Raw genomic sequence first — 143336 nt, forward strand, 5'->3', positions numbered from 1 at the left:
ACGAACTTTGCTCTCTTGGTAGCATGAGATTGCTGATTTCTTTGATGAACATGTTCCGCATTATTATAGCCATTCATCAACTTTAATGGCATGTCTGGCTTACAAGCGCAGAGAGAGAGAGAGAGAGAGAGAGAAGAAGAAGAAGAAGTTTAACTTTCTGGCATATTATGAACATAAGACAGTCAATCATATGATGTGCAATGGAATCAAGCTGTAGTTTGTTGCTGATCTCCCCAACCCCTGCTTAGATTGAGAAGTCCATCTAGCATCTGTATTATTCATTCAGAAAAGACTGCAATGGAATCATATGACCGTGGCCCAGTTAGCTCTTTGCCAAGAGTTTTACATGCATTTAAACTTCACCTATACAGCAACTAAACCAGCAGTGTAAGGATTTTTTTGAGAAACAATGAGGCTACCACAAAGAGAGAAAACATCATGTCTTTCTCTGGGGAAGAAATGGAATGGAAGATTAAAATCACAGACTATGCCTAGTTGACATATGTCACCATGCAAATTCTGCAGCCATATTATAGGAGGTTATGACGTTGCTCCGCTTACCAGAGCTCAAGGAAATCATATTTTCCAAAAATTTGGGCAAAACAAACTCCTCCTAGTTCCCACTTTGTCAGGCACATGCCTGCATACGTTCAAATAACAGTTACCCTCAGATTAAGAGCAGTTTGGATACGCCAAATAAAAATTTGGAAAGATAATCCCAACCCCAAATAGAGACTGCAGAAGGGAATTATGATCTATCATAAGCAACAGAAGATCAACTAATGAGAAGACGTTCCAGGATAGCATGGTACCTACATCCCATCACATGGCTGTGACAAAAACAATGGCAGCCTCATGCTATCAGTTGAAATTTTGGGGACTAGAAGGAATGGCATTTACAACTCGTCACTGCAAAAAACATATCTATTTTTCTGAAAAGATTTTTCTTAACTTGCAAGTATAACTTGGGACTGAACTGATCGATTGTCCCATTCAAAACATCGTTCATAAACATCCATTAATAGCCAATACAGAAGCCCAGCCAACCTCCCACCATCTTTCTCATGATCTAAGATCCACATAGGACACAGAAAGCCCAGAAGTGCCAAGAAGTGTAACCTGAAATTCAAAATCCGGGAGAATGAGTTGAGAAAAACAAAGTAGACAAACATGCATTCTGACGCTCCTGAACCATAGCTGACAAATATATCATTCAGAGTTTCAGAGCCAAAAAAAATGAAGCAAGCAAACATAAAACTTTGACACATATCCAAAGTAGTTTTCTTCTTTTGGAGTATATGGATGTTGCAGTCCCAGCCCAGCTCCAACATTAGGCAAACAATCCAATATAAAGCTAATAGTAAATCCCATAAAGTACAGGGACTTGTTTTGCATGAACAATGGGTTTGAAAATTTTTGAAGATAACTATAAAATAAATCAAATATATTCCTTGTAAACAACTCTGAAAAAGGGCATTGTACTCAGTATCCCCTGCCCTCTGAAAAACAGAAGAAATGGTATTGAAAAATAGCTGAAGCCGCATTATAAATGATAGAACTTTCAAATTAATATAAAAAGTGATATCTTAAAACATAGAAAACAAACTTCTATAAAGATGGAAGTTTCAAGGACCATGGATTATGCATGTTGGTTTTCTGTCAGATGTATAGGAAATCTAAGGCAAGCAAACTATATAGGCACATGCATTTCATTAAGGGCACACATTAGAATGCAGAAGATGTAACAATGGAGATTTGCTAAACAAGATATTTAACAAACTAGATTACAGTGTGGAGGTTGCTTGCTATTATTATCTACATCCCAGAAATATGATGTCTGAAGAATTTCTTGTGGTTATAAGTGGCACTCTGGTGCTTAAAAAGCATATCCATTCAAAGTACAATTCAAGAAATTAAAGCACAAAGTGTGGTACCAAACAATTAAGTGATATTTATCATGCACTACTAAAAAGTAACTTTACCTTTCCCCACTTAGAACCCATGCCACTATATCTCATCTTCAAGTGTGTCATTTTTGTTCCCAGCTTTCTTTCAACTTTTTCCCGCAAATAAGCCTCACCAGGGCCAAAAGAATCCAGATATGCCATGTAGCATTTATATGCGGCTCTTATGGCATCTCCTATATAATCTGGTAGGCTTCCCACATTCTGCAAGGTAACCTTAATCAAAATACTTAAGGCAAAACCCAAAAAGCAGCAAGGTGCAAATTGACATCTCTCTCTCTCTCTAACACAAAGTGGCACAACTAACAGAGACAAAATGCCCAGACCTCAACACTTAATCCATTTAGATCATCAGGAGCCATTCTGAGGGTAACTAGAACACCACCAAACTCCACGGAAGCCTCAGCTGCACAAAAGACATTTGCCAGAGCCTCTTGGCCAGCCTTATCATCAGAAGCTTTAGAGAGTGCCTTGTTTGTCTCATTTGCAGTACACTCTGGGATTTCATCCCAGTTCATAGCCATTAAATCCTGGAATGCAGCTTCTATGTCACGGTCGGTTATGGCACAGGCAACTGGCTTATGTTTGAACAGAATGCATGCCTACAGCTCAATGTGAAAGGAACACTGCAATCTGAGATTGCTTGCACATAAGGAAAACAAGTTTCTGGTTCAAACCAAAATTTGAGTAGAAAATCAAGAGACTGAGAACAGTACAATGCGACATGAATAATGATGTATAGAATTTTACAAGACGTGCAAAATGATGGAAAGACCAAGTTAAAAGGAGGATTGCTTCATATTTAGTCGAATATATGAATTTGTATCATCACAAATGCAACTATATGATTAGCAAGAAGGCAATAGCAGGAAGACAAATCATTCTGCATTAAGTAGTTATGTTTGAGAATTAGTTACTATAAGGAATAAATAGTGGTTGCTTTTTCCCAGATGGTGGCAACATCATAGATTCTTAATTCATTTCTTTTTACATAACCCTACCTAGACCAACAGCAGCTGTCTAGAAGATATTTTGTTTAACTACAGACATACCACTGGCATAATGCTATCAAGATGTAATATTCATATTTAGAAGAAAAATATGGCACTCTTACTCTTCCATTCTCTGTGAGACAGCTAGAAATGCTTGGCCTTAATTCTCATGGGCGTTCGATCTGCATTTTGCATTCCAATATAAATGTCAATTATGCTTACCATGTATGCAGGTATTTCAATTTTTCAAAAATAAGTCGCATACTTAATTTCACAAGTGGTAGGCATTTGGAAGGGAAAAGAACAAGAGATTGTCTAAGTGCAGCATGAAGGCAGCCGTGTTGTCATAAGGGGCATGTAAAATAGATTAGGCAGCTAATTTATGGCCAATCATGCACACCAAGTTCTATGATGCCCAAGCTCAGCTTAAGAATCTTTTCTGTGCTGACTCATTTGGGATGTATATGTACTCATGTAATCTAAATTCGCATATTAAAAGAAAAAGCATGTAAAAGCCGATTTATTGGCGTATCACTACCCACTCTATCTAAAATCTAGGCATATATTTCAGAATAGAATGCAATGCTTTTGGGTCAAGCAAACTGATTCAGATTCAGAGATTCTTACTGACCTGAATAAGGAGTTCTAATACAGGATATGCAAAGCTGCACGGGAACCCTCATCTGCTATCTCTGTCACTTGTTTGCTATAGCAATGAGAACCACAGCATACGTTCCAGAGAGCATTTTCAGTTTTCCGAGTGACGGTAGGATATGGATCAGATGTTCCATGAAATAAAAATGTCTTTCTAGGCTTCCACTCAAATTAGTTTAGTTAGTAATGTTAATACTTCTATCGGCATTGTAAATTTCTTTCTGTAAATTTTACATAATTTTGTAGCTGCATGACCACTCAATAGTCCATTAAAACTTCAAGAACATTAAATTGTTTCAGCGCTTATTGATTAGCGAGTTAATCTTCTTTTCAAAGAGAACATCTACGGGGAGAAGTGAGAGCTTAGAATATAATGCTCATGCAAATAGCATTTTACTTCTATAAGTAGAACTTGTAGCAAAACTTTCAGACAATAACTTTCTACCATAAGATGACTATATGACAGCATTTTTTTTATTTGGATAAACTAGCAATATTCAGCAGAGGTAACTGCTATAAAATGCCCAGCATAAAATATCATATATATTCACAAATTATTTAATTTCTACAAAATTATATGATGATATGAAAACAACGTAATGTTTCTGGTGGTTATGAACAATGGTTCCATTATCACTGGATAAATATTTTATCACTGGTTTAAAAGACAGACTAATCTGTATTTGGTATATAGAAAAGCACATAGTGTGTCATTACAAGATGCAATATAATTAATCATTTTTAGTATATGATATGAAAAATCCTTATTTTTTCCCTTCTTGTATCCATGAAAAAAGTTTGACACAGAATTCTGTCAAAATGTGCAATTTGATCGTGATTATAATAGTGAAGAAGCTACCCAAAGGAGGTATACAGAAGAAACTTAAATCAAGCATAAGAGTTGATTGCTGGAAACCAATTCCATTGTTCATTCCTACTATCAGCATGAATTTTTTTCTGTCATCAGCAGAGCTTATCGGTTACATTATCAAACACAAATGGGCGGGCGAATATATGAATGCTTGGGCCTTTTGTATTGACCATTTCATTTTGATTGCCCATTAAATTGCAAAATAATTCTGATGTGATTGTCATTGTTTGACATATTGATGTCATGCATCATAGCATCCTGACTTCTTTAATCATGTTTATGTCATAAGTTATGAAATGCCTGTTTTAGACAAATGCTATTTTATATGACTATTAGTATGCAATGGTTGAGCAAGAAAATAAAAAGATCTGTAAACTAATACAGATGAAACCTATCCAACTGTTTTCTGTGAACGTATTCAGAAAACATTAAGCTAGATCAGCACACAGTGTGCAACTTGGAGCAGCACTTGACCTGTCAAACTACTTACAAGAAGAACAATCCACCAGCAGTCAATCCTGTGGTGTAAGGCATTCCAAGTTGTTGTCTGTCAAATAATCGCAATAGAAAATGGCATTTAGTGTCTGTTTGAATGCCTCAGTATGTTGTCCATTGAAGATTCCCCTTTGAGCACTAAAATCGCGATAATGAGAAACGCTGGTAAGGTAGAGATTTCTGCTACCAAGAGAGGATTATGAATGACATGATTTCAAGAATTTAAGGATATTGGGTTCCCTCTATCAGGTGATTTCCAGTATCCCGATCATTTTGACAATCGTATGATCCACATTTTCCCCATAGAGAAGGATTCTCCTCTCTTAACAGCTAACATCTTCCCAACCTTAGCCATATAAGGGTAATTCAACAGATAAGCTTTGCAGGCGTCAAAACAGGCCCTTAGTCAATAGAAGTTGATGCTGCATTTCTATGCTATGTGTGAGGACCCATGCGGGCATGTATTTAGTCCCGTATCGGTTATTTGCTGGATAGATCTTGGGTACTTATACAGGATCAAGAAATCCAAATAATAACTTCCGGCTAGCCATTTTAGATAATGTCTTGGGTTGTTATAAATGGTATCAGAGCAGACCCAGTCTATAACCTATGTAGACTAGGGGACACTGCAGCACGGATCCATTGGAGCTGACCACGGGCCAATCATGGTGTTTGTGATTAGATTTGAATAGATTTGAACTCTTAGTCTGACGAGGACGTCAGGGCTTGAACGGCGGTTATTTGCTGGATAGATATTGGGTACTTATACAGGATTAAGGAACCCAAATAATAACTTCCGGCTAGCCATTTTGGGTGAGGTCCTGGGTTGTTACACTATGTCTTCTCAATTATCTTTAGTTTAGGTGCCCTATGTGGCGCACACATTAGTTATCCACCAGATTTCTATATAAAGGCATAAATCCCTGAGAGGACATTCATTATTCAGTAGAGGGACTCGCAAGCTGATAGTGTGAGACTTCAAAAATTAATGCTTTCAACAAAATAAACTAGGGAAGCAACATGAAGTGGTAATCAATCTGAATATGCTTGATCAATTGAGAAAAAAAGACAAGCATCTAACGAACATTCTGGTAATAAAGACGAAACTCCAGAAGAAAAAGTTGGATAGAGCAAAATGGTACATTTTTCTCTATCAGGACGCAAATGCTATAATAGGCACTTCATTTCCTGAAATTTTTAGGGACAATATTGGGCCAAGACAACGAATAGCGTATGCATAACATTATCTATAACAATAGAAAAGGGTGAAATGGAAGAAAGGGTGATCCTTAATTCTAAAGAGCATAATGGAACCACATGACCACATACTCTATATAAGCTGTTGCATAAAACTCGACCTCAATTGTAAAGCCAGATACGATGTTCTTCAAGCTCTTCCAAAAAGAAAAAGAGCCTTAGGAAAGTAGTCGTTATAAATGATGCAAAGCCAAATTATAAGACTGATTTAATTAAAATCAGCAAAAGTCCAACACAAAGGAAGACAACATGCCAAGCACGTGTTGTTGCATGCTGGTCCCTGCTGGCCATGCCAGGTGCATGCTGACATGTACCATATGCCACTACATGCACGTGCTGTGAGTATTGGGCCACCAGATGGGCCGATCTGGACCAAAGTTGGCAGCCCATCTGTAGGCCACTATCCGTTACTTCGAAGGGAGGGGAGAAATTGATGTACGGTGGCTCAGTCGTCGAACCCTCTAAAATCCTTAACTGAACCCACGTCACTGTTCCTTCCTCACTATTCTCCTCCTTCCTCAGAGACCGGGTTCCCTGAACGGACGTCTGTGTCGCCGGAGAATGTGCTTGTAACTCCTCCCCGAAAGTATATAAGCTCCTGACCACCTTATTTTTCCTCTTTCCAGCATTCTTCCCTCCCGGTTTACAGTTTGCTTGGGATAACAGAGAGGGAGAGGGAGGAAGGGAGGAAGGGGGGGACTCACATGTGCATATCTCCGCCGCAGGAAGAAGGCGAGGGCTGGCCGCTGTGGGTGCTGCCGGTCTCGGCCTGGGCCTCCCGAGCACCCCGGCGAGGGACCGCTCCCTTGTGTTCATGGAAAAGAGGAGGAGGGGGCCGGGCTACGGGCATCGCCGGCCTTGGGCCGTTCCCCTCCCGAGCTTCCTTTCCGCCATGGGTTCTCCTCCTGAGCTCCCTCTCCGCCGTCGGTTCTTCTCCCGAGCTCTGGTGTGGGATTTTTCTTGTGATCATGAGAGAAGAGGGGAAGGGGAGAAGAAGAAAGAAAGGAGGAGAGGAAGCTTCGGGATAGAAAAGAAACGGGAAGAAGGAAACGGGAAGAGAAAAGAAAAGAAGAAAAAGAGAGAGAAAAAGAAAAGAAAAGAAAAAGAAAGAAGGCCCACCGTGGGCCGAACTGGGCCAAGCTTGGGCTCTATCCCTTGCGGGCCTAACTTGGGCCCAGTTGGGGCCGTACCTTTTTGTAGGCCCAACTTGGGCCCAGTCCAACCTTGCTAAGCCCTATTTGGGCTGTACCCATTATGGGCCTAACTTGAGCTCAGTTCAGTCGTGTGGACCTTGTTGGACCGTGTTCAATAGCTTTTTTAGTTTTGCTTAGCTTTAAGATTGATAAAGAAATTAATTATATTCTAATGATTTTTAACTAGGTGCACCTGACCCATTCGTGTGAAGTAAGAGTTAAGCAAAAAGAGGTAAGTAACTTAATACTTAAAAGTGTGTGTTCTAGATTATTTGATAAATTAATTATCAGTAGATTAAATTTTGAGATATGTTTTGTATTTAGTAAAAATGGGTCAGGCATATTAAATATCATTGTAAATTATGTTATCTGCTATGAAATCTGTAAAATATGACTGGACAATTTATGAAATCTATTTTTATATGTATGTATTCTCAGCATGGCTATGATCTGTTCTGGTCCCACCAATGGAGATTATTCGTTGGCCCTATAGACTTGTATCTATGAGAAACTAGTTTCGACACTGTACCACCGGTGATTAGAATAGTAATATTTGGACACCGTACCACCGGTGATTAATAATAGTGGTGTTTGGCACTTTGTGTAACCTATGCCACGGGGTTACGTGGCCATAGCCTATATATGTTAGAATTTTCGTATCAGAGTTTTTATGAAAATGCTTAGTAAATTTTTTTAAAAAAATATGCTTATTTGTGATTAAATTTTTAGTCATTATTTTGTATTTTAATTCAACATTTGATATGCTTTGACCCTACTCTGGGGTATTATGTTGCTTACTGGGCTAGTGTAGTTCATTATCCTATTTTATTTGTTTTTCATATCCAAAAGATTGATCGCATGGGATTGAAGAGTGCGATAGATTTTGAAAATTTTTGCTAAAATTAGTTTAACTAAAATATTTGAATTATTTTGATATATCCAAATTTTAGAAACTTTGTAAGATTGTTTTGTATATATATTAATGTTTAAGTAAATTTTTAAGCATTTGAATAGCATTGATATGGTCAGCTGCCTTGCATGCCTGTACGGTCCGCCGTGCGGGCGTGCGGCGTCTGTTGCGCTTCAGGCTCGGGGCGTGACAGATTTGGTGGTATCAGAGCCTAAATTTTAGAATTCCTAGGATTCGTTAGAACGGTTGAGAGATGGGTAGAATTTAGATAAGGAGATAATATTAATTGGTTTTTGTTAATAATCTTTTGATTAAACTGTTTGAATGATCTTATGACATTTGTCTATCTTCACTAAATCAGAATGCCGCCTCGCCGTGCTCGTAGTCTGAGACAGATGATTGGGCGCTCTTGGGGTAGAGTTCCTACTAACTAAGCGGCCGAGGCATCACAAAGTTCGAGGCTCCAGAATGAGGCCTTTGAAATTCACCAAGAAGGAGGGGCTGGTCAACCAATGGTGAATCAGCCAACCTAGGGTCAGTCAACATTGACACCAAAAAATGTTGTTGGAAACCAGACCCAAGTACTCAAATTGATCGAAGAGGTCGTTGGGTTGGTACGTGAGCAGAGGCAACAACCTCAGCAATCAGTCTAGTAAAGATGTTGGTTGCTCTGAGCAAAGGACTGTTATGGAATTCAAAAGAATGGCTCCTTCGGCTTTTAAGAGCACCACTAGTCCTTAAGATGCTGAAGCTTAGATAGATGAAATGGAGAAAACCTTTAGGGCAATGGAGTGCACTGATGAAGAGAAGGCTCGATTTGTCATCTATATGCTTCAGGACCATGCTCATCATTGGTGGAAGTCTGTGGAGCGCACATTGGGGACACGAGCATGAGCCGATTACCTAGCAGAAGTTTCGCACATCCTTCTACTCTAAATATTTTCCTTCTAGTCGCCTGAGGGAGCTTGAGAGAGAATTCCTCACTTTGTCTCAAGGAACCAAGACTGTGGATAAGTATGAGGCAGAGTTTGATAGGCTATCTCGATTTGCTCCCACCCTCGTTATGGATATAGAATCCAGGATGAGGAGATTCGAAGAAGGGTTGAAGCCTCACTTACGTCGAGGTTTAGCTACAGTGCACTCAGTACACTATGATGATCTAGTAGACAGAGCCAAAAATATAGAAATTGTATGGAAGGAGACTCTGGATACCAGAGAAGAAAAATAAAAGAAGAAGAGCAGAGACTTCGATAACCATAGTGGATAGAGTTCTGTCAGGTCTACATAATCTCGCAATAGATCCTGGCAATCAGGGAAGCATGGATCTTATGGGAAGGCTACTCAACATCAGCAAGACAAGTTTAAATGTGAAGCATGTGGAGGTGCCCATAAGACAAAAGTTTGTAGACAGTTATCTAGAGCTTGTTTCAAATGCGGCCAGCAAGGTCATAGGATAGCAGAGTGCCCTCATAATCAATAAGACTCTCAATCAGTTCAGAGGCCTCAAGCTATAAGGACCCAGCAAATGCAAGCTTCTCTTGCTCCAGCTCAGTTGGCTCAGCCTTCTTCTTCCAAGCAGCAGAAAGGGGGGAGACCGCGCATACAGGGTCGTGCAGCCGTGTTTATGCACTGACTCAACAGGATGCTCAGGCATCCAACACTGTGGTGTCAGGTATATTACCGATTGCATCTGTTTATGCTCATGTGCTGTTTGATTCTGGTGTTACACATTCTTTTATGTCATTTACATTTGTGCAAAAATATGGCCTGCCTTGTGTGTTGTTAGATTATGATTTGCATATGGGCACCCCTACTGGGGTTGGGGTGATCGCTAATCAGGTATGCAAAACTTGTTCAGTTCAGATAGTAGGTAGAGACATGACTGCTAATTTGATAGTCATTGATATGCATGATTTTGACATAATATTAGGTATGGACTGGTTAGCGATGCATTTTGCTACTATAAACTGTCATGAAAAATGGGTAAACTTTCAGATCTCTAGATATACTGAATTTAGCTTCATGGGTAGTGGTGCATATACTTCCCTTCGAATTGTCTCTGCTATGCAAATAAAGCGGCTACTCAAAAAAGGGAGTATGACATATATTGCCACAGTAGTGGATACCAGACAATCATACCAAAGATTAGAGGATATTCCAGTAATGAATGAATACCTTGATGTTTTTTCGGAAGATCTCTCTGGCTTGTCACCAGAGAGAGAAATTGAATTTGCAATTGATTTGACTCCTAGTACCACACCAATCTTCAAAACCTCCTATAGAATGGCTCCAGTTGAAATGAAAAAAACTAAAGGAACAGTTGCAAGATTTGCTTGATAAAGGTTTTATTCGACCCAGTGTTTCGCCTTAGGAAGCTCCAGTATTGTTTGTAAAGAAGAAAGATGGAAGTTTGAGGTTATGTATTGATTATCGGGAGATAAATAAAATGATAGTAAAGAATAAGTATCCTCTACCAAGGATTGATGACCTATTTGATCAGTTAAAGAGTGCTTAGGTATTCTCCAAAATTGATCTTCATTCTGGGTACCATCAGTTAAAGATAAGGGCAGAAGTTGTGCCTAACACTGTTTTTCATACTTAGTATGGGCACTATGAATTTTTGGTCATGCCCTTTGGATGACAAATTTCCCTGCAGCTTTTATGGATCTGATGAATAGGGTGTTTAGGCTCTTTTTAGATAAATTTGTGGTGGTCTTTATTGATGATATCTTAATTTATTCTAAAAGTCAGGCCGAGCATGAGTAGCGTGTGAGGATAGTACTAGAAACCCTAAGACAGGTTCAACTGTATGGTAAATTGAAGAAAAGTGAATTTTGGCTGGACAGTGTGATGCTCCTAGGACATGTGATATCCAAAGAGGGAATCTATGTGGATCCAAAGAAGGTTGAAGCAGTGGTCAACTGGAGCTGGCCAAATAGTGTTTCTAAAATTTGCAATTTTTTGGGCCTAGCTGGGTATTACAGACGATTTGTTGAGAATTTTTTTCTATTGCTGCACCTTAATTTAACTTGACTAACTCATAAAGAAGTTAAGTTTGAGTGGTCAGATAAATGTGAACAGAGCTTCCAGGAGCTTAAGCAACGTTTAGTGTCATCCCCCATCCTACCCTTCCTTCCAGTGGTGAAGGTTATATCATCTACAGTGATGCTTCAAAGAAAGAACTGGGTTGTGTGCTGATGCAGAATGATAAGATGATTGCTTATGCCTCCCAACAGCTTAAGCCATATGAGGAGAATTACCCCACTCAAGATCTTGAGCTTGCTGCTGTTGTGTTTGCATTAAAAATCTGGAGACATTACTTATATGGTGAATCTTGCAAGGTGTATACTGATCACAAAAGTCTAAAATACCTCTTTACCTAGAAGAAACTCAATATGAGATAGAAAAAATGGTTGGAATTGATAAAAGATTATGATTTGTCTATACATTACCATCCGGGAAAAGCTAATGTTGTGGCAGATGCACTGAGTAGAAAAGCTTCTGGTAGTATTGCTGCTCTACTTACCTCTCAGAGAGGAATCTTGGAAGATTTGATGAGAGCAGAAATCGAGGTTTGTTGGCACGATCTTGATGCAGATTTGGCAAATCTACGTGTCCAACCTATCTTGATAGAGAGAATCAAGATTGCTCAAGTAGATGACCCTCAGTTGCAAAAGATTAGAAGTGACATTGAGTTAGGTTCTCAGTTAGAATTCAGACTTCATGAGGATGGATCATTGAGATTTAGAAACAGAATTTGTATTCCAAATGACTCTAATTTAAAGAGAGAAATTATGAGAGAATCTCAAAATACTGGATATACAGTACATAGTGGGAGTACTAAGATGCATAAGAATTTGAAAAATATGTTTTGGTGGAATAACATAAAGAAAGAAATTGCACAGTTTGTAGCTCGGTGTTTGAGTTGTCAGCAGATTAAGGCAGAACACCAGAGACCGGCAGGGTTGTTGCATCCCCTTTCAATCCTTGAATGGAAGTAGGAATACATCACAATGGATTTTGTCTAGGTTGCCTCGTACTCCTAAGGGTTATGATACTATATGGGTGATTGTCGATAGATTGACAAAGCACACTTTTTGGCATTCAAAGTGGGAATGACACTAAAAAAGTTTGCGGAGCTCTATATTGAGCAGATAGTTAGATTGCATGGAGTACCCATATCCATTATTTTCAATAGGGACTCGTGGTTTGTATCTCACTTATGAGGTATGTTGCCCAAAGGTGCAGCCCAAGAGGGGGGATGAATTGGGTCTCTTAAAAAATAATAATGAAGTGAATAACTCACTGAAAACTTTTGCAAACTCAGAGATCTAGCAGCAGAATTAAAGCAGCACAAATAAAGCAGTAAATAACTTAAGAAAAACAGTTAGAAAAATGCGGTAGAAAAAGAGAGACAAGCCACACACAAATACAAGGATTTATAGTAGTTCGGTGTACTCCCAACACCTACATCCACTCCCCAAGCCAAGCTTGATATTTCACTATAACCCAGCAGATTACAACCTGATTGTTTTTCGGGCGCACAATCAGAAACCTAGTCGATTTTCTCAGAAAACTAACCGAAAATCTATCACCATTTGTTTTTCCGAGCTCGCAAACAACCTAGTAGGTTTTCAGATAAATCAACCAAAAATTTTATACTGTTTGTTTTTCGGGGCTCACAAACAATCCAGTTGGTTTTCAGATAAACTAACCAAAAACTTTATCCTTGCTGAATTCTTCCGATTCAGCAACTTCCAATTAAGGCTTGGAAGTACCTTTACAAGTTTCAGATGATGAAACTGTTACAGCAACAAATAATCCAAATAAATGATTGTTGTAACCAAAAAACTAGAGATTCAGAAAATATAAAATGTATCAATAGAAGCAATGCTAAAACCGATGAAGAGATTGGCTGATGATGTGAATCCCAATGTTGTGCACCAACTCTTCTTGTTGCAATGGATGAGAAGCTTTAACTAATTTCCTCATAGGAGTAAGTTTCAGAAGAATGCCGATGAGGATGATGAACTTTTTTGTTTTTTTCTTCTTCTTTCTTTGTGAAAACTTCTTTTTCTTGATTGAATGTTTCTCTCTTCCTTGTTGTTTTCTTTCTAAGGTTCTCTTGAATTTATAGATAAATTCTTTAGAGGGATACAAATTCCTTTCTTACTGTTTTGATAGGAAAAAATGTTGGCCCATCTGGAGGCCACTATCCATTGCTTCGAAACGTTGAGAAATTGATGTACGGTGGCTTAGTCGTCGAACCCTCTAGAACCCTTCTATTAACTGAACCCACATCACTGTTCCTCCCTCACTATTCTCCTCCTTCCTCAGAGACCGGGCTTCCTAAGTGGACGTCTGTGTCACCGAAGAAGGTGCTCGTGACTCCTCCCCGAAGCTAGGTAAGCTCCTGACCACCTTATTTTTCCTCTTCCCAGCCTTCTTCCCTCTCGGTTTACAGTTTGCTTAGGATAACAAAGAGAGAGAGGGGGAGAGAGAGAGAGAGAGAGAGAGAGAGAGAGAGAGAGGAAGGATGGGAGGAAGGGGGGACTCATGTGTGTATGTCTCCGCTGCAGGAAGAAGGCGAGGGCCGGCAACTGTGGTGCCGCTGGTCTCAACCTGGCCTCTTGAGCACCCCGGCGAGGGACCGCTCCCTTGTGTTCACGGGAAAGAGGAGGAGGAGGCCGGGCTATGGGCATCGCCGGCGCCACCGGCCTCGAGCCGTTCCCCTCCCGAGCTCCCTCTCTGTCGTGGGTTCTCCTCCTGAGCTCCCTCTCTGCTGTGGGTCTTCTCTCGAGCTCCGGCGAGGGATTTTTCTTGTGATATGGGAGAAGAGGGGAAGGGGAGAAGAAGAAAGAAAGGAGGAGAGAAAGCTGTGGGAAAGAAAACCTATTCCTGTTTCACGTCGTCATGATTACATATCGTCCACAGATAGCCCCCAAAAACGTGTAAGAAGACATACCCACTTAATTGAGGATCATCGACAGATAGAACTCCGAACCATGTAAAAACATCAAACTCCATACTATGCCCAATCTCATCTCTTCTTGATCTCCTTGGATGCAACTCGACAATGGGCGGTCCTGAAAGGCAACCAAGAATAGAATACCTTTAATCAAAACAGGCTCAACTCTTCTTGACTGCATCTCAGATATACTAAAAGATTCATTAAATAACTATTCAAGAACTCGATATCGGCAACTTCTCATGCAAAATTTAGTTGAAAATAAGAAAAGATTCAATAAATCAAAACAAAACCTCAAGAAAATGGTCAAGAAAATCCTAGATCGTAGAATAGAAACTGAGAAGAAACAGAAACGAGATAGAGCAAGGGGAGTGGGTTACCAGGTGATTCTAAATTAGAGGACTATTCATTGAATAGAAAAAGATTCATTGAATACTAAACAGGCTCAACTCTTCTTGACTGCATCTCAGATATACTAAAAGATTCATTGAATAACTATTCAAGAACTCGATATCGGCAACTTCTCACACAAAATTTAGTTGAAAATAAGAAAAGATTCAATAAATCAAAACAAAACCTCAAGAAAATGGTCAAAAAAACCCTAGATCGTAGATCAGAAACTGAGAAGAAATAGAAACGAGACAGAGCAGGAGGGAGTGGGTTACCAGGTGATTCCAAATTAGAGGACTATTCATTGAATAGAAAAAGATTCATTGAATACTAAACATGCTCAACTCTTGTTGACTGCATCTTAGATATACTAAAAGATTCATTGAATAATTACTCAAGAACTCGATATCGGCAACTTCTCACATAAAATTTAGTTGAAAATAAGAAAAGATTCAATAAATCAAAACAAAATCTCAAAAAAATGATCAAGAAAAACCTAGATCATAGATCAGAAACTGAGAAGAAACAGAAATAAAACAGAGCAGGGGGAAGTGGGTTACCAGGTGATTCCAAATTTGAGGAGTATTCATTGAATAGAAAAAGATTCATTGAATACTAAACATGCTCAACTCTTCTGGACTGCACCTCAGATATACTAAAAGATTCATTGAATAACTATTCAAGAACTTGATATCGACAACTTCTCACGCAAAATTTAGTTGAAAATAAGAAAAGATTCAATAAATCAAAACAAAACTTCAAGAAAATGGTCGAGAAAACCTTAGATCGTAGATCAGAAACTAAGAAGAAACAGAAACAAGACAGAGCAAAGAGAAGTGGGTTACCAGGTGATTCCAAATTAAAGGACTATTCATTGAATAGAAAAAGATTCATTGAATACTAAACAGGCTCAACTCTTCTTGACTGCATCTCAGATGTACTAAAAGATTCATTAGATAACTATTCAAGAACTCAATATCGGCAACTTCTCACGCAAAATTTACTTAAAAATAAGAAAAGATTTAATAAATTAAAACAAAACCTCAAGAAAATGGTCAAGAAAACCCTAGATCGTAGGTCAGAAACTGAGAAGAAACAGAAACGAGACAGAGCATGGGGGAGTGGGTTACCAGGTGATTCCAAATTAGAAGACTATTCATTGAATAGAAAAAGATTCATTGAATACTAAACAGGCTCAACTCTTCTTGGCTGCATCTCAGATATACTAAAAGATTCATTAGATAACTATTCAAGAACTCAATATCGGCAAATTCTCACACAAATTTAGTTGAAAATAAAAAAAGATTTAATAAATCAAAACAAAACCTCAAGAAAATGGTCAAGAAAACCCTAGATTGTAGATCAGAAATTGAGAAGAAACAGAAACGAGACAGAGCAGGGGGAAGTGGGTTACCAGGTGATTCCAAATTAGAGGACTATTCATTGAATAGAAAAAGATTCATTAAATACTAATCAGGCTCAACTCTTGTTGACTGTATCTCAGATATACTAAAAGGTTCATTCAATAACTATTCAAGAACTCGATATCGGCAACTTCTCATGCAAAATTTAGTTGAAAATAAGAAAAGATGCCATAAATCAAAACAAAACCTCAAGAAAACCCTAGATCGTAGATCAGAAATTGAGAAGAAACATAAACGAGACAGAGCAGAGGGAAGCAGGTTACCGGGTGATTCAAAATTAGAGGAAATAAAAATCACCAACGGTTACAAGAAAGAAAAGTCCCGATTCATCTCCATGGCCGTGAGAACCAAGGGCGTCGTCGCTACGCCAAGAGGGATCTTGCCGACGTCTTCCTTTCTTCATCGCCATGGCGGCGAAAACCGAGAGAGGCATCGCCATCGCCGACAGGGATCTCGTTGACGTCTTCCTTTCTTCATCGCCATGGCGGTGGGAACCGAGAGCAGCATCACCATACATCATCCTTTCTTCATCACCATGGTGGTGAGAACCGAGGGTGGTGCTGCCATCGATAAGAAGGATCTTACCGACATCTTACTTTCTTGCAACAAGCAGGAGTCGGGCTTCGGGGTGGCTGGCAAAATGAAGGGTAGACTTGGGGGTATATATAGCTGTTTCTAAATAAAAAGCCCTTGGTTAAGAATAGAATTACAAAAGTAGCCCTCCTGGGTGGGACGGGTTGCACCTTTGGAGAGAAACGATTTCCTTGCTTCGTGCGAGGGCACCATGACTTCAGAGTGCTTTCAGATTTGTGCGACGCATGATTCAATAGTCAACATCATGAAAAAAAAGATCAATCCTTCTTTCCCTGAAAGATACAATCCGAACTCTCTTGATGTGCATCTACTCTAAGGGACTGAGCTGTTAGTGAAAATTTTTCAGTTTTGAAATTTTTTTATATTATATTTCTATACTCATTGTTATTGATAAATATAAAAGTCCTTTCTATTTTCATAATTCATATATTTACATGATAAAGGATAATATATGTAGTGTTTTTTAAATTTTTCTCAATGAATCCACCGTCACTGCATAGTAATTTTGTTTCATGTAATGAATTAATTGGTCTAAAAATGTTTGGAAAAGCTCTGTTGCTATTTCTCAAGATAATCCACATTGATGTAATGAAAGAGAAGGACCGACAATAATAACAAAACATCACTCGTAATTTGATTTATTTATTTATTTCTTTCTTTTTTATATGCAGAAGAGGAGGATATTAATTTCAGGCTGGGGGACCAAACTTATGGGGTCATGTGGAATAAATGCTGATTTATCGAACGGTTAGGAGTTTGTAATCTTTCATTTGTTGATGGTGTCGGTTTCACATTATCTCTGATATAATGAACAAGTTGGGTGCATGCTTCCTTGTCAAGGGATCCAATCTAAATGTTGGAAAGCTGGTCTTGTTAGATTTTGATCAAACTTGATCTCAACCAATTTCGAATTGATTTTACATCATAGATATAGAGCATATTTGAATTTCTAATCTAGCTTTTATCGTGTTCGATTGAGTTTGTTCTAGTTTGGTCGGCTTTGGCCAAATTATAGGTAATCCACTTGTGACCTGATCGAAAAGGTTTTAAATCCTGGTTCTTGTTCGTTCAATGGTTTGAGTTTGGGTGCAAATCTAAGATTACGTCGAGGTCTACTATTCCTCTAGCATGCCTATTTAAGCTTGTGTGAAATCTTTTGATGTCGATGATAGTTATAGACCAATGAATGAAACCAATAGCTTTATAACTCGACTAAATTAATAAAAAAATAATCCATCCCAGATCATCGAATCAAGTTAGAATATGGGCCAAATTTGTAGCGGTACTTCGATAACAATTTACGTACATATAGATGCATATTGTTTCTAAATAGACATTAAGTACGCAAATATATCGACCTATGCATTTATGGTATGCCAATTTATGATTGATATATATATATATATATATATATATATATATATATATATATATATATATATATATATATATATATATATATATATATATATATATATATATATATATATATATATATTGAACCATCAAATATATGGTTTATTTATGGAATCTAAGATGATATCAATAATTTACTTTTTTGGTACATATAAATAATTTACTTATTGGCGTAATAGCACAAATATTAATTGATGCTACCAATATTGGTGCTATATGACTAAGTCATATAGCAGTTTGCTACAATTCAATAATTTTTAACTACGGGTATATCCCACCTAGTTTGAGATACGGAAAACATTTTAAATATCAATTCAAAAAATGTTTATAGAAAGGGTAATACTTGACATCAGCTCAAAAACTGTTTAAAGAAAGGGTAATGCTTTCCTAATCATTGCAACCTACGAATCCCATTAAGAGTCTATTAGGTTATGTTCATAGAATTCGGCTGGAAATTCTATAGAATTGGTTAATTGCGCCGTCCATTTAAGTATAACTTATATAAATAAAACTTTATTCAGCCTAAATTTCGTAAAAAGAAAAAAAAAATCTCTATAATTTTTTTTCATCCTGCAGCCAAAAAGTTAAGAACTGAGTTGGATTTAAATAAACTTCTAGAAAATGCAAATCAATAGGCTCGATTTTTACTGAATTTTAAGTTTAATCCTACAGAAATATTTCAACAAACTGTGAGGCGGCGCCAAAGGCCATTCAGGACCGGATTAACAGTCGCTTAGCAAACTCACTTAGAGCCACGTGTACCCAAGAAACTCATGGCTGATGGAGTTTGGATTTTGGAACCCTCCTCTACTGTATCCCCAACTGGTTCTAAACCGGTTCCAGATCTGCCAAAACCGGTTTGCAGACCGGTTTATGAATGTAAACCGCTTTATGAAAATTCGGGGGGAATTAAATTATATCAATCTCTGTTTTAGGAACCTCAAGATTCTCAGGGCTTGTTTGGTTCGCGGGAAAAGAAGGGGGGAAAGTGTGGTCAACGAGAAAGTAATGAGATGCCTCTTGTTTGGTTGGAGTTTTCAAAGGAGAGAGAAAAAAAAGTTATATTCTCATGGGAATGTGATTCCCACATTTCATGGGAAAGTCTTTCCCATGAGAAATATGGGAAAGTTACTTTCCCATGAGGCGGGAATCACTACATTTTTACTTTTTTCCAAAAAGTCCTTTCAGCATTAAAGAAGCATTAAAGAGGCATTAAAAACCTAATTTTTATTAAGGGCATAATAAGAATTATATATAACTTTTCTAGGAAAGTGGATGGCCAACCAAACATAAGCACCTTGGAAATTTGTCACTTTCCCATGGTCAACCAAACATGCCAAAAGTACTTTCCTAGGCATCCTCTTCCTAGGAATTTGTTTCCCAGGAATCATATTCCTAGGGAGGAAAATGCTTCCCGCGAACCAAACGAGCCTTCGGTGTACTCAGAGGGAATCCGGTTCCCATTCTTTCCCTTTCCAAGACAAATACGGACTCCACGAAATATGTCGATTTGGTTTCCCGAGTCCTCTCCGATTCTGAGTGCTTGATTGCATCCTAGTTATCCTATATGGATGTGATTTCAAATAACTTCAACTTTTAAAATTACTGTCCAACCTCGGCCATAAAGATAGGTTTCAAATATCATCCTAAAGCAATGATGTTGGACTAAAATTTGAGGATAAAAATATCTCTCAATTCAATAAAAAAAAAGTTTTTTCAAAAATATTGAACTTTGGAAGAAAAAAAAAGATTCTTCTACTTAGAAGGATTTGATAATTCCATAAAATGTGAATGTTTGATAATTCTCTAGAGTTACTTTGATAGGTTTTGATTAAGTTTTGGTTTTATTGAATTGGTTTGGAATGATAGATTTTGGTAATTTGATTTTTGTTCATGTTTTCTATAATTTATTTGAAAATTCTATTTAGTAGTTGCAAAATATAGGGAACATATTGGAGCTAGTTTCGGTATTATAAAGTCAATGATCTTGAATTTTCATAGCATACCAAATAGGTTAACCATAGATACTCGAGAATTATTAGAACATAACATACTAATATGGTGATCATAGATCATCGAAAATCAAATTATTCTGATATAAAGATCACCAATGATTTAAGATCGCCATAATGATTCCATCCAGGTTACCAAATGCCACCATAATATTCTCTTCTTAACTCCAGAATCTTCTGTGCATGGTTACTACATTTTTTGAGATCACAATTCTAGTTAGCTATTGAAAGATACCCAGCTAAATTTTACTTGGTACAAAGTTTTATTAGAATATAATCCCTAACTCAGAACATGGCACCTCAAAAGACATTTATATGTGGTTCTCTGACTAATTTGCCAATTTTGACTTCAATTATTTTTTACTGTTAGAGTCTGCGTTTTTCTTGATGATAAGACGTAACTCGAGCTTGATTAGGGCAAGCCTCTCTTGTATGGGCATTGTATCATTTTCGTTTTTGCTTGAGTTTCATATTTCAAACACGTTGTCAAGGGGCCAAGTTAAGCTACTAACGTTTTTTTTACCAAAAAAAAGCCACTAACGTTCATGGTTGTCGATGGCGTGCCTTCGGAGATCAATCATCCCGCAGGAAGAACAATGATAGCTCGAAGTTAGACATAGTTACTAGTTTTAAAACAAACGAACCCTGCAACCTGGGCATTTGGTCTAGTGGTATGATTCTCGCTTAGGGTGCGAGAGGTCCCGAGTTCAATTCTCGGAATGCCCCAAAATTATTTTTTAATAAAGCGAAAAATATCAATATCTTGGGATTTTTTTAAAAAAAAAAAGGGAAAAGCGAAAAATATCTTGGGACTCCAATTCTCGGAATGCCCCAAAATTATTTTTTAATTATAAAGCAAAAAGCGCAAAAATATCAATATCTTGGGATTTTTTAAATAAAATAAAGGGAAAAGCGTAAATATCTTGGGACTCCAAATTTCCTTCTTTTTATAGTCGTCTACTCGTCTCACTCCGGCTCTCCAATTTTCGATGGCCGTCTTTTCCCCCACTTCCGTCATCTCTCTTTCATCGCCCAATGCGCGTCCGTCACGCTCTTCTTCGTTTCCTGCCTCCTCCTCTGCCGCCTTTCCTCCACGGCTTCGATCTCCGGCAATGGTGGGTTCTTCCTCCCCTCGTGTCGTCGCTCGCTTCTCGCCTCCTTCCCAACTGGAGCCTGTCCCAGACGGGGCCAATCCAAGGTCTGTTACAATTTTCTTTCCCAATTTCTCGATGCTTTCCTTTTTTTTTTGTAATCAGTGATAAAGCTCGGGATCATAGTTTAGTTGGTTTTCTCCTTAAAAAGTAATGGATTTTTTTTTTTTTTTATATTGATCAGCATGAGGAGGGGAAGTGGACGGTGTGGTAAGATTCAGAAATTGTGCTGTTTTGGGGTCAGTCTGAATTAGAGAATTGGGATTGCGTTTATTGTTTCGTAGAAAGACGGATTCTTTTGCCCTTCATTACCTTTTGGGATAAATAAAGATGAAGTGGTTTATTCTATATCGCCTAACATATGAAATGGCAGATTCTTTTCTTTGCTTTTATAATTGTGCGAAGTCCTGTTATAAATCTTTCCAACATGATTCGGGTGTCAATTGCCTCAGTTGGTTTAGTCACTGGATGTGACCTGAGATCGAATTCGTGTTACCCAATTTCAGCCAGGCTTCCTCCAATCTTATTTCAGAAAAAAGAAATAAGAAAAGGAAAAAAAAAATAACTTTACATCATGATCATGAAAACACCATACTAGCATCCTTGCACACAAGGAAAATTGCTTTGTCTCACCAAAAGTCTATGGGCAAAGGTGGCATTCTGGCCTCAAATGAATAGCTAAACCCCTTGTCTAAGCTGGGTTTAGATATTCTCTGAGTGGATTCTTGGGGAAATGCAGCAGCGTTTTTTCTTTTCTTTTCTTTTCTTTTTCTGGAACTTGAGGTGGGGGCAGACGTAGAGCCCCTCCTTTTATTACGGTGATAGCTGGAGTCGATCCTAGGCCATTAGTATCAACCCACAACGACTTTATCAACTTTGCTATAGGCACCTCCGAACACATTATTGACATACAAAGAGTTCACACCTTAAGCCATGAGGTTTGTGTTCCACACATCCAACGACTTGCCTATGCCTCTATCCTTTTTGACTTGGAAAAAAAAGAAATAAATAAATAAGTCTATGTATGGAACTTAAAATTGTTTTAGAATTTAGTTGATTCTCTTCTTGTTTAGTTCAGATTTTTTCCTTCTTTTTTTCAACTGATTTTCCGAACTCTTCTGTTGTAATAGAACCCAAATTGGACAGTCATAACTCATAGTGACCATAGTACTGACTTAATTAATGGTGGATGACAGGAAAAAAAAAAAAACTCACAAGAATCAACTTCTTTAATGCCCGATGTCATCTCATCCTATCCTAATGGTACTTGATCAGAACCAGATAGCTGATGATCATATTGGTTGTGAGGAATAACTGTAACATGTTACTATGCTGCCATTGATATTGAGTTCCTGCTTTGATTTCCTTGCTTTAGAACATCACCTGGTATATCATTTATGACTTCGCTCGTTTGTTATATCCTTTATAGTGACTTTTTAATTAGCATATTGAACAGTAAAATCATGTTATTTGGGTGGCTTTTATTAAATTAGTTTACTTTTTTAACATGCAGACCTCATGCAGCAAGTATGACACCCTTTGGTGCGATCACAGATGAAAGTTCCATGCCGAAGCCATCATATAAATGGCATAGGGTATTGCTGAAAGTAAGCGGGGAAGCACTTGCTGGAGATCACACACAAAATATTGATCCAAAGGTGGGAATGCAAATGTATATATATCATGATTGCTATGAACTTCTGATACTGTAAATTGTCCTACTCCATTATCCATTTAGTTTACAGGAAGATAACATGAATCACCTTGTTGATGTTGTTCTCAAGCATGGATTTGTAAAGGAGTGAGGTATGATTATGTTCTATATGTATTTTAGCAGCATGATGTATCTGTCAATGAAAACATGAGCTTGTACATTCTCACAGGCCTAGTGACAAAACTCTCCAATTTATAGCAAAATTCTCCCATTTTTTAAACCTTTTTCTTACCTTTATTCTGAATTTCTGATTTGATGGAGGAAAGCATGCTTTACCAATTTTGGGGGCTTCCGTGAATTTCCATCAAATTTTCTGAAATTTATGGCTTTTGTTAAATTTAGCTCATTTGCTGAGACGCTGGCAATTTTTTAAACTATTTTGCACTTCAATTTTTAAGTATGTATGTACATTTTTCTTGTGTAAAATGTTGAATTATGAAACATTACCCTCGTGAATCAATCTCGAATTCTGCTTTTCTGGCTATTCTTACGGTCTTTTATATTTGTATTCCTTAAAGGGGAGGAATGAATGAATTCTTAGGAACATATGGCTTCTGTGGCCTAAAGCTACAAGTACAAATCTTTGGTTAATTATGGTTACTTTCTTTGTATTTTTTGGAACCTTTATCTGATTTTGTCCTTAGACCATTCAGCAAATTTGATATGAAAATTTCTCAGTTGTTTGTGCTCCCGTGAAAGTTTTCATCGGTAGAATACTGTGCCATATTATGCAGATTACGATGTCGATTGCAAGGGAGGTTGCTTCTGTCACGAGACTTGGGATTGAGGTTTGTCTTTCTTGATGCTTCTTCGTCTAATTGCTTCTACTTTGATTGCTTAGTGAATTGCTCTCGTGGAGCAGTTGCAATCTCAATTAGAAATATAATAATTGACATAAGTCATGGTATTGTCTAATCTTGGTACTTGACAGTGCTCTAATCTAACTTTCTTTATGCGGATAAATTGGACTTCTCTGCAGCAACCAATAGCTCTTCTAACATAGTTTTTCTGGGGACCAAGTTGATTCAGAAACCAAAAGGCAATTGTTTAGGGAAATACTAGAGCTTTCATACACGCACGCACACAATGTCTGCACCCATATTCATGAATGCTGATATTATGAGAACAATGGACATGTGGATCCATGCAACCTTGCTTCACTAGCTTGCATGTATGCATATAGTAAAACGTGTACCATGGATGTATGTTTTGATATGTTTAATGTGTGGGAGCGAATTGTATGGATGCAAGTGCACATGCATGGTAACATCTGTGTATGTATGCTTCCATGCTTATTATGCATTTGTCTATTTGCGGGTGAATGCATGTATGCTTGTATATATGGAGATATGAAGACATGCTTGCATTGTCTAGGTGTATAGAAGCTTGAAATGCCTGTGGCACGCACAAATATATATGAATTAATGTTATACAGGACCTCAGTGGATTTAAGAATTATATTTGATGCTTGTTTGTCCAATAAGATGAGTATAGTCCTTACATCCTATACAATATTTCAGTGTGTGTCAATAGTTAGGGGCAGGCCTAGGGTTTTTTTTTGGAAGGGAGGGATTTTAGATTTTCCTAGCATTCTTTCGTACTAGTTTTTAAAAATATAAAATTATAACTTATAGTAAGTATACAAATAGTTAAAATCATTACACTGATATTAAAAAAAGCATGTCATGTGTAGAGCAATAGAGGCAAGATGGAGATAACTAAATGGAACGTTCCACGACTCTATGACATAATACGATAAATCTAAAAAATTCAATCAGTATACCTTATTATCATGTTTAATAACAGAAAACTGGAATAGCGGATGAATAGAATTGTTAGCTTCGCATTCAATGAAATTTGGGCATGGGAAGAGTTTAAAACTTAAATTTTCCTTCATCATTGTATTTGCCTTTGACATCATATGATAAACTAAACAATTCAAAGTGCATAATATCTTGGTATTATGTTAATAACTAGTACTATATAATAAGGTATGAATAGAAGAGATAACTCCGACTCCTTCCTATAAGAGGAAAAAATGGAATTAGCAAGAGTTTGAGACTTGGATTGTCTTCGTCTTTGCCTTTGTCTTTGACATCAGAAAATAAAACAATCATTATGTAATATGATGGTATCATGTTAAGTTATCTTTTGAATCCTTGTAATGGGAGAAAGAAAATTGCTGATCACAGGCTTCCATTTTGGGGAGCAGATTTTTTTTCTGTTTTTGGGGGTTGGGGTGGGTGTTATGGAGATGGAATTTGGGACCAGGATTTGCATGAGAGCAAACATGGATGACTTCGATTTGCTAGGAGCCCCATCTAATTAAAAATCTAACTTGATAAATTCACCTGACTTCTATTTTATGTAATATTTTGTTGTTGCCCCTTGGAGAAAGAGCTACTTTAAGTAATTGTGTGCTTTTCATTGATGACGGGAATGCTATTAATATGGATAGAATGGAGAGGGGACTATTATATCACTCATGAAATTCGGCCTAAAAACATTAGAGAGAAAGAAAGAAAGAAAAATATGTGAAAGAAACCTTTGGAGAAATTTTAGGAGGTGGCTCTTATTTTAGAATGTTATAATAACATTGAATTAGATAGGAGCATATCTTTCTTAATTTGCACTAATTAAAATTATATTAGGAAGGTGAAGAGCCGGTTTTGGCTGCGATTAAGTAGGAGGGTCTGTTGGTAAATGGTAAGAGATTATCGGTGGAGGCGAGACTTCTGTAGGCCAGAATTTTTTTTGGAGGGCCAAAATTGATCGTTAAGGGGATTTCATGAGTTTTGGGGGACCCATGGCACATCTCCCCAGTTTCACTGCTGCCAATATTATAGAATATAACCTGTTGACTTTTAGGAGTCTAGGAACACAATAGGTAAAATGATGCAGAATTTTCTCCTTGAATGTATTTTTGGATCTTGAATTGATAAATGTAAACATAATTGTAAGATAAATGTGTGTAGAGAGAGAGAGCAAGGGAGATGGGGGGACACTGTTGGAGTTGGTGCTGTGGTAGATGCCATGGATCGGAGTGGGGGAGAAAGTGTGGCTGTCCAGCAGTTATCTGATATTGGACTTTAGTAACAGAAATAGAGCATATATAGGTTGACTTGGTGCCTCCTCTCACAGGCAATTCCACCAACATCATTTCTGTTGTAGTGGATAGAGAGGGGAAGAAGAAATAGAAAGAGATTTGGTAGAAACTGAAAGCTCTTAATAGATGTTGAATTAAGTCTGTCCTGTCTACCGCATACTCTCTCTCTCCACCTTACAGAAAGTGGGCATGCCAATAGGTTCGCCGGCCTATAATGGAACCTCTCAAACACCACAACCAAGAAAAAGTTATCCTGGGAATTCTGACCATACTGTAAAGATATGTGAAGTTCTGTTAGATACTAAGATCTCCTATTATTAACCTAAGTTATAAGCACTATCATTATATTTGCATGCATGCGAGGTCCGTATTGCATTAAAACTAATAGCCGCTAAGTTGGTTGTGCTCCCGCACAAGCCATGAATTTATGTTTAGGAAATATTACTCCATTTGACTATGATTTTTCTGGCAAGCAGAACAATCTATTGTATATACTAGCAAACAAACTGCTGGTGATGGCTTTCCGTCTAACAAATTGATTTTTTTTTTTTCAAGGTTGCCATAGTGGTTGGTGGGGGTAATATCTTCCGTGGAGCCTCTTGGGCAGGGTGTAGTGGTCTTGACCGAGCTTCTGCAGATTACATTGGGTATGATAATTTATAAATTTAATCCTTTTAATATCATGGAAATCTTCTTTAATATTTCATCACTGTTCTTAGCCTACGAAGTCTTGAACCAATTACGTATGTTGCTTGGATATTGTTTGTCATGTATTTTAGAACTGTATCTCCACAGAGGAAGCTTAAGTTGGTTAAATAACTGAATCCATAAGCTTAAACTTGGTGAGATTACCCTCATATTTGCATTATGGAAACTACCAATCTTGCATTTCTCGCATAACTATGTGTTCTAAATTTGCTTGCTCAAAGTTACAATTGATATTCTAGTTACTCCTTAAATATGCCAGCTGATCAGCTTTACTATTTTGATTCCTGCTTCTTGTTTCAGCAGGATACGGCAATGTTACTAGCCCTATCAGATGCATACTATAGTATGAAAAATGAGACCATACTAGTAAATTAGGATGTATGCATTTGATTTCTCCTTTGCCTTCTATTTTTTCCTTTCTGTTGAAAACAGATAAGCAGACTGACCTAGCAAAAATGATTTCTATGATGCTGTCAAAATGAGGTAGGTCTCCCTATCTGCAACTGGTCTTGTAGGTTACGTGGCAGGTCTTTCTCCTGCTTACAATTGCGAATCTCCTCTGCTACATATTATCACTTCACTGAATCTATATTTGGTGGAGATCTGGCTGTAAAATGTAGTCTTTGATGGATGATCCATAAAGCCAAAGCTATATAAATTGGATAGGATTATTGGCCAAGGTAATCTGCTGCAATCCCTTTTTTTTTGAGTGAAAGGGAGGGCTTTGTTTGAGGAGATGAGGGTTAAAAAAACAAGAATGTTGCAAGGAAAGAGAGATATAGAAAGAATCTTGTTTAGCCCTGTGACTTGCCAACTTATAAGCTCTGCTCTTTTTTTGCATGCAGGCTGAAAATAGCTTGCATAAATGCCAATTTTCATGGTTTACAATTCTCTGGCCATCCTTTTGCTATGCTGCAGTTTATGATGTTGTAAGCTGCTAGATTACTAGCATGGATCTCATGTTGAGTCATTTATGGTTTCTGCCATAGAAACCTCACTCCTTCAGAAATGATTATTTTATGATGTCTTATATCTGAATGTGTTGGTGATTTTTAGAATTTCCTGAGGCAAACTGTATTTTGGCTTTATAATATGTTATCATTCTTGGAGGAATAAATATTTTCATAAAAAATTTCTATGCATATGCCTGTTTTAATTTCTTTCATGTGTCTTGTGGTTCAGCATGCTGGCAACAGTTATGAATGCAATTTTCCTGCAAGCAACAATGGAAAGCATTGGCATTCCTACACGTGTCCAGACTGCATTTCGCATGTCAGAAGTTGCAGAGCCATATATAAGAAGAAGGGCTATGAGGCATTTGGAGAAAGGGAGAGTTGTTATATTTGCTGCTGGAACTGGCAATCCCTTCTTCACAACGGATACCGCTGCTGCTCTCCGCTGTGCAGAAAGTGAGTCGTTTCTCTAGTGTGTGGCTCATAATATATCCTAGTTAGAATAGCATGATGGCATGTTGCACTCTGCTGTAATCCATCTATATTCATGACAATTTCTAGCATTGCAACGTTTTCTGACACTTGTTGCATGAATATCAGCATCCTTTAAATTCAAATCAGTTGACAGACTAAGATGAAAGTAGATTTCAGGGCAATCAGTTCATGTAAGTGTTTAATTAATAATAGGAGGTAACAACCTGTGATTTCATTAATGTGCCCTCAAAGAATTATACAAGCGATTCAGTCATTTGTATCAACAGCTGCATGATGGACATCACTGACCACACACAAACATATGTCATGACAATTTGACATTCTCCTGCTTGCTTTACAGGATGTGTGCTTAGCATGCAATCCCATATGACATTTTTTTGCTGACTCAGTTTTTATACTCCATATTCAGTTAATGCGCAGGTTATGCTTAAAGCAACAAATGTTGATGGTGTATATGACGATGACCCCAAGCTTAACCCAAATGCTCACATTCTTGACACTCTAAGCTATCATGATGTGACCACAAAGGATCTCTCTGTGATGGACATGACTGCTGTTACTTTGTGCCAAGAAAATAAAATACCTGGTATATATTGGCTCAGAGCTTTTCTTTTCTTTTTCTTTAGTAGCTTCTATGAAGTGTATATGGACTATGCTTATCAACCTTACCTGTGCAGTTGTTGTGTTTAACTTGAATAAACCTGGAAATATTGCAAAAGCTATTGTTGGTGAGAAGGTCGGTACTCTGATTGGTGGAATTCCAAATGAGCAGCAACGGTATGAACGAAGCATGATAAGTCATGAATTGAAGACGTTAAACAACTTCGAAATTTAAGATTTTGTTTATTTATTTATCTAATTGTGAGCTGCATGTTTGTGCACGGGTGTAAGTGGGGAGGGGCTGGATATGCTTCACAAATTTATGAATTATCTAGCTGTATATGAATTTTGTAGAGTTGTTTTTAGTCTTTAAAAGATCTTTAAGCTTCAAAGAGAAGCTTTTTGGGGGAATCTTGCTATTTGCTTAATAATGATCTTTGTCTGCCTCATTATTGGAAGATGAAGATGTTGATGATGTATCTGATCGAAGGCAGTGAATATCCAACACATTCAGTAGTGCTGCCAAATTCTTAATTCGTTTGCTATATTAATCATTACTCTGCATTACCTTGTTCATATTCTTGGTTTGTAATTCTAAAACCACAATCCCGGTAAAACATATTATACAAGATGTTCGAGGAAAATCGATCAAAATTCATGTGGCAAGCATGTGATGAGTTGATGCCAAATGTGTGAATGCACCATGGTGTTCTTTGTTGAATTGCATACTCCATCGATGATATGGTTTTGTGATAGCTCCAAGGTTTGCAAGCCCATTGGCCTTTTGAGCTTCAGAAACCTGTCGACTGTTCTGATCTTTCTTTATTGCTGGACTTCTTTTGATACGCACATGGAATCTGATTGCCTTTTAGACTATATATTGCTAAGTTCCCATCATTGCTTCATGATTCCTGCAGTCCTTGCCTCTTCTTTGTTCTTTATTCAAGAGAACGTCATTGTTGATTGGTATGCATGGTTTGATTAGAGAAATTTGATCGCAATATTTTTCTTTATTGGATTTATTTTAGTTTTTAGGGAATCATGGTGTGATTCTTTCTAATTTCCATTTATTTTTGAACCTCTCACCTGACTGGATGGACAAAGCTATAAACTCTTCTATGATCTGACCAATTTCAAGCTAAGTATTTCTTAGATAATGGTCTATATGGCCTTCATAGGTGTCAGGTCTATATATGACCTGGTCGCTGAAATCTGTTTATTTTTCTTGAGTCAATGGCTACTATATTCAACTAGAGCATATGTTGATTCTATGAAAAATAGCTGCTTCTCTTCGACCGGGTTGTGATAGAAACTTATAGCCGAAATTCTGTACTGCTTTAATCTGCCTGTGATCATTTCTCCTTACTCCTCATGAGACTAGTTTGTGATTTCCAATCCAAGCAAACGAAATAGACCTGTCTGACATTGGGGTTTTCTCAGTTTGAATTGCATGCTTCCGGCCGCCAAATTTGGTTATTGACTCTATGAAGTTTCTCAGGTTGGTCAATTTTTGAGATTCAACTGCACATAGATTTAGCTACCCTGGATAATTCAAAGTATATTAGGTTATTTCTCAGAAAAATCAAAGTATATGAGATCATCAAACTTTTTTTTTTGTGGATTCAGTGATTGCTGGGCCCTAGCATTGAATAGCTTCTCATTGTTATGACTAGGCCTCAATCATCATGAGCTTTTGTTTGAATATCCACATCACCACGAAAATGTTCACAAACATTAATTGAATTATTGCTTAAAAATTGAATTATTTACTAATTAATTTCTCATTTGCATCAGTACCGTGCCATAGATCCTTCCACATTTGTATTCACTTGCCTCATGTTGCTTAATCTTGCATGGCCGAGACATCACTACAACTATCTTGTATCTATATATGCTGTTTTTGTTTATATATTTCATTGACTGTTTCCATAATTCACCGACCATTTGGTGGAAATTGTTTATTTCCTTAGAATATTGATTTTTTTTTTTCAATAATCGAATCTTCTTTAAGATACCATACTTTTAACCATAGATATGCATTTTCCCCATCTTAACCTTTTCATAATCTATTGCCTGGTCCTTGAAGTGGGAAATGTCTTCCAATTGCGTCTCAAGATTTCCATCTGGGTTTTTTTTTTTTGGCCGGCATCTATTTTAAAATTCTGAGCATGACATAACCAGAGAAAAGCCAAGTTGACTTGCCAATGCTTCACTATGTTTTTATTCTTTTATTTTGTTTTCAAATAAACTTATGTAAACAGTGGGGACAAGACTTGATGTCTGTGGTTTTGCTTGCATAATGAACATAAATAAAAAATGTCTCACCCTCTTTGTCCAACAGTTTTTCAACCATGAACCTAAAAGTGTCGATTGTCTTTATAAACCACCAACAGTTTCATGAATTCCTATAAAAAAATTTTCAGCTAAATTGAATCATTGCGTGCTCCCATTTCTTAGTACTCTTCGCTTCATGGCATCGACAGGCTCAGCTCATACACAATTGCTTGCGGAGACATTTGAAGAACTGATTAGTCTCCTGTAATATAAAATACAGCGATGCTATAATTGCACTAAAATAATCCTAGAGCTATATTTGATCCCTTAAAATAACTCCAACCAACCTCATACAAATTATAAACAATATAATTGCGTTATAATTAAAATTATATCTTCTATTCTATCTCATTCTATCATTCAAACTCTCCTGCTTGCCAATTTAGACTTTTAGTACACAAGACGGCCATAATTATTTGATGGTAACGAGGATGATGTGAATATTTTTTTTCCTTTCATTTGCAAACAGGAAGACTTTGTTAAGAAGAAAGAATAAATAAATGGATACAAAGTCTTGGGCTACCCTATGGATGGTCCAAGGACTGACCACCATCCAACTCTCATCCAGCGGTGGTCAGGCAAATGAAATCAAATCCCCTATCGAGTCTAGACGCATCAAAGGCAACGACAATGCTTACCTATCGGTTTGGACCAAGAGATGCAAAGGCCGGCCTGGCCGCTATTGGAGGAGTAGCTATCACGTGGCCCACCACCATAATGGCCCATCAATGTCCTCTCAACTGCACCACCATCTTTGATTCCGGTCACAACTTTGTTTCCTGAAATCTTGAACTAGAAATCTGGAAATTGGCTGAGGAGTTCCCAGAAAGAGCCTGGAGATGGGACGGTAGGAGTTGATAAGAAGTTGTTAGGACTCGGCAAGATGGTGGTTGCACCACCATCCACGAAGCTTCTGTTGGCTGAAAAAATTGGGCTCAATTCTTGCAAGAAGCTCAAAGAAGTCGTGTCGAATGACGTTATCGGCGAGAAGAAGCCGGGCGATATCGGCGGAAGGGACGCCGGCACCGGCGATAGTATCCCCGGGAAGGAACCGGCCCGGTCAACCACCGGGCCACCAACATCCATGTCAAACTGGGCCGCGACATCGAGGGCCGAGCTCCGAGTCCGATCGCCGTGGGGCGAGTGGGCCGACTTCTCGAACGTGGCGAGCCGGGCGGCGGGGGAGAGCGCGCCGCTACCGTAGGATGGCGACGGGAGGGAGGCGTCGGCGGAGGAGTCCGGCCCGGTGAGGCGTTGGACCAGGTTCATGAAGTCGCTGGGCTTGGTGTGGATGATTTTCGGGGATACGGTGTAGATGATGACCGGTGGGCGGTGGTGGGGCGCCGCCGCCGCCGCCGCCGCTGCTGCCGTGTGGGAGGGGCCGGCGGGGGCCGGCGGTGGCTTCTTGATCTTGTAGGAGTCTTTGCGGACTTTGAGGGGAGTGGGCCGTGGGCCTTGGAGCTCGCGGCGTGGGGAGGGCCTCGGCATGCCGGAGGGATCCATGGAAAGTGGAGTTCCGGGGTGGAGAAAAGGAAACTACGGAGTTAGGGGGAGGGAGGCCAAGTCCGCGGTACATAGAAAAGGAGTTGGAGACGAGGCAAGGCGGAGGGATTCTTCCAATGTGGAATATATATAAGAGTCCAGGAGAAATATCTTAACGAAAGGCCACGTCACTGCACAAGGAAACGTCGAAGAACGGGAAGGACGGAAAGGACAAGGTTGTGGGTTATTGAATTGGTCGAGGTGGGTTTTTTTTTTTTCTTTTTTTCGATAGATAGGTGGGGGAGGGAGGGGGTGGTTAAAAGCGCAAGTTGGGTTTGGATGGGTCCCGTCACCGGTGTGGGTCAAATGGTGATGCGGTCGGATGGTCGGTCAAGGACGGGCGACAGGCGGCCGCAGGTCAGAAGTGATCCAAGGGAGGATTCTCAAGGGATTTATTCTTATCTATGGCTGTCGGATGCATAGGTTCATCGAATGATTTTTGTGATTCTGAATCATTTTACATTTATTTCTATAATATATAACGCAGTATAATACAATACAATATGATATAATATATGCATTATATAATGTAAAATATAATATAAAATATCTAATTTTCGTCTCCTTGGCTCATGACCCGTCTCTTTCCTCCAATCCATCCCTTTGACCACCACCAACGTCGGAACCACCAGAGCCGGTGACACCAATGGCCTTGGTGCAGCCACTAGCTTAGAGACGCCTCCCATCTGGCCATTTGTCTGTATCTCGGTAATTGGGAGGAGTTTACTAAAAAAGAGGGACAAGCAGTGACTCTACCCCAATACTAACAATACCACCCGAGATGAGGATGGATCGTGTACCTTGATCAACAATCTAGCGGTGAAGGATGAGAGGGCTGGGTAATGATGACCTAAGACACGGCTGGTGCTCATAGATGCGAGGACAAAGGGTGGCGGACGACGTCCTTGAGGTCGTTGCAGTCACTGCTGCAGATGCACTAGAGTCGCTTAGGATCAATGAGCACAGAATCTGCAAAAAGATGGATCGGCGACAATGGTTAAGCCACTAGCCCCTCCAGCTAGATCCTATCTCGTGCTCCTTGGAATCTGAAAGGAGGTCCAGAATTAGTCGCAACCTCTCTATCTAGGATTAGGGATCAGGATGATAGTCCACAATCTAGATTTTGCGAGGGTACGGTAGCCCTCCACTTTGATTGATGATGGTTCGCTGCAGAATCCCCCCGGAATCATTTTACGTTTATATATGACTCTGATTCAGTACCTAGAGCTACCTCCAAGCAAAATAGATCATTTATAGGATCTATCATCATTCTCTCAAGAAGAATAAAATAAGAAGAAAAAAAAAAGACTGATAAGTATTTAGTAAATGATCAAAGGACTTCTGTCTACTTGGAAATGCTTAGAGATCACTCCTCCATATTTGTCCCTTCTGGCTGTCCTAAGGACACTTCTCCATGTATATTTTATCTACCTTCTATAAATTTGTAGCCTTGCATCCTTTTTGTTGTAATTCCTGAAGTTGGCCTAACAACTCTCGCCGGCTATATACGTCTTGGATTTGACTTGGCAACCAAGTGTTCCCTGGGGGCCCTACTCCAAAAACCATAGTGCACAGTGCACTGTAGAATTACGTGCAGCTGTTCCAGTTGCGTCCATCTTGCAGTTGTTCATGGAAGTATCTAAAACATCATCTAACCCTCACAGATAATAACTAGTGCTAATAATATATATATTTGGCTGTGGCATTCTAAGAGCAAACCATAATACATGGAATAATGGAAGGTAAAAACGGGTAGGAATGGCATGGCAATCCTCTTAAGAGGCATTGCATTAGATTTTGGTTACTCCTTGAAGAAATTGTAATATTCTAAATCTGAATTATTGGTACCGTGAGGATCCGTGCAGGCGTGTGTTTAGTCTCACATCGGTCATTCGCTGGATAGATTTTGGATACTTATACAGGATCAAGGAATCCAAATAATACCTTTTGGCTAGCCATTTTGGGTGAGGTCTTGGATTGTTAGAAATGGTATCAGAGCGAACCCGGCCCATAACCTATGTGCAGAGCCGGCTCGAGCCTTAGGCGACTGAGGCGGTCGCCTAAGGCCCCTGGCTCAAGGAAGGCCCCTCTTTGCCGCCTGGCGTCTGCTTCATGCCTTCACATCCGAAAGCTAGCCAGCTAGGAGCCTAGGAGTAGGACTGTAGCCTGTAGGAGGAATGGAGCCATGGAGGATGTCTCATGTCTGTCCCGCCTGCCGTCTGGCTACGCCGCTAGGCCTGCTACAGTGGGTTCTCGTCGACAGACAGCGACTCAGCAAGAAGAGCTACGGCTATAGGTGACACCGTGACTGGTGACCTACGAGCCTACGACAAGGACAACCAACGGCAACGGATATTTTCTGATTTCCTCCCTCCTTTTCTTCTCTGAGTTCTCTCCCTCCTCTTCTCTCCCAGTGCTTTTTTTTTTTGAACCTTTTGGGCCAGGCCCCAGACTCCAGTTCTTCTCCAGTTTCTCAACGACTCGACCGTCGACGGCTTCTTCAATTCTTGGGCCGCCGGCCGCCCCTGCTTCGGAGTCCGGAGACCGGAGTCCGGACCTCCTCTATCCTCTCTAGTTCTCCTCGGCTCCTCCGACCTCCGGCCTCCACAGCTCCGCTCTACTCCTCCTCGGCTCCTCGCCTCCTCGACTCCTCCGGCCTCCGCTCCTCGCCGACTCGCCGACGTCGCCATCCTCGGCTCCTCCATCCTCTGCTTCTCGCCGTCCTCAGCTCCTCGGTTCCTTGCAGTCGCCGACTCCGCGGCTCCTCCGTCCTCTGCTTCTTGCCTTCCTCGGCTCCTCCATCCATGGTCCACCGACCACCTGAGTCTTGAGGCACCGTCACCACCGTGGCACCATCCTCCGGCTCCAACTTTCGGGAGGCAAGAACTTAAGGTTCGTTTGCCAAATGCCAAAGGCCCCAAGTCCATCGTCCACACTCCAGGGCCTTAGAGTTAGAGTTTAGACATGTTAAATAGCTTTGGGGAGACATCAGACATGTTAGCATGATTATTTCTGAATTAGATGGTGCTCTGTAGACTGTAGTTATCTTTCATTATTTTTCATCAAATGTACTTCATCAAAAAAGAAAACCACGATTAATGTACTTCATCAAATGGTATATACTGATTAGTGATTACTGATTACTGAACAAAGGGATTTTTGGTCCAATTATAGGTTCGTTGTGACTTCGGCGGTTCGGCCTCTTTTTGTTGTTAAGTTCGGCACTATTTGGCCTCTTCTCGACATAATTAAGTTCGGCATTACTTGTTGGGACCTAAGTTTGTTTTTCTTGACATAATCAAATTTTATCATTTTTAACTTTTTTATATTTTGATTTGTTTGTGGTGTTTTTTTAATTGCTTTGTTTGATAATATTATTATCAAATGAATAGGTGGTTTAATTTAGAAGTGAAAATAGTATTTTAATGCATCTTGAGTATAAAAATTTGATTAGTAATTTTGCATCTCAAAAAGCTTGATGAATTATTTTTAAATAAAATTTTAAAGTATTTTATAATTATTAAAAAAATTTCATTATTTGAAAAAAAATGCCTCACTTAGTGAGTTCGCCTTAGGCCCCCAAATATTTTGGGCTGCCCCTGCCTATGTGGACTAGGGGACACTGTAGCACAGATCAATTGGGGCTGTTCACGGGCCGATCGTGATATTTGTGATTAGATTGGAATAGATTTGAACGCTTAGCTTGATAAGAACGTTAGGACTTAAACGGGGGAGCATGTGAGAATCCGTGCATGCGTGTGTTTAGTCCTACATCGGTTATTCGCTGGGTAGATCTTGGGTACTTATACAGGATCAAGGAACCCAAATAATACCTTTCGGTTAGCCATTTTGGGTGAGGTCCTGAGTTGTTATAGGTACAAGGAAAGAAAATTGAATTGCTTATTCATAACATAGAAATGAAGCAACTTGGATGTCTAAACGAGAGTCCTCGCATTTCCTAGTGACTTCGGTCTGTTCCTGTTCGCTAGATGTGTTCCTTTTTTATATTGTTTCTTGGTAGCTACTAATAAGAGATTGTTAGACAAAAGACCCTTATGATTTCCCCACCACGAAGAGGGGATATATATATATATAAGGTTCTTAGACAGAAGACCCTTATGATTTCCCCACCACGAAGAGGGGATATATATATATATATATATATATACTTTAATACTCAAATAGCACCTAGAGATAACCTTGCAAATCCCTTCCATGAGAGCCCAACAGCCATAACCAGTAATTTCAATTTGTTTTTTTAGCTTTTGCAGTTATTCTTTTAAAAATAGAGGAGACCAAAGCCACCCCCACCTCTTAAGCTCCGATTATATAAACGGAGGCTGTAATGAGGGCTGATGTCGCTAAGAATCGACCCCCGAACTCTTCTCCAAGCTATTTGGATGAAAAGTTAATGGAGATGATATTATCTAAGGTAATGCTCAGTGGCTACAAATTGTTGAGAAATAATAGTCGCACATCAGATAGGTTAAATGCTTGTCACAAAATGCTCACCATCCATTTGGGCATAGAAAATGTGCTACTCATGGAGTCCTTGGGCTTCAACCTTTTTGTAGTTTGTTTTCTAGCCTAGGCATGGTAGATGTCGCACAGTATTGGATCAGCAAAAGTACATATAAATTGCCATGGAATTTGACTTACATTCACTCTAGAAGGTAAATTATCTCATGACACTAATTCTGAACTTCTGCAGCCTGATCTAAACTTATTTGAAGCATAACTGATAAATTCAAGATGGTCTTAAATTATAATAAAAGTACTCCAATCTCAAAAGAGGAAGAAGATGATAATGATGATATTGCTAGAAAAACATTATGCTTATTTACCATCTTTCTCATTGTTTTGACTTCTTATTTCCTGATTTTTTGTACCATATATGGCTCTTTCTGAGTTTCACGGAGAGCAGACATTGGTTAGCAAGGTGAAATGCCAAATTAAATCAATTATTTTCTACTACAAATATGTGAGGATCCGTGCGGGCGAGTATTTAGTCCCACATTAGTTATTCGCTGGATAAATCTTGGGTACTTATACAGGATCAAGGAACCCAAATAATACCTTCCGGCTAGCCATTTTGGATGAGGTTCTGAGCTGTTACAAATGGTATCAGAGCGGACCCAGCCCATAACCTATGTAGACTAGGGGACACTGCAGCACGGATTCATTGGGGCTGAACACGGGCCAATCGTGGCATTTGTGATTAGATTTGAATAGATTTGAACTCTTAGCCTGACGAGGACATCAGGGCTTGAACGGAGGGAGTATTGTGAGGACCCGTGCGGGCGTGTGTTTAGTCTCACATCGGTTATTCGCTGGGTAGATTTTGGGTAGTTATACAGAATCAAGAAATCTAAATAATACCTTCCGGCTAACCATTTTAGGTGAGGTCCTGAGTTGTTACAGAATATGTTTAATATGAATACAAATAACTCTGAATTGCATACTCCTGGCTAGTTTAGACACTTGGATAGGTTCTCTCATCATCCACCAGTGGGATGTGCAGCTCTTGCCTCATCCAATTGTTGGAATTTATAATAAAACATTGTATAAGTTTATGATACAGGATCACATAGTGTATAGGCTCAAAAAGTTGGGGAAAAAAAATGCTCATATCAATAACATGAGGAATGGGTTACAAAGCTGAAGTCACTAATGACAAGATAAAGTTGCACATGTCTTGAATTATATGAGCAAGACTTTGAATTTAAAGAGGTCAATTGGCACGTTCTGCTGGACCACCAAGTGTTGAGATAGCGATGTTCACAAGAGGAAATTTCGTGCGGTATTGCAGTTACTTATTAGAATATTTAAGTAATTTATAGTATTAATTAAATTGCTTAATTTATAGAGTTACTTAAATTACATGGCGGCCCTGCATAAATTCTATAAATTACTTAGTAGAATATTAGATTTTTTTGTGTAGGTGTTTTATGTATTCTAAATTAAAGGAAAAAAGAAAACCAAGATATTTACAGTTTTCCTTCATCCAAGAGGAGCACGTTAAAAAAAAAAAATAAAAAAAAAGAAGTGGAAGATGTTCTATATGGCAATCTTGGTCCCACTATTTAAAGCCCGTAAATGCTGCTCACTTGTTTAAGGGAATTTTACATAAAAGAATTCAGTTAATAATTAATACTACAAAAATGTCGACTTTTATTTTTGCAAAATAGTACATATTTTGGATTCTTAGACCAGTTTGCTAGTAGACATGAGTCCTCGAAACATTTATAAAATATCCAACACATATTTATAAATAATATGATGTACATACTTTAAGGATCTAATATATGGTAATTCAGATTTGCTCGTCTCATATTTAAATCCATGGATAAAATTGTTTAGAGAGATAAAAAAAAAAAAACCAACCTTTTCTTGCCATATCAATTGATTGTGTATACAAAATCTGCCTTTTTAAAATATTTGCAATCGGAAGACCACAAATAACTGTAAACTTATTTGGCACCCTTATTAGTTTCTTTCTGATTAAAAAATTCATGACTAAAAAAGAATTCTTTACTTCTTTCTTTCATTCAAATTTTGCTTGAGATTTTCATCTCGCACGGCTCCTAAATGATAAAAGGAAAAAAAAATTTATCTTTTTTTCATTTTTTATTACCTTGTGTATATATAAAATTGGATCCTTGAATAGGTGAAAGAGATGAGGAATCTTCTTTTCAATCTTATTGTACATGAAATTAGTATAAGTTATTTGTCCAAGCGAGATCGATTTTATTTGATTAGTATATTCATGCTATTTATATTGTAGCCTAATAATCTGATTGGTTGAATTATTAAAGAAAATAAATGATGAAATCAATTGGAGTTATAAATTGTTAATTGAAGCCGTTACCTTAACTGCAAGAAGGGATGCCAAAGGCAAGACTAGTGATTGGAGTGAAGTCGTAAAGGTAGCCATATTGAAAGGTACGGCTGGATCACTTTTTTTTTTTTTTTTTGGAAAGAACTAATATTTATGCCTTTTCAATTAATTAAATAACTCAAACATGGCAACGGTACGGTGTTATGGTGAGAAATTAGGGATCGTCATTGATTATAGAATAACTATAGATATCTCCTTTGTCGTTGGCCTATTAGCTCAGTTGGTTAGAGCGTCGTGCTAATAACGCGAAGGTCACAGGTTCGAGACCTGTATGGGCCATATGAATAATTTTTTCGAGTGATTATAATATAGAATCCTTGAGGATTAGATCTAGTGTAATTTTGATCTATCCTTGATTAAGAACAGGATACGATGCACCTGCTACGGATTAGTAATTTCCAAAATATTTTTTTTTTGCTGGTGAATAAATCATTCACCATCCCGATACTGTAACATACTAAGTCAACATAGATTCTTTATAAGGAATAAAGAAATGATTCATATGTTAGAAAATAAGTCATGATTTTTGCTGCCACAATGTAATAATCCATAAATGATTCATGTACGCGACCACTAAATGATAGCCTCTTAGTTATGTTCTCTTTTTTTTTTTTATATAACAGCTGCACACACAACTCTTGCACAAGTACAACTAGCAATATCGAAAGAAAAGAGATGGCGTAGAGGTGGAGGGAGAGTTATATGATACGTTCAAAGAACCTTTTCTGAATGCTGAGCAGTAAAGAAGGTGATCAAGTTCGCATCTCTGTTCGCCTTTCGGTACACATGAACGATCTAAAAGGAGCTACAGTCTCTCACTAACCTACGGATGTCACTAGCAGCATGTGTCCATCTTCACACCGGTCCTCGTCCTGTACAGATTAGAGAGGGCGTAGAGGTAGAGGGAGAGCTACATGATACGTTCAAAGAACCTATTTTGGATGTTAAGCAGCAAAGAAGGCGATTGAGTCCGCGACTCTGTTCGTCTTTTGGTATACATGAACGACCTAAAAGAAGCTACAATCTCTCACTAACCTACGGATGTCACTAGCAGCATGTGTCCATCTTCACAATGGTCCTAGTCCTGTATCCACTTGGTCACCGTAACAGAATTTCCTTCAAGAAAAATACTATTAGTACTTAGAATATCTTCCCTAAATAATATCTTCCCTTGCTGCCCCTAAATTTCTATCTCTAAATTAATTCAATCTCTAAATTTCGCACAACCTGCATCTATCCCCAAAAATTTGTGGTTGTGTTGGGTGGCAAGATTCCTATTTCAACCACGGGAGCTAAAGAAAGGACAAAAACATTTTTTGATGATCAAAAAAAGTTTTCGTTTCAAAAGTGGCCTTCCCCTAATTTGTCCTACGTTTCCATAAATGGAAACCTTCCAGCTCAACGGCCGCACGGCAATGCACGCAGAAATGGAAACCAAACAGCTTAAGATTAACAAAAAATAACTGGAAAAAAAAGAGAGAAGTTACAAAATTCTGCATGCTCACACACGTGTCCGTCACTTATGTCACGTGACACGCTCCATAGGCACCCAGAATGACAAAATTACCCTTATCCGGTCCATTTGTCCTAATTACAAAACACCTCGATTCGCTCGTTATGCTCTATGATTTGGAGGACATCAACGCGTCTCTCTTTCCAACGGTCAGAATCTAGCCACAGTACAAGAGCATTTTCGTCTTTTCACAGTACATTACCAAGCGTACATTAGCGAAGCCAATGAAGCTGTGACACGTCATCCGCGTACCGTGCGCCGTCCCCCTTCTCGAGTTCCCGCGGACCAAAAAGCTCGCTCGCTCGCTCGCTCGCTCGCTCCCCGGCATTCGCCGAGCTCCGATCGGAAACCAATCGATTCCGTACGCCGGCGATCGAAATCGCGGTGGCTCCGCCGCCGGGAAACCCTTTCGATCGGCGACCCCACCTCCCTCCGTCTGCCCGCTTGCCAGCCATGGCGCCCAAGCGGCCCGAGGCGGAGAGCCCCTCCCCCACCAACGGGTCCGTCCGTAAGCGGACGGCGGCGCCGCCCCCGCCTCCGCCGCGGAGGTACCGGTCCCTGGCGGAGATAATGCGCACGGCGAAGGCCGCGCCGCCCGTCACCGGCGACTACTACTCCGACGTCCGGTGCGAGCAGTGCCGCTCCGGCGACTGCGACGATGAGTTGCTCCTCTGCGATCGCTGCGAAAAGGGTTACCACCTCTTCTGCCTCCGCCCCATCGTCGTCAGGGTTCCCACCGGCCCCTGGTTGTGCCCTAGCTGCGCCCGAGAGCGGCCGTTCCGAAGTACAGAAAAAAACTTACCTTTTTTTTTCTTTTTTCTGATTTTTTAATTATTTTTGATAAAATTTGAGTAACGGAAGAGAGGTGATTTGGTTGGTCGTTTGGGGATCGTTAGGGTTTCCATTGATGCAGAAGAAGATCATAGACTTTTTCCGGATCCAGAGGTGCTCGATTGCTGCAGCGGAGGAGAAATGTGGGATCTCCCAAGGTGATGTTTCTCGAAAAAAAATCCGATTTTCCTCTGGTTTTCAGCATATTATATTATTGGTTTCTTGACTATGAGTTTTGTTGCATCCAAGATTTTATTATTATTTTATCAAGGAGTTTCCTGGGGCTGGATGATCAATATGTATGTCATTCGTCCGTTGCCTTTTTTTTTTCTTTGATTTTTCTCTTTCTTCTGATCAAAGATTAGATGTTACATTTTCATTTTTTTCATAATTTGAAATTTATTCTTCTTTCTTCATTATCCCCATTCAGCTATATTGCAGCAGCTATGTTTGTGAAAACTTTTTTAAGTTGGATGACATCGAAGCCCGGTTAGGGCTGACATTCTTTTATCAGTTTCTGGAATATTTAGACTTCCAACAAGTTTGTGAAAAGCCTATTGAAAATGGTGAGTTACTAATTGCAATAGGCATGCATTGTCGCTTGAAGGGGATCTCTAGGTCTCATAATGTATGTTACTTCTTGAAAGTAAATGTTAATTTATCAGATAAGAATGGAGAACAGGTGCTATACTTGAACATGACGTGAATGGGATATCTAGGCCTTATAATATCTATATTCGTAGATGATATGGTGCTGATTTACTAGAGGAGAATGAGGAATAACTGCTATATTGAAATGCCTCTGAAGAGTACCAAATTTCCCAATGGGTGCTCTAGAGTCTTCAAACAAGATATAACATGTTGCAGTGTAGATTCATGTGCGGTAATTTACAAGGCAATGGCAATTACAGAAGCTCGGAATAACTACAAAGGTCTCGATCACTTGCAGACTTTAAATGTGCCTCCAGAAGGTTGAAAATTTACCTCGATTCTCTTTTTAAAGTAAACTTAAGTGGCAATGCATGGATGATTGGCATAAACTTGAAGCCTGGTCGTTCAGACTATATTGGATGAATGATGAGGAGTACCATATATGACTGGTAAATTGTCTGGTATTGAGGTAAATAAAACATATGATAGGAACCTAAGAAAGGAATTTGGTTGGGTCCAAGGAAGCAAGGTGCTAAAAATGGATAAGTCATCTTGCCAATAGCTCACAAAACCAATTATAGAAAACGATATGAGATTTGGAAGGAAAAGGATCCTCTTGAAAAAAAATTACAAGGTTTTTTACTTAAATGTTAAGAAATCATACATCAAAAAGGCGAAAAGTACACGAAAGGAAGACTTAAGGAAGAAAGCTAGATATTAATGATTGCATGGAAAAGAATAATTGTGATTCTGAAAATAAAAGATATCTTGCGCACAAATGTAGTCTACGCAACTGAAAGGGGATTCTAACTATTCACCTTTTGGTTGCACTATGCTTTACTAAGCACATTTTCTTGAAATGTTCTCTTTTCTCTGTGCCTCACCTCTCTTTGAGGTGTTTTGCTTGAAGGAAAAACCCAGCAATGCAAGAATTTGCTATGTTTTTGCCATGAGGCAACTACATGCCGGTCTTTCAAGATTCCTAGCTTGTAGAGGGTCACGAGAATGGGAAGACTCTCTGAGATTGATGGACAATTACATTTGTAGTATTAGAGAAGATTCTGTGTATTGCTCAATTATATCCGTACTAGTAATTATTATAGTAAAGTTTTGACATGTAAAGTAATAATTTTCCCCTTAAAGGCAAAAGTGATAAACCTATCAGAATCATGCATTCTGATATGGTATGTCTATTAATACATTTTGTAGTGACACAATGCGACCTTTTCTTATATTGTAATTGTATTTGCTATTTCTTCATTAGAATGATAGTTTACTTCAATATGCTTTTTTTTCCCGATGAATTGTACTATTGTAACTGAAAATTTCAATATCTTTAGTAAATAAGAGAAAATGTATGAAATGAATTACCAATATTTGCTCGTATAGCTTTGGTAGATGTCTTGCTTGTTAGCCATTTAAAGTAACCGATGAGTTTAAAAGCCATTTATTATCTGGCAAGAGCGTTGGAAATGATGCACCTTATTTGATGCCTCTTATTGCTAGATAACATTGAACCAAAAGGATCACCATGCTCGATGTGGACCACTTTGGCCACTACAGGTATCCAGGAGAATCACCAAACTTAATGTGAATCACTTTGGCCATTACAGGTATCTAGGAGGGTCATCAGACTCGATGTGAACTACTTTGACCACTACAGATAAAGTTGAACAGGATCCGGGGGCGAGATTTGTCATATCAAGAAGCTGAATTACACGCCAAACTTTTGGAGATCATAATTTGGTCATATGATATTTTTTGCTAATTCGCTTTTTGATATCTATGATAGAGAGCTAACCCACTAGGGGGTTGAAACAGTTTGAAATTCTATCATTTAGGCTCTAAAATAAACTGGTCAAACTGAAATTTTTTTTTTTCAAGAAAGATTTTGACAGGATGTATATCTTTCAATCTGAGAAGAATTAGGTAGAGCGACAGAAGAGAAAGTTAATATAGAAGTCAAGATCTAACTTCTGTAGAATTTTATTTTTTTCGTGATTATTTCTACGAGTCATTTAATTTATTTTTGGAAAGTTCATCCTATTCGAACTAGAAGAGGAATACGGCCCAAATTATGCAAAAAAAGATTCCACTATAATTATAAATAGAGGCTATGTACCTCAGTTTATGATGTGGATTCTCAATAAATAAAGAGACACTCTACTTTCAAAATATTTTCATTTTTTCTAAATTTCTCTTAAGATTCGAGTTGAACAAGTTGAGAAAATTTTTCTATCCATTCGGATCACGTTGGTATTTGAGCCTCGGTTCTACATATATAGGATCAGGTAGGTATCAAAGCTTTGGTCCTTTACATCTATGGGAGTCTTAGTTTATGGTCTAGACATGCGAGCAATACAAGCATATGGAAAAAGAGCTATCCATGCTTGAAGCATATTAAAGGATAAAGACGAGTATGGTTGCTAGTTCTATCTCGATGGATGATGAGATGAAGAAATATCTCACACAACTAGAGAAGATTGCCCAACTTATAGAGATCGTGTCTTGATTGGTGACGCCTTCAGCATAAGCACTTGAAACTCCCGTAGCAAAGCTGTTTCCTATATCTGGAGACGAGGATCTACCATCTAGCAAAGAAGATCAAGGTTGAAGACCATCTTCAAAAAAAGCCAAGTGGTTCAGCCATGAGGTGGGGAAGCAGGTATTTTCTCATTTTTAGTTTTGATTTACTAGGAGTTAAATTTTTTTAAATAGGAAAAGCTCTGATTTAGGAGGATCATCAGACTTGATATAGATTTTTTAGCCATTATGGGTATCCAAAAGGATGACCAAGCTCTATGTGGATTACTCTGGCCACTATGGATATTCAAGAGGATCATCAGACTCGATGTGAACTACTTTGACCACTACAGGTAGGGCTAAACAAAGTCCAGAAGGGAGATCCACTATACCAGAAAACCAAATTGCACGCCAAACTTCCGAAGGTCCTAACTTGATTATACAACGTTCGATTGAGTTATTTTTTTTTTTAATTCATATAACTTTTTGAAATTTACGATAAAGAGCCAACTTTCTAGGTGGTTGAAACAGGCTGAAATTCTATCGTTTAGACCTTCAAACTAACCGGTTAAATGAAAGTTTACTTTTCGGGAAAGACTTTGATCGGACATATTTCCAATCCGAGAAGAATTAGGCATAACAATGAAAGGTAAAGTTGATGTAAAAGTCGAGATCTATCTTCTGTATGATTTTAGTTTTTTCATAATTATTTCTACTAGTTATATTTATTTTTGGAGAGCTAGTTTTATTCGAACTAGGAGAGGAATCCAACCCAAATTATGTAGGGAGGACCTCTATTATAAATAAGGGTTATGTGCCTCAGTTTATGACGTGTGGATCATAAATAAAAGAAAAAAAAATGTAAATCCTACTTCCAAAATTCTTCCACCTTCAAATTTTTTTTTGACTAATTCGAGTTGAGCGAGTTAAGAAAATTCTTCTTTCTTTCCGATCGGATCAAACATAATGAAAATTATAGCCCTTGAAAGTTCCAAGGTGGGCAACTGGCTTGACGAGTATCGAAAGGGGATGGTTGGTTTTGCAGCTGTGCTTGAAATTTGGTGAATTTCTTTTCCTATGTTGAGCAATCTTCTCTAGATGAGATAATGATGGTGGATGCAGTGCGTGAGTAGTCAGATCTACCACTATCATGAGCAACATAGTTTGGTTTTGTTGAAGCAACTCTAACATGGAGATTCCAGCAAGTCATGGGAATGTTCTCATTTAGTATAGAATGGTTGCACCAGTCACCTCTCTGAACGCTACCTTCTGTGTCTTGACTTCCATCTCTACTTCCATAAATAATATGATGACCTTTAACTTCAATGCTCTCTCCTACCTTTGCCTTCCACATCATAATTTTGCTATGTTCATGACTCTCATTATAAAGTCAACTCTATGGAGGTGCAAAATTTGTTGGATTTGCTCCTGCTGTGTGATGTTATTAGAGTTAGTCATCTCCCACATCTCTGTCATGTTGTCTCTGCGCCAACAAGGCTTTGTAATCCCATTATATGCTTTTGAATTTGGGACTGAAACCCCAAGATCACTCTGGCTCCTAGTTTAGCTCAGGTCACTATCATCATATGATGCAAATACAATTACGAAGTATTTCAAGATGTACTCAGGAAATGGAACTTCTTTGCCAACATTTCCGTTGTTTTATTTTTCTTCTGAAAACTAGCTGTTCACTTGCTTATTTATATATTGCTTGTGGTAAAAAACCACCTCTGTTCAAATGGCAAAACAGACCTTCTATAAACTTGTTTATCTTGCATAAAATGCTACTAGGCTAACTGTGTTTTCTGAAACTCTTTTGGTTCAGATACAAGGAAACGCAGGAGACGTTCCATGCCGTTAATTATGCATAAGAAGAGGAGGAGAATATTACCATTTACTCCAAATGAAAATCCAGCGCAAAGGCTTCAACAAATGGGTTCTCTTGCTACTGCCTTAACAGCACTAAAGATGGAGTTCAGTAATGAGCTAACTTACATGCGGGGGATGGCCTCTAGATCTGCTAATCAGGCAATTTTAGAAAAAGGCGGCATGCAGGTTCAGGAATTCTCCTTAAATTTTAGAAAATTTTCTCTTACTTTCTCTACCATGATCTGTGCTTATTTTATTTTGCACATTCTTCAAGGTCCTTCCAAGAGAAGATAAAGAAACACTAGAGCTCTGCAGGGCCATGTGCAAAAGAGGAGAATGTCCTCCGCTTGTAGTAGTTTATGATTCACTTGAAGGGTATTTTTCTTGATTTAATGCTGATCGAGTTTAGTGGCCATTCACCAATTATTTGGTGGATGATAATTAGATAACAATTTGGTCAATGCAGATTCACTGTACAAGCTGATGGACATATAAAGGATATGACTTTTATCACTGAGTACACTGGAGATGTGGATTACCTCGTAAACCGGGAACATGATGATTGTGACAGCATGATGACCCTTCTTTCTGCAACAAACCCATCAAATAGTCTAGTTATCTGTCCTGATAAACGTGGAAACATTGCTCGCTTCATCAATGGCATTAACAACCATAATCAGTAAGTTCATGTCTTGTCTCCTCCATCTTCGTCATAGTTTCTAGGTATTTGTTGGTATGGGTAACACTCTTAAATCAAGCCTATATGTAATGATATCCACTTCATTCCTAGCCGTGTATTTCTGCCTTGAGCCGTCGCTTAGGTGTCACTTCTCCATGTGGATGCTTTTAGCTTCAACTGCAAATATAACTGATAAGAAATCTTGAAGTTTGTTATACTTGAACCTGCCTATTTGTTGCAGGGAGAGTAGGAAGAAACAGAACCTTAAATGTGTCAGGTATAATGTGGATGGTGAATGCCGGGTCCTATTGGTTGCTTGTCGCGATATAGCCAGTGGAGAAAGGCTTTATTACGACTACAATGGTTATGAACAGGAATACCCAACTCAGCATTTTGTCTGAATTTCCCCAAAACCTCAGAACATAATTATCTGACCTGTTCTTGGAAACTGAAAAAATATTTGGGCCGGAAAGGATCATTTTTGGCATAGATAATTATGGATTCTTTCGTTAGCAAGCCCTCTAGTTTTGTTTCTTGCGGCTTCAAATTTTGTCTACTGGAGCATTGGCCCATTTTTTAATTAATGGTTTTACAACATGAGTTCCAACATCCATTTGGTTATAAGGTGACCATAGTTTATAACCGAGAGATCTTGAATGACAGATTTTTGGATCTTGATGTCAATTTGTTATACAACTTTGTACAGTTCCATATGTTAACATTTATAATGAACTGCAACCCCCTTGTTTTCATTTTACATTTTGCTTGTGATCATCAGATTGATGTTTTATATCTCACATTGTGCTCTGATGGAGCTTTATTTAACTAATATCTCAAATTTTTTTCTGAATTTGCTGTGAAATTATGTTGGGAATTATCTCCGGTACAATCGTCAAGTCATTACCGGCAGGCCAGGTGGCATCTTCTTGTGGAATATTGATTTGTGACTTGGTAAGTGGAGGAACACAAATGATCGACTAATAGAACATATTTCATATCTCCATATTGATTTGACTGCCTGTAGGGTCATATTTTATCCATCAAGTTGGACCTTTGTAAGTTGTTGGAAGGGGCTGTTTGGTGTCATTTGGTAGTCCAGCATAAATGAGTTGTGTTCCTCTAATGCAGTTACCAGTTGTTACTCATGTTCCTATAATACAGTAGTAAGCTGCAAAGTATGGCGTGATCTCAAGTGCTGCTGTTGACATGCAGCCTTACAAATTGTCACACTTAATGTGATAACAAAGGAAGGAGATATGAGCTTGACCGGCATGGGAAACAACAAAAACTGAACAGGACCTTATGCCAACGAATTGAATGAGTACATGATCATCCTATGACTCGTAAGCATTCCACTGGTTGTAAATTTGAGTACCAGTTTTATTATTATGATCAAAGGTCATTGTGTCCTATATGGAGGAGGAAGTTTCATGGATGGGGAAATACATGAGAGGAAAGTTGCATTGATGCATATGGGAACCTATTAGCCTTTTTGCTAGTCCCTCTGAAGTGTTTTTTGAAGCAAATTTCTAAAAGAGGAGAGTCATGCCCCCCTGTTTTTTTGAATAATTAGATGATTGATTATTAGGATAGGTAAGATACTTGTCTGGCCTTTCTTTTTTGAATATTCAGTTGAAATTTCAAATTCCCAGTGCATGCTTGCTCACAAACATACATGTCCATGCATATGCATGCACTCAAACACACACACACACACACAGGTATCTGTCAATGTCCCACATTTAATCAAAGCTTGAGCTGGAGTAGTTTTGCTGTTGCAGAAAGTAAAACCTAAAATCTTTGATAGCAAGGCTGGCTCTTTATGCTTGTGATCCACAGCACTTGAATGATTTGTGGTCCTTTTAAAGCTTAGCTTGTTATTTCCATATGAATAATGGGAATGGAGGCAAAGTTCTTGGCGTCTTTCACTTGAACTGCAACTGGAAAATGGGCTATGTCCAGCCAAATATTGTCTGCCCAGAGTTTTCTGAACTCATAAATTTTCCCTTCACTGTACTTTGCCATCCCTTGCCTAGCTTATATCATCCTCCTCTCCTCCTCTTGTGCATGTATTATGTTTTTGAGGATCAGTTATAATGCGCAGGGGGAAGTGAACTATGGATAAAATATTTGAACTTATCTGTGTTTTCATTTTGTTCATCACTGTCAAGTACAAATGATTTTTCTCGGCCAAAAGGTCATTTGCACCACTTTTCATCGCTTGTTGCTCGAATTCTAACTCTTTCTTATTTTTCTTGCAACCTAAAGCTTCAATTTCACTTCCTAAATGATGAATTCAGCAAGAGATCTATGTGTTCAAAATATTTGCGGCACCCTTTTTTTCTTGTAGATTTTCTTCTTTCATGTATTTACCATTTTGTGTATCATTATCTTCTTTCTCACCCTATTGTATGGCCTCCCATCCAACACAAATTTCTCTGCCCATCTTGCAATGCACATGACCATATGAATCATCCGAACCAACTCCTAATTGCACTGTGTTTCCAATGCTAAAATATTAGCTTGCACATCACAAACTAAGAGCAACTCATAGACTTCATATATATCTTATGTTTACCAACTCTTTCATTGTAATTTATAAAAATTGATTTTAAATATTATTAAGCTGTCAGGTTGATTATGTTGATATTAGATCGCATGGCTTGTCTTCTACTTGTTGCCACCTTAATCAGCACTTTTTTTTTTCTTTTTTATACCTTTTAAGCTTCCTGCTAGCTAAAAAAATTAGGATCTGTTTGCATGGTTGTTATTCTTTTTTTTTATTATTATTTCGATGCAAATTAATGAAGTACTATATGGAATGTAATATTAAAGATGGTGTTTGCATAAAAAATTTTCTATGCTTTTGTTTTCATTTTTTTTAAAAGCATGAAATCTTTGCAAATCTTTGCTTCTAAATATAAACAATTTGAAAAATAAAAGGGTTTTATCAATTATTCAATCTGATTTGTTTTTTTTTTTTTGTTTTGGATTTTTGAAAATAATGAGCCGCACCAAATGGATACAGAGTAGAATTGAAAGCGGGTCGGATTATATCTGGTCATGTCCATTTCTATATCCAATTCGGATTAAATTCGGATACTATTTTTTTGGCCTGATCGAGTCCGAACACGAATTTAGATGGTCAGTTCAAAAATCTTCTAGATACGGATACCAATGCAGATATACCTGATTTTTCGGGATTCGGATTCGAATCCGAATATTCGTATAATAAAAGTAGGTGAAAAAAAGAAGTTTAAGTTAAGTTAAATTAGAGAATCAATTAAGTGATTAATCAAACTTAAACTAAAAAGAATTCAGATATCGGATGACTGTCACTTAAGGCAATAATCCGAATACAGAATATTCGATTCGAATAAAATTTTTTGAATCATTGTGCGCACTCGTTCGTTCATTTCGTCCCTCTTTCTTTTCATTGTCTTCAAGTAACTAGGGTTTTAAAGATTCCGTCGACGATTGCAACCGGCGACAACTGAAAGACATCTTGAAGGCGTCATAGATTTTGTCTACTCCGGTGACGAGCAATCTTGAGCAACATATCTTTTATGAAATTATTAGTTTTTATTATTGATCGATACTTATTAAAATTAATTTTTTTTAACTGAATCTTTGTTTTATGATTATGTTTTTATTGATAGTTTTTATTATTAAATTTTATTCAAATTTAATTAATATTCAAAAAATTATTCGATTTATATCTATATTTGGAAACAAAATATAAATATATATCTAATGTATCCTTATCCGTTTATAATAAATATAAATATGCTTAATATCCAATTTGTATCCATATATATTGAGAATAAATATAAATATTGGTTTAATATACTTATATCTATAATTATTAAAATATATGAATATAAATATAAATATAATAATATTTAATTGTTTTTTAATGGTAGCCGTTCATGGGAAGAGAGAGGATGACGTGGTGCCATGATATCCACACACGTGATTTCCGCTCTACTCGGGCTCGTACATGAGAGAGGGGTAACGCCGCAAGGATCCATACGACACCATCCCTCGGTGCCGGGTAGTTCTATATACACCCCCCCTATTGCTCAGGACACCCCCCAAAAACCAAAAAAAAAATACCCAAACTAACCTTTAGTGTAATTACCATATTGCCCTTGAAATTTTCTCAGTACACCCCCCTTTCTCCTTCCTCCTCCTCCCCATCCCCCACCTCCCCCCCTCCTCCCCTCCACCTCCCCGTCCTCCCCTCCACCTCCCCCTCCACCTCCCCGTCCTCCTCCTCCGCCTCCCCCCTCCTCCTCCGCCACCTCCTCCCACCCTCTTCCCCCACCTCCCCGTCCTCCTTCCTCCTCCTCCCCATCCCCCACCTCCCCGTCCTCCTTCCTCCTCCTCCTCATCCCCCACCTCCCCCCCCCCCTCTCCCCTCCACCTCCCCGTCCTCCCCCTCCACCTCCCCCTCCACCTCCCCGTCCTCCTCCTCCGCCTCCCCCCTCCTCCTCCGCCACCTCCTCTCACCCTCTTCCCCCACCTCCCCGTCCTCCTTCCTCCTCCTCCCCATCCCCCACCTCCCCCTCCGCCTCTCCCCGCCTCCCCGTCCTCCTCCTCCGCCTCCCCCCTCCTCCTCCGCCGGCGAGGTGCTCGTTGCTCGGGAGATGGCCGGAGAGGTGCTTGAGGCGAGGTTTTTTGGGCGGAAGGGAGAAGCCGGCGGGTGTTTTGGAGGGGAAGAGCGGGGTGGGGGGGGTTTGGGGGGTGTAGAGAGCAATTTAGGTGAGGGGGTGGGAAGGGTGGGGGGTAATTTAGGAATTTTTAATTTTTTAGGGGTGTCCTTAGCAAATGGGGGGGGTGTAGAGAGTATTTAATTTTTTTTTAATTTTTGGGGGGTGTCCTGAGCAATAGGGGGGGTGTATATAGAACCACCCCTCGGTGCCTGACACGCTATCCTTTTTCCGCTCTAATTTCCCAAAACCACCCCGACATTTTTCAAAATTATCCCTTTACCTCTCTCCCGTCGCTCTCATCCGTGCGATCAAAAGGCGAACATGTGCCCCGTTTCTACAAATATCCGACCGTGCGACACGTCATAATACGGTCCATCGGTCTCCATCTCGCGTTAATCCTGGACCGCACAGCTCCCGCTGTACTTCGTATACAACGTGGCTTATCCAGTCGTAGGAAGGTATTTTGATCCTTAGTCCAAATTTTATGGCTCCAAAACAAATCAGGCGAGCCAAAAATTTTCATTTCGCAAAAAAAATTAACCAAACACATCTTCTAATTTAGAATAAATTTGATGTAGCAAAAAATACAAAGTTAATATAAAAGTCAAGATTTATCTCACATAGAATTTTAATTTTTTTCATATTTATTTCTATTAGTTATTTCTATTTTTAAAATGTTATTTCTATTCGACTATAATAGAAATTTGATTTGAATTGTGTAAGAATGGACCATACCATTATAAATATAGGATATGTACCTCAATATTTTATCATCAATTAAAAAAAAAGAGGACTTAATATCTTACTTTCGCCAACTCTTTTATCTTTTTCAACTTTTTTTTAAAACATTTAAGTTGAGCGGATTGAGAAAATTTTTTCTTCTTTCTGATCAAATCACGGCATAGATGCAGTCGAGAAAAATGTTATGTTGTTTTCAAATTTTCATATAATACTTAGGGGTCTAGCCACTCTTATTGGCAATTAACCTATTTTAAAATGTACTCGACAAATTCTATCCTATATTGGACCAGTTTAGATAATATGTAAATTCATCTTGATTATAAATCTATATATGGCTAAATAATTATATACTATGGTTAAATAATGCAACAACAAATTTGTATTAGAGGATTTGTAGATATATATGTCATGGTGCGGTTGGAGTTGGTTGCCCTAGATATATAATATACAAACCGTTCTTGAGTTTGCTTAATCACTTCCATTTTTTATTTTTACCTCTTGTCACTCTTAATTCCTATGTTTCTTTGCTTCCTTGTTAGTTACATTATTTTAGATTTATTTTCATTAAGTATCAACATTTGATCTTTAATATATTCTTTGGTAAAATGTTCAAGTAAACTGTACAAAGAAAAAGAAAAAAAAGTGTGAAAACTTGGCAATATACGACCTCTAGGTTATGCCATTTGTATACTAAATGTATTGTTTGGCAAGTCAATTCTTGAAAAGCTAAATTCAGAAACCGATCAATTGATTCACTTACGTATTGGATCAATCAGGCCAATCAATAGAATTAGGTTAATCGACCAATAAGATTTGGTTTGCCTTAGTAAAAGGGCTTAGAATTTCTAACATAAAGGCAATATTACAAAATTAAAGTAAATAAAAGAGTGCTAGCTCATATATAAGGAAACTAGAAAAACGAAAGGTTTGATTATGTGAAAGATTAAACATAATTCAATGTAAGTATCCTCCAGAGTGAGATGGTCAACATGCCGGAGAACTAGATTAGCCGACGAGTCAAAGATGTCGTGAACCATTTCAATGTTTAGTCGATCTCCTCCAAAATATGAAAAGATTCTACATTGAAGAACATTAGGCTTATCACAACACATAGTATACCACAATGCTTATCACAACACATAGTATATCAGTACTCACATAGAAGCCTTCTTCCTCTTCTTATGTGGTGGATTATTAAATATTTCTAGTAATAGCTACTTTCTTTTAAATGATTATTTATCTTAACAACTAACTCTTGGTGGTTCCGACAATTTCTTGTACCGGTAACTTACTCTTACCTAAATAACTTCCACAAAGTAGTTAATTTCAGTAAGAAACTACTTTTATATGGCTATATCTCCTCCACTTATCAAGTCACATGTGAGCGATTAAATTTTGATCGATCTAATATTATTAACTGCTTTATTGTATTAGTCAATAATTAATTGATCTCTAGGTGTAAATGTTTTCAAGGATACAATGAGTATAAAAGGTCCTTAGACTTCACAAAAATATCCAATTGGATATAAATCCTAATCCTCTGAGCACTAGAGAGCATTGCCAAGTATTAGATGTCAGTGATTTAGGATCAAATCCTGCCCTCATCTTAATGCCTTGAGATTCACATGCACGAATCACTATTCTCCAAAGAACTAGCAATCAATCATTACCCCTTGTTCCCACTAAGCTGGCTCCAAATCATCATCATCGCAGCGGCCTAGCTGTCCTTCCCTTTTTCTAATCCGGTATCTCTTTGATCTGTCCAACAGAATCTAAATCATTCGCAACATGGGAACCCAAGTTCGACGGCCATGATGCTCTCCAAGGCGTCGATCCATCTTCACCGAATAGAAATACTCCACGTGTCACTACGCACGCCGACAGAACAACATGCCGTCGTTCCGTTTCGTTTCGTGCCGTTACGTGAAGGATCACGGCTCCAGGTGCATTTTCGTCGTCAGATGCGCGAAAAGACCGACCGGCTCTTCCCCCCATTCTTTCCCTCGCCTCCCAGCGCGGCGATAAAATGTGAGACTACTAGTCTCCCGGCGGTGACCGGAACCCATCCCCCCCCGGCCCTCGAATCATAATCTCATTTCTTGAGGTTTCAAGAAAAATTCTGAGCCCTCCTCCGATCTTTGGATTCCTTCTTCGTTCTTCTTCGCATCGATCAATCGTTCTGATTTCGGCGGAGAGGGATTGGCCTTGGAGAACGCTGATCGTGGAGGGTCTTTCGCTTCATTTGGGTCGGGCGAAGAGGTGAAGGAGCGGAGAGAGGGATCTTGGAGGGGTCGACACCATGAGGACGATGGAGACGTTACAAGATCTGATCGAGGAGGCCAAGGTTCGAACCGTGTTCTGGGCCATCTGCGTCTTTGCGATCTCTTACTTCTTGTCGCGTACGTGGTTCTTTTCTTCCCTTTGACTGCGTGAAATTTTGTTCTTTGATACCTTTTGGATCAAAAAATCTTGCGTTGGCTGGGACTGGACCTTGATTGTCTCTAGGTTTTGTATTCTTGGATTATAAAGCTAACCCTGGAATTTGAAGTGAAAAAGATTGAGCTGTTTGTTCTTTCTTTGTTTTTTTGCTCGCTTGACTACTTTGCGAATAACATAAAGAAATCAATTTTATGCAAGAGTTCCTTCTTGAATTAAATTTGGAATTAAATGAGTGCAAAGAATTATACTATGAAATAGTGATACAGAAAGGTCATAATCGAAGCTGCATAGTCACGACTTGGAAATATTACCAAGAATGCTTCTTTAGAAATTAGAGAATGCGTTTCTTGGGAATTTGATATGAATCTGCACTGTACTAGTCACAGGTAACTCAAATGCATCTCTCTCTCTCTCTAGAAAGAAAAGATTATCTTTAGGTGAAGTATGCGTTAGTGTTTTGTTGGGGAGGAGGGTAGAACCTCAAAAGGAATGGTAAAAGGTAGCAAGGTAGCACTATTCTTTATTTGCAGTTTTTTTCCTCTGCAAAGTAAGTTTGGTAATAAAGGCGTGCAATATTTGCCAGTTACAAGGAAGGAGAAGGGGGGGGGGGAGGGAAGGAGGGGGGGGGAGAGAGACCTTCAACAATAAATTAAAATTTCGCACCAAACTTCCTTTACTATGTTTTATTCGGAATTCACAGCTCATACAAGGCACTCCATCATTTGGCCAAGTAGGTACTTGGTGTTATGGCTAACAAATACTTCATCTTGTAGAATGAGGAAAATCTATCCAAAGATTGCTTAGTGATGACCTATGAGAATCTGTCCAGTATGCCATGTAAAATCAATTTTTGGAACATTTTGGTGGGTCCTTGCCCTAGGTACAATGGACCTTGTCTTGCCAAAGGAAAGGAAGAAAAGAAATTATAGCATACAAAAGCCATGGAACTTCCCCAATTCCATAGTGTTGTGCCTCTCTGTCTGTCTATAAACACAGCACCCCCCACCTGGCATCTATATTCCTCGATAATTCAATAAATTTTGTAATCATGGAACCTACTCAAAGATATGCATAGAAGTTTCTATAAAAACAACTAATTTGAAGTACAATTTTAAGTAATTAAGAAGAAAGTATAATGCAAAACCTAGATTCTTTCTTTCCTCATTCATGATTCACCATTTGAGAGATCGTATGATCAGATGGACTTGGTCCTTTCATCTAAAATCTTTCATGTGGTGCGTCCTCAGTGTATATTTTCCTTACATCGTGTGGCATTATAATGACATTCAGGTTTAGTCCACTGTTATGCTAATTTGATCAGGTGAGTATGCCTACATGTATATGTATCCCAGAAAGCTCATTTTGTATTTAAGATCAGATTAGTTCTTATGTGGGATAAAAGTATAATAGGAATGTACAAACACTAATAAATATAAGTGTACATGGGCACCATAGGTGATATGTATACATAAATATAAGTAGTATATACATAAAGTATGTGTTTATGTATGTTTTAGAAACTTTAGTAAATACTTAAAACATTGGCATGTGAAGTGTTTGTATATTGCTGCAAAACTCCATTGGTCTTTAAGGTACCTATTACCCTAAGCTTGTTTTCTCTAATGGACCGTGGCAAATTTACCAGACATATTCTAAAGGAGACATTGTCAACTTCACTAGAGGTATTTGTATGTGTGTGTATACTATGTCCATAAAGCAATAAAATAGTGATATGTGACCTCGTTTATTCTATTTGATTACGTGCAATTGCTATTATCTAGGATAATTTCATAATTCCTCTTCTCTTTTTACTGCTGTTTCTTTATGGAAAATGCCACAGATAAGTTTTTTTAGTATCGTTTTTGTCATTGGCCATTGTCTTTTGTTTTTCACAGATACAAGTAAATCAATGTGGACAAATATACCAATATCAATTCTCATACTTTCAGTCTTCCGGTTTCTATCTTATGAGGTGGAGCTCCGCTGGAGGTTGCGTCCTGCCCATAAGCAAACATATTTATCTCACTTGGAAAAGAAGCAATTATCTCTAGACGATTTTCGTCTTTCTACTGTGCCACCTTTTTCAAAGTGGAGGAGGAAAATTGATTCACCCACTGTGGAGGCTGCCATGGAGGAATTCATTAACAGGATCTTGCAGGATTTCATTGTAGATCTTTGGTATTCGTCTATTACTCCTGACAAGGATGCTCCAGAACTAATGCGCACTATCATACTTGATGCACTTGGTGAAATATCTGGAAGAGTTAAAAAGATCAACCTCCTCGACTTGCTAACAAGGTGCTTTTGAATTACTTTTGTTAGTCTCTAACAAGCTTTCTGTAACTTATTGACATAGCTGAGACCTCCTTTGGGAAACAAATTATTTTTATGTTCCAGGGACATGGTTGACTTGATAGGAAACCAATTAGACCTTTACAGAAAATATCAATCAGAGATAGGCGTCGATGTTATGGGAACTCTTTCTTTTGAGGAGAGAGATGAAAGGTTAAAATGCCATCTAATAGCTTCCAAGGAACTTCACCCTGCTCTGTTATCTCCGGAGTGTGAACATCAGGTGCGAAATTGAGTATAGCTAGCTCTTGTATACTTATATTGATGTCTTTATGACATTGTAGGTTTATGTGTTGTTAAATCCAGGTTCTTCAACGTATTGTTGGAGGAGTTCTGACAATAGTCTTGAGGCCACAAGAAGCTCAATGCCCATTAGTTCGCTGTTTGAGCAGAGAGCTGCTGACCTGCTTGGTTTTGCAACCTGTCATGAACTTGGCCAGCCCTGGGTAAGCTTTTTACTAACTTAACAACTCATTCATATTTAATAATTTTGTGCCGAGTCATGTTCTGAAAAATTTAATAAATATCTTGAACATGGTTCACAACACCGGTTTCAGTACTCATATCGGTATTATGTTGGTATAGTGTTGGTAGAAGTTGGTTTGCGGTACCAAAACTTAATATTGCTTTGCTACCAGAGCGGTGCAACTGGTTACAATGAACCATGCTCTTAAACATACTTATTGGTAATGTTCTCAATATTATCAAAATTTCAATGTTGTTTTTTCATTTTGGTCAGAGAAAGTGGAAATTGTAAGCAATAATAATAATTTTGGTCAGAGGAGCAGAAGTTTAGGAAAAAAGGTGTTAAAAACACAAGCAAACACAGATCCTGCTATGAACTGATGGCATGTTATTTATGCCTTTAAATTCTAAGCGATTGCCAAAAGAATAGTTGTTGAAAACTCTAAATAGATGATACAATCTCCATGATAGTGAAACTGGTAAGGAAAATTAAAAAAGATTTATTGTAGTTAGAATGGCCCAATGATAATTGTTAGATTTGGGAGTTGGTGTGGGTGCAAAGAAGTGGATATCTTAAGTAAGGATGTACTTAGAAAGTGAGTGCAGGATTGAGTTGCCAATGATTTGTCTGAAGCAGGTACATTTCGCATATAGAAGTTTCTTGCTACTAGGGTCCAACAGTCCTATGACTTAATTGCACCTATTGAGGTCAAAATGTCGGCATGAACATGTTAAATGAAGATCTGAGGAGGCTCTAGTAAGGCAAGGCGCTTCAATCCATATTAAATGGTTTAGACAGAGAGACCTAAGCTAGCATGTATGGCAGCTATGAAGACAGATTTGAAAATGCTCCCACTATAACTGTAGGTAGCTCATAAATGATATTCATGTAGCTAAACCCAACTAGTTGATCCAGGCTTGATGGAAGTTATGGTTATCTAGAAAGCTTTTGTCGTGGAGAGAGAACAAATGAAAACTACCCTCCTAGTCACTATTTAATAGTTTAAAATAGAGCATGTTAATACAATCACCCTGACAATTGATGAAGGATTGACAGCACCAAAAATTTTCCAGAAAAGATATTGAAGCATGAAGGTGCTTGGTGATTCCCATGTCAGGCATTTGGTAAATCATGTGAGCATCTAGTAAGCTAAGTTCATTTCCACGAAAAAGACAATGTCTTGTGAGACAGGTTTGACAAAGCAACAGTCAAAACAAGGTAATACAATTGTGCTTAATGGAGATGCTGGAAAGATGGGTATAATTCACATGGAGAGTCATTGAATTTGGTATCTACTGCCTAGGAAGATGATATCCAGCATAAATACCATGCCCACTGTTGGAAAGTTGTGATGTATGACAGTCTAGATATTGGGGCCTATTTAGGTTGAGGATACAAGGGCTGTTACAATTGTTTGTTGGAATGTTAGATTTAAACCTGAATTTTCGATAAAACTAAACTAGAAAGTTAATGTCTTTGAAGGAAAAACATAATGGGTGATTATTCTCCAACCCAGAATTTAGATTCTAGGTCTAGACTGTTTTCTAACAAGGTTTGTGTGATTAAACAATCAAAATCAACTTTGCTGGAATTTTCTTGTGAAAATCTGACCATAGGAAAAGAATAAAATCAAGAAAACAGAATGATACCTAATGGCCTAAACACTAGCATGCAACCTACATCTCACACTCAGGGTTTGAAGGTCTCACACCTTTGCAGGATCACATCACTGGAGAACAAGAAGACAATGTTTAAATCATCATTTGTCATTAGTCAACCGCCATATTTATAGACTTCTAGGGCCGTTGGTTACATAAGAAAATGAACTAGAAAAGGAATTAAAAAATATATTTAACCTATGCCTCTCATCACCTAAGGGGATGGGTGGCCAGGATTTATTAAAGCACTGGCTGGTTTACTTTGTTTTCTTTTATATTCTTCTCATGAAAATGAAGAGGCTTTAAAAGGGAGACATGGGCTGGAAATATATGTTTCTTTTTATTCTTAGGACTCCTAAAGAAGGAATCTTAAGTTCTGGTCACAGTCTTCTTTGATATTTTTTTCTTTGACTCAATATAGAAGTACACTCAATGTTGGACTCTTTTCCAAATGATGATTCTCCAACATGACCAAGTTTCACCTTAGAGTTCACATTTGATTTTCAAACTGTGCAGAACTCCTAATGAGATCCAGTTCTGTAGTGACACCTTTTGATGCTAAGATGCTCTGAACAATAACTGGCCCTTTTATCTTTATTTTCTCCCTTAATTTGATCTTCCTTTATTCCTCTTTCTTCTATTATTTATCTTGGCTGCTTTGCACATTTTAATTGAGAGAAATTGCTCCTGCATCAGTTTGTAGTAGCTCAATTATATACTAGATGGGGTCAAAACCGAATATATGCAAGAACATATCATGTTCTTATCCAATTCAGGGATATGCATTGTAGATACTTGCATTGATGGTGCTATATGCTACTGTATCTTTAGCAATAAAAGTCAAATGTCCTGATATATGACTGATCTTTTTCTATGAGTACCTTTACAAAACAATCTAACTTCCTTGCTATTTTTCCCCAGTTATATCAATGAATTGATTGAATATATATTCCTCACGAATAAAGATAACAGAATCGGAGAGGCAGACTCTGATAGATTAACCAATGAAGCTATTCTTGCCCATGATAATAATGTTTCTGGAGGAAATACTCGTACTGCTCAACCTGAGTCAAGAACTGCAGCTTCTAGCCAATCAGGTGACTTGATAATGGCTAAAAGTGGTGTGGAAAAATCACTCGCTAGTTCTGAGCATGGTCATCTGAAAACATTACAGGAAAGTTCTGAGCATCATATACAGCCTTATGCTGCAGAATGGGCAATGATACTGGATGCTGCTACAAAAAGAAGATCTCAAGTCCTTGCCCCTGAGAATCTTGAAAACATGTGGACAAAAGGAAGAAACTACAAAAAGAAGGCTGCCACTCTTATGAAGGCAGGAACTTCATTGGAGTCTCCGAGTGCTGTGCCAGGAAATGTAGATAGTACTGTTCATGCAGGAAACACAGGGAAGGGATTGTTGACCAATATGAACGAAAGTACTATAAGTATAGATGATAAATATATGGTTCACCTAATGCAAGGATCCAATAATAATAGCCGATCAAGTGTAGCACCAAACCATGAGCAGCATGTTTCTCAAGATCTGGTTAGCATGCAATCTAAAGAGGGGGGTCATTTTGGTGATGGAAGTGATGAAAATGCCAGGAAAATTTTTGAAAGTAATAAAGATCAGCTAAAGCGATCTAGTAGCACGCCTGATATTGAAACAACATTAATGGGCAGAAGTGGTGAAAGTGAAACTACTGGTTTCAAGGAGAACTATAGTCAAAACTTTAGCAAGCATAAGCAAAAGCAAAGCTCTGAATTAGTTTCCAAGAATGAAGGATCCTTCTATGCTCCAAAGATAAGGTGCCGGGTGAGTATTCCATTCATTGATCTGTGTCAATTGTGCAGCTTCTATGGCTTCTTGCAGATGTTTTTGTTAATCTGTACGGTTGGCAATTGATCCTATATAAAAAAGTTTAGGTTATTTTTGGATGTTTTATTTTGCTTACCATATGACACATATAGTCCTTCAAAATATTCATACTGTGATGGGTCTGTCATCTCTGTGCTTTATTTTCCGGTTTTTCATATACTAGTTATCTGGTCCTCCTTAACTAACCCCCACAATTTGCTTCTTATTTATGCTTCAAAGCTCATTAAATATATTGCTTCTAGAGAGGGCTGGAAAGTTCTCTACAATCTTGTTCTCTCTTCTGCTTTCTAAGAAGTATATGCTAGCTAACTTTGACATCATCCAAGGTAATAATTTTGCCTTCTTTGTAGTATCATCTTGAGATCATTTGATATTACCATTAGCTCCGAGGACCGCCGAACCAGTACTAAGACCCGTACCAGTACTAAGACCCGTACCCGTCGGTGACCGGTACGGTTTGGTATTGGTTCAGTACCAAACCGAAGCTGGTATGTGTAGGGCGTGCCGTAACCAGCATGCCCAATTTTATTTTATTTTTAACTTTTCAAGAATATTTAATTAGTAATCACTTTTTTGAAGTTTTTCAATGTTTTTAAGTCTAATTTGATTTTTTTTGGTGTTTTTTTGATATTTTTTGATGTTTTTATGGTCCTGGTTTAAACTAAATGATGTATTTTATTGTTTTAAAATAATGCCACAGTCAACCCGATTCAAAATTGGATTGACTCGGAACCGGCCAAATCCAATAGGATTTTCGACCGGTAGGGGCTAGAACCGAATTGCAATACCGAATCAGGTCGGCTCGTTACTGCCTGAATCGGGCGATTCGGCCGGTTCGACAGACCCTGATTAGCTCTATATCAACTCAAGGGGATTGATGCAGGGAGGAGCAAATGACTACGTTTGGCCTTCTTTTCAAGTAGTAGGATGGCTTGTGCTTAAAATCTTAAAGCTGAATTCTAAATTTTGGTCACCTTGCATTTGCATTCCACCCCCCCTTCCCCTTCTCTATATGAATGTGTTATCTATTATGTAGTCTTTTGTGTCATCCAAATTTCATATCCATAAGTCACCGCCATAACCCTCGAAATGTTTTCTTCATATGCTGCGCCAATCTCTGAGTTCCCAATAGAGTTGCATAGACAGTACAGCTTCAGAAACGAATAACCCCACCCCCTTTCCTTCTTTCTTTGGTAGCTTTATCTAGCCATTAAGGTTATACCTCTTTTTAGACATTTAAATCATCAACTCTTCTTCTAGTCCAACAGTCGTTTGCTTTTATATAGATATGATATTATGGTTCAAATGTGTGTTTGTTATATATGTGTGCATATATATAAACACACAATATATACAAGATTTGTAATACCGGAGCTGGCGTCTATGCCGGTAGGCTGGTGGTATGGTATGGTATGATATGCCCCATGCTGTGTTGTTCCGACGTGAACTGATAGGAAACTGGAAAGAGAGGGGGAGAGGGAGAAGGAGAGAGAGGAAGAGAGAGAGGGAGGAAGAGAGGGAGGGAGAGGAAGGGAGGGAGAGAGCAACAGAGAGAGAGAGAGGTGGAGGGAGGGGGAGGGGGAGGGGGAGAGGGAGAAGGAAAGAGAGGAAGAGAGAGAGGAAGAGAGAGAGGGAGGGAGAGGAAGGAAGGGAGGGAGGCGATGCCAAAATAGGGCTGAGGGAGGGCTTTTGAAGTCCACTTTCCTGCATGCATCGAAATAGGGGCAAAGCCCATGTTTCGAAAGGAAATAAGGGTTTCGACCCCTTTTTACATATATATATTTTTGAATTTTCTAAAGTGAAGTCGGCATTGGTTGCCGACTTCACTTATTTTTTCTCTCTTTTTTTGAAATTTTTTAAGTAACGTTGGCAAATTAAGTGAAGTCGGCAGTGCCTGTCGACTTCACTAATTTTTTTTTTAAAAAAGGGCCAAAGCACCTGTTTCCTTTCGAAATAGGGGCTCTGTTCCGATGCATGGAGGTGAGAGGGTTTTGAAAGCTCTCTCTCCCTTCTTCCTTGGCTGTCTCCCTCTCTCTCTCCCTCTGTCTCTTTCTTTTCCTCTCTTTCATTCTTCCTCTTCCCCTCCTTTGCCTGTTTCTCAATTTGATGGCCGGAACCATCCCGATCGGCTGCTGGTACGGCTCGGTACACTTCGAACTAGGTTATTTGGGATGGTTCCACCATCCTTGTATATATTTTTAATGAGGCTTTATTTTTTCTATTGAATTTTATCTTATGCACATTACAATATGTCAGATACTGCTGTGCTTATCTAGTTACATATTTTTGCAAATGCAACCATCCTACCGTTTAGTAGTTTAATAATTTAATCTCTCAATGCCTCATGATTAAAAGTGCAGCAAGTAAATAGGTGTGGTGACATTTCACTGTGAAGAACACCTTTGTTCTCTGTAAAGTACTTGCTTAACCATGACATGCTTTCTATGATATTTGTTACCAATTTGTTCCTGCTTGCAAAAGGAAGCATGATATGCACTCATATGGTGGAAATGATGGTCAAACTAGAAAATATTTTCTATAATCTTTCTACTTTTGTTCTCTTTGCCAAATTTTAACTTACATGTTCATTGCATTTAAAATGTTTGTGCAGGTTGTTGGAGCATATTTTGAAAAGCTTGGATCTAAATCTTTTGCAGTTTATTCAATCGCTGTAACTGATGCTGAGAACAAGACCTGGTTTGTGAAAAGAAGGCATGCTTTTACCTAGACATCCCTAAAGTCTTTAGATATATTTACATCCATTACTTTCAAAAAGAGGCGCTCTTCATATATATTGATGTTTGTTTATGTATTCTCTATTGTCTTTGCTGGCTGAAGTCTGTTAATTGTATAGGTGTTTTGAGACCTTGCTTATATTAAATTTCTCTTTATATATATGGTCTACCTGATACCAACTCTTCACCCTTTTCATTGGTTGTGTTCTATATAGATTCTGTAAAGTAAGAAGGAAGGTTATTTATAGTTTTTTCTTAGCATATTGCTCCAAAACCTTTCATGTCAATAATGAGATTTTTTTATTAACAAGGGCTTCTCTTTATGAAATTGCACCATTCATGTATGTGTACTCATAAATCTTGTTCATAACATTTTTTGAGAAAATATGTCAGTAAGACATATATGAATTGAATGTCTTGTTAATTTAAAGAAAATTCTTATATGAGATCCATTAAAAGCAGAAACATTAGTTGTCATGTGTTATATGCATTGACTGATTTCTTGTATCTTTCTATATCGATAATATTGACTATTGGATTGCAGATACCGAAATTTTGAACGGCTGCATCGGCATCTAAAGGATATACCTAATTATACATTGCATTTGCCCCCAAAGAGGTTTCTTTCGTCCAGTATCGATGATTATTTTGTGCACCAGCGATGCATTCTTCTCGACAAATATTTGCAAGTATGGTTTGACTCTCTAGTTTGCAACTTTTTGCTTGGTATGATATGCCAGCTTGACATGTTTCTAGTTCATCTGGACAGGATCTTCTGTCAATTGCTAATGTTGCAGAGCAACATGAAGTATGGGACTTTTTAAGTGATACTTCAAAGGTATAAATTTTCTCAATACACTTTTAGACACTTTCAGATTCTCTGGGAAGTTGATCCCTTTTTGGTTGTTTTTTTTGAAGAATTACTCTTTCGGAAAATCAACCTCAGTGATGAAAACATTAGCAGGTACATAGATCTCAAACTCTCTTAGTTCTGACAGCTTACAAAAGAGTTTGATTTCGTCTTCATTTTATCCAACTGCGATCAACTTTATTAATTTCTTCACTTCAATTTTTTCATATGTTATGATGGAAGAGAGTTGGCTCTAGCAACAAAATATGAATTTTTTTCTGTAGTTTCTTTATCTTGTTTTTGCCCAGATGTCTTGTTCTAGTATTCTGTACAAAACATTCTTTAATGTTGTAATTCTTTGATGCTTATTTTGAATTTTTGATACTAACTACACTGTTTGGAGAATGTTCTATTTATTATATGAAAAATAATGATGTGTCATTGTTTGTCATTTTCATGCATCATAGCTAGATACAATAGCTTTATCCTGATAAATTGAGGCCAATTTATTTCATAATCTGCTGTTAAGCTGAGCTGCACATTAGTTGGGCATGACTGGAAGTTGTCATTCATCGTTCAAAAATCAAAGCAGACATAACTAGTAAGTAAGAGATTGGCTAAGTTGAAAAGTGAGATGTAACATTTACTGGATCGATTAAATAACTGCTGGCACTGAACTGTCAGAAAATTAGGATAGTTGAGTGGGTTTAGCTCACTAGAATATCACTATAACATGTCGATCTACTGCTATGTTCTTATATGATGAATCAGTCAAGCCACTTTAGCTCTGTTGAATTTGAGAGTCCACCTATGCTATTGATATTTGCAAAGAGACTCTCTTCAAATATTTACTTATTTTGGCTAATTTTGTTTGGAAACATCAGAGATGGATCTAGCAAATGATCACAAGCAGCTTAATGTGATCCGCATAGATAGTCCTTCCTTGTAAAAGAGTTTTGAGTGACAGCAGAACTCCTTTCATCTACTAGCTCTTAAACTGATCCTAACAAATTTCTCCTTCCTACATATATCATAGTTTGAGTCCTCAGTATCTACATTCTACAATTTGTTTTAGAGAATGATTTCTTATACTATCCTGCTAAAGTGCTAATGCAAAAAGATGGATCTTGGGAGTGCTGCACTCTTTTGTCAATCACAAGGGCATTATGATGGTGCAATATCAGAGGATTTATAAACAATTTTGGCTGGTAGATTTTCCAAGAAGCAATCAAATGATGTAATATAAGTGCTGTGATTATGGTTTTAAGCAAGATCCACAATCTTGATATATAGGTTCAGTATGGTATGGTTGATACTATACAGTATGTACCCCGTACTGAGACAACTCTTGACCTTTTTTTCTCTTTTTTTTAAAATCATGGTACTAGCCAAAACCGGGCGATATAGGTCAGTACTGAGTGGAATTGAGCAATTCTGCTCGGTTCAGATTGATTGGCATCGGTACAAATTGGTTCTCATCTCGAACCAGCAAATTGATCCGGTTCTGCACCGGTTCGGTACGATATGCTTGGACTAGGCGCTTCATGTCGGTTTTTCAGTCTTTGATTTTAAGTATATTGTTGTAACGTATCATGAAGTACTTTCCTACAATGTCTCGCTAGTATGATGCCCAACGTTATCTGGTGGGGCATTGTATAAGTCAGTATTAATTGATTACCACTTTGTCTAAGACTTCTATCGTACAACTCTCACGCAAGCCTAATATACCAAACATCTTACTAACTTCTTTGTAAAGATTCATATTACAACAATTTTTTTTATATTTGCCAACATGCCTTTCATCCGAGGTCTGCAAAACTGGTATCGAGAACTGTACCAATATATCACCAGTTCAGTATGGTATGGTATACATTTTGTACTGAGACAAGCTTCCAATATTTTTTTCAAGGACTGCAAAATTGACTCGAACCTCTGGTTCGGGGTGTACCGTATTGAATTGGTGCAAAAGGTCGGTTGCTGGTTTAGTACGAGAACCAGTGTGTACCGGTTCGTACTAGTTTGAACTGAGCAAAATCGCCCGATTTTAGCTCGGTTACCGGCTTGTCCTTCCTAGTTTTGGATGGTACCTTTGATAAGAAATGAGAAAAAAAGGGGTCAGAGGCTGTCTCGATATGGAGTATGTATTGTATCGACCGTATTATAGTGTACCGGTAATACATCGGTATGGTACTCGGTGCTAAGATTGTAAATCTTGTTTTTTTCTCACTCCTAACCGTGGTACCACTCGAAATCAGGTGGTATTCGCTCCTGCTTGGTTCGGGCCGGTCCGGTTCATATACCGAATCGAACCTCGATACTATGCTAGTACTTTATAAATGCGCTACAGTGTAGTCAATATGGGATGCTATGGTTCGGTATATTTGGCCTTGCCTTCATTGTTGATCCATTGTGAGTTTAAGAGGGGATGTTGTGTTGTCATATTACATAATCCTCTTTTTTTTCTTCTCTCAAAATACTATGCAGATGTATAATTGGTCATGCACTATTCACATGTTATAGGTGAAAACCAACTGCATGACCAATTGTATTTATTGGGCTAATTTCCTGAGCAGTAAATTTCTTTATTCCTACCTTCCTAATATTTGCTCCTCGAGTTTATTAATGATTAGTTGGATAATCTTGAAGTCTTTTGCATTGTCTCTAACCTAGATGTGAAGCAAATGGACATTTGGCTTAAAAAATCAGTCATCTCGATCAACACTAAATTGCTTATTTGGATTTTATTACTTGCATTAGCGCAATAACCTCTTCTTATGTTGGGGTAAGGCTGCGTACATTTGACCTCCCCATATCACACAATGGAGGGAGCCTCATGCACCGGGCTGCCCCTTTTTAGGATTTTATTACTTGCGTCCTAAAGCATTATTCTTGTTTGGTTTAACAACTTGATTGAATATCCATCTTGTGAGCATCAGTTTGGACCTGCTTCAAGTAAAATTCTTTAGTAATATTGCAATGAATTCTATTAGGGACAATTGTGTTTCCAAAGAGCTATATTCTCTTGGTTAGTGCCCAGGTAGTAGAGTAGATCCATGGCTTATTTGATAGGTATCCATTCATGCACATTTATTTTGAGAAATAATCTTGAAAGACTACCCACAACTGCTTTACTCCACCAGGAATCCAAGTGAGATTTAATATTTTGGCTTTTTTTCATTAAAAAAAATCTTTTGGCTTTTACAGTTGCCTAGTTTTTCTCTGGAGTGACGGCTTCCTGCTGTTGTTGACATGTATAGAGTTGCACATGAGCATGCTTGCATGTATTCATACTTTAGTGGTCAGCAGATGCTGGGATCAAGAAAGCCACCACTACAGGATGGTGTTGTAGCTTTCTTATTTGCATGTTAAAGTAGATAAGTCTGATAAGCATCTTCCATGGAGGAACCCAGTAAGCAAGAAATGGTGGTCTCCGATCATATCTTATGTTTACTGTCATGCTTCTGAGCCAGAAATATTTCTAAGTTCATTTGCTTACGTTTATTCTAGGCAAAATTTCATATTGTCTGCTGTATGTTTCAGAAGCTGCCTGTCATGTTCCTATTTCTTATTTGACGAAATTTGGCAGTTTTTGTCTTTAATTGGATGGCACATCCTGTCTAATTGTCTTGGTTGTAGTTTACTTAACTGGTTGGTTTCGTTTTGACAGTCAATGTGGATGATGCTGTGGATGATATAGTTCGTCAATTTAAAGGGGTTTCTGATGGTCTGCGGCGTGTTGTTGGCTCATCACCATCTCATGCAACTTCTCCCCCAAGAGCTGAAAAGAACATGGCATTACCATGGAATGAAGAAGTGACAAATAAACTCTATCCAGGCTATAGTAATGTAGACACTTCACAAAGTTTGTCTGATGATGAAGCCCATGATGAAGACCGATCTTCTGCAGTAAACAACGGATGGCACTCAGACAACGAATTAAATTCCAAAGTTTTTCCACCTCGTGTTGTCAAGCGCATTGAAGAATCTTCAAATTTGGATTCTCAGAGAAGCCAACGGTCTGATAAATTTGACAGGCTTGCATTAAATGCCTCAAAAACTTCAGTAGCATCTGAGCTTTTTGAAGATCCGGTTGGAATGCCACCTGAGGTACCAGTAGCTTGCAATCTCTATTTTTGACAATATTATTTCTTTATTACAGTTTCTGATTTGTGTCCCTTGGCTTCTTATATAGACAATATTAATAATCCTTAAAATTACTCTTGTAAACCTGCTAATGTAATAATTAAATATTTGCTACTTGACCATTCAAGTGAAGGATTTGCTTGTTTTTATGATTTCTTATTTTGCAAGTCATCGATCGAAAGCAAATTCATCATATGGAATATTTATGTTTAAATTCAAATGCTTGAGTGATTTATGACAATTTTAACCATCCTTCCACATCCTTTGTCCTGGATTTGTTGGTACTTGGCAGAATTATGTTTATCTTTGGATGTACTATGCTTTTAGATAGTTGGATTGATGTTTGTGCATGCTATTCAAGAATAGTTAAAATCTTTCTCATTTCGTCTACCTAATGATATATTCAATGGTTCACCACTGCTCCTCACAATTTTTTTTTTTTTTAAATCAAGTGTTATTTTAATGTGCTATTCAGGGTCCTGGTCTCTGATTATATTCTTGGATTCTGATCACTTTGAACTCTTCCTTAACTAATTTGTAATTATGGAAAAGACCATATTTATCTAGTCTTAAATGATTTCTGAGCATCCCATGGACCAGTTGCATAAAACGAGATCCAACAACTTTACTGTTGACAGAAGAGAGTGGCTTTCTATAGGACGATTATAGCAATGCCATTTGGATAGTCTCATCTTTCAGTCAGAATCTCAGGAAGATAGACTTGCAATAATTCCTGGTATGCCTTTCTTAGTGGCATAACAATGTTTTTTTAAGGAGCCTAGTTCTGCTTGCTCCATGATGGATGAAACGTCTTTCATTCATAAAACAGCCACAAAGATGAGAATCAACATAAGCAATGCTCTTTTACATGGTTGAAATATGAATTTGGATATCCTCGGCAGATAGCAGATTTGGTATTAACATTATGCTGATTTCAGAAATTAGAGAGGTGGATGAACAAGCTAAAGATGCTATCACTAAAAAAACATGTTGTTGGACAGTTGGAGATAACAACTTCCCAGCAATTGTGGAGGATAAACTATGTTGAGTGATTTTATAAGTTATTCTTTTTTAATTTCCATGTTTTACTTTTTAGCTTTCTTTCTATCTTTGCTTTGTATTATACTCTCTCTTCCTTCAAGCAAGATCATCTCTGCTGATGGTTAAAAGGAGATAGTTTATTTTAATAATCAATTTTAGATCAATTTTAAAACTTTCTAATATTTGAACTTGATAGTATGGAAACAGTACTGTTACTGGCTAACTTTGAAACAAACTGGCAAGGTATTCATACATATCTTCGACTTGCTTTTGATGTTCTATGATGACAAATGCTAATTTGAGGATTGTTTGATATTAATGACCAAACAATAGAACTTTTATAGAATTTTATCCACTTGGTGTCGGAACAAATTTCAATATTTCAATGATTTTATGGATTTACTTATTCTATTTATTTTTATACCATGAAGATTTAGTAATTTTGACATTTTTCTTTATGCCTTCCTATGGCTATTTTGTAGTGGACACCACCAAATGTTAGTGTGCCATTGTTGAATCTAGTTGATAAGATATTCCAACTGAAACGGAGAGGTTGGCTGAGGTGCGTTATACATTGCATTTCTCTGTTTCATTTCTTCTAGTGAATGTCCTTAAATAACTTTTTGCAATTTGTTCTTGCATTCTACACCTTGACCATCATTGTTGTATTTGTCGTACTCTCAACTACTATATTTTGTAAGGGCAGCAGTTCAGTTTTTCAATATTGTCAGCATTATCTTTGAGCAGATAGGATAAATTTGAAGTTTTATCATTTCAAACTGCTACAAAATGATTCACTTGGAGTTTCATTTCCTATTTCCTGCAGAAGACAGGTCTTTTGGATTTCAAAACAGATTTTGCAGTTAATTATGGAAGATGCAATTGATGATTGGATTCTAAGGCAGATTTCTTTCCTACGAAGGGATGATGTTATTGCACAAGGGATTCGGTGGGTTCAAGATGTAAGTAGAGAATTATATGTTTCTTCACCATGTTTGTCAATAGAGTTCATTTCAAGTAGCAGCGTTATCATACTTTAACAACACCCTTATCCAAGATTTGCCCTCTTGGTACCGGACCCGTACCAGTGCCATATTAGCATAGTATTGGTATAGTATGATATGAAATTTTTTTAGCGTACCGAATGTTGGTATCGTACCGAGTACCAATACCGAACCAGTACGGTGCGGTACGCCCCGTACGGCCTGGTACGGGCCGGTATGGCGTACCTTGCCTTTATCTATCCTAAGGCATATCTAAGCCCTTTGTTCTTGTCTCAAAAATAAAAGTTTCTAAAAATTGTGTTCGGCTTGGCGGCTCTCTAAAACACATTTCTATTTTTAAATTAGATAAAGCTTGTTTTTAGTGAAGTAGAACATGCTTATGTGATACGTAAATCTTTGATGTACTTGATTCCTATTTTTATATCTTATCTTTTTTTTTTAGTTTAAATGCAATTATCAAGGTTTCAAATACTGGTAGGATGGTGGGGGATATAGGATGAGCCTTGGCACAACAATAAAGATGCTCCATTCTGACTTGGAAGTCATGATTTGGAAACATGGAAACGGCCTCTCCGCACATGGGATTAAGGCTGTGTACATCGACCCTCTCTAGATTTTGCAATGGAAGGAGCCTCAAGTATTGAGCTGCCCTTTTTTTGGGATGGCAGAGCTTCCCACCATCCCGAGTTTTGTGATGGGATGAGTCGAAAAATGGGCTGGAAAGGGATGAGTAGGGTTGAAAACGGGTTGGATATTACCTGACTGAATCCATTTTTGGCCAAATCTATTTCTGCATCCAGTTCATATCAGATTTGGATAGAAATCCTTGTAACTAATCAGACTCAGATATGGATTCGGATATATGCTTACAATTTTGCTAGATATCAGATATGGGTATGGATATTAAGGGGTTTTTTTTCCGAATTCGGATTCGGATATTTGGTTAGAAAAGTTCACAAGCATCTATAATAGGGAAAAAAAATTTATATACACCTATACAAGGGATTGACCTGGGACCTTTTATTTTGAACCATGATGGCTTTAACTTCTAGTATATAATTATGGTCTAATATTCTTATTCAAAACTTGTTCGCATTATAAAATATGGTCATTTCAAATATATAATGGTATTTCATATTTTAATAATTAATTATTTCATAAAAATCCAGTCCTCTTCCTTTTGACAAAAAATAAAAAAATGAATAACTTCATTTCATTCTTTATAATATTTTGAAAATATTTTGTTTAAAATATTTAAAAATATCAATAATTTTGAGATATTCCTGTCTTCGTATATATTTTTTAAAGTTTTTTTAAAAAAGACAATTCGTGATTCTTTTTATTCATGTTGCAATTAAAAAGTAATAATGGTATTTAATATTGAAAGCTTTTATTACTTTATATTATGTATCTTATTTAAATAGTATTGATAATGATCCAACTTGGTGGTCAAATTGTTCTCTATGTATGTTTATTGATTATGTCTTAGACCAGCACATGGTGATGGTGCATTTCTTGCAAGCTTGATAGTGGATCTCAACATCTGGTTTATATTCAAATAATATCCAACTTATATACGTATCCGGATAGAGAAAACATAGATATAACTAATATCCAACTTGTGTCGATTTCTATTTAAAATAAATGTGGATATGCTTAACATCTGATTCGTATCCATAACTGTTTAGAAAAAAAATATGCATTCTAGTTTTGATATCTATTTAATAACCGTATTTGTATCCGTGTTTATTAAAAAAATATGGATACAAATATGGATGTATTAATATCTGGTCTATATTTGATCCATTTTCAGCCCTAGAGATGGGACATCCACTATCCTGAGTATAGGTATAGGGACATCCAATTTCATGGGAAAACAGGATAGCCCTGTTGCATAGTATTCAAAAGCCTGACAATTATATTTATGCATTAAGGGGTCTTGTTGCAATATACGTGAGGCTATGCTAAATAAGTTGCACATAACATTTTCCCCTTGATTTGTGTTCATGAAGGAATTGAATGCATCTAATCATTCACCAATAGGGTGGCCATTGCTTGAAACAAGGGCACCACTTACGTAAAAACCTATTGGCTGACTATTGCTATTACTTCATTAACTTGTCACTAGTTGAGGATTTGTCTGACTTATGAACCAAGTGACTAAAAGTTAGCATGTTTTTGCTCATTATATTTCCCACTTCTCTAATTCTTGTAATAGGTGTGCTTAGTTTTAGTGATTTTACTAACACATGATTTTGAGTTAGTGCATGGCAAATCTTATGTATTAGTAGATACATTAGTTGTGTCATGTTAACATTTTTGTAATTTTTTATGATTTGTGTTTCCGTAGATAAAAATAAAGAAAAAGTCATCCTTGTCAGCATTATTGTTGTTGATTTCCATTAGGGTTGAAAACAGTTTGGATAAAATCCTACCGCATCCGTTTTCCTATTCAATTTGTTTCGGATTCAGGTAAAAAGTCTGATATCTGATCATATCCGGATCTGAGCTCGGATATCTGCTTATAAATCTTGCTGGATCTGGATTCGGATTTTATGATTTTGGGGATTCGGATCTTGATTAAAAAACTCTAAAAAAAAACTGTAAATCCTAGGATTCGGACCAGTCTTCTTTCAATTAAATGACGGGCACTCAACTACCAAGCTGCAACGTCTATCTATTCTATAAAGTTGGTTTATTTTATTTATTCTATCTATTCTAAATATTTCATGTTTTAATTCTTATTTTTTATAAAACAAATTCTTTTCTCTTTGATAAAAAATAAAAAATATCATTTATGATATTTTCAATAATTTATTGCTAAAAAGATTTAAAAATGCTAATAACTTCTTTGTATTCTTGCATTTTTATATATTGTTTCTTACAAGCTCTCTAAAAATAGATAATTCATGATTATTTTTTATTTATGCTATAATTAAAGAGTAATGATAGTATTTGATGCCAAAAATGTTTTTATATTATATGTTTAATTTTAAATAATTTTTGTTTTTAATATTTTAATACAAATCCGGCCAAATCAATGACCTGCACTCTCAACTAGGTTGGTCTCTGTGTAGGTGCAATAATTATTCCTTGAATATTTAGTTACCTATGTGTCATGTACAATCTGCATAACAAATTACGTTCCTGTCCTTTATGATTATATAGTTAATATTAGTTTTCATTATTGAATTCTGCTAAAAATCAAATTTATATCCGAATAATATCCGACTTGTATCCATATTTAGATAGAAAAATATTTTGATATAACTAATATAGGATTCATATCCATATGCGTTTAAAGCAAATATGGATATTAATTTTGTTATCCATTTAATATCCATATCCATATTCGTATTTCCCCAAAAAATATGGATATGAATAATGATATACTAGTATCCTATCTGTTTCCAGCCATAATGTCCACTGATTTTTTTTTCTCTGCCTTTCTTTAATGTACTTTATCATATCATTTTGAGTAATTCAAATCAGTTTTATATAACTTTCTTTAGTTGTGCCTTCTTTCAGAATTAAAAAAGTCTGAAACTTGCATAAGTACTTATTGGTAAACCTTCAAGAGTGAATTATTGAAAGAAACATATAGGTTTTTATATCATCTACATATTTCATTATATCTTTTGTAAATAATGAATTGTTCTAATTTTTAAATATAATTGCTTTTAATCTAAGCAGATTCTGTGGCCTAATGGTACATTCTTTTTAAAGTTGGAGAGAAGTCAAAGGAATATGGACGACAGTCATTTTAGTCAGCAACCAACTCAAAATACCAGTCAGATATATGGTAATAAGGTGACCAGACCAAGCTCTTTTGAGCTCCAGCTTGAGGCAGCTCGTAGAGCAAGTGATGTCAAGAAAATGATACTTGGTGAGACAGCTTTCATTTACGGATTCTGAATGTTGGTTAGTGTGCTTTCTCCATCAGTTTCAGTGTTTCTCTGTTAGCACATAATAAGCATCACATATTTTCTGATTTGACCTATCTGCATGACCCTAACAGTTTTTAGGCAATGATCCTGTTCCTGTCATTGCATTCATTGTGTAAGCATATGGAACCTACTTTGCACATATAACTAATGAAAAGCTGAAAAAGCCAACAAAAAAAAAAAACTGTGATCTAGGCATTTATCTTGCAGTGATACTAGCCATGAGTTACTTGGTTTCCAATACCTACTGCCAAGTTAGTCTTTATTTCCATCCATGTTTTGAATGGACAGAACCACAATATGAAACAGAGAAACTCTTGAAGATGCTATTGTAGGAATACAACATTAAGGATCTGTTTGTTTTCCTGCAATTCAATTACAGGTTGTAATCCTTGCTTGCAATTGGAATTGCAGTTGCAGAAAGGGGCTTTGTTTGGTTATTTATAATTGAAATGCACCTGCGATGACAATTTAATTATAGTTGTTTAGTTGTTTGCTAATGAAAGAGATATGGGTACCCTATACTTGAGCTGGTAAGGTTACCCCTTGAAGCAGTAAACTGTTCATTTTTCTATTATAATTTATTTATTATATTGTTTTCATAATTATAGTAGAAATATAACATTGTTATTATATTATTATTGGATTAGTCTAAGAATAATTACTGTATTAATTATATCAATAAAAATTACTCTGATATTATAATAATTAGATATTTTGTAATCATACAAATATATATTTGTAATGTGCATTATTAATAACTAATAATTATTATATAATATTCATCATCATCATTATTATAGCATTATGTATAGATTATAATAAGAATCATTATTATATAGTAATAAAAATAACAATAATACTTTAATTATAATAATAATAATAAACTATGTATGATTCTGGAGGATCTCCAGACTCAATGTGGATTATTTTGGCTACTAATGGTAGTGCTAGATAGGGTCTAGGGGCAAGATCCGCTACATCGAAAAACCGAGTCACAAGCTAAACTTTCGGAGGCTATAATTAGGTTATATGATGCCCGATTGAGATTTTTTTTATAAATCGGGCAATTTTTTGAGATTTGTGACGTGAGGCCCTGCCCTTTAGGGGACAAGGCTCCTATAGCGATCTTGCCCAAATTTTATTATTTGAGATCTGAAATAAAATTTTATTATTTTAGGATAAGACTTCGACCGGGCATATCTTTCAATCCAAGAAGAATTAAACGAAGGGACAGAAGGTCGAGTTGATAGAAGTCAAGATCTACCTTCTGAAGAATTTTAGCTTTTTGAGTTTATTTTTACTAATATGTCTATTTTAGAAAAGAGAGTTCTATTAAAATTAGGAAAAAGAATCTGATCCGAATTGTGCAAAGTGGACCTTAGCATTATAAATAGAAGTTATGTACCTTGGTTTTAAATTAATCAATAAAAGAAAAGGGGATTTAAGCTCTACTTTCACAATTTTTTCATCTTTTACTTTTTTTAAAAAGAAATTTGAGTTGAACGGGTTGAAGAAAATTTGTGGGGGTGTTAGTTTATGGACCAGACATGCGAGCAATACAAGCAATCAGAAAAAAAGCTATTCGTGCTTCAAATACATCAAGGGATAAAGGCGAGTATAACTACTAGTTCTTTCTTGATGGATGATGAGATGAAGGGACGTCTGACACAACTAGAGAAGAAGATTGTCCAACTCATGGAATGCCGTACCGGCCCGTACCGGTCCGGCCGTGGACCGGTACCGGAACCGGAACGGATAAAAAATCGGTATTTTCCGGTTTTTTATCCGAACCGGCCGGTACGGAGCCCGTACCGGCCGGTACCGGCCTCGTACCGGTGCGAATCGGCCGGTTCGCACCGGTACGATTTTTTTTTTTTTTTTTAGAACCACAGCGCCACGCGCTGTGGTTTTTGAAACCACCGCGTACCGGCTGGTACGGGACCGGTACCAGCCGGTACGTACCGGACCGGACCGGTACCGTACCGGTCCGGCCGGCCACCGGTACGCCGACCGGTACCGGTACGGCGGACCTTGGTCCAACTCATTGAGATTGTCTCTAGATTGGCGATACCTTCGCTACAAACAGTAGCAACTCTTGTTGCAAAGCTGTCTTCTGTGTCTGGAGATGATGCACCATCTAGCGAGGAGGATGAGCACCCTACATGTATGCAAAATCTCTCTATTCAACCCTTTAAAGTTGAAGCTAAAATCGAGAACCCTATATACGACGGGACTATCTATGCAGAGAAGCTAGATAAATGGTTGGACCAGTTAGAGAGCGACTTTACTATCTATGGTAGTGGATACTCTAGTATCTAGAAGATAGCTTTTGCCCATCTCAAACTTTCTAGCCATGCTCTTATCTGGTGGAATTCATACATGAGGAACAACGATGTTACCAATCTGACATGGAGCAAATTCAAAGGCCTAATCAAGAAGCAGTTCTACCTAATTGGCCACAAGGAGGATCGATGGATCAAGTGACAGTACCTATGGCAGAAGTATGATTAATCCGTCTAGGGCTACAACACTGAGTTTCACAAGCAAGCAATTCTACTTGAAATCTCCATAGACAATCATGCAGTTTTCATGAAGTACATCGGAGGTCTCCATGAAAATATTTGAAAGGAGTTGAAGCTCTTCAAAGTTGAAGACATTAGCGAAGTTAGCGTGAAGGACATGGGGATCAAGGAGAAGAATCTAAGGCAAGAAGGGCGACAAATTCAAAAAGGTTAGTAGAAAATCAAGCCAAAAGGGGGAGCAAGGCAAGAAGAAAGCCAACAGAACTCAGAAAAATTATTATGATCATTATAACCTCCACGAATACACCAAGGACAAGTGTTGGAAGCTTCACCCCGAATTGCAGTTGAAGAGGAAAAAGTTGAAGGATGATGATTCCAAGAAGAAAAGGAGGATAGTTCTCAATGCTGGAAAGGTTGAGTTGCCCGAATCAATCAAACAGACTTTAAACTAAGCTTGATGGCAAGTAAACTCGAGAGAGCAATTGAGACAGATCTAGAGGCATGAGAGAAACTCTTCTGCTTGAAGATCTAGATGAAGTAGAGCATCATCGATGCTATTGTAGATCCTGAAAGCCAGAAAAACCTCATCTCTGAAAATCTGGTTCAGAAGCTCGGGCAGCTGAAGAGGAAGAAGTCGAAGGATGATGATTCCAAGAAGAAAAGGAAGGTAGTTCTCAATGCTGGAAAGGTTGAGCTGCCCGAGTTGATCAAGTAGACTTTAAACTAAGCTTGATGGCAAGTAAACTCGAGAGACAATTGAGACAGACCTAGAGGCATGAAAGACTCTTCTGCTTGAAGATCTAGATGAAGTAGAGCATCATCGAGGCTATTGTAGATCCTGAAAGCCAGAAGAACCTCATCTCTAAAAATCTGGTTCAGAAGCTAGGGTTGCAGACCAACCCTCATCCACATCTTTATCCTCTCGACTGGATTCAAAAAGATGTTGAGTTGAAGATTACCAAGCAGTGTACCTTCAAGTTCGTCATAACTGAGAGATATATTGATGTGGTAACTTGTGAAGTTGTTTCTTTGGATGTTTGTCAGGTTATTAGGAGCTCGTACCCTTAGGATTGAGATGTAGTCTTCTACCGGCAACTAAGGAAGTATCTGTTCGTGAAGGATGGAAAATAGTTCATGATCAACGCCTCCAAAACACAAGAAAACGTCGACCTTGTGATTGCTGTCTAGGCAAAGCAACCTGTTAATGCTTGCAAGAGGTTTGTGTGGCTGATGACTCGAGAAGCTGATGCTGCACAAGGGAGGTTGAGCCCTTTGATACAAGACTTGAATCCAAGTCAAAAAACTGAGATTAGCCAATCGTTGAATAAGTTTCTAGACTTGTTCAAGGAGGTAAATGAGCTTCCACCCAAAAGAATAATTAAGCACGAGTTCAACTATTCATTATTGCACCTTTGCCCAACTTGGGGCTCTATTGTAACTCAATGATGGAGAATGAAGAGATCAATAAGCAGGTCACAGAGCTACTCGACTAAGGCGTGATCGAGTCTCCTCGACAAGATGGTGGACAAAGGATGTGCTTCAATTATTGTGCCTTAAACAAGATCACCATCAAAAATAGGTACCCTCTACCCTAAATTGATGATCTATTAGACCATCTCAAGCCTGCATATTACTTCACCAAGTTGGATTTGAAATCTGGGTTCGTGAGGAAGACACGTGAAAGATGACCTTCAAGATGAGGCAGGGTTTGTTCAAGTAGCTGGTCCAACTATTCAGTTTACGCAATGCCTCTGCCACCTTCATGAGGTTGATGAATGAGACATTGTGACCTTCAAGATGAGGCAGGGTTTGTTCAAGTGGCTGGTCCAACTATTCAGTTTACGCAATGCCTCTGCCACCTTCATGAGGTTGATTAAATTGGCCTAGACGCAAGATGGTGACCGAAGTCAGGAGCTTCATGTGTGCATGCCAGTACGTTAGGAAATTTATCATGCACTTCTCAGTAATTGCAGCACCCCTACACGGTTTGACGAAAGCCAACCAAAATTTGAATGGTCGAAGAAGCTTGAAGATACCTTTCAGCTTCTAAAGAAGATCTGCGAAATACCTATCCTAGCATTGCCTAATCTGCAAAGACCCTTCGAGATCGAGGCCGATGCATCAAGGTATGCACTGGGAGCAGTTCTCATGCAAGATGGAAAATCAATAGCGTATCACTCGGAGATGTTTTAGGGATCATAGCTAAATTATTCGATACACGACAAAGAGCTGTATGCGCTACATCAAGCCGTGAAGCATTGGCGGTTATATTTGTTGGGCAAAGAAACAATTGTGCATACAAATACAAGCCACTTCAGTTTCTCCATACCCAGTCCAAGTTGCAACAAGCTCGACACATGAAGTGGATGTTTTATTTCCGGCAATTCAACTTGGTGATCAAATGTAAGAAGGGATACAAACAAATTAGCTGATCTATTGTTCCGGCCTCCAACAACAGTGGTCTCCAGTATATTGGTTGCAATATAGATTCGGCCACTCTGTTACAAAGATCTCGATGCAACGGATTCAGACTTTCAAGAAGAGTTAGAGAAATTGACAAAAGGCGTGCTAACAGAATTCACTTTGAAAGAGGGACTACTGTATGGGGAACAAGTTGTGCCCCTCAAGTCGCTGATAGAGTACATTGGATTTGAGAGACACACTTCAAAGGTTGCTGGGCACTTCACAGTGAAGAATGTTGAACTTAAAAAGTTACATATATTGGTCGAAGATGCCGCAAGATGTGGCCCAATTTATTAAGAGTTGTGTACTATGCAGCACATCGAAGCTCTTTAATAGGAAGCTGGGACTTTATATGCCACTACCAGTACCTAGCAGACTTTGGAAGAGCATCTTGATGAATTTCTCGGGAGGTTTACCAAGGGCAAGATGCAGCCATAACTACTTGTCTGTGGTGGTTGATCGGTTTAGTAAGATGGTATGCCTGATTTCTTGCATGAAAATGGTGATTGGAGAAGAAGCCGTTCGTTTGTTCTTTCAGTGGCTATGGAAAAATTTTTAGTTAAACTTCCATAATTTCAAATCGAGATAGTCGTTGTTCGAGTAATTTTTGGAGATCTTCATGGGGGATGATGGATACTAAGTTGAAGTAGAGCACTTCCTTTTACTCATAGACAGATGGACAAACTGAGGTTGTAAATTATACTATGTTGCATCTTTTTTGGGACTATAATTCTAAGCATCTAAAGACTTGCAAAGTGTATCAGAAGATTGAGGCGTAGTTGTAGAGATTTTAGCAACTTCACCAAGATCGGCATGATAATCATTGCACGAAGCGCAAATTCCACGAGGGGAAGCTAGTCTGGCTCCACCTTGGGAAAGACAAGCTAAAAGGTGAAGGGATAAAACTAAAAACAATTCGATATGGTCCTGCAAAATTTTGAAGAAGATAGGGAAGAATGCCTTCCAGCTTGACTTACCACCATACATGGAGATGTACTCAGTAGTAGTCAGTGCTGAGAATTTGGAGTTGTTGGAACCTTCCATGTTAGAGGAAGACCAAGGCCAAGAACTAGTGCTGCCAATTGTGGGTGGCCTGTGGGTGTAGCAAGAAAAACCACTGGAAGAGGACTGTGTTGTTAAGAGGAACGTCACAAAAACTAGGTGTGAGAGCATCGAGTCTTTTCGCATGGTTGATAAGGTCAGTTTTCGAGAAAAGCTGGGTGGTTCAACCGCGAGATGGGGGAGCAAACATTTTTCTATCTTTAGTTCCCCCTAAATCTCCTATAGGGGGAGCTCTGATCTAGGAGGATCCCTAGATTTGGTGTGGACCACTCTGGCCACTATGGGTAGGGTTGGACAATGTCCATGAGCAAGATCCGTCACAATAGAAAGTCGAGTCGTAAGCAAAACTTCTGGAAGTCATAACTTAGTTATACGAAGTTCGATTGAGATGATGTTTTTTTTAAAAAAATTGGGCAACTTTTCGAGATCTAGACAAAAAGCTACGCCCTTAAGGAGGTAGCTCCCTTAGGGGTTTGGCCAAAATTCCATTGTTTGGGGTCTGAAATAAGTTGGTCAAATCGAAAGTTTTCTTTTTGGATAAGACTTTGATTGAGCATATCTCTTATTTTAAGAAGAATCAAATGGAGCGACAAAAGGCAGAGTTGATGTAGAAGTCGATATCTACCTTCTAAAGAATTTTAGCTGTTTCTAGTTTATTTCTACTAGTCATTTATTTTAGAAAAGAAAGTATTATTAGAACTAGGAAGAAGAATCTGATCTGAGTTATGCAAGGTTGGACCTCAGCATTATAAATAGAAGATGTGTACCTCGATTTTAAATCAATCAATAAAAAAAGGGACTTGAGCCCTACTTTTACAATTTTTTCATCTTCTAATTTTCTCATGAGAGATTCGAGTTGAGCGGGTTGAAGAAAATCTTCTTTCTTCCTGATCAGAGCAATGTACCTGGCTACTTTCCAGCTCCTAGTTTACTTTCCAATTGCAAGAAATCTTGTAATTGGAAACCAATTTTGGCTGCAGATCTAATTACAAGTTCTGTGCATCTTTTGCAGTTAAACTGCAGCCTACAGTTACAATTGCAGGCATCCAAACACTTGTTTTGCGCGCTTGCAATTCAATTGTAGCTAACTGCAGCGTGTCAGTCGCAAGCAAACAGAGCCTCTGACATAATGAGTGCTAAAGCTATTTTTAGTCAGGCATTATCATGGTCCCTTTACTTTTGACTAATTCTGGACCTGTTATTGCAGTGCCTGCATTTCTTTCACACTATGGATGCTTGGAGCATTCAACATATACTGTGTAGGTTGCTGCATCAAATGCATAATATTTGTAGTCTTGGGGACATATTTAACCTCATGGCGCAAAATTAATTAGATTTGTTTAAAAATGTGAATGCTGAAATTTATTGTTTGGTGGTTTTTAACTTTTAAGCTGGGGCAATGAAAAGTACTACTTAATGCATCTTTTTAGAAAAATATGTTAGGACTTTCAATTGACCCAATTGAATGCTTGTCAGGTGGAGCTCCAACTGCATTAGTCAGCTTGATTGGGCGTAGTCAATACAGGCGGTGTGCAAAGGACGTTTATTACTTTATCCAGGTTAGATCATCTGAAAACTCTGGTGTATCTGAGTCAATGCGAATCAAAGATAGAACTGCTTTCTAATATCTGAAAACATGTTTGTATCTGCAGTCTACTGTCTGTGTTAAGCAGCTAGCATATAGCATGTTGGAGCTGGTGCTTGTTTCGGTGTTCCCGGAATTACGTGATCTAATACTAGATATACATCTGAAGGCACGTAATCAGCCGTGTTTGTAGATTCGTTCACTATGTGGTATCTCTTGCACTTCAGCAGTCATGAGCTTGAACCTGAAGTAAACTTCTGAGTTCATCAGCTAGCATTTTTTATCTCTCCCTCTGGTCGACATTTTGACAGGTCACCATTCTGCTGAAGTTGAATTTGAGGACGAAATCATGGATTTTGAGTGGTTTTGTATATTGCCATTCAAAATGTACAGTTGTACATTGGAAGCCTGTGTGTTTTTATTACCTGAGTTTCACCAAATGAATGAGAATAGTTGTACAAGATATTCAGTCTAGACACTAACTAGTCTAGTGAAGTGGTTATCCGTTATAAGTATACGGTTCCATGTAATTCTTTTCATTGGATTTATTTCTTGGGGTTCCATATATGAAGTACAAATCGTAAGAGTCAATGTCCGCCTTTCCTGGGTATTTGCTCTTCATCCAGATTTCAAATCCCTTGCTCCATAATATGATTGTACAATAATCAGTGCCCTTATTTGAGTATAATAGAACTTTTCTAATGTGATCGCCGATAGATTTGATTGAAGACTTGCCAACTCATTCGAGCAAGAGTTAAAGGTAAAACATCACTTCCCTGTTTCATTGGTGGAAGAAATGGGCTGCTCCTTAAAGGTAAAACTTAGATGTTCGAACTACAAATTTTTTAAGTGACCATTTGGTTTGACCAGGTTGAACATGTCGATTAAGAGAAGGCAGGGTCCCATCTCGGTCAGCGGTATGTGGATCATCTTCCAAATTGGAAGTCTTATTCTGTTGGCTTCGTTTCCTCTGTGTTTAAGATGGAGAGTCTTAAACTTCCGGTTTCTAGCAACTTTGGCTCCAATACCATGTCAAATAGATAGTAGACTTCAAAATTTAACCTACCGGCATGGGAATAAATCAATTAGCAACTCATCTCAGGTCCTAACATTCTAAACTAGTGATTGTAAGTTGCCGTAGGAGAGCTACATGAGAAAATTTCCCTACCATTATGAGGACATCTTTATATGAGAACCGCTCTCATATAAAGACACCTGATGCGTTGACTTTTCCATTACATGTGCTTGTGGACTCCCACCGATGTCGGAGCCGTTTCCAATCAGTTCTGCATTGGGGTCGGCCCGCGTTGTACATCACGTGACAGATCCCTGCCGTCCACTCTGGTGGGCCCCATGCAGAAAGATTGCCTGTGGGTGATAGCCTAATCACGGCCGTCCGATTGTTGTTCCTATCTTCCGCCCACCGGGGGAGTTGCGTCATCATCAATGAGGCTTTCAATGTTTTGGTGGCTAAATCTCTCGCATGCGTTTGTGGCGTTTCACGGTCAAAGACCTGCCCACGTTGAAGTGGTAGTAGAGTCGGTGGCGTACGTCGTGGAGAAACTATATCCTATCCTACATGGGACGCATCATATGACCTTACATACCGTCAATCACAGCCGCTAATTTTTGTCATCAAACACTCATCTTGAGGCATCGTTGGTGGAATCGGCGGCATGGGCGGCCGTGTGGGTTTGAGGAAGTCGCGCATCAGCTGCCTTTCATCCATGGAGGGCATCCAACCTAACCCTTGATCCGGTCACCTTCCCTTGTCTTCTCCTCTATGAGGATTTTTCTTCTTAAGAGAATTAGGATAAGATGAACTACGTTAAAATTTTGTTTATTATTTTAACTAGCTAGTTGGAGCTCTAGCTTAAAATCCTATAATTAGTATTAAATTACTAGTAGCATAAGAAACAATTTGCTCGTGCCGCTGAAAATTTGAAGTAAAATCAAAATCAATAAAACCCATTTGTTATAGGATAGCAACAACATATATATTGCTATAGCAGTCCAATGAGCAATACATGGCTATGTTATCTAGAACAATGCAAATAAAAGAGATGAGAATTAGTAACTAAACTAACATCTAAAGTGCAAAGAGTAGCATCAAATGCAAAGCTAGATAAACTCCATAAGATCATCGATTATTGATTGTCTTTTTTTCTTTTTTTTTGGATTGGAGCACTTGGTCAAAGTTCATATGCGTTCACCTCTGGTGCATACAGTTCAAAATAAGCAAAGGGGAAGAAGAAAATTAGAAGTCAAAAGGAGGGAAAGTTTGAGGGTGTCGCAGCCGGCCGTTATGGGCGTATAAAAAAAACATAAGCAAACAAGCTACGGTTGTCGATCTTTGAGCAATTCCCGCTCTCTCCACCGTCCAGAACAAGAGAGAGTTATTTAAAGGAAAACTCATACAATTACAAGTAATAAATAAATAAAAATAGAACTCCTTCCCTAGAAGTTGACTTGTACGCTTTTGAATCTCTCCAATCCTCTTCTCCCCTTCCCTCTATAAAGGGAGAAGTCCATCCTCCATCCCTTCAACTCTCAAGAACATCCCCTGAATTCTATAACCAGTTGCACCAAATATTCTTAGATCTCTCCCAAGTTTAGCTAACAAGATCCGTCTCCGAGCTCTTCCTTCCTCCTCCTCCTAGAGTTTGTCACCGGATCTCCCTTGTTTTTGGTTCGTTTCAATGGAAGAAGTTGATGTCCCATCCTATTTCCTATGTCCCATATCTCTCGAAATCATGAGAGATCCGGTGACCCTCGCCACCGGCATCACCTACGACCGAGAGAGCATCGAGCGGTGGATATTCGCCGGGAAGCATGAGACATGCCCGGTTAGCAAGCAGCCTTTGCCGGACCTGGAGCTCACCCCCAACCACACCCTCAGGCGTCTGATCCAGGCATGGTGCACCGCCAATGCCTCCCATGGCATCGAACGGTTCCCGACTCCCCGCCCTCCGGTCGACAAGGCGCAGATCGCCGCCCTTCTTGATGAGGCCAAGCTCCCTCGCTCCCGGATGAGCGCCCTTCGCAAGCTCAAAGCAATCATCTCCGAGAGTGACCGCAACAAACGGTGCGTGGAGGCCGCCGGTGCAGTGGACTTCTTAGCATCAGTCATAGAGGAAAGCAGATCGAACCCAAGAGAACGAGAACAAGATCAACAAGATGAAGGGTTGTTCGATGATGTAACCGGATCCGTAAGTGCTGCTCATGATGAAGCTCTCAACATTCTATACTCTCTCCAAGTCTCGGAACAAAGCCTTCTCCATCTCATCGAAAGGAATAATGACTTCATGGAGTCGTTGGCAACCATTCTACGCCGATCGAACTATCAGTCCCGAACTCATGCTATGCTGCTGATCAAATCTCTACTCTCAGTGATGGCTCCAGCCCGATTGAAAGGTTTCAGCAAGGAATTGTTTGGAGAGGTAGTTAAGGTGCTGCGAGACCAGATATCGTACCCGGCCACCAAGGCGGCGGTGCAAGTTCTCGGCGGGCTGAGTCCATGGGGGAGGAACAGGGTTAAGGCGGTGGAAGCTGGTGCGGTGCGGGTGGTGATCGAGTTGCTTCTTGACAAGACCGAGAGGAGGGCATGCGAGATGATGCTGGTGGTTCTCGACCAGCTGTGCAGGTGCGCGGAAGGGCGGGCGGAGATGGTGGGGCATGCGGCGGGGATTGCGGTGGTGACGAAGAAGCTGCTTAGGGTTTCGAGGGTGGCGAGCGAGAGGGTGGTGGGGATACTGTACTCGGCGGCCAGGTTCTCGCCGACACGAGCTGTGCTGCAGGAGATGAAGCAGGTGGGGGCCGTAGCTAAGCTTTGTATGCTGCTTCAGGTGGACTGCGGGGAGAAGGCAAAGGAGAAGGTCAAGGAGATGCTGAGGTTGCACTCCAAGGTTTGGAGGAATTCTCTTTGTTTAGCTCCTTCATTGCTGGCTTCATATCCTCGTTAGAGAGTGTGTGTGTGTGTGTGTGTTTTGGCTAGCAGTGAAAAATTGTAATTGATTAGAGGGTATTGGTGTGTATTACAATTTGATTAGGTAATATGCCCACGCAAAGGCAGATTAGGGATTTTTCTGTCTGATTAATCCCAACACATACTTCTTTTCTCAGATCTTGTCTTCAAATTGTGTGCTACGTATATTCTTTTTGAGAGCAGTGTGCTTTCTGCATTAATTTTTTTTTTTTTTTGAGTATTAGTGTCTTTTGAGGGATGCATTACGGGAGTCATTCATCAATTATTTTGTTTCTCTAATATAAATGTCATGCGCTTGCTTATTGCAAGCTGTAAAAAATTGTCAAAAAGATACTATGCTATACTGCAGGAATAAAACTGCCATCCTTGAATAATTCAAATTAATTTTACAGGCTTCCCTAGTAGAGCACATCTAGCACAAATATGTCAGCTCTCACTAAGGCCATTAAAAAAGCTCAATAAAAAGAGCAACAATGACTGATTTATGATGATTTGTGGCATAACAAATGTCAATCTGTAGAACCAGATCAGGAACTGTTCCATTGGACTAGAAGCCTCCTAATGCATATTTCATGCATGGGCCTTAATTTGCCATGCGGAGTCATTACAAATATCGTCTTATGTACCTCTAGACTGAACCATTCTTGCAATGAAGCATGAAATGATTGATGTGAGCTGGTTCAGGATTGTGATTGAGCTTCTTAATCATTTTGTTCGCCATGAATTAATGCTGAACATGTAGTGTTTGATCAAATAACAAATATTATGTATATATATTTTTAGTGATTGCAATGATGAGCCACAATGAACAAGCAGATTCTAAATCAAATATGTGTGTTACTTGGGATCACCAAACTAATGAGTAACGAGTATCTCTGATTTAATTTCAGAAAAGAAATGTATTCTCTTTTCATTTCTGACTTGAAGAAGATGAATGGCTGTCGCTTACGTGTTTTCTTCCAGAGCAGATCTCAATCTATATAAGATCAAATATAGCTAAAATAGAAGATTTCTAAATGATGTAATACATGACACTGTCAAAGTTCTAGATATATATCAAAGCTGAGTCATTGGCTACCAGAACTCTCTTGTGAAAGAAATCTGTGGGCGGTTGATGATGCACCGCATAATCAAGCTCTGCGAATGGTGCGGGATCAGATACCTAACAGAGAAAAGAATAATGTACTTCTTTCTCTTTCTTAATATTTATCCTTTTGTTTCTTTTTTTTCCTTTGAAGGATTGAAATAAGTCAAAAGTAAATTTAGCTAAAAGTTGCTAATGGACGTACCATGGTGGTCCATTAGCTAAAGTGTTTACTACGGCTAGAATAGACAAAAAAAAAAAAAGAGGTTGATGAAGGTTGACTGTGGAATCTGACTCCATGCTACCCATTTAGTTCGGAATTAACTGGTGAATTGTATATTAATGGAGGATCTAATATAATTTTTGGTAAAACTGTTGCGACAAGTATAGAGAATAACGGAATAGGAAGGAAAGAAAGAAAAGAACAAGAAGAAAAGAAAGAAAAGAATAAGAAAACAAGAGTACATAATATTTATAGAATTTAGTTTATTAACCTGTGTCTAAAGCATAGATGATGCAAAAATTTTACTTTAAAAATATTAGAGATTATGGAATACAAAATTTTCTCATAAACTTTAGCCTCCAATATACTCGAGTTATTAGAGTAAATCATTTTAGACTCGAATTGATGTTCTTGGTTGATTTGGTCTTGAACTAGTGTCCTAAATCAGATTTGGATTTGATCTAATATTCTAAAGTCGATCAGCATTCAATCTCTAAGATTTGTAAACTCAAGATATACTCAACAAAAATAACTCCTTCTACCTACTTCCATCAATATGATACACTACGACGAACCCCGTTTGGTGCCATAAAGCCGGCCTCGGAATTGGAATTCAAAGAAGCGTCTATATAATCTATTACATACATTTATGATGCCGTGATCGACCATTTTAAAACAAGGTAAACTGCCCGACAGGAGCCGGTAGTGGCAGTCCAATCAAATGATTTCTTCGAACAAAGAATCTATGACCAAGTGATCACGCTCCCAAGTCCCAGAAGAGCTACTTGCCAACTATATAATATTTTATTAGCATACCTAACATATAATAAACCTGTGCTCCTCCTAAGGAAAGCCCGACTTCTAAATTTGTGGAGGACGTTCGTCCGTAATTATGAGTTAATATACTGATTAAAACACTTGGAAGCAGGCTAGCCGAGCATCCATTATACTTATAGCCATTAAGCCCATGACTCAATGAGCATGCCAACCTGTTCCAAGTGCTGACGAATCTTGCTCCATCTATAATACCATAGAGATTGAAATATATATATAGATTTTTCTTAGAAACCAGCGTTATAAAACCAGGCAGCGCCATAATCACTCAAAACTAGCATTGTAAGATGCAAAACCGCATCAGGCCTACGTTGATACCCATACTAACTTGCAGTTAATATGGATGGTTGAGACGTGTTCCCATGCAAGCTGGTTGCCGGATACTACATATATAGAATGGATTGTGCATACATATCTAGATCTTGTCTCTTAAGGAGCAAAAGTGGAACCCAACCAAACCAAATATCTTCGTCTGTTACAAATACTGAAAACCAATTCTGCTTGGATTGCCTTCATATTTTTATGAATTTTGTCCAAAAATTTAACACCTGCATTCATGTTTGTAGATATGATTCTTTGAAATTCTAGATTATCCATCTTGGGGTAGTGCTATTTTATGCATGGTAGCATATGCAGGAACAGCAACGACATGAGGAAGAAAAAATCAATTGGCTGTCTCTCTGCTTAATCACAGTTTGTAAAAGAGAATTTTTGAAAGACTGCTATTTAATTTCTCATTTCCGGATGTTAAGACTTTTGACAAGGAAAATTTTTAGCCAGTGATGATTTCTACAAGCTTGAAGATATTGTCAGTGATCGGAACCTCAATTATGCTAACTTCATTTTCAGGAAAATGATGTTATGGTTGACGATGAAATCTTAAGTTAGCCAATGAATAATTATCTTTACAAGCGGCACTTTGCTTGTTAGGGAGAGAGGCCAGAAAATTACATTGAACCATAACCTCATGTGCCTTCAAATTACCGCTCCCCAGAATATAGTCTAACGTCAACAAGATTCAACCCACAAGATGGCATCAGAAGCAAATTCTGTGGGAGCAACTTCGGATCAATACTGCGGCGCAAGAGGTTGTTGCAGGTGTTGAATATTGCTCGATCGAAAGCATTTTCTCGAGTACTGCAACAGTAACGCATGAATATATCCCCATAAAAATGTTACACAAATGATAGCCGGTACCAGACCGGGTGAGGATGGATGAAAACAAAAAGTTACACATCAACTATATAAATTCCAGAGCGAAATACTTTATCAAATTGTTTTTACCTTTTATTTATGCTACAAGAAGACCTGAGGACTATTTATCATTAAGTTAGCTAGATTAGATTTCCTCCTTTTCCTTAAATTAGTGATAACCGACCTGAACCCCAAGTCCAAAGTTCTTGCTCGGAACATGGAGATGCATTGAGGGGCTGACCGTGGAAATGTCGAGAGGGAGAGAAGCACGGGGTTTGCCCATCCAAATGCATATTGATGGCGTCACGTCACAGGTCGGTCTATCAAATAACACCAAAAAAAAAAAAATGAAGAATAAAGATGGCGAGAATCGGACCAAGGTATGCCGGCTGTCGACCATCATTTTCTGCGTGTGAGAGACGGGGGGAATCTATCACCTTCATTCAAAAAAAAAAAGAAAAAAAAGGAGAGGTAGAAAATCTACTACCTAATAAGGCACGAAGTCCACCTCCCATGGCACAGAAGCCATTCCGAAATCCCTACCTTCCCATTCCACAGGAATTAAGCAATCTCTCTAGCTGCTGCAATTTAATAAAACGCAGAACAAATAATTAGTTTGAGGTGCAGCTGAAAACAAAAAGACATCTGCCGAACCAAACGCTTGTAATTGATTTCACTTTTAAGCGACTGCTTTCAGGGAATAAAAGGGCACCGGTGGCTCCTACCTACTTAGGAGATGCTACCTCTTTTGCAAGCCGTTGATGCACCAAGAACCAGAGAATGTTGCTTCCACTTCATTGATGACACAAGAACCCAATCAAAATGACAAATGAGCAAAGAGCGCTATGCATTGCCAGAACCCCATGCATCATCCCCTAAAGTTTGCCGAGCATGTATACGTTTCTTTCTTGCTTCCTCAGCTCAGATAGACCCAAATTTTTGTACAGGGCTTTATTCCCATTCCTTGAGCAATCAACCTCTGGGTTGTTCTTGCTGATGTTTTAGGCCTTGGATAAGGAGGCTCCAGATCTGAAGTATTGAATCTACGATTAGAAACAAACAGGACAAGGATCCCAACATATGCATGTAAATTCCATTATAGGTAGCACAAATTCACTGCCATGAAGAGCAAAATACATACTTTACAAGGATTCTACGTGCTGCATATCATGATCTTCCACAAGGATCTACCTTGGTTTTCTTCTACTTGTAGCAGAGCCACTAAAGACAGTAACCAGAAGCAATTTAAAGAGGAGGAGATACCTTTAGGAGTAAGCTGGGTCAACAGGCAGTGATCCTCAAAAAGCGAACGTACTTCGGATGGGCAATTAAGGCTGCTCTGAGCCTCATGTGTGGCAACAGGGAACAGTATGGTTGATACATGACTGCCAATCTTTTTATAAGATTACAGAAAAGAATCCAATAAAATGTTTAGCGAAGTATAATATATAATGAGCAGAGAGGGGGCAAAATCACATTCCGAGCTTATGTCAAAAATGACATTAATGGTGGAGGATAACAGAAAGTTAAGACTAATATTAAAACAAAACCCCAAAGATGTGTATAAACAGAACATAAAGAGTGTCTCTGATCCTTTAGTATATGCCAACCATCAAGCTAATGAATTTGACATACAGAACATAAAGAGTGCCATAAGTTGCATAAGATTCTCGCTTCGTCATGACTTGGCAGAGCCAGGTTCTGGGTCATGGTGACATACACACACAACAGACGCATAGTTACTGTGGCACACCTTTCTTGCACCTTGACATCTAAGTGAGGCACACATGCGCCACATTTTATCAACATCTCAGCGAAGTTGCCTAGCCTTCAGATAGGCATGGACCTAAGATTGTGTCTTTGGCAAAAACTTTATATAATAACCAAGTCTTTTGGGCTTGTGGGCCGGCCCGGAGTGGCCAGGCCCAGCCCGACCTGTGACCAGCCAGCCCTGTGGGCTTGTGGGCTGGCTCGAAGGGGCCAGGCCCAGCCAACCATGCACGACAGCACGATCCAGATGGAGAAGAAGACTCCAATTCCCTGATTCTGGCGGAAAAGAAGACTTTCCAAAGGCAATCCGACTCCAAATCGAACTCAAGGATCTTGCCAATTTAACATGCTCGTCCTTTACTTTCTTCCATCCAAATTGTCGAGAATCGCTGCGATTCTAGCCCTTCTTCTCCCAGTCTTTTCCTCGTTTCCTCGCCTTAAAACCTCGTCGGATCTTCGCCGGACTGGGGTAAGACCCGAGCCACTCATCTTCTCTTCTTCCGGTCTTCTAGCCATGTTTTCCTTTAAATTAGCCGGCAAATCACCGGGCCTTTATCCAAAAATAGAGTACTCTGCGCCAGCCCTCATTTCTTCCTTGTTCATCGTCGCCGGCCACCGGAGAAAGGCCGAGCCTTGCCGCCTTTGGGGGCCTTGAGACCATGTCGTGGTGGGTTAGGAAAATAACCATGGGAGGTTCCTCTATTTTGAATTTTTCTTGCCCTATTTTGGTGCTCTTTTGCCGCGATTCCGCTGCCAGTTTGGCCGGGGTTGTAGCCGTCGTTGAGTAGGGGTCGAGCCACCGTGGCAACAGCCCCTTGGACTTGTGAGGGGGAAGGGAGGAGACGGCCGATCGTGAAGAGAGAGGAGAGAGGGTTTCTCTCTCTTCTTCCCCTCTTCTTTCTCTCCTCTCTCCTCTTTCTCTCTCTTATTTCTTTTTACCTGGATTGTCTCTCTCTAGGATTGTTGGATCTAGTAAGGGTGTCTGTTAGTGACTTTTCATCGGCTCTGGTAAAGGGCCCCGGTCTATAGTCGTCGAACAGCGTGCCGGCCCCCTACCACGGCACTTATCGAGCACATTTGAATTTTTATCATCATTAATCTTAGTGAGCTATCTTGAATGTAGCCTGACTCTTGAATTGACTTGTTAGACTAACTGGATCTGATCAATCCGAGCACCCGGATGTGACTATCTAGTTGACCCCAGTAGAGGGTCCTAGACTAGTATTACTACGACCACCCGTGATGCTAACCTTACCCCGACCATACTGAGCACTGTTGGACTCTATCATCATGAATCCCTGTTGTGTTATCTGAACCATGATTGGCCAGAGTCAACTGACCCGGATCGTCGGATGCTGCTACCTAGTCGACTCTGTCCATCCTGCACCCGACTGTTGTCAGCAACTATTGGACCCATAATTGATAACCCCCTGATTTATTTTCTAGATTTGATATATGATTCTTGATCAGATGAATTGGATTACTGCGACCACCCGTCATGCTAACTTTACCTGACCATACTAAGCACTGTTGGACACTATCATCATGAATCTCTATTGTGTTATCTAAACCATGATTGGCCAGAGTCAACTGACCCGGATCGTCGGATGCTGCTACATAGTCGACTCTGTCCTTCCTGCACCCAACTGTTGTCAGCCACTATTGGATCCATAATTGATAACCCCTAATTTATTTCCTAGATTTGATATATGATTCTTGATCAAATGAATTGGATTACATTGTGCTGACCGATTCGAATAATCGGGCGTCGTTATTTAGTTGGCCTCGTATATCGTTTTATATGAATTTATTTTCACTGTCAACCCTAGTTTTATATGGAGCAACAGTCATCCAGATAGAAAGAAGTCCAACGAGATCTTGTACTCTAGTTTCTATCTCTTTCTATTTCTTGGTATTTTCTCTCTCCAGGTTGATTTGGAAAAATCATGGTTGAGAAGTGTTGTTGAATAGTTTTAGGTTGCTACATGATGGTGGACCCTATAGTGGATTAGTAGAGGATTCTGAGTTATCAATTACTTCAGATAATTTTTGATGCTGATTTGGTTTTGTATGAAAACAATTTTTTGGGCAAGAGGACATTGAGCAGAGCTCTGCGCATCCTGATTTATAGATCGCGGTGGGGGCAGATGACTAGTCGTCCGGGTTGCCAGCAAAGAGATAAGAATCCTTGTATACCGGCCTATATCTATAAATATTTTTTGTACCTATATATGTATGATGTGCTAATGTCAAGATAAGTAAGAAGTAAGAATAGTTTTATGAAGATTTTTGTATTAAATCGTATTTTGATCAAGTATGCTTGTGATTGATGGTATAATGGAAGTATACATGAGCATAACTTACACTTGCATAATCGAACTAATGGATGTGGTGCTCTGTACTGACTGTGTTATATTGATTGCCCTATCATAAGCTGAAAACGTGACCGTGGTTAGTCTAAATATGAAAATAAAAAGAAAACGATGTGGATGTAAACTTGATTAAATGAACAACTTTGGGCTTGTCTCGTTATCTTGATTGCCCCGTCATAGGCTAAAAATATGATGCTATTGTTTGCCCTGTCACAAGCTAGAAATGTGATACTATTGATTGCTCGTCACAAGCTGGAAATGTGAAACTATTGGTTGCCTCATCACAGGCTAAAAATGTGATACTGTTGATGACCCGTCACGGGTTGAAAACGTGATTGAGATTTAGCCCAAAGTCGACAAGATAATTGATCCAGATCAACCTTAAAAAGGAATGGAATGAAAAGCATTGAACACACTAATGAAGATTTATGAGATATAGTATGACAAATCAATCTAGAGTGGATGGATTTCTATTCATATGTGATGCTCATATTTATACTGATCATTCGAGCATTATTGATAACCGATTTATAATTTCATGATGTGTGTAACATTTTCTTACGGTTTTCAAACTTATATTATTATTGTGTTAGTGTAGATATGCGGAGATTCTTACTGGACTGTAAAGCTCACAACCCCTTTTCCTTTTTCTTTTTCATTGTTGCAAGTTGCATAATATATGGCTATGGTTGAGATTACAGGTGGAGGGGATGATTAGATAGAGTATACTGATACTAGTTGGATGATCAATTTTGTGATTGGAACAACTTTGATGTTTGGTATAAATTGAAATCATTATTGATTATGGATATTGAGGTTGTGATATACCTTTAGGCCATGCATATTCTCCGGGACTGCCCTAAGGAGTGTATGGCCGTGTCGCGTGCTCGGACCCGAATTTTGGGTTCAAGGCATGACAGAGTGGTATCAGAGCTTAGGTTAAGATCATTGGGGATTGTGACAGAAAAACTATCAAAGCTTAGGTTTAAGATCATTGAAAATTGTGACAGAAAAACTATCAGAGCTGAGGTTAAGATCATTGGAGATTCTTACAGAAAAACTATCAAAGCCTAGATTTTATATATGATTCTTGATCAGATGAATTGGATTACATTGTGCTGACCGATTCGAACAATCGGGCATTGTTATTTAGTTGGCCTCGTATATCGTTTTATATGAATTTATTTTCACAATCAACCCTAGTTTTATATGGAGCTACAGTCATCTAGATAGAAAAAAGTCCATCGAGATCTTGTACTCTAGTTTCTATCTCTTCCTATTTCTTGGTACTTTCTCTCGCTAGGTTGATTTGGAAAAATCATGGTTGAGAAGTGCTACTGAATAGTTTTAGGTTGCTACATGATGGTGGACCCTATAGTGGATTAGTAGAGGATTCTAAATTATCGGTTACTTCAGATAATTTTTTATGCTGATTTGGTTTTGCAGGAAAATAATCTTTCGGGCAAGAGGACATTGAGCAGGGTTCTGCGCATTCTGGTTTATAGATCGCGGTGGGGCAGATGATTAGTCATTCGGTTTGTCAGCAAAGAGACAAGAATCCTTATATACCAGCCTATATATATAAATAATTTTTGTACCTATATATGTATGATGTGCTAATGTCAAGATAAGTAAGAAGTAAGAATAGTTTTATAAAGATTTTTGTATTAAATCGTATTTTGATCGAGTATGCTTGTGATTGATGGTCTGATGTAAGTATACATGAGCATAACTTGCATAATCGAACCAATGGATGTGGTGCTCTGTACTGACTGTGTTAGATTGATTGCCCTATCATGGGCTGAAAACATTACCGTAGTTAGTCTAAATCCGGAAATAAAAAGAAAACGATGTGTGGATGTAAACTTGATTAAATGAACAACTTTGGGCTTGTCTCGTTATCTTGATTGCCCCGTCATAGGCTAAAAATATGATGCTATTGTTTGCCCTGCCACAAGCTAGAAATGTGATACTATTGGTTGCCCGTTACAAGCTGGAAATGTGATACTATAGCTTGCCTCATCACAGGCTAAAAATGTGATACTGTTGATGACCCGTCACAGGTTGAAAACGTGATTGAGATTTAGCCCATAGTCGACAAGATAATTGATCCAGATCAACTTTAAAAAAGAATGGAATGAAAAGCATTGAACACACTAATGCAGATTTATGAGATATCGTATGATAAATCAATCTAGAGTGGATGGATTTCTATTCATATGTGATGCTCATATTTATACTGATCATTCGAGCATTATTGATAACCGATTTATAATTTCATGATGTGTGTAACATTTTCTTGCGGTTTTCAAACTTATATTATTATTGTGTTGGTGTAGATATGCGGAGATTCTTACTGGGCTGTAAAGCTCACAACCCCTTTTCCTTTTTCTTTTTCATTGTTGCAAGTTGCATAATATATGGCTATGGTTGAGATAGGTGGAGGGGATGATTAGATAGAGTATACTGATACTAGTTGGATGATCAATTTTGTAATTGGAACAACTTTGATGTTTGGTATAAATTGAGATCATTATTGATTATGGATATTGAGGTTGTGATATACCTTTAGGCCATGCATATTCTCTGGGACTTTGCCCTAAGAAGTGTACGGCCGTGTCGCGTGCTCGGACCCGGATTTTGGGTTCAAGGCATGACAGAGTGGTATCAGAGCTTAGGTTAAGATCATTGGGGATTGTAACAGAAAAACTATCAAAGCTTAGGTTTAAGATCATTGAAAATTGTGACAGAAAAACTATCAGAGCTGAGGTTAAGATCATTGGGGATTCTTACAGAAAAACTATCAAAGCCTAGATTTGATATATGATTCTTGATCAGATGAATTGGATTACATTGTGCTGACCGATTCGAACAATCGGGCATCGTTATTTAGTTGGCCTCGTATATCATTTTATATGAATTTATTTTCACAATCAACCCTAGTTTCATATGGAGCTACAGTCATCTAGATAGAAAGAAGTCCAACGAGATCTTGTACTCTAGTTTCTATCTCTTTCTATTTCTTGGTACTTTCGCTAGGTTGATTTGGAAAAATCATGGTTGAGAAGTGCTACTGAATAGTTTTAGGTTGCTACATGATGGTGGACCCTATAGTGGATTAGTAGAGGATTCTAAATTATCGGTTACTTTGGATAATTTTTTATGCTGATTTGGTTTTATAGAAAAACAATCTTTTGGGCAAGAGGACATTGAGCATGGTTCTGCGCATTCTGGTTTATACATCGCGGTGGAGCAGATGATTAGTCATCCGGATTGTCAGCAAAGAGATAAGAATCCTTATATACCAGCCTATATAAATAAATATTTTTTGTACCTATATATGTATGATGTGCTAATGTCAAGATAAGAAGTAAGAATAGTTTTATGAAGATTTTTGTATTAAATCGTATTTTGATTGAGTATGCTTGTGATTGATGGTATGATGTAAGTATACATGAGCATAACTTACACTTGCATAATCGAACCAATGGATGTGGTGCTCTGTACTGACTGTGTTATATTGATTGCCCTATCATGGGCTAAAAACATTACCGTAGTTAGTCTAAATACGGAAATAAAAAGAAAACGATGTGTGGATGTAAACTTGATTAAATGAACAACTTTGGGCTTGTCTCGTTATCTTGATTGCCCCATCAAAGGCTAAAAATATGATGCTATTGTTTGCCCTGTCACAAGCTAGAAATGTGATACTATTGGTTGCCCGTCACAAGCTGGAAATGTGATACTATTGGTTGCCTCATCACAGGCTAAAAATGTGATATTGTTGATGACCCGTCACGGGTTGAAAAGGTGATTGAGATTTAGCCCAAAGTCGACAAGATAATTGATCCAGATCAACTTTAAAAAGAAATGGAATGAAAAGCATTGAACACACTAATGAAGATTTATGAGATATCGTATGATAAATCAATCTAGAGTGGATGGATTTCTATTCATATGTGATGCTCATATTTATACTGATCATTCAAGCATTATTGATAACCGATTTATAATTTCATGATGTGTGTAACATTTTCTTGCGGTTTTCAAACTTATATTATTATTGTGCTGGTGTAGATATGCGGAGATTCTTACTGGGCTGCAAAATTCACGACCCCTTTTCCTTTTTCTCCTTCATTGTTGCAAGTTGCATAATATATGGCTATGGTTGAGATTACAGGTGGAGAGGATGATTAGATAGAGTATACTGATACTAGTTGGATCATCAATTTTGTAATTGGAACAACTTTGATGTTTGGTATAAATTGAGATCATTATTGAGTACGGATATTGAGGTTGTGATATACCTTTTGGCTATGCATATTCTCCGGGACTCTGCCCTAAGGAGTGTACGGCCGTGTCGCGTGCTCGGACCCGAATTTTGGGTTCAAGGCATGACAGAGTGGTATCAGAGCTTAGGTTAAGATCATTGGGGATTGTGATAGAAAAACTATCAAAGCTTAGGTTTAAGATCATTGAAAATTGTGACAGAAAAACTATCAGAGCTGAGGTTAAGATCATTGGGGATTCTTACAGAAAAACTATCAAAGCCTAGATTTGATATATGATTCTTGATTAGATGAATTGGATTACATTGTGCTGACCGATTCGAACAATCGGGCATCGTTATTTAGTTGGCCTCGTATATCGTTTTATATGAATTTATTTTCACAATCAATCCTAGTTTTATATGGAGCTACAGTCACCTAGATAGAAAGAAGTCCAATGAGATCTTGTACTCTAGTTTCTATCTCTTCCTATTTCTTGGTACTTTCTCTCGCTAGGTTGATTTGGAAAAATCATGGTTGAGAAGTGCTACGGAATAGTTTTAGGTTGCTACATTATGGTGGACCCTATAGTGGATTAGTAGAGGATTCTAAATTATCGGTTACCTCGGATAATTTTTGATGCTGATTTGGTTTTGTAGGAAAACAATCTTTTGGGCAAGAGGACATTGAGCAGGGTTCTGCACATTCTGGTTTATAGATTGCGGTGGGGCAGATGATTAGTCATCCGGGTTGTCAGCAAAGAGATAAGAATCCTTATATACCAGCCTATATATATAAATATTTTTTGTACCTATATATGTATGATGTGCTAATGTCAAGATAAGTAAGAAGTAAGAATAGTTTTATGAAGATTTTTGTATTAAATCATATTTTGATCGAGTATGCTTGTGATTGATGGTATGATGTAAGTATACATGAGCATAACTTACACTTGCATAATCGAACCAATGGATGTGGTGCTCTGTACTGACTGTGTTATATTGATTGCCCTATCATGGGCTGAAAACATTACCGTAGTTAGTCTAAATTCGGAAATAAAAAGAAAACGATGTGTCGATGTAAACTTGATTAAATGAACAACTTTGGGCTTGTCTCGTTATCTTGATTGCCCCGTCATAGGCTAAAAATATGATGCTATTGTTTGCCCCGTCATAAGCTAGAAATGTGATAATATTGGTTGCCCGTCACACGCTGGAAATGTGATACTATTGGTTGCCTCATCACAGGCTCAAAATGTGATACTGTTGATGACCCATCACGGGTTGAAAACGTGATTGAGATTTAGCCCAAAGTCGACAAGATAATTGATCCAGATCAACTTTAAAAAGGAATGGAATGAAAAGCATTGAACACACTAATGAAGATTTATGAGATATCGTATGATAAATCAATCTAGAGTGGATGGATTTCTATTCATATATGATGCTCATATTTATACTGATCCTTTGAGCATTATTGATAACCGATTTATGATTTCATGATGTGTGTAACATTTTCTTGCGGTTTTCAAACTTATATTATTATTGTGTTGGTGTAGATATGCGGAGATTCTTACTGGGCTGTAAAGCTCACAACCCCTTTTCCTTTTTCTTTTTCATTGTTGCACGTTGCATAATATATGGCTATGGTTGAGATTACAGGTGGAGGGGATGATTAGATAGAGTATACTGATACTAGTTGGATGATCAATTTTGTAATTGGAACAACTTTGATGTTTGGTATAAATTGAGATCATTATTGATTACGGATATTGAGGTTGTGATATACCTTTAGGCCATGCATATTCTCTGGGACTCTGCCCTAAGGAGTGTATGGCTGTGTCGCGTGCTCGGACCCTGATTTTGGGTTCAAGGCATGATAGAGTAGTATCAGAGCTTAGGTTAAGATCATTGGGGATTGTGACAGAAAAACTATCAAAGCTTAGGTTTAAGATCATTGAAAATTGTGACAGAAAAACTATCAGAGCGGAGGTTAAGATCATTGGGGATTCTTACAGAAAAACTATCAAAGCCTAGATTTGATATATGATTCTTGATCAGATGAATTGGATTACATTGTGCGGACCAATTCGAACAATCGGGCATCGTTATTTAGTTGGCCTCGTATATCGTTTTATATGAATTTATTTTCACAATCAACCCTAGTTTTACATGGAGCTACAGTCATCCAGATAAAAAGAAGTCCAACGAGATCTTGTACTCTAGTATCTTTCTGTTCCTATTTCTTGGTACTTTCTCTCGCTAGGTTGATTTGGAAAAATCATGGTTGAGAAGTGCTACTGAATAGGTTTAGGTTGCTACATGATGGTGGACCCTATAGTGGATTAGTAGAGGATTCTAAATTATCGGTTACTTCGGATAATTTTTGATGCTGATTTGGTTTTGTAGGAAAACAATCTTTTGGGCAAGAGGACATTGAGCAGGGTTCTGCGCATTCTGGTTTATAGATCGCTGTGGGGCAGATGATTAGTCATCCGGGTTGTCAGCAAAGAGATAAGAATCCTTATATACCAGCCTATATATATAAATATTTTTTGTACCTATATGTGTATGATGTGCTAATGTCAAGATAAGTAAGAAGTAAGAATAGTTATATGACGATTTTTGTATTAAATCGTATTTTGAGCGAGTATGCTTGTGATTGATGGTATGATGTTAGTATACATAAGCATAACTTGCACTTGCATAATCGAACCAATGGATGTGGTGCTCTGTACTGACTGTGTTATATTGATTGCCCTATCATGGGCTAAAAACATTACCGTAGTTAGTCTAAATTCGGAAATAAAAAGAAAACGATGTGTGGATGTAAACTTGATTAAATGAACAACTTTGGGATTGTCTCGTTATCTTGATTTCCCCGTCACGGGCTAAAAATATGATGCTACTATTTGTCCCGTCACAAGCTAGAAATGTGATACTACTGGTTGCCCGTCACAAGCTGGAAATGTGATACTATTGGTTGCTTCGTCATAGGCTGAAAATGTGATACTGTTGATGACCCGTCACGGGCTGAAAACGTGACTGAGATTTAGCCAAAAGTCGACAAGATAATTGATCCGGATCAAGTTTAAAAAGAAATGGAATGAAAAGCATTGAACACACTAATGAAGATTTATGAGATATTGTATGATAAATCAATCTTGAGTGGATGGATTTCTATTCATATCTGATGCATATATTTATACTGACCATTCGAGCATTATTGATAACCGATTTATAATTTCATGATGTATGTAACATTTTCTTGCGGTATTCAAAATTATATTATTATTGTGTTGGTGTGGATATGTGGAGATTCTTACTGGGCTGTAAAGCTCACAATCCCTTTTTCTTTTTCTTTTTTATTGTTGCAGGTTGCATAATATATGGCTATGGTTGAGATTACAGGTGGAGGGGATGATTAGATAGAGTATACTGATACAAGTTGGATGATCAATTTTGTAATTGGAACAACTTTGATGTTTGGTATAAATTGAGATCATTATTGAATATGGATATTAAGGTTGTGATATACTTTTAGGCCTTGCATAGTCTCTGGGACTCTGCCCTAAGGAGTGTACGGCCGTGTCGCGTGCTCGGACCTGGATTTTTGGGTTCAAGGCATGACAGAGTGGTATCAGAGCTTAGGTTAAGATCATTGGAGATTGTGACAGAAAAACTATCAAAGCTTAGGTTTAAGATCATTAAAAATTGTGACATAAAAACTATCAGAGCTGAGGTTAAGATCATTGGGGATTCTTACAGGAAAAACTATCAAAGCCTAGTTGTGATATATGATTCTTGATCAGATGAATTGGATTAAATTGTGCTGACCGATTCGAACAATCGGGCATCGTTATTTAGTTGGCCTCGTATATCGTTTTATATGAATTTATTTTCACAATCAACCCTAGTTTTATATGGAGCTACAGTCATCTAGATAGAAAGAAGTCGAACGAGATCTTGTACTCTAGTTTCTATCTCTTCTTATTTCCTGGTACTTTCTCTCGCTAGGTTGATTTGGAAAAATCATGGTTGAGAAGTGCTACTGAATAGTTTTAGGTTGCTACATGACGGTGGACCCCATAGTGGATTAGTAGAGGATTCTAAATTATCGGTTACTTCGGATAATTTTTGATGCTGATTTGATTTTGTAGGAAAACAATCTTTTAGGCAAGAGGACATTGAGCAGGGTTCTGCGCATTCTGGTTTATAGATCGCGGTGGGGCAGATGATTAGTCATCCAGGTTGTCAGCAAAGAGATAAGAATCCTTATATACCAGCCTATATATATAAATATTTTTTGTACCTATATGTGTATGATGTGCTAATGTCAAGATAAGTAAGAAGTAAGAATAGTTATATGACGATTTTTGTATTAAATCGTATTTTGATCGAGTATGCTTGTGATTGATGGTATGATGTTAGTATACATAAGCATAACTTACACTTGCATAATCGAACCAATGGATGTGGTGCTCTGTACTGACTGTGTTATATTGATTGCCCTATCATGGGCTGAAAACATTACCGTAGTTAGTCTAAATCCGGAAATAAAAAGAAAACGATGTGTGGATGTAAACTTGTTTAAATGAACAACTTTGGGCTTGTCTCGTTATCTTGATTTCCCCGTCACGGGCTAAAAATATGATGCTACTATTTGTCCCGTCACAAGCTAGAAATGTAATACTACTGGTTGCCCGTCACAAGCTGGAAATGTGATACTATTGGTTGCTTCGTCAATAGGCTGAAAATGTTGATACTGTAGATGACCCGTCACGGGCTGAAAACGTGATTGAGATTTAGCCAAAAGTCGACAAGATAATTGATCCGGATCAAGTTTAAAAAGAAATGGAATGAAAAGCATTGAACACACTAATGAAGATTTATGAGATATCGTATGATAAATCAATCTAGAGTGGATGGATTTCTATTCATATGTGATGCTCATATTTATACTGATCATTCGAGCATTATTGATAACCGATTTATAATTTCATGATGTGTGTAACATTTTCTTGCGGTTTTCAAACTTATATTATTATTGTGTTGGTGTAGATATGCGGAGATTCTTACTGGGCTGTAAAGCTCACAACCCCTTTTCCTTTTTCTTTTTCATTGTTGCAAGTTGCATAATATATGGCTATGGTTGAGATTACAGGTGGAGGGGATGATTAGATAGAGTATACTGATACTAGTTGGATCATCAATTTTGTAATTGGAACAACTTTGATGTTTGGTATAAATTGAGATCATTATTGATTACGGATATTGAGGTTGTGATATACCTTTAGGCCATGCATATTCTCTGGGACTCTGCCCTAAGGAGTGTATTGCTGTGTCGCGTGCTCGACCCTGATTTTGGGTTCAAGGCATGATAGAGTAGTATCAGAGCTTAGGTTAAGATCATTGGGAATTGTGACAGAAAAACTATCAAAGCTTAGGTTTAAGATCATTGAAATTGTGACAGAAAAACTATCAGAGCTCAGGTTAAGATCATTGGGGATTCTTACAGAAAAACTATCAAAGCCAGATTTGATATATGATTCTTGATCAGATGAATTGGATTACATTGTGCTGACCGATTCGAACAATCGGGCATCGTTATTTAGTTGGCCTCGTATATCGTTTTATATGAATTTATTTTCACAATCACCCTAGTTTTATATGGAGCTACAGTCATCTAGATAGAAAGAAGTCCAACGAGATCTTGTAACTCTAGTTTCTATCTCTTCCTATTTCTTGGTACTTTCTCTCGCTAGGTTGATTTGGAAAAATCATGGTTGAGAAGCTACTGAATAGTTTTAGGTTGCTACATGATGGTGGACCCTATAGTGGATTAGTAGAGGATTCTAAATTATCGGTTACTTTGGATAATTTTTGATGCTGATTTGGTTTTGTAGGAAAACAATCTTTTGGGCAAGAGGACATTGAGCAGGGTTCTGCGCATTCTGGTTTATAGATCGCTGGGGCAGATGATTAGTCATCCAGTTGTCAGCAAAGAGATAAAAATCCTTATATACCAGCCTATATATATAAATATTTTTTGTACCTATATATGTATGATGTGCTAATGTCAAGATAAGTAAGAATAAGAATAGTTTTATGAAGATTTTTGTATTAAATCGTATTTTGATCGAGTATGCTTGTGATTGATGGTATGATGTAAGTATACATGAGCATAACTTACACTTGCATAATCGAACCAATGGATGTGGTGCTCTGTACTGACTGTGTTATATTGATTGCCCTATCATGGGCTGAAAACATTACCGTAGTTAGTCTAAATTCGGAAATAAAAAAACGATGTGTCGATGTAAACTTGATTAAATGAACAACTTTGGGCTTGTCTTATTATCTTGATTGCCCCGTCATAGGCTAAAAATATGATACTATTGTTTGCTCTGTCACAAGCTAGAAATGTGATACTATTGGTTGCCCGTCACAGCTGGAAATGTGATACTATTGGTTGCCTCATCACAGGCTAAAAATGTGATACTGTTGATGACCCGTCACGGGTTGAAAACGTGATTGAGATTTAGCCCAAAGTCGACAAATAATTGATCCAGATCAACTTTAAAAAGAATGGAATGAAAAGCATTGAACACACTAATGAAGATTTATGAGATATCGTATGATAAATCAATCTAGAGTGGATGGATTTCTATTCATATGTGATGCTCATATTTATACTGATCATTCGAGCATTATTGATAACCGATTTATAATTTCATGATGTGTGTAACATTTTCTTGCGGTTTTCAAACTTATATTATTATTGTGTTGGTGTAGATATGCGGAGATTCTTACTGGGCTGTAAAGCTCACAATCCCTTTTTCTTTTTCTTTTTCATTGTTGCAAGTTGCATAATATATGGCTATGGTTGAGATTACAGGTGGAGGGGATGATTAGATAGAGTATACTGATACTAGTTGGATGATCAATTTTGTAATTGGAACAACTTTGATGTTTGGTATAAATTGAGATCATTATTGATTACGGATATTGAGGTTGTGATATACCTTTAGGCCATGCATATTCTCTGGGACTCTGCCTAAGGAGTGTATGGCTGTGTCGCGTGCTCGGACCCTGATTTTGGGTTCAAGGCATGACAGAGTAGTATCAGAGCTTAGGTTAAGATCATTGGGGATTGTGACAGAAAAACTATCAAAGCTTAGGTTTAAGATCATTGAAAATTGTGACAGAAAAACTATCAGAGCTGAGGTTAAGATCATTGGGGATTCTTACAGAAAAACTATCAAAGCCTAGATTTGATATATGATTCTTGATCAGATGAATTGGATTACATTGTGCTGACCGATTCGAACAATCGGGCATCGTTATTTAGTTGGCCTCGTATATCGTTTTATATGAATTTATTTTCACAATCAACCCTAGTTTTATATGGAGCTACAGTCATCTAGATAGAAAGAAGTCCAACGAGATCTTGTACTCTAGTTTCTATCTATTCCTATTTCTTGGTACTTTCTCTCGCTAGGTTGATTTGGAAAAATCATGGTTGAGAAGTGCTACTGAATAGTTTTAGGTTGCTACATGATGGTGGACCCTATAGTGGATTAGTAGAGGATTCTAAATTATCGGTTACTTCGGATAATTTTTGATGCTGATTTGGTTTTGTAGGAAAACAATCTTTTGGCAAGAGGACATTGAGCAGGGTTCTGCGCATTCTGGTTTATAGATCGTGTGGGGCAGATGATTAGTCATCCGGGTTGTCAGCAAAGAGATAAGAATCCTTATATACCAGCCTATATATATAAATATTTTTTGTACTATATATGTATGATGTGCTAATGTCAAGATAAGTAAGAAGTAAGAATAGTTTTATGAAGATTTTTGTATTAAATCGTATTTTGATCGAGTATGCTTGTGATTGATGGTATGATGTAAGTATACATGAGCATAACTTACACTTGCATAATCGAACCAATGGATGTGGTGCTCTGTACTGACTGTGTTATATTGATTGCCCTATCATGGGCTGAAAACATTACCGTAGTTAGTCTAAATCGGAAATAAAAAGAAAACGATGTGTGGATGTAAACTTGATTAAATGAACAACTTTGGGCTTGTCTCGTTATCTTGATTGCCCCGTCACAAGCTAAAAATATGATGCTACTTTTTGCCCGTCACAAGCTAGAAATGTGATACTACTGGTTGCCCGTCACAAGCTGGAAATGTGATACTATTGGTTGCTTCGTCATAGGCTGAAAATGTGATACTGTTGATGACCCATCACGGGCTGAAAACGTGATTGAGATTTAGCCAAAAGTCGACAAGATAATTGATCCAGATCGAGTTTAAAAAGAAATGGAATGAAAAGCATTGAACAACTAATGAAGATTTATGAGATATCGTATGATAAATCAATCTGAGTGGATGGATTTCTATTCATATGTGATGCTCATATTTATACTGACCATTCGAGCATTATTGATAACCGATTTATAATTTCATGATGTATGTAACGTTTTCTTGCGGTTTTCAAACTTATATTATTATTGTGTTGGTGTGGATATGTGGAGATTCTTACTGGGACTGTAAAGCTCACAATCCCTTTTTCTTTTTCTTTTTATTGTTGCAGGTTGCATAATATATGGCTATGGTTGAGATTACAGGGGAGGGGATGATTAGATAGAGTATACTGATACTAGTTGGATGATCAATTTTGTAATTGGAACAACTTTGATGTTTGGTATAAATTGAGATCATTATTGATATGGATATTAGGTTGTGATATACTTTAGGCCTTGCATAGTCTCTGGGACTCTGCCCTAAGGAGTGTACGGCTGTGTCGCGTGCTCGGACCCGATTTTGGGTTCAAGGCATGACAGAGTGGTATCAGAGCTTAGGTTAAGATCATTGGGATTGTGACAGAAAAACTATCAAAGCTTAGGTTTAAGATCATTGAAAATTGTGACAGAAAAACTATCAGAGCTGAGGTTAAGATCATTGGGGATTCTTACAGAAAAACTATCAAAGCCTAGATTTTATATATGATTCTTGATCAGATGAATTGGATTACATTGTGCTGACCGATTCGAACAATCGGGCATCGTTATAGTTGGCCTCGTATATCGTTTTATATGAATTTATTTTCACAATCAACCCTAGTTTTATATGGAGCTACAGTCATCTAGATAGAAAAAAGTCCAACGAGATCTTGTACTCTAGTTTCTATCTCTTCCTATTTCTTGGTACTTTCTCTCTAGGTTGATTTGGGAAAATCATGGTTGAGAAGTGCTGCTGAATAGTTTTAGGTTGCTACATGATGGTGGACCCTATAGTGGATTAGTAGAGGATTCTGATTATCGGTTACTTCGGATAATTTTTGATGCTGATTTGGTTTTGTAGGAAAACAATCTTTTGGGCAAGAGGACATTGAGCAGGGTTCTGCGCATTCTGGTTTATAGATCGCGGTGGGGCAATGATTAGTCATCCGGGTTGTCAGCAAAGAATAAGAATCCTTATATACACCTATATATATAAATATTTTTTGTACCTATATATGTATGATGTGCTAATGTCAAGATAAGTAAGAAGTAAGAATAGTTTTAAAGATTTTTGTATTAAATCGTATTTTGATCGAGTATGCTTGTGATTGATGGTATGATGAAGTATACATGAGCAGAACTTACACTTGCATAATCGAACAATGGATGTGGTGCTCTGTACTGACTGTGTTATATTGATTGCCCTATCATGGGCTGAAAACGTACCGTAGTTAGTCTAAATCCGGAAATAAAAAGAAAACGTGTGTGGATGAAACTTGATTAAATGAACAACTTTGGGCTTGTCTCATTATCTTGATTGCCCCGTCACAAGCTAAAAATATGATGCTACTGTTTGCCCGTCACAAGCTAGAAATGTGATACTACTGGTTGCCCGTCACAAGCTGGAAATGTGATACTATTGGTTGCCTCGTCACAGGCTGAAAATGTGATACTGTTGATGAGCCGTCACGGGCTGAAAACGTGATTGAGATTTAGCCCAAAGTCGACAAGATAATTGATCGGATCAAGTTTAAAAAGAAATGGAATGAAAAGCATTGAACACACTAATGAAGATTTATGAGATATCGTATGATAAATCATCTTGAGTGGATGGATTTCTATTCATATATGATGCTCATATTTATACTGATCATTCGAGCATTATTGATAACCGATTTATAATTTCATGATGTGTGTAACGTTTTCTTGCGGTTTTCAAACTTATATTATTATTGTGTTGTGGTGTGGATATGTCGTTACTGCTAAAGCTCACAATCCCTTTTCTTTTCTTTTTTATTGTTGCAGTTGCATAATATATGGCTATGGTTGAGATTACAGGTGGAGGGGATGATTAGATAGAGTATACTGATACTAGTTGGATGATCAATTTTGTAATTGGAACAACTTTGATGTTTGGTATAAATTGAGATCATTATTGATACGGATATTGAGGTTGTGATATACTTTTAGGCCTTGCATAGTCTCTGGGACTCTGCCCTAAGGAGTGTACGGCGTGTCGCGTGCTCGGACCCGGATTTTGGGTTCAGGGCATGACAGAGTGGTATCAGAGCTTAGGTTAAGATCATTGGAGATTGTGACAGAAAAACTATCAAAGCTTAGGTTTAAGATCATTGAAAATTGTGACAGAAAACTATCAGAGCTAGGTTAAGATCATTGGGATTATGACAGAAAAATATCAAGCCTAGTTTAAGATCACCTTGGAGTTACAGAATGATCATAGTCCTTACGTTGGACCACTAGATTGATAAGTCTGAGAGTGAATTATAAAATTGTTAGAAATTGTGACAAAATTGGAATCAGAGCATAAGTTTAAGATCAGTAGGGATTGTGATAGAAATGTATTAGATATTGAGGTTATGATCATTTCGGACATGACAAAAAGCAGCAGAAATAAATTCAGTGCTAAGGTGCAAGATCATTAGGCATTGTGATATATATATTGGGTTTGGTATACGATGAGTATAAAAGGACTAAATGATTTGTCTTTAATCATGATAAAAGAGGTTAGACTTAAGGTAAGTGTAGGAAGGTTAACCATGGTATACCGAATTAGTTGGTTATACCATACTGTGTTTATTGGTCCATATGTTGTTTAAATGACTCGGAAGTTTAGACTTGATATGGGTTAGATGTGATCGCACTTTTGGTTTTGCTAATTATTAGAGTTGAATTTGTACATGGACCTTGCATAGAATTGAAGTGAGCTAAGAAAGATTTTCATAGTATTAGAGTAGATTGTTCTTCGAGGTTAAATCTATATGTGGATTATATTTGGAATTGGAAGTTTCGGATACTTCAAATAGGTCTATTTCCTATTGATGTATTTGATTTTATTTTGAGGCCATAGAGTATGCATATTGATGGAAAAATTCTAGTTATTTGAATTTTCATATTTGGATTGAACTACTAGATTTCTTTTAATTGTTGGAGACTATTGGATATGTTAGGGCTCGTTTGGTTCGCGGGAAAAGAAGGGGGGAAAGTGTGGTCAACGGGAAAGTAATGAGATGCCTCTTGTTTGGTTGAAGTTTTCAAAGGAGAGAGAAGGAAAAGTTGTATTCCCATGGAAATGTGATTCCCACATTTCATGGAAAAGTCTTTCCCATGAGAAACATGGGAAAGTTACTTTCCCATGAGGCGGGAATCACTCCATTTTTACTTTTTCCCAAAAAAATTCCTTCAGCATTAAAGAAGCATTAAAGAGGCATTAAAAACCTAATTTTTATTAAGGGCATAATAGGAATTATATATAACTTTCCTAGGAAAGTGGATGGCCCACCAAACATAAGCACCTTGGAAATTTGTCACTTTTACATGGTCAACCAAACATGCCAAAAGTACTTTCCTAGGCATTCTCTTCCTAGGAATTTGTTTCCCAGGAATCATATTCCTAGGAAGAAAAATGCTTCCCGCGAACCAAACGAGCCCTTAATTTAAACTCAAGCCTAGGTTTATGATTTAAGTAGGGAGCTTTTGTCATTGTTGATGAAGCCACTAGTAAAATATAAGATTGAGTGGAAACTTCGGTCGTAATATGCTTACATGAATTATCATGTATAGCATTAATGATAGATATTAAGAATCTTGATGAAGAAAGATTTGGAGGTTAATGGAGTTGATTCTACTCGGTGATATTGGCTCAAAGACTTCTAACCCACTGAATTTGGAGTAAATTCTTTTGGAAGAAAGATCGATCTAGATTGTCTAATCAAATTGCCACGGGAAATCCAAGATTAACCTACTCTAAATTAAACTTAGATATTTTGAATTTTAAAAAGATCATGGATATTATGCGGTGACCTTAAACTTGACTAATGGCTTGAGGTTGGTTATGATAAGTACACTCTACATAAATTGAGGACAGGGAGATTTAGATAAAATTATTTATTTATCCACAATCATAATAGCAAACATAAATATTCACCAACATTTCTAAATATCTGTATTACATGCGTAATACCCTAAATAAACAAGTCAATGACTCAAAAGAAGAGTAACAATATGAACACATTAAACATTCATCCCATGGTTATTCAATATTTGACTTTGTTCGACTCCTCTCTTCTTATGATCATCAATCTCTAAACAAGTAACAGGAAGCAGATCCTCCTCATTATCATAAGATTTAAACTCAAAATCCTTAATTACATGGATTATGATGATAAAAGTACAAATGAAAATTATTATTGCAATAAAAATATTTAAATTATTTTTAAAAAAAATCCTTTGCATAGACTCAAATTCAAGTCTCTTAGGTAAGATTTTTATCCACCAAAAAAAAAAAAACAAAAGAAAACTTCCTAACACATCTCAAGTAGATCTTTTACCCTAAGCTCCAAATTGCAGCTTTTTCCCTAGTAGACTTTTTTCAATTTTTGGATGGGCCAAAAAGCCATTTCAAAATTTATATCGAAACACCTCAAAATCATCCGAAGAGCTTCTAGTCCTCTAAGAAATGCTTTTTGGGCCTTCAAAACAAATACCAAATAAGGCCTTAATACCTTCCCAAGCAGTATGGATGTCAATTGGCAAGGGCCTATACCGTCAAGTTGGCTTCCACTTCATTCCTCAAGTTGTCTACCATGATAGAAGATTGTCTTAGGTTTGCTCCACATGACAATCTAATGCGAACAAGAATTTTATGGGAGAGGTGAGTGGCAGTTGGTAGTCTACATTCATTGGAAGCATCAACCGCAGTTAAAAATTAATTTTGGTTAAGTTTATGTCAAAGAAAGGGCTAAGTGTGAATGGAGTCACTACTAGTCATATTTTTTCGAAGTCAAAGAAATTGGAATGTTAGAGTCCTAAGTAAAACAAAAGTTTTTCTGTCTTTGATTGTGCCCAGCTTGAACAATTGACAATTTTTAACTAAGGCACATATATCATCTACTTATTAGCAACAGCAAGTCAATCAAAACATATTCAAATCCCACAAAATCAGCTTAAAATTACTCTAAAACATATCTTTAATCATCCTCGTGCTCCATGAAGTCAATCTGTAACCATAATGATACACTTCTCATGATTTATTTATTTTTTTTAAAAAAAAAAAGGAACAAAAGTAATCCCCTATACTCCCCCATTTATAGCCAACAATACTTTAAAATTTCCCCTCCAAAGAACACAAAGAACCATCCATTTGGAATTACATAGGTGTGAGGACATGACATGAGTGCCACAGACTGCCCCCCTTCTAGTCAAATCTAGTCTATGAGATTTTAAAATAGGTTAAAATTAGTTTGATGAATAATAGACATGACAGAAGGACTAGAAGGATATCCCTACTTGGTTATGAGTAATTCCTGCTGCTAGTTGAAGCAAGACAAAAGGGGGAGAAGAATATCAACAATGATGAACCTTTTAAACCTGTTATATGAATGGAATACTAAATGATCATTGATCATGAAAGTCAGTCTGGTGAATGGTAACTTGATACTCAGCTGAAATCCAAAACAGAAAAATTCATCCGAGCACCTCGGTTAGCAGCTTAAGTTGCAAATATCAAACTCTGGTTCCATAATGAAAATGAATTAGTATATTTCCACCATTTGTTCTGGATACTACTTAAACCAATGCAGATAAAACCTCTAATTCCATATCATAATTCTTGAACTCTACTTTCAAAAAGAATGTTCCACAAACAGTAAAAGGAATTAGATCATATAACTTACCAGTGGCTGGTGTTCGAAAGACTGCAATTGCAACAGTATCATTAACCCAGCATATAGGACCCCACGATCTCTAATTTCTCAAAGAGCTTCTCTAAATCGATCGTTCGAGTACTAGGGAGGAAATCACAGAGAACAAGAACATCGCTGGTACCAAATCTTGCTGAGAGCATTGTAAAGATCACATTCACCTTCTTTTTCGTTTCTTGGTGAAGAACAAGCATGAAAGTTAACGAGGAACAGGAAGTCAGAATACTCACAGTCTAGTTCCGGTCGACTCCTCCTCAAAATGGTGACCACGAGCATCCGTTTCATTCTCGGACCCCCGAATTGCGTTCTAAGGCGGTCACAATGTCAGGCTGGTCACCATACAAACAGCTCTTTTTGTCCAAGAACGACCCCCTTCCTCGCCTTTTGGGATCATCCCGTGAAGGGCTCGAAGTCGCTTCATTCTGCAAGGAGAGCAACACCTCATCTGCTGCCCCCCGGTCGGCAATGGCCTCCCAAACTGCTAATGTACCACAAAAAAATAGAAAGGAGAATTTACTAGAATTAATTGGATATGCCCCACAGAAAATAGTACTAGAATTCCAAATGAGAAACAAGAGACCGAGAAGATATACCATCTTCGTCTTCTTCTTGGTTGTTTGAACGACTGGGAAACCCTAATTTCTTCTTTCGGTGGTTCTTTCTCCTTGACCGTCTCGGACTCCCTTCGATTCAGGATAGAGAACAATTTTTTTTTAAAAAAGGAACGGAACCAAGAACAAGATTTGATCAGAATGGATAGAAACCGGAACCTTAATTCCGGCCGCCAAGAACGTCGGAATGGCCCTAATCCAGGCGGAGGGCGAGGGACAGGGTCGCGGGAGAGGAGCTCGCCGGCCTTGGGAGAGGAGCCGGGGGAGGAGTGGTGGTCGGCGAGGCGGAGGTCGTCGGACGGAGGGGAATGGTTTTCCATCTTGAAGACGATAGACTGAAGGACGAAGAGCCCCCTCGACGCCGCCCCGCCACGTCCTACGCCGCCTCTCTCCACCATCTCCGCCGCCTCGCTCCACCATCTCCGCCGCCGCGGTCCATCGCCGCTCCCCTTCAACTACTCGCACAGACGTGGGTGGACGAATCCGCCCGTTAGCAGCCAAGAACCCATCCTTTTCCTGTTTTAAACTTGTAAAGAATTTGTGGGTCAGAGTCTGTCACGGCCCACTTTAAAAGGCCCAGTTCATGGCCTATTTGGATCTTAAGCCTGTTTCGTCCACGATATCGGCCTGCAAAGGTGTGTTCCATGAAGGCGATCCATGAGTTTGATTTGGGTGGATTTAATATCGGGTATTAGTTGTTGGTAGAAGATTAAATGTTTTACCATACATATTCTTTGAGAGGAGATTTATATATTTAATAATTTTTCCGGGTAAATATCTCATACATGATCAAGGAATCATAGATTAGATGCATGCTAATTGTGCAATGGAGATGAGGGCAAATGTTATAATTTGAGCACTGCCATAGTGTTTGTATTTTTCAAAAAAAAAAAAGGAAACGAGAGAGGATTTGCTGGATTTGTTAATCTGAAAATCCTCGTAGCTTATAGAGTATCCTGTTTCTTTAATAAAAGTAATTCCACTAATCGAAGACAGAGAGTCGACTGATGTTCGATTTCTCAACAAGTAATTTCTATTATCGGGCATGGTCTTGGTTTTGGATAGATTGAAGTATTTTATCCATGAAATGGATCAAAATTGGTAAATGAAGTCCAAAATGAGGTTTTCATTCTTCCCATCAAATTAAGCAGGGTGTATTTGTTTAAAGTAAGTATAATTATACCAACATGGAAATGGGCTTATTAAGAACCGATATGGGCCAGACCTTGGGCCTAAACTATATTTATTTTTAATTAAGCTTCAGGCTGGGCTTATTTAAAACCCAAGCTTGGCCCACGTTCAGATCGTTGTCATCTAAAACCTTTGACATTTCATTCCGAAATAAGTGGGTCTTGGGCTGGAAAGTTAACAAGTGGGCTGCTCTTCCAAGATCTGCTATCGTTGTTTACAACCTAGGCTTGCGCTTTACACCTGATCTGAATGGCAAGCAAACTTGTTTGAAGAAAATTATCGCACTCTGCATATATTTCACGCAACGACGATTGGGTATTGAAGTAGTACTCAGAGCTCATCATTAATCGAGCAAAGAATTTGTGATGACAAGAGGTCTACTTGGATCTCAGCTTTGATAATTATAAGAAATGGGCCTAAAACTCCAAATAATAGTGCCTTGCAGCCATGTATGAGTAACTACGTTGTTTCTTTGAACAAGTTCCTTAGAGCCTGAATTGCCTCTGTTTGCATCCTCCATCATGGAGTAGAGACTTATCATCAATGCACCTAATTGTTCATACTCAATAGAGCATAAAATTATTTATAAGATGCCATCATTTAATCACGTTGAAACTTAGATCTTTATGATACATGCATGCATCGTTCACGAGTTTTATCTTGGAAAAAGAAAGAATGAAAATAACTTTTAGATAATCATATAAAAAGTTATTGCGGAGTTGTTCTTTAGCTTTAGTATATATATAATCAGAAGATCATAAGCAGATATGATTAGAATCAATCAGCTTTAAGGCATGGTCCAAAGAGATTTATTGATCAACTGAAATAAAAAAGGAATCTCTAAACTGTCACGCGGTCTGAGGTATCAAAATGGCTTCATGTACTGCATCAAGTACTGCAATTGAGCAAAGAAAGCGAATCATCTTTTTTTTTTTCTCTTCTTTGTTTCTTATTTAAAGCCACACGCATTGCATGGCTGCCACAGACCACGAGCTTGCTTTTTGAGAAGCACACACAGAACCAAGTGTAAGAAAATCCAATATCAGTACGTACGTCCAAGAAATGAATTCCATTGCGAGAACCCTGTCAAAGAAGGAAAAGGATCCAAGTCTCAAGCACACGAACCCATGGTACCTTGTCCCATAAAATAATCACGACACGTATCGTTCTCAGAGGAGTCGCATTTCAACGAGCAAGACCGCACTGCCCAACTCTTGAAGAAACCGATCGCTACATCCTTTTCTATGACTTTCATTCCTTGCACTTGGGCTTTGTCACAACTTTCCAAGGCATTTGGCCTTCCCACAGGAATCAATTCCCACTTAAAGAAGCAACTTAAGATTCCAAAGTGAATGGAGCGTAGAAATAAAGGAGAATGGCTTTGAGAACTCCACATAGTTATTATAATACTCGTATATCTAGGGTTTGGATTATTATAGTTGTTGGTAGGAAACCTTCAGCTCCAAGGTCACATCCATTTCTTTTGGAGATTTTAACAAGGAGAATGGTCTAATCAATCAGTTGTAAACTTCTATATCTCTCCCCCTCATCGCTTCTATGCTTTGAGTCATCACTGGTAAAAGCATAGATTATCAATATATGATTGAATTTGTTAGCCTATTCTTTGGAACACTGAACTCAAGGTCATATTATATTCTTTTAGGAGATGAGATCGTCTTTCATTTCTACCAAAATAGATTGTTCTAATCGTGGCAACAATATTGGTGGATGTCCACTTGTCATGCAATCATGAGTCCACTATGGCCATGGACAAGCTAATCAAGAAATTATTTAACAAGAAATTTTGGGACATATCTTATTCTCGGGCACTAATCATGGAAAAATATCTTTTTTTTAAGCCAATACATGGAGAATACGTCCATTACATAGAGAATACGTAGAGATTGGGCCCTCGTTGATGAGTAGTGGTATAAAATTATTAAAGTGGCACATCGATGATGACGCATGGCATGACGTTTTTAGTTATTGTTACTTATGTGGCATGATGTTTGCTTATGAAAGTGACATAGATTTTGGTTCAACGAAACTCTAAACAAGATGCTGCCAGCTTCTCATGCCCCTTTGATAAAAACTTTCGCGAAGCTGCCATATGATAAGAAAATTCACTTTATTTATTTGTTTAAGAAAAATATAAGGAAATTTGTCGTTTCTTTTTTCCGCCGAATATTGTGACATTTTGTGCCGGCTAGGGTTTTGACCTTCATCTCACACTCAATTATGGAGTTTGAGTGTATGGCTTGGAAACTAAAAGTATCATTGATGGACTCATCCAACCAAGGCCAATGAAATAGACATATTGGAGTTGGTCACTGCAGACCTTACTCATTCCTTTCTATGTCCCTCGGTGTAATTTACAAAGAACACAGGCTAATTTAGTTTATTATCAAACAAGTTGAGCATTGATCAAAAGATATCATTGTCATGATAATGATCAGATTCCATCAAAGAAATTTTCCTGGCCTTGATGACAAGGATAGGAGTGCAAAAATGTGCATCTGGAGCAACGCATTTCCAGAATAATTCCCCTTTTTTCCAAGCCTAAACTCTCTACATGTATGTATCATTGTCATTAAGCCTAAATTCTTTAATTATAGGTGTGCGTCCTGCCTCGCTAGGGTATTGTTTAAAACGGGCATGATTGGGACCTAGATTTTGGATCCGTGAATTCGATCAGCATCACCAAAGCTGGTCAAGTCATTGTCTAGCAAGGACTAAACCTAGACAAAATTACCGAAATAGAAACTAGTTGTCCCAAAAATTATGAGGAGGACTGCGATAAGCCTTTGTTCGACAACGTTGCATGGAATATAGTCAAGCACAACCAAGGTTGTACATGAAGTAGACCCACTCCACTCTGCTCGTTTTAGCCAGTGTAAGGGGTGCAACTAGTGACATGACCACAACCTGACTCGGGAATTTGGTCTCGAATTCAAGTCCAAGTCAAATTATGGTTTAAATGCTAAGCCTTGCAAGGCAAGTAGAGACAAGGCCATCATTCAAAGTAATTCAAGTCATCTCAATTGGGGAAGCAGGTAAGTCTGTTTGGAACCAATATGCAATGCTCCGAAATCTCACTTAATAATCATTGATTCAATAGGTAATGATCAACCAACAGTTTGCAATGACCAATTACTCTATTTTTTTTTCCCTTTCTTTTTTAAGATCAGTTTGAGTGCAATATTTTACTTCATTGGAACTAATAATAATAATAGGAGGATCGAGTCAAGCTTGGGATTTAACCAACATGGAACACAGAGAAAGGAATGGATCCCTGGCAAGGATAAGACGTAGAGACATGCAAGCAAGCGAAGCACACGCATTGGCGTGCCGTGCAACATTTGAGGGGCCACCAACGTAACATCAAATTACTAGAAACCACATGCCTCCAATGTGTACACTGTAGTTCTTCATTTCTCCTCCCAAATTTTGTACTCGATTCCACAAAAAGGCCCCTTTCCTTTCACCCTTTAAGGTAAGGACACATGGAGGCTTTGTCCTCCTTTAGAGTCTCCAGTCCTACACAGGTAGAAGGGTTTTAATTATTGTTGTCGATTTATTTACTCCTTGCGGCCTCTCCATTAGTTGGGGTATTCAGGCCACCCTTTTTCTTTTTTTCTTTTTTTATTTTTATTTTTATTTTACTGAAACGGATGTATCATACATAGTGGATACGAATACATCCAAAAAAAATCAAAAAATAATAAGTTCTATAGTGCACAGGATAATTCCCTCTCTTCCAGCTAAAAGGTCTCCCCAGAATGATTAGCCACGTACGGAGTTATCCAATCTGCTGCCCTATTGGCCTTTTGATATGCGTGCTTTGCCTGCAGGGTCGTCTCATCTATGATCATAGCCCGGATATCCCTAAGCAACAGGTGGTTATCGCCCACCCCTCCCACTTCCTGCTGGATCTAACCAATAACTATAGCCAAATCCCCCTCAAGCATGATAGTACTAGCTCGCAGCTCACCCCAAGCGTAGTACACGCCAGTACATGCTGCTCTCAACTCCACCCCTAGTACTGAGGTGTCGAAGATCTGGAAACCACCAGCTGGAATCACTCTGAAGTCCGGACCTCTGATGATGAAACCAGCTCTTCCCTTACTCCTGCCATCCAGTACACATCCATGGAAATTTATCTTGAGAAAACTTGGTCACCCCTTTAACCACAATAAACTACTTTGGTTTGAATAGGCAAGCATGCATACCTCACTATATCACACCTCGAACCTAGCAACTAGATCGGCTACGTGACATGGCCGCATACTTTCTAGGGCAAAGCTCTAGAGAATATGTAAAGCTTGAAAATTTATTACGACCTCAATATCATTGAACAATAATTATCTCAAATCATAACAAATGACAAAACTAATATAATTTCAAAGTTTAATCATCCAACTAATATCAGTGATGGTCTATCTATTTATCCTTTCATCTGTGATCCCAACTATAGCCAAGTACCAAGCGACCTATAACTCTGAAAGAAAAAGAAAAGAGGTGGTGTGAGCTTTACAATCCGGTAAGAATCTTCACACATTCACACCAATACAATAATATAAGTTTGAAAATAATAAGAAATCGTTACACACATCATGAAATCACAAACCAATTATGAACAATACTCGAATAAACAATAAACATATGCATATCAAATATCAACAGAAATCCAATCATTTAAGAGTGATAAATCATGCGATATCTCATAAATATTCAATAGTATTTTCAAGCAACTTTTTATTCTATTCCTTTTTAACCCGATTCGGATTCAAAATTAATTATTTTTTTGACTTTGGGCCAAATTTCGATCATGTTTTCTGCCCATGACGGGCCGATCAATAGGTGTTACATTTTCTGCATGTGATGAGGTAATCGATAGTGTTATATTTTCCATTTATGATAGGGCAATGAATAATAACGAGATCGGCCTAAAGTCCTTTCTCATTCAATCAAGTTCACATTCACATACCAATTCTTTTTATTTTCGGTTTTACACTAACCATGGTCATGTTTTTTGCCTGTAATGGGGTAATTGATAAGTGTCACATTTCCAGCCTATAACAAAGCAATCGATAAGTGTCACATTTTTTGTCCATAATGGAGAAATCAATATAACATAATTAGTCCAGAGCACCACATTCATTAGCTCGATTATGCAAATATAAGTTATACTCATATGTGCATCCATCATACTATCAATCACAAGCAGAAATGATCAAAATATGATTTAATATAGAAACCATTATAAAAAAAATTCATGTGTCTGACTTATATTGATTATTAGCATATCATGCATATGTGTAGAAAATATCTATAATCATGCAGGCGGGTGTATAAGGATTCTTATCTCTATGTCGACAATCCAGACAGACTAATCACGTGACCATACCGCGATATACGAACCGAGGTGTGCAAAACCTTGCTTGACGTCCTCTTTTCTAAAAGATTTTTCTCCTGTAGAATCAATTTAACATTAAAAATCATCTGAGGTATTCAACAATCCAAAATCTTCTACTGAGGTTCACTCGGAGTCTATTGCATCCCTCACTTCCCACTTCCACAACTCTTTTAAGCCCTACTAGAGAGAAGATATAGAGAGGTTTGAGAAAGGAGAGAGAATGAGAGGGAAGAAAGAGAAGAGAGAGAAAGTCTTCTCCTTTTCTCAAATAGGAAAACATCTTTTCCCCTTTCCCTCTCAACCAGTACCATGGAGGAGCCGATGGTCGACGACCAACGAAGTCCGGGCCTAGTGAGGACGGCCAGCTTAGTGACGTCAACAGCGACTAAGGTCAACTAGACGGAAGAAAATGGGAAAGAGAAAAGAGGAAGAATGAAGGGCTTGGGGTGACTCATTTATGGTGATCGAGTGGATACGGGGTGCAGACCGGTATGGAGATGGTCACCCACTCATTCGTGAGACACACAGGCTGGTAGTAGAGTTGGGTATGTACCAGGTAGCACATGTCTTCCGGAAGGCAATTAAGGTAGCAGACTGGGTTGCCTCCTATATTGCACGACATTTCGAAGAGTTTTTATGGATGCCCACAGTAGGGCTCTCACCCCCATTGTACTTTTTTCTTTTTTCTGACTTGGCAGGATGTACTCATATTAGAGCTATATGAATTGTCATTTTTACCCAAAAAAAGGGCTCGGGCCTTCTCTTCCTCCCTTTCCTTTCAACCATGGTGGGCAGCCAATCGCTCGCCATGCGTCCAAGTGACAAACAAGGGCGACGGTGGCTGACGGTGGCCGGCGGCAGTCAGGAAATACAAAGAGCAAATAAGAGAATAAGGGATACCCTGTTCCAAGCTATTCTGGCAATTTGCCGGTCCAACTTCATGATGACAGTGACCACCGAACTAGGAGACAAAGAGGAATAGAAGTTTGATCCCTTACCTCAATCCGTCGAAGATCCGACGATCCCTTTCCGATGAAAACCGAAGAAGAAATTCATCAAAAAGGATAAGAAATTAGAGGCAATTCTCGCAATTTCTAATGGTGGAGTTCATAGAAGGGGTGATGTTTGCTTAAATAGATATGGAGGCTAGGGTTCCTAGTCTCCATTGGAGTCGAAGAGGAGCTGGAGTCAGTCTCCTCTTCCGACCCAAATAGGAAAACTTCGTTCCCTCTCTTTTTCTTTTTTATTTTTTGTTTCATTTGGGCCAAAAAGATTAGGCCGGTCAAATGGATTGGGCCCAATTTACTGAGTCCTACATCCTACCTCCAAAATCTTTTTTATATTTTATTATTTTCTTGGATTACTTGATGCTAACCTCATCGAAGAACCTTCAATGCTACGTATCTATAATCTATTTCACTCTAAAACAAATAACTCATGAATGCCCTTTTTTAAAATATCTCTTTCGATAAGCCGTCAACAATTCCTAAGTCCGTGCCTTTGACCTACTATGCATGAAACGACCTTTCAATTTAAATTTTAATTTGTTGACAAAGTGCAGACTACAACTATAATTTTGTAATTGTGAAAGCGCAATTGTGTCAAATTGGAATGTGCCATGAATCCCGTAGAAAATATCACTACTCTTAATTAGATATTGCATGGTAAACAACACTGGTCTATCATATGATACCATAATTTTGGATCCAGATTCAAAAGAGGTGGATCCCTTCTACAAGTTGAATAATGCAACCCAAAACCTTTTCTTCAAAGTAATTTATCTACAAGTTAAAGATTGTAGAAAAAACATGATTAACAACTAATCCACAACATACACACTGAAATAGAAGAATGAAAAAGACAAAGAAATTACATAAACTAAGGATACAATATTTAATGCAAGCAAGCAATTGACAACATTACCATCACTTTGTGATAATCCCACCCTTTTAACTTTGTAAAAATTTCCAGAAACCTGCTACTGCTTCTGAAGGTGAAGCATTATTATATCACCAAGTTGTATTGTCACAGCATTATGAACACATTGCCGGCATCTAGAAGTCGGTCACCTTTAACCCCAAACGGGCGTCCTTAATGCGTCTTCTGTTCCAGTAGACCGCGAAGCAACTGAAGAACGACAATTTCTTCCTACGTGTTATCATCTTAAAATCTCATATAAATAAATTTCTTTTGCTGCGATTAGAAAATGAGTAATATCCGCGATTACGGGCAGGGCGGGCAGCGGGGCAGGAGGGGATGGGCCCCGCGACAGCGACGCAGCTCGTCGCTAGCTCGTCGCTCATTGGCCGCACCCTTGACCTTTTCCCTCCCGCCCCCCAGCGGGTCCCACACGTGCCGATGGTGACGCCCCGATTGCGACGGCCTCCCCCTTACCGAATCCACGGCGGCCGCCTCACCCGGCTCCCCTGCATTCCCCCGTTGTACCGAAATATTACAACCCCCTACGTGTCACCTTTTCGATTCCTCCAACGCAGGAAGAAACAGCACGTCTCACGCTGGACAGCACCCACGTGTCCAGTTGTATGAAGATGGTAGAATTGTTCTTGGACTAAGGGGCTGGAGAGGGGAAGGAGAGGCTGAGAGGGCGACACGTGTAGGTGGGGAGAATGGGGGACCACGGGAGCAAAAGTCCAAGGGGAACTGCTTTACGGCAGCCAGTGGCACGTGGGAACAGCACGGTCGGAGGGGAAAGGCATGGGTCCCATCTCCTCGTCCTCCTTCTAACGACACCCGATTAGTGCGCTTCGAATGGAGCTACGTGTCGCCGCTGCAACCTCTCGACACTCCCGTGGCTGGATTTCATTGTTCTCTGTGCCAGCCAACCGGGCAGCCAGGCCTGATACGACCCTTTTTTTTTTTTTTGCTGGTACATAAACAAATATATAGAAAACATAATTAAAACAATAAAAAGTTAATTTTGATCTTTACAATCATTACCTTTTTGTATTCTAACCAAATTCTTTTCTCTTGATCTTTAGCAATTGATGTTATATGATTCTTGCACACACATGCACACTCTCTAGGAGATAAATGAAACATGCAGGATATTTAGTCTTGTGGCATGTCTCTTTTTTGGCTTTGAAGACAAAAAAAAAAACTTTGGTTATGGTAGGTTAAGTAAGGTGTTTTTAAAGTTGAAAGTTGTAGTGGAGCTATCAATAAATGCATACACATGTTTTTAGGATTTCTACTTTTTACCTATAAAGGGGGATGCTTTATTTAATATGATCTTTATTGCTTTAGTTCATTGTTAGATGCGTGACACAGGATAAATCTATCATTGGTTAAAGTTAAATTTCTCAATAATTAATTAAGATCTTGGTAATTAATGTGTTTCTTATGTTCGTTCATGAAAAGGTCTAGATTGGGGTTGATGCTGTACTAAATTTGCATTTTGATAGGTGGGATGGAAATGGTAAACATAGCACAAGACAATCGACAAATTGCAACATGACATATTGGTGGACAATTGTGATTGATTAGCATATTCGCATAGTGACAAAGCCATTAGACCTATCGTGCACGATCATGTGCCAAGAAAGTGTCGGTAGAGAGCCAACGGACGGGCTCGAGAGTGTAGTGGCCATTAGTATCATTATCGGAAAAGAAAATTAAAAAAAAAAATAAAAGAGAACAGGAAAAGTAAGAGAAAAGAGAGGTAGATATAAAGGAAAGGAGAAAAAGGTTAGGTTACGGATAATTCATGAGGAAGTGCAGTACTACTGCAGGTGGGAAGGCAGTGGTAGAGTTTTGTTCTGTGGCTGTTGAAGCCCAGGAAGAAAAAATATCAACAGATGGGATTGCGTACATGAGGGGACTACTTTAAAGAAAAATGGGTCACGTAAGGACATGCCATTGCACCCACATTTTCTTGCTAATGAAGAGAGGGCCCCCTCTTTGATTCCCACGCTCTTCATCTCTAACCTCTCATTTAAAAAGGATATCCTCCTGCTAACTTTCAACACAAAACAACAACTACCATAAAGGGCCATATGCACGCATCTTGCCTTGCATGGGGCCATATGCACCTATAAACACTCTAAAAATGACGCCAATAATCACTTTTAATGACCTCAAACACCGTATGGAACCATGTGTGGGAGGCCCTTGAAAGCTTCTCCACATGTGGAGTCCTAATCAGCTGAACATAGTCGAGGGCTCCACCAACAACCAACTTTTGTATTATTGTACCTAATGCCATTTTTTTTCTTTCTCCAGTTCTCGATCATTTTTGCAATTGCAATAGTTTTACAACGGTTGAACTATGGTTTGAACAGTCAGAACAGATCAGAGATATATACCCTCATTTGATGGCACCAGTAAAACCTTATTGAGTGTCAGAGAATAGGAAGTGAGAGGAATGTTATAGAAAAGAAACGCGGAATCATCAATAACCCTTAGTACGATTCGAGGGTTCTCCCTCATCCACAATACTAAAAGCAACAATCAAGTGGCTTACTTTATTGCAAACTAGCTAGCTACCATAGGGTCCAACTATGATAACGTCCTCTCTTTGATTTAGTAATATCATGGCAGGAAGAAATATAAATCTAACGAGGAATACAGTGACACTCCCATTTTTTCGACTGTTCCAGTTATATTACTGTGCAGAAGCCAAGTCAGTTGGTGTGCCGATACTTCATTGTACTTTGATTGTTTCCATGAATGATACCATTCAATTGTTCGAATTATACCACGTTATCCTTTTAATTTTTCATTTCCTTTTTTATTTTCAGAGAAGAATGGCGAAGTCATTAATATCTATCTTTAAATACCTAAATATTCATAGTACCAATTACTTGCTATGCATTTATTTACCTAACAATATTCAAAACATAGTTCTCTTTTTTTTTTGTGTGTGTGTGGTAAAGATTCAGAGCATAGTTTGATGGATATACTCGATAAAACCATGCCACGATGCTTTACGACTGACGTACGTAGGACCAGTTTAAGATTTATGTGCAAATTTTAAGAAGAGAGGCTTTTATATTATTATATTGTTGCAAATAGCAGCCAGTTTAGGGAGAAGAAATATGGAACCTCGCAAGTATCTACCTTAAAAGCCTCAAGGAAATGAACATCTGAAGAGATCAATAATATGTAGAAGCTGACAACTCTGAAAGATACCTGAAAATGAGTCCTTACTGATGGTTTGCTTGCTGAAAACTTAATGCACCATCCTTTAACTTAAGGATAGCTAGAGCTCCAGATAGGAAGCCCTCCCATCATAGCAATTCCTTTGTTCGCTAACGTAATGATTCATAAAACAACGGTTTGAGCCTCCCAACATAACAACTCAATAAGCCAGGGAACAACAGTACGTCCATGTGTTAAGATATCTGATCCTGAGCTCCCTTAGCCCCCTTTCCTACGTTTCCCTTCCTCTTTAACACATTCTTGTCCCATGTTTTTGATTACGATATCTTAATTTATTCATTCTTGGTAACATGTGAATATATTGAGATAGAGATATATGCTCACATGTTTTCTTTGTTTCCTTTTAACTTGTAACATATTATATAAATAGTTTCAGACTTTCAACTGCAAGCATCATATCTCGAAGCTTTTGCTTGCTTTCTCAGTATAGGGTCTCTGTCCTGAAAGCAAAGTGGAGTTCCCTGACGAGGAATAGTAGTAAAGAATATAGTGATAGTACAATGAAACGTATATGGGCGAAGGACTGGAGATATTTTTACTCGCGAGGCTGTCCAACCCTAGCAAGAGGTGCGTGTGCTGGGAAAGAGGGCCACATCACAAGGGGGAAAACGAATCACTGGACACCATGTTGTCTCCAATACACCAGCAACTGGTGTGGTGCTCGGCAACGGGGCCACACGTATCTATCAACCATCGGATTAGACGGGGTGCAATTACGATACAGCATGCACTAGAATATTGTCACTTTCCTCAATTGTAGAGTGATCGCAGGGTGCAATTAACTTGCGATGAATTCATCGATCACACGCTATAAACAACAAAGATGATATTTGGAAGCAGGAGAATAGTGGCTGATAGGACCACTTCATAGAGTCGAGACATGCCACTTTGAAAAGGGAGGCATAAGATGCTCTTTTGATCCCTCTAGCTGGTGAGCTCCACTAACCAAAATCCATATAAGCAGGCACCTTATGGAGGAGTCACATTGTATTGATCCCAATTCCAAATCTAACCACTTTTTCTTTGAAGAATTAGTCTCTCCGTCTCTCTCTTCCTATCACACCGTGTTATGGTGGTGGTTGGTCGGGTACCCTATCTTTCAATTGCTCTATCTTCCAACCCCAGCATCCAACCACAAAAAAAAAAACATAAAAAATAAAATTATAGCAAAAGAAAACGGGGCGAAGACCGACTCAATAAACAAATAAAAGCCAGAGAAGATACACAGCACGCAAGGAAATATGTGTTTAAAAGGAATTGGAAGGAGAAGGGAAGCTCCCCACTCTTTCTTGGCCCCCTCTCTTTTCCACGCACACTCGCGCAAATATTAAATCAGGCTGTGGAAGTCGACGTTTCCTAGTTTTTCAGCTGCTCGTTCTCTCCGACACTCTGTCAGTTCTCTAACAATCTCTCTCTCTTTAAATATGTATATATATATTTATAGAATAGTATATCTATATCTATCGATCTATCCATGTCTATCTTTCTCTCCCTCTCTCCTGCATCTAATGATGAGGAAAGGAGGGTCAAATCAGCCGGACCTTGCCCTCTTTTGATCCACTCGGGTACCAAACCGCACCCCAATCCTCTCTTCCTGGGTGCACCATAGTTTATGGTGCATCCTCATCTATACAGCCCAAAAAGCTAGTCATTTTATGATAAAAAACTACTTGGAAAAGATAAAGGAAAAGAAATATGAGGGGTGTGTGGAAAATGGTGGTGAAAGATGGGTATCTGTTCTTATTTTCCTTTTCCATTTAGCCGAGTCTACTTAACTGGTGGCTTTATTTCTTTTCCTTTTCAGTTGGAGAGAAAGAGGCAGGAGGTACAGAACTCTGACATGAGTCTGAGACAGCCTCCATTTCCCTTTTTTTTTTACTCATGATACCTAAGATCTGCCTCTGTGCGTTTGAGACCGAGAGAGAGAGGAAGGGAGGAAGAGAGATCACTCCGGAGAAAAGGGGGAGATAAAAGGAGGGAGAGAGGATTCCATAACCATTCTTATATCACACCCCACGTGCTCATGGGATTGCATCCCTCAGGTATTGCTAATGAAATATACTTAGTTATTATCACCTGACGAAGATGGCTGCCTTTCTCTTTTATATCCCTCTAGCTCCTTGTCTCTCCCTTCTTTCTCCTCCTTCCATCTCTCTCAGTACTAGTAGAATTTCTATAGAATGGGTTATCCCTCCACCAATGGACGGAACCAAATTCTAGGGACTTCCTTCATGCATGATTTTCAGATTCATGATCTCAGACATCGGGGCTTCTCTTTGGCCTTCTTTCTGGAGTTCTTCGATCGGAACTTCTTCGATTTTAGTCCAAGAGATCCAAGTGAAAATAGCCATCAAGAACTGTCGCCTCCATCAGTATTATTATCTTTATCAATTCCATCAAGTGTTTAGTTTTTGTAGTCTAGTTGAGTTTTCTATGAATTCTATGTTAGTATTTCTTACCTTTTTCTGCTTATCTTCAACGTTCACCATTCACATATTCTTTTCCTTGTTCCTTTCTTCAGGAGAATTTCACACCATGGCGATCAGGCCGCAAGCATATGGAGCTCCACGTTATTCCATGCATCTGCGTGAGCTGAGCGATGAGTGATCTTAAGTCTCTCTTCCAGGAGATAAGAGAGCTATTTGAGAGAATTTCTCTTCTTGTTTTGGTTTTTTGATAGCTATTTCCTCGAATAGAAATCAGAATTATCCATGGCTACGTACTTTCATGGCGCCCCCGAAATCCAACCTGATGGCTTGCAGACTCTCTACCTCATGAACCCCAATTATGTCGGATATTCTGACACCGCAGCCGCTCAGGGCAACATGGTCCTCCTGAACTCCATGAATTCTCTAAATCCCATGAACCACCAGCAGCAGCAGCAGCACTTCGTCGGCATCCCCCTCCAACCAACCGTCGCCTCCCACGAATCCAACCGCCCGCAGCCTATCCAAGCCCCCGCCCATGATGTCTCGGCCATCCATGGTCTAGTCCCCCGCCTCCACTGCAACCTATGGAGCCCGACACCGCCGAGCAACTCCATCGACATGGCCTCGCAGTTGGGCCCCCGACGCCCCTCCACCATGCGTCAGCCTCAGCAAGGGCTGTCCCTCAGCCTCTCCCCGCGGGAGATGGTCGCCCCGGTGCCGAACATGACTCCGGCGAGAACCGAGGAAGCGAAGATCCTGGGGTCTTCGTCCTCGGCGTCAGGTGTTTCCAGCGGCGTCTCAGGCTTGCAAAGCTTTTTGATGGGTTCTAAGTACTTGAAGGCAGCTCAACAACTGCTCGACGAGGTGGTAAACGTCGGGCGGGGAATCAAAGGTGAATCCGCGAAGGGGACCAACTCCAAGAGTCCCATGAAGGGCAATAGGGACTCGGAGGGTACGGCCGCTGGGACGGGGGAGGAGGACACGAGCACGAAGCGCGGGGCTGATCTTACCACAGCCGAGAGGCAGGAGCTTCAGATGAAGAAGGCAAAGCTTGTGAACATGCTGGACGAGGTAAGTGTCGGTGTGGATGTTACATGAACTATTTCTGCCTGTTATCAAGAATTCCATATGTTTTCGCTGGCGTAATTAATTTTGATAGGAAGGTTGAAACTTTTGTATTCCGAGAAGAAGAATTAATTGTGCTACTTTGAATTTGGCTTCAAGCTTGTTGAACAAATCACCTACCTAGAAAAGTTCTAACTGAAAGTCGGAAATTTTAGTCCGAATTGGATTTTGAATAAGAGTGCATCAAGTGAAATTTTGTAATTGGCAATATAAAAGCTTTGTCCTTCTAATCGAATTTTGTCGCAAGGTAAGGAATTTTAGACGTTGGGTGGATCTAGAATAGAGACCCATGAAAGCTCGTCATGTAAAATTATTCCATGTCGTGTTTCACTTCACTGTAGCTTGGCATAAAATTCTGAAAACCTGAATTTTGTTCATGTACTTCTTCGAAATTTTACTTTCTTGCTTCGTAGCTATGTTGTATGCCGCTCTATCAACAAATTTTTCATTTCCTCGTTCATTTTGATAGAATAAAATAATCTTTTTTCTGTTTTAATTCCCATGATTCAAAGTCCATCAGCATATTTTTGGCAGGCTGTTTAAAAAACTGTTCATTTCTGAACTAAATTTTCCCCCTCTTTTTCTTTCTTGTTTCTGAAGGTGGAACAGAGGTACAGGCAGTACCACAACCAGATGCAAGTTGTGGTCAGTTCCTTCGAAGCTGTGGCTGGAACCGGATCAGCAAGAACATACACCGCCCTCGCTTTACAGACCATATCGAAGCAATTCCGCTGCCTCCGAGATGCCATCGCAGGCCAGATTCGGGCTACAAGTAGGAGCTTAGGGGAGGAAGAAACCAAGTCTGGAGGCTCAAGGCTTCGGTTTGTCGACCACCACCTGAGGCAGCAGCGGGCTCTGCAGCAGCTTGGAATGATCCAGCACAATGCTTGGAGGCCCCAGAGAGGATTGCCCGAACGCTCTGTTTCGATTCTTCGGGCTTGGCTCTTCGAACACTTCCTCCACCCGTAAGTGCTTGAATATGAGAATTATCTCCGAGAACTCGATCCAAATTGTTGTTTCATGGCGCCAGTTCATACTCGTATTAGCATTGACAAACTCTCAATAGAACCATCCATCAATTCCAGTCTGTCTAAGAACTAAACTACTCACATAAATTCTATTGCATGGATTGCAGCTACCCAAAGGATTCAGACAAAATCATGCTTGCGAAACAAACAGGGCTCAGTAGGAGTCAGGTAGTTGAGAAATATGAATTACCCATCTCTTTCTCACATTCGTGTCAAAGTATTCGATTGAGAACTTCTGTGGCTTTTCCTACTATATAGGTCTCTAACTGGTTCATAAACGCGAGGGTCCGACTATGGAAGCCGATGGTGGAGGAAATGTACTCGGAGGAGATGAAGGACCCGGAACAGAACAGCGCTGATGAGAAAGCTAGCAAGAGCGATGCCAATGAAAACTCAGTCTCCAAGTCCAGCGCAAAGCAAGAGAGCAGCCCAACGAGAACCGGGCAGGCCGATAGTCTCAAAACAACACAAAACCATCCAAATGATCCAAGAACTTCTTCGGTCGCAGCAGCACCGCCGTCGCCCTTAGGAAATGATCGGAGCCATGCTTCCTACTATGACAATGAAGCAGCCATGCAACCGAGGCTCAAGAAGGCAAGAAGGGGCGAATCGCTGCAGCATTTGATCAGTTTCGATATGAAGTCAGAGGAGACAAGCAACCGAGAGCTTCTAATGAAGTTTATGGATGGACAGCAGAGGGCCGGGGACCAAGGCTTTTCCTTGATAGGAGGCACTACAAACCATGGAGGAAGCTTTGGGGCTTACCCAATTGCAGACCTCGGAAGGTTCGACTCCGAACAATTCACACCAAGGTTTTCGGGCAATGGTGTTTCCCTTACTCTTGGTCTCCCACACTGCGAGAACCTCTCTCTCTCGGGAGCGCAGCCATCTTTTCTCTCCAACGAGAGCATGCCATCCTTCAACAACAACCCAAGCGTCGCGCATCCTTCAAATGCCTACGAGAGCATTGATATCCCGAACAGAAAGAGGTACGCAGCTCAATTACTACCAGACTTTGTAGCTTGAATTATATCTGCTTTAGATTTGGAATGAGCGTATCAGGTTGCTTGTAGAATAGTAGTAGTTGGGGTCTGGGTAGAGAGAAACCTTTCACTGAGTGCTGATAGCCTGATAGGAGGACTAGTGTATAGAAGAATAGCTTCAGATCGATGGGTTTTATACTTCACAGAGCCATTTGTGTATGGGATTTGAGCAGATTGGGAGTTGAGTTCATAAAGCTGAGTAATGTATATTGTTTCACTCCTTTGGAACATACATACCGCTCATCAGTATGCAATTTTTATTCAAATATATGTAGGATAGACATACTTATCTCTGTTCGTATGTACTTATGTGGGTCTTCGATGTTGGACCTGAACGTAGTTTGTCTCGTATGAAAAGAAATTAAATTTGGATCATATATTTCTTCGGTTTGCTTCACAAGAACTAAATCGGATCAAATCAAATAGCACATACGCGCAACTTTTTGGAGGTCCGGAATCGTGCCGGTCACAAGTCATAAAATCTGTTCTATGAAACCTTTAGTTTCATATTTCATGGAGAAAAAAAGACTTGAATGATGAAAGACTTGAATGATGACCATGATAATGATGTGTCACTGCAAATTGAGCTGCAAGACAGAAACATATCCTTTGTAACAGTTTAATAGCAGGACCAAGGTATGAAGTTTAAAATTATTTCGCCAATTGTGAATGTTATGATATTTAGAGTTTGATTTGCAATGTGTAGCAATAATTCAGCAGAGAAGCTATGGATGGAGGGAGCTTGGGGACAGGAGGGTTTGTGCTTGAGGGTGGTAGAGGCAGTCTTCATGAGCCCACCAAGTTCATGTGTTGTTTGGGATGGTTGGTGGCGTCCAAGGGAAAGGACACATGAAAGGAAGGGTGATGGGAGGGTGGGAAGTATAGCGGAAAAGCAGTGGGGTTCTTTGGATTAATGTGTGGGGGGTTCTTTCCTTTTCTTCGTCAAGAATGGGAGGAGAACAGTTCCCAGTTATTTCACTAGGTCCCCTTTACATCAAAAAAGTTATTTCACAAGGAGAAAAAGAAGAAAATAAAGGTTTTGTTGAATTTCAAGTATTAAGTTTCACCAATAAAATAGATAGACTGAGGGTGGTGTGTGGGGGCGAAGAGGGGGACTGCACGGGCCTCTGCCCGTGTTAGCCTTATGATTCTCTCTATCTATCTACCTATCTATCTCACATTTATTGTAGTATTTAACAATTTTGATGGTTGGAAATTTAAACAGGCGATCCATCAAAAAATAAAATGGGAAAAATATGTCAGACATGATAAAGAGACAACGTACATTGACAGAAGATTAGGAGACATAATGACCCAAGTTGTAAATGTACCTAGAGGTTTTGGGCCTTGTCTCCCTATTTACTGAGCAATGAATTCTAAATTAGCTCTTATCAGGGAACAAAATTTTTTTGATGCACACACCATAAAACATCGTTTAGGATAGACTTTCTATTTTGCCACATTTTCTTTGGAGCCCATCTTTAAAAAAAAAAACCAAAAATCAAATTGGAATGGAACTTGTACTACTAATAGAGTCCATCAGTCCCGTGACTTAAAAAAATAAAAAAAAATTGTGTTCGTAAAGAGAGACCATCCACCTACATCCTCTCTTCTTCCTTGTCAAGACTCTCTATCCATCCTCCTCCATGTCTAGCCATCTCTTTCGTTTGTGAGGCCTTCTTTCTCCTTCTTGAGTCCCTTTCGCCTCTTTCAAATTCCTCTTTATTTAGGATCAAAAAAGCTTAGAATATATATTAGAAAGTTAACAAGTATATATCATCTGGTTATATATTATGTACTGGTGAAAACCATATTACGAAAACTGTGTATTGATTTACTTAGAGGTATATATTAGAATGCTGAATGACTTTATTGCTAGGTGTATATTATCTGGCTATGTAGTGTGTATTGGTAAACACAATATTTTGAAAATTATATATCAATTTATTTGAAGATGTGTCTTAGGATGCTGGATGATTAGTTTGCTCGGAGCGTATTACTTAGCCATATACTATGTACTAGTAAACACCATGTTCTGAAAAATATGCATCAATTTATCTAGAGATATATATTGAATCGTTGATGGTTGTGTATCAAAAAAACTTACAGTATGTATCTAGAAGCCAACAAATATATATCACCTCACTATATGCTACATACTAGTGAATATCATATCTTAAAAACTGTATATCAATTTACCTAGAGATACGTATTGGGATGCTAGATGACTATTATATTAGGTATGTATCACTTGGCCATATAGTGTGTATTGATGAATACTATATTCTGAAAATTGTGTATCGATTTATCTAGAGGTGTATATTGGAACGTTAGATAACTATTTTTGCTAAGTATATATCATCTTGCCATGCAATATGTACTGGTAATTATTATGTTCTGAAAATTATGTATCAATTTACATAGAGATGTGTATTGGGATATTGGATGACTATTTTGTTAAGTGTGTATCATCTAACCATGTGTACTGGTGAATACTATGTTTTGGACGCCTTCACAAAGAAGAAGATTCACAGAAAGAGAGAAAAACTCATCCAATAAGGAAAATTGCCTTATGAGAAAGAAGAAAGGATGTGGGCGACGAGAACTCTTCATGCATATGATTTTTGCTCTTTTTGTGTGTCGCGGGACTGATAGACTCCGTTAATAGGAAGAATCCCACCTTGGTTTGACTTTTAGATTTCCTCTTTGAGATGGGCGCTAGAGAAAATATATAGAAAGTCTGCCCTATACAATATTCTGTGGTGTGTACATGAGAAGATTTTTGTTTCTTATTAGGTTTTTAAAGAGTTTTCAAGAGACTATACTACAATTTTACTCACTATGAACCTTTGAGTGCAATCAAATCTCCGGTCTTTTGGCTCTAACCAACCAAACTCATAATTTGTCATTTTCGATAAGAGAAGCCTTTTACAAAATTTAATGACTTTGATCAATTCGAACTGTATGCCACGGAGATTGGACCATTGCTCTATGATTTTACTTAAGATAAACCATGCTAAGTGTACACTAGTCAATAAAAAAAAAGGACCTACATATAGCATATAAAATATATGGCATATACTCCCTAACTATTTCTTATTTTTCTACGATGATGATCGATGATTGATGATTGATAAAATCACATATTTCCTTCGAGGAGTAGACATCACCATTCCTCAGATGGCATCTGAGAATGACATCATGATTAATACAGATGAAACTTTCAAACTATGATAGCATTGGAGGATAATTGCTGCCAGTAAAGCATTAGAGATGCCAACATGCTGACTTGGAAGCATGATATATATATATATATATATATATATATATATATATATATTTATTGTTTGACACAATGATAAAAGAATAATATTCACTATTCCAAACAAGACAGTTTGGCACATCATGAAAGGACGCAAATTGATTACTGAATAATCGCATCTCTATGGTACGGATAGAATTAGATTTCATTGTAGTAGCATAATGCTTGAATAAATCCTCTTAACCCCATGAGAAAGTAGGAACCATTGTAAAGAATAATTGCCAACAAAAATTTCATGATCACACAAACTGCCATGTCGGTCACATACTGACGAAGCATTCTCGAGCAAACAACACGCGAGAATAGAATTTCTGTTCATACCTTTGGGAGGTGCATCTACAGTGCTTGGCACAGGTAACTCGAGAACTATGATTACAACGACAACAACAATAATAGAAAACTTGAATTTTAATATAGTTTTCATGCATGTTTAGTGATAATAGGGTGCTTTTTTTAAAGAAAAATAAGAAAATATAGATAGTTGGGACGTCGCATTCAAGTTCCTTTCCCGCAGCCAATTATCAGGCCATATGGGTTTACGATTTAGTCTTAGTTCTGATTCCTTCGAGTTCTCCACTAGTTTGATGGCTCCAGCTCCGAAAGAATGATCTTGATAGAGATGTGTTGTCGATGCAATGCACATAACAAGGTTTGAAACTGAAGCACCAAGTGGATTATCTTGAATAATGCAAGAATTGGTATAAGCTTAAAAAAAAAAATAAAGATTATTGTGAAAACTAGTTAATGATGATCTTCCATGGACTCACCTGTATAATTATAAATATCAATAGCAAAATCGATGGCTACTTCTTGTATGGGTTGCATATGGACCCGCCGCATGTTGCAAATTCTAGAGAGCATTGCTCTATTGGAAAGCATACATCATGCATAAATGGATGATATTTTTCAGTCATGACTCTTATCTAAATGAGCCAAAGCCAACCAAGTGAAGACACTTTATTCTCTGATCTAATTTGGCAGTTGGGTTGATATCTTTCCGAGTTTACAAGCATACCTCCGTTGTTGCAGTACACCAGCATGAAACTCAACTTCATAGACCATCATGATTGTGCCAACCAACAAAATATTGCATGGCAGCTGCAAGGTTTTTCTTTCGGCGCATGTTTAGTTAGAGGGAGTTGGAGTTTGGAAGGGAAATAGGAATGAATAATTCTTATTCCAACCGTTTAGTTGGATAAATCCCATTCTTATCATGCTTCTAGAGAGGAATCGGAATAATGCCCCAATTCCTTAAAGCTCAATATTGACTCTTTTCTAATATTCAAATACTATTCCGATTCCAATTCCAACTTCCGTCACAAACAAAACGCGTCGAGATATATAGACATTCCAATTTCTATTTCTATTCATTCTATTTTTTATTCCAATTTCAGTCGCAAACAAAATACGCCACTAGGTATTGGTAAATGATTTGAATTCTACCGACTAATAAAATGCAACTGGCAAGAACATTAGACCACATTAATGGATGACGTTAGCAATAAGCGATGAACATGAGGAAGACCATTTCGTCCAAATGCTGTGATCACCTACTCTGATAAAAATAAAGCCTAATACTCAGTGACACGCGGCTCACACCTTATTATATTCCATGGCTTTGAAAGGAAGAAAAATGCGATAGTGACTTGATTCTTTCTTCAGTTGAAATACAAAGGATTAAATTTCTCTTCAGCAAGCGTAAGCATAGCTTCAAGTTTCTTCAATGTCCTTCAGCTCACCCCACATTTCTGAAAGAGTCAGGTGGCGTTCGGCTAATCAAAATGCTCAGGAGACGGATATTCGGCACTGACAATAACATCTTTGATAGCAAAACAGCAATAACTTCCAACCTTGAAATGTTGATGTCTAATTTAACATTGATACCATGGAACGGACCATTCTCAGGCTAAGCTTTTGGTTTTGATGAAGGATAAGCTTTGGACATTCACATAATGAACAACTAGAACCATGAGTTTGTTAAACAGGCTAAAAGTCAGAGGAATTGAAGGAACCAAACCAATGTCCAAAGCTTTTCCTCCCAAATATATATATATATAGAGAGAGAGAGAGAGGGAGAGAGGACTGATGTTTGAACGCCTGAGCACCCAAGTTTTTACATCTATAGCCTGCTCACCTGGAGGAGCTTCTCCCCACAAGAAATTAGAACAATACTTAGCACCTAACAACCAAAAGAAAATGCTCCAGAAGGAAGGACAAATAAGCTTACATAGAAACCTGAGCAAGATCAACAATTAGCATAATCAAAATGTACAGCTCGTCAGATTTGAAGAGGTTTCAGAACTGAGCAGCTAGCCCCCTCGATAAAACATCTAATGCGGTGCTCAAAAACCCTTACGGACATCGGAATGCTAGTCATGGCAGGAGAAGCCAGCCCCACTCTTAGCATTGTCTGCAAAGGTTGGATTACTTATAGACGGCGATCAGACAACCCTGTTACAGGAATAGTAGGTTGATGCAGCATGGTATGTGGCATGTTGACATCGTCGACATTTTGTGGGGCTATACTGCTCCCGGCAGTTGGTTCCAACATTCGCACAAGTGACAGGAAAATTTCCATCCTCGTCACATCCCTGTTCGCCTGCATACAAAGTAGACAAAAGAACTTCATGGCTGTAGTTTCAGTCATTACAAGCTAAAAGATTCGGACCTGAAAGGTAAATTTCGATGCTTGAGTGAATGCATTGATAAACAAAATACACAGCTTTCAAGATCAGACGTGGTTGTACCTCCACTGCGAAACGTGCCCAAACTTTATTCTTGCGAGCTTCCATCACTCCCTTTAAGATGGTCAATCCCAGTCCTCTAATGAAGTCAGCAATCTCCAGAAAGAAACCCCGCTCCTCACAAAGCATCTGAAGAGAATACTACAAACATCTATTCCTCTTCTGTTGGCAAATGATACTTTGAAGGTGATGGTAATAAGATGTATAAAGCGAACCGTATGGAAGCAATTTACCTCCACTAGCATTTGACGAGGCGGGTTTAGATCTTCAACCATGATTGGGCAGATCATGGACTGAGAACCGACTTCAAATGCCCATGTTGCTCCACCATCGAAGTTGTCTTCCAAGAGCGGACCGCCCTCCTTACTAATTATCTGTCATATGTATATGACGTCAATACTTTGTTCAAGTGATTCAACTATACTATAAACCAGTTACCAAAGTTTCATAAATCAAAACCAAGTCCTGAAACACCCCCAATGCAGCAATCAGATTAAATATTCGAGCAATGATATTATGTCATGCAAGTTCCCTTGACACCAATATCTGGTTTTACCCATGGCTCCACGTGCCAGCCATGCCGGTCCATGCTGCCGAGAACATACCACACCGATCCCGTAGCAGCACCTGGCATGGTTGGCACAACACTTATTTATCTTTCTATTTTTTTAATTAAAAAGGGGTTTTTTAGTGTTTTATCATTCTGGCATTGTGTGGCACGCGTGCCGGAAGGTGATGAGCCTGCCTGAGTTCAAGGTTTCAAATATCATTGGAGAAATCTTTTAGCATATCAAGCAATGACGTTTTGGTTGCTAGATTACCCACCCATATATGCATCGAGCAGATAACAGTGTCATCATGGCATCCAATCAACAGGATTACGTGCTAACTTTAGCTTATAGGCTATCGGAACAAAGGGTTGTATTTTCGAACTATTGTCCATACATATTTCAGCTAAAAGTTTCATGACGATCAGCTTATGTCTTATAGATATTTTTTATTGCGCAAAACTGATGTCACATGAGCTTGGCTCAATTCTGTACCAGGGTTGTGAATTGGGGCTTGCTACAATGGTCAGACACCCCTGCCTAGCAACCACAGATTTCAAGTTTGATCTTTGAATGTTGAATCTCCAAAAATCTGGACTCGAGTAATTATAACATGATGCCGGTCCCCCTCCTTTTTCTCTCGGAAGAAGAGGGAGAGGGACACTATTTACCATACTCAAGTTAGAACATGCAGCTAGCACTAACAATTGAAAAAATACCTCATACCTTAGGCTCTCCAATTTCCTTGAGCTTGTCCACGTGTTTTGACACACTTTGCAAGAAAAGCATGTGCTTTATCGTCCTCTCCAATAAAGCATCAATGCTGCACTGCTTCCACAAATTAACAATACCGGAAAAAAAAAAAAAAAAAGATTAGCAATATTCTCATATATTACCCTATAAAATGAATTAGAATGACAAAAAACTGTGATAAAAAGCTCAAGGCTTCCAGTATCAGCAAGATCACCTTTGCCCCATTAGGTACGATTTCTCGAAGTTCCTTAATACGGTCTTGAATCATCTGGCGATCTTTCGGCCTTGGTCTAGGGCTCTCTCCTGGTCTGGGTCTCTTCCGATTCAGTTTACCTATCTCCTCAACTTTTGTACCATTTGAAGCAGACAAACTATCAGATTTCACATTCTGGCTACTTTCAACCCAAAGGCGAATTTGGGATTTATGAAAGCCAACTCTCTGGGAGCACTCTTCAGTTTTGTCTAGACTACATGCAGGTTTGATATAACTTGAAGCAGCTTTCTCTGGTTTCACAAGCATGGGTGCATGACCAAAATTCTCACCTTGCACCTGCTCGGACAAATCCACCCAGCCAATGTCGGGAGAATCACCATGATGAGAACTATGGATATTTGTTATTGAAGTTTTACAAGACATATTGTCATCTGAGCTTTGTTTGGCACCAGAGTTGAACTTTGAGATCACAGCATCCAATAGTTGGTCAGAGTCAGCCATAGAAAAAACACGACTACAGAAAATCTCATCATTCAATGAATCGAAGGTAGGACAAACATCCAGCTGAGTCGAGAGGCTAGATATATCAGCATCCAATTTGCAAGCATTTAGATCATCACTCTGCAACAAAACATCATCCAAACTGCCACATGCATAATCAGTCTTATCCTCAAGACCCAACATATCGAACAGATCATTTCCTGACATTGGCTCCACAGTTAAGAAAGAAGTTTTCTCATTTAACATATGTGGAAGCTCGGATGCCTCAAAATTTTTCAAATTCTGCCCATGTGCAACACAAGTAACATTTGCTCCACAAGCAACATTACAAGATCTTTGATCTTCCTGAGCACAATTTGAATTGCTCACCCTGTGTGCTGGAAGAGATCCAACAAGCAAATTATGACACAAACCATTTGCATCAGATTCAGAAGGTGGGGCATGAGAAGCTTGAAACAAATTGTTTTCCACTTTCTGCTTTTCTGTTGTCAACACAGTTAGAGAATTTTTCATGGCAGACAGCTGGTTCTGCTGGGAATTTCCTGAAATCCCACGACTGCTATTTGAGCGATTTCTTTGGTTGGACACTTGAGCTACCCCATTAACAGATGAGTTGGCACATGAAACTCTGATACTTTCTGTAGTGCCATCTGGAAGTGAACCAAAGTTTCCAAGATCATTTGCATTTTCCAACGATCCACTTGTTCCAAACAAGTGCGCAATATCAGGATCTTTTAAAGAATTAGGTAGGTAACATTTACTGGATTTTAACTGATCTATTTTACCATTATATAATGCAGATTCTGTATTGTCAGCAGACCGAACAGTTGACATTAACAGCAGCTGCTCTTCAGGAAATCTTAAGCTACTAAAAGATGCACCTGAAGCCATCACTAAAGGCTGATTTTGGCCTTCCACGCTTGGAACACTTGGCAGCTGCTGGATAAAATTCTCATCTGGCTTGGAGAGTATAATCTGAGCTCCTGCAGATCTATTTTCCAGTTGGCTATTAGCGTGAAGGATGGATTTAACTCCTGGATATATATTTGGTTGAAATTGGCCAGTAAGCAGCATTCCTTTGTTTGTGATGGTCTGTTTTGTAGATGTCACTTCTGAAGCCATCTGCGGAAAATTCTCACTTGACTGTGGCAATGTAGCACAAAAAGGCTGAGTAACAGATCTTGAATTTGAAGATTTGAAGAGGTGGTAAAAGAGTCCAACAGTAACAATGGGAAAGTACCTTAGTGCAGATATCTGTAGATTGGCGATAAGAGATTTGCATGCCAAGTGAAGAATGTACTTGACTCCTCTGGCTTAAAGTTTTTTGAGTGATATCAGAAAAAAGGGCTCCAGGCACATGAGCTAGCTGGGCAAATAAACTCCTCACATGGTTTACAAACACAGTATTTTCTATGATCTGTTGAAAGGGGAGAAAAAATAACGCATAAGTTCCAAGACATACAGCCACTTTGTTATAAGATGTATCAATGATCTGATGAAATGGGAGAAAAAATAACACATAAGTTCCAAGACATACAGCCACTTAGTTATAAGGTTTATTTTATGGACCCCTTTACAAAAAAAAAAAAAGGGAAAAGAAAGAAAACAAAAGAAAAGAAAAATATAGATGTACATGTGGTGTACATGCAACACTCATATCACGTTAATAGTAGAAAAGATTTGGATATGTGCAGGAATGCCATCTTGTACATTAAATTCTTAAGCAAAATCGTTGTTTAATATGCTCTTTTTAGATATATTGCATATTATTCAAATGAAACCACTCAGAATTAGTTAAGTAATATTATGCAGTAGATATATTCTAATCTGAGTTCATGCATGCCCTTTCAGCAGTTTATTCTTGAACCATTTGGAAGTGGGACATGTATAGCCAACTCCAAAAGGTGAAATAGGTTTCTGTCAAAACTAATATTTCGATATGTAGCAACAAGTACTCATTTTAATAATGAAAATTAAAAGGATAACCATACCATTTGGATAGCACCAAGTTGTACAACGCCATGTGGAATCACAGGAATAACTGCAATTGTCTGTAAAAACAAATAACAGTATAGACATTTGGCATGTGAAAACAAGGGAAGACTATAACCATTGTAAAATGAAAAAAATGAACTAGAACATTAATTTTAAAAAGTAATGAGAGAACAACTTCTGGACCTGAATGCCTGCCAGGAATTGGTGGTTAATCTCAGCGAAACCCTATCAGGAAAAAACAAGTGCCATATAAAATTTCTTGCCAAAATCTAGACATTGTATCCCTATTTATTTAGGATGTTAAAAAAGTAAGCTATATTATAATCCAAAAAATTTGATAGAAAGTGCTTGTAAGTTATAATCACATAGCAAAATGCAGGTTTTGATGGAACTTCCAACACGATGCTTACAATCATGCGACCAGCATATGTGATGCTTAAAACACAAGCACACAAGACTACGCAATGAAAATATCAACAGATACGGAAAATAAAGTTATGCGCAGCATGCTTATAAAACATTTTAGATTGTCCATCATGAATAAATGAAAATGCATGCCACTTTTTGTAATGTCCATTTAAAATTCAGATACTTATGACCTGTGTCCATTACACCAGATGATTCTTTCTAACCAAAATTACACAAAATGATATGTTCGGTAATCAATGCTAAACTACCATCCACATGATCATTATCTCTCATTAACATTCTACCTATGCCATAGGTTTTTCTACCGGATACAATTAGATAAATGTTTTAAATCCATCACTATCAACATCAGAAGATCTTCCAAGCAATATGATCTTTCATTCAAAACCTTACTGAAGAATCAAAACAGCAAAAGATATACCTCGGCTATGGATCCATAATCATGAAGGATGTCTTGGATAATCCATTGATGATTTCCCGTCAAAGCAGCTTGCCCAACCATCCTGAAATAAGGCAGTCCACTACAAAACTTTATCTCAGAGAAAGAGAGAGATAGAGATAGAGAGAGAGAGAGAGAGCTTCAATAATGGCACTCTATAAAGGTATAGAATGGAAATGATGGCAGAAGCACAATCTACACACCCAGCTCCTACAACATGGACCTGCGCTGCCATGATCTTGTTAACCAGCATGCCCACTCTGTCCTCCGCTTGTCCCCTGAGCTCAGAAGCGTGATCATTGTTATGATTCCTTATCAGCCCCTGTTCCTTGAGTAGTAAATCCATAGCTTCAACCCCCGAAATGGGCGGCACCCGTTCACAATATCCATCCTCCCAGACCAAATGCCTGCCAAATTTCAGACCAAACCTTAAAACCCTCAGTTCAAGTAAATCACAAATCCCATTCTCAGGTTGAACATGACAACACTCATTCGTGATCAAGTCTGGAGTCTTTCTCGAGAACTCCTTGTTTCCTTTTTTGCAAAAAAAAACTTGATGAAATGATAAAGACGACAGTAAAATTCAACCAGGATATAAAATTTCGACATCAAGGTTAAAACACAAAATCTGTCGCACTGTTAATGGCTTTAATAAGCCAAACTTCACGCCAAAATCACATTTGTCTCTCTCAACTTAGAAATCCAGAGAACTTAATATTACATTAAGGATCTGGCAACTGTACTTCCGCCAAAACAAAAGAAAAAGGAAAAGTAAATTAAGGAAACAGAGAATAAACGCATAAAACCATACCTTTTTTTACAACGTAAATTTAAAAAAGCATGCATTGTAGCGAACTACCTAACCAGGAAGCATAACAACTACTCTCCATTTATTAACTCAGTCACAAAAATATATGTATAAATGGATATAGAAAGGTGGATTCTTTAGGAATCGAATCCTCAGTTCATCAAAGTTAGTCAACATCTAGATCTTCCCCACAAAACCCAGTCCCCTCCCAAGAGAGGTACAAAAAAGAATAAACCCAATCCTACAAAAAAAAATCCACATAAATCAAGGAAACCGGAAGGAAACAAAAGA

At 38.4% G+C, this 143336-nt stretch overlaps 8 protein-coding genes, 2 long non-coding RNA genes and 2 other non-coding genes across 25 annotated transcripts in view; 7 read left to right on the forward strand and 5 right to left on the reverse strand.

Moving 5' to 3' along the window:
- Nucleotides 1-731: 731 nt before the first annotated feature.
- Nucleotides 732-16745, reverse strand: LOC113462471 (succinate dehydrogenase subunit 5, mitochondrial-like). Its single transcript, XM_039130717.1, has 5 exons — nt 16382-16745; nt 14302-14422; nt 2291-2597; nt 1983-2168; nt 732-1119 (listed from the first exon to the last, which is right to left on the reverse strand). Exons 3-5 carry the CDS (start codon nt 2486-2488, stop codon nt 1063-1065), a joined length of 441 nt encoding a protein of 146 aa, XP_038986645.1. The 5' UTR covers nt 2489-2597; nt 14302-14422; nt 16382-16745; the 3' UTR covers nt 732-1062.
- Nucleotides 16746-20794: 4049 nt separating this feature from the next.
- TRNAP-AGG lies at nt 20795-20866 on the forward strand. The gene has a single exon. It is a non-coding gene; the product is annotated as a tRNA-Pro (tRNA).
- Nucleotides 20867-21105: 239 nt separating this feature from the next.
- Nucleotides 21106-29325, forward strand: LOC103703154 (uridylate kinase). The gene is made up of 7 exons (XM_008785907.3): nt 21106-21338; nt 22805-22949; nt 23740-23793; nt 26667-26758; nt 28002-28228; nt 28677-28853; nt 28945-29325. The coding sequence occupies exons 1-7, from the start codon at nt 21130-21132 to the stop codon at nt 29100-29102; spliced, it is 1062 nt and encodes a 353-aa protein (XP_008784129.2). The 5' UTR covers nt 21106-21129; the 3' UTR covers nt 29103-29325.
- LOC120112113 lies at nt 23371-23742 on the reverse strand. Its single transcript, XR_005513601.1, has 2 exons — nt 23607-23742; nt 23371-23566 (listed from the first exon to the last, which is right to left on the reverse strand). It is a non-coding gene; the product is annotated as an uncharacterized LOC120112113 (long non-coding RNA).
- A 2291-nt stretch (nt 29326-31616) lies between the features above and the next one.
- On the reverse strand, nt 31617-32943 carry LOC103703155 (protein MKS1-like). Its single transcript, XM_008785908.4, has one exon. It carries the CDS (start codon nt 32702-32704, stop codon nt 31994-31996), a length of 711 nt encoding a protein of 236 aa, XP_008784130.1. The 5' UTR covers nt 32705-32943; the 3' UTR covers nt 31617-31993.
- A 6903-nt stretch (nt 32944-39846) lies between these two features.
- TRNAI-AAU lies at nt 39847-39920 on the forward strand. Its single transcript has one exon. It is a non-coding gene; the product is annotated as a tRNA-Ile (tRNA).
- A 1498-nt stretch (nt 39921-41418) lies between these two features.
- Nucleotides 41419-49352, forward strand: LOC103703153 (probable Histone-lysine N-methyltransferase ATXR5). 4 transcript variants are annotated; one of them, XM_026803013.2, is made up of 7 exons: nt 41419-41938; nt 42051-42143; nt 46985-47214; nt 47303-47403; nt 47495-47707; nt 48605-48658; nt 48836-49352. In XM_026803013.2, the coding sequence occupies exons 1-6, from the start codon at nt 41608-41610 to the stop codon at nt 48645-48647; spliced, it is 1011 nt and encodes a 336-aa protein (XP_026658814.1). In that variant the 5' UTR covers nt 41419-41607; the 3' UTR covers nt 48648-48658; nt 48836-49352. The 4 variants fall into 4 exon arrangements, with proteins under 4 accessions (XP_026658814.1, XP_026658815.1, XP_038986646.1 ...); XM_026803014.2 differs by having other exon boundaries at nt 48920-49352; XM_039130718.1 differs by lacking the exon at nt 48605-48658 and having other exon boundaries at nt 48920-49352.
- Nucleotides 49353-55126: 5774 nt separating this feature from the next.
- On the forward strand, nt 55127-83928 carry LOC103703152. Of its 4 annotated transcripts, none has more exons than XR_003384894.2 (15): nt 55127-55562; nt 57498-57900; nt 58000-58177; nt 58261-58400; nt 61000-61894; nt 64569-64669; nt 65237-65381; nt 65462-65530; nt 65611-65656; nt 69210-69649; nt 71209-71288; nt 71553-71688; nt 75424-75651; nt 83201-83283; nt 83377-83928. XR_003384894.2 is itself a non-coding variant. In XM_008785899.4 (15 exons), exons 1-15 carry the CDS (start codon nt 55463-55465, stop codon nt 83500-83502), a joined length of 3102 nt encoding a protein of 1033 aa, XP_008784121.2. In that variant the 5' UTR covers nt 55127-55462; the 3' UTR covers nt 83503-83928. The 4 variants fall into 4 exon arrangements, 3 of the variants coding, with proteins under 3 accessions (XP_008784121.2, XP_008784120.2, XP_008784124.2); XM_008785899.4 differs by having other exon boundaries at nt 75457-75616; XM_008785898.4 differs by having other exon boundaries at nt 55129-55562; nt 75424-75616.
- A 2134-nt stretch (nt 83929-86062) lies between these two features.
- LOC103703151 (E3 ubiquitin-protein ligase PUB23-like) lies at nt 86063-87271 on the forward strand. Its single transcript, XM_008785897.4, has one exon. It carries the CDS (start codon nt 86063-86065, stop codon nt 87269-87271), a length of 1209 nt encoding a protein of 402 aa, XP_008784119.3.
- Nucleotides 87272-90248: 2977 nt separating this feature from the next.
- LOC103703149 lies at nt 90249-114385 on the reverse strand. 4 transcript variants are annotated; one of them, XR_003384892.2, is made up of 9 exons: nt 114042-114385; nt 113865-113954; nt 113502-113749; nt 113245-113404; nt 91893-92022; nt 91355-91658; nt 91117-91210; nt 90814-91035; nt 90249-90572 (listed from the first exon to the last, which is right to left on the reverse strand). It is a non-coding gene; the product is annotated as an uncharacterized LOC103703149 (long non-coding RNA). The 4 variants fall into 4 exon arrangements; XR_003384890.2 differs by having other exon boundaries at nt 90249-91035; nt 91893-92014; XR_003384889.2 differs by having other exon boundaries at nt 90249-91035.
- A 12525-nt stretch (nt 114386-126910) lies between these two features.
- On the forward strand, nt 126911-131667 carry LOC103703148 (BEL1-like homeodomain protein 1). Of its 4 annotated transcripts, none has more exons than XM_017841825.3 (5): nt 126911-127058; nt 128189-129167; nt 129822-130186; nt 130357-130417; nt 130508-131667. In XM_017841825.3, the coding sequence occupies exons 2-5, from the start codon at nt 128379-128381 to the stop codon at nt 131273-131275; spliced, it is 1983 nt and encodes a 660-aa protein (XP_017697314.2). In that variant the 5' UTR covers nt 126911-127058; nt 128189-128378; the 3' UTR covers nt 131276-131667. The 4 variants fall into 4 exon arrangements, with proteins under 4 accessions (XP_017697314.2, XP_008784116.2, XP_008784117.2 ...); XM_008785894.4 differs by lacking the exon at nt 126911-127058 and adding an exon at nt 127355-127709; XM_008785895.3 differs by lacking the exon at nt 126911-127058 and adding an exon at nt 127739-128088.
- A 5030-nt stretch (nt 131668-136697) lies between these two features.
- Nucleotides 136698-143336, reverse strand: part of LOC103703147 (transcription factor LHW-like) — a 7089-nt gene continuing 450 nt past the window's right edge. The window contains exons 2-11 of one of the 2 annotated variants that reach the window (XM_026803008.2): nt 142441-142644; nt 142220-142301; nt 141553-141594; nt 141366-141425; nt 140615-140791; nt 138874-140517; nt 138633-138734; nt 137592-137732; nt 137362-137499; nt 136698-137213 (exon numbers count right to left, since the gene is read on the reverse strand). In XM_026803008.2, the coding sequence (XP_026658809.2) occupies nt 137043-137213; nt 137362-137499; nt 137592-137732; nt 138633-138734; nt 138874-140517; nt 140615-140791; nt 141366-141425; nt 141553-141594; nt 142220-142301; nt 142441-142644 (2761 nt within the window). In that variant the 3' untranslated portion in view covers nt 136698-137042. The remainder of the gene's footprint in view (nt 137214-137361; nt 137500-137591; nt 137733-138632; nt 138735-138873; nt 140518-140614; nt 140792-141365; nt 141426-141552; nt 141595-142219; nt 142302-142440; nt 142645-143336) is intronic. The other variant, XM_008785893.4, reaches the window with a different exon arrangement.

Source organism: Phoenix dactylifera, chromosome 10 (assembly GCF_009389715.1).
Source record: "Phoenix dactylifera cultivar Barhee BC4 chromosome 10, palm_55x_up_171113_PBpolish2nd_filt_p, whole genome shotgun sequence".
Classification (NCBI taxonomy): Eukaryota; Viridiplantae; Streptophyta; class Magnoliopsida; order Arecales; family Arecaceae; genus Phoenix; species Phoenix dactylifera.

What these genes read in the sequence shown, in the direction of transcription:
- LOC103703155 (XM_008785908.4), bottom strand. Translation starts at nt 32,704, where the DNA reads ATGGATCCCTCCGGCATGCCGAGGCCCTCCCCACGCCGCGAGCTCCAA.
- LOC103703152 (XM_008785898.4), top strand. Translation starts at nt 55,463, where the DNA reads ATGAGGACGATGGAGACGTTACAAGATCTGATCGAGGAGGCCAAGGTT. An exon ending in CTCCAAAGATAAGGTGCCGG is followed by an intron (nt 61,895 to 64,568) that starts GTGAGTATTCCA and finishes ATGTTTGTGCAG; the next exon opens with GTTGTTGGAGCATATTTTGA. An exon ending in AAACGGAGAGGTTGGCTGAG is followed by an intron (nt 71,289 to 71,552) that starts GTGCGTTATACA and finishes TATTTCCTGCAG; the next exon opens with AAGACAGGTCTTTTGGATTT.
- LOC103703148 (XM_017841825.3), top strand. Translation starts at nt 128,379, where the DNA reads ATGGCTACGTACTTTCATGGCGCCCCCGAAATCCAACCTGATGGCTTG. An exon ending in TTCGAACACTTCCTCCACCC is followed by an intron (nt 130,187 to 130,356) that starts GTAAGTGCTTGA and finishes CATGGATTGCAG; the next exon opens with CTACCCAAAGGATTCAGACA. An exon ending in CAGGGCTCAGTAGGAGTCAG is followed by an intron (nt 130,418 to 130,507) that starts GTAGTTGAGAAA and finishes CCTACTATATAG; the next exon opens with GTCTCTAACTGGTTCATAAA.
- LOC103703153 (XM_008785903.4), top strand. Translation starts at nt 41,608, where the DNA reads ATGGCGCCCAAGCGGCCCGAGGCGGAGAGCCCCTCCCCCACCAACGGG. An exon ending in TAGAAAAAGGCGGCATGCAG is followed by an intron (nt 47,215 to 47,302) that starts GTTCAGGAATTC and finishes ACATTCTTCAAG; the next exon opens with GTCCTTCCAAGAGAAGATAA. An exon ending in GTTTATGATTCACTTGAAGG is followed by an intron (nt 47,404 to 47,494) that starts GTATTTTTCTTG and finishes TGGTCAATGCAG; the next exon opens with ATTCACTGTACAAGCTGATG.
- LOC113462471 (XM_039130717.1), bottom strand. Translation starts at nt 2,488, where the DNA reads ATGGCTATGAACTGGGATGAAATCCCAGAGTGTACTGCAAATGAGACA. An exon ending in TAAATGGATTAAGTGTTGAG is followed by an intron (nt 2,169 to 2,290) that starts GTCTGGGCATTT and finishes GTTACCTTGCAG; the next exon opens with AATGTGGGAAGCCTACCAGA. An exon ending in TGGGTTCTAAGTGGGGAAAG is followed by an intron (nt 1,120 to 1,982) that starts GTAAAGTTACTT and finishes TTTGAATTTCAG; the next exon opens with GTTACACTTCTTGGCACTTC.
- LOC103703154 (XM_008785907.3), top strand. Translation starts at nt 21,130, where the DNA reads ATGGCCGTCTTTTCCCCCACTTCCGTCATCTCTCTTTCATCGCCCAAT. An exon ending in CACAAAATATTGATCCAAAG is followed by an intron (nt 22,950 to 23,739) that starts GTGGGAATGCAA and finishes CATATTATGCAG; the next exon opens with ATTACGATGTCGATTGCAAG. An exon ending in TCACGAGACTTGGGATTGAG is followed by an intron (nt 23,794 to 26,666) that starts GTTTGTCTTTCT and finishes TTTTTTTTCAAG; the next exon opens with GTTGCCATAGTGGTTGGTGG.
- LOC103703151 (XM_008785897.4), top strand. Translation starts at nt 86,063, where the DNA reads ATGAGAGATCCGGTGACCCTCGCCACCGGCATCACCTACGACCGAGAG.